General features: G+C 41.4%; 3 protein-coding genes and 1 long non-coding RNA gene across 28 annotated transcripts in view; 2 read left to right on the forward strand and 2 right to left on the reverse strand.

Annotated features, from left to right (window-relative positions):
- LOC118367216 (interferon regulatory factor 2-like) overlaps positions 1–2635 on the forward strand; it is a 10611-nt gene extending 7976 nt beyond the window's left edge. For both annotated transcript variants that reach the window (XM_035750389.2, XM_035750387.2), the window contains exons 8-9: positions 128–171; positions 1707–2635. In XM_035750389.2, coding sequence (XP_035606282.1) covers positions 128–171; positions 1707–2012 — 350 coding nt within the window. In that variant the 3' untranslated portion in view covers positions 2013–2635. The remainder of the gene's footprint in view (positions 1–127; positions 172–1706) is intronic.
- Positions 2636–11472: 8837 nt separating this feature from the next.
- On the reverse strand, positions 11473–94174 carry LOC118367217 (SLAIN motif-containing protein 1-like). Of its 2 annotated transcripts, none has more exons than XM_052493968.1 (9): positions 94101–94174; positions 48183–48319; positions 37818–37958; positions 32407–32493; positions 31763–31918; positions 24232–24579; positions 23739–23921; positions 23124–23439; positions 11473–22658 (listed from the first exon to the last, which is right to left on the reverse strand). In XM_052493968.1, exons 2-9 carry the CDS (start codon positions 48217–48219, stop codon positions 22583–22585), a joined length of 1344 nt encoding a protein of 447 aa, XP_052349928.1. In that variant the 5' UTR covers positions 48220–48319; positions 94101–94174; the 3' UTR covers positions 11473–22582. The 2 variants fall into 2 exon arrangements, with proteins under 2 accessions (XP_052349928.1, XP_035606283.1); XM_035750390.2 differs by lacking the exon at positions 94101–94174 and adding an exon at positions 63970–64755.
- Positions 26116–27966, reverse strand: LOC127915124 (uncharacterized). Its single transcript, XR_008090243.1, has 3 exons — positions 27387–27966; positions 26813–27046; positions 26116–26229 (listed from the first exon to the last, which is right to left on the reverse strand). It is a non-coding gene; the product is annotated as an uncharacterized LOC127915124 (long non-coding RNA).
- A 7722-nt stretch (positions 94175–101896) lies between the features above and the next one.
- LOC118367218 (E3 ubiquitin-protein ligase MYCBP2-like) overlaps positions 101897–144179 on the forward strand; it is a 307475-nt gene continuing 265192 nt past the window's right edge. For all 23 annotated transcript variants that reach the window (XM_035750395.2, XM_035750391.2, XM_035750396.2 and 20 more), the window contains exons 1-4: positions 101897–102599; positions 111692–111767; positions 118207–118416; positions 133884–134037. In XM_035750395.2, the coding sequence (XP_035606288.1) occupies positions 102334–102599; positions 111692–111767; positions 118207–118416; positions 133884–134037 (706 nt within the window). In that variant the 5' untranslated portion in view covers positions 101897–102333. The remainder of the gene's footprint in view (positions 102600–111691; positions 111768–118206; positions 118417–133883; positions 134038–144179) is intronic.

A 144179-nucleotide genomic window follows, 5' to 3' on the forward strand; every position in this document is an offset into this window, starting at 1 on the left:
AAGCCTATTGTCATTTAACTTTTTTAACTCTGACATTCTTTCATATGCCCATTCTTCTCCAACCTGTTAGGCTGGAAATCCCTGAGTTATGGGTTTTCATGGTTGTTCTTTCTGTTCTGCTTTACAGAGAGTGACACAGACAGTGTGCACAGTGAAGAGGACTCTAAGGAGGTAAGGACACTGAACAATTGCATTGTCCAATTGCATATCTGTATCAGAAGAAAATCCCATCAGTCAAAAAATTGTCTCCTAACCATTATGTTAGCCAAATAATCATTCAAGACAGCTAGATTATTTTCTACGGTTGGAAAGAAAGTAAAAATCATGAGCTGACACACACTTTGATTTTGAGCCTGTGTGCCTTTATGGAGTGCTTGCAGCACAAAGCGACAACTTTGTTTTATGGTGCCATTGTAGCTGGCTTGTTCTCTTAGCCAAGGGAAGTGCACTTAGCTAGCAGAATTAGCTAATTCTAATAGGGCTGAGCGGCATGGCTGGGCCTGCCTGGGTACACAGACACATACTGTACAAACCGCTGAATCATTAACCCTGCCTTATCAAAAGATAAACAAACCTTCACTTGAAACCCACGATTTTGAGTTCATTACATTAGCCAGTTGTACTGCTTTACAGTAGTAAGAATACTGTAACTGTAGAATGGTGGTACTGTCCCTTTTACTTCTACCACTAGCCCAGCCCATATTGTCAGTTCCTGTTCTAAAGTGCTCTGACGTAAAGAAAGACGAAAAACAGAAGGCAGCTCTCTGGTGAATACCGGATTCACTTTTCTCCCCTGGCTAATGATTAAACCTCATTTCATGTCTTGAATTGTGCTCAAAACAAGCCCAATCACAAATCAAGGCACATACATACAGTTACAGAATTCAACAGAATAGCATTCTTTATTTCTCAACCATTATTTCCCTTTTGTGTTGTAGTGTTCTATTGTTTGTCGTGTTCTAATACATAATGACATGCCCATTGGAGAAACAGAGAAAACTAGTAAAATGCCAAGCTATTTTCTTTGCCCTAGAAAGCCCTGGTTGTCAGCTACTTTCAAAAATATGGACAAGATGGCTATTGTGGTTCTTGTAGAATATCTTGCTACATTGAGCTGGAAGAGGAAATTTGATGCTGCACACACGCACGTGTGTGTATGTCCGTGGGTGAAGAGGGAGGAGATGAGGTTCCTTAGTATAGATGAATCATGCAGAGCTCAACAGCAGGAAGAGCAGTTTGCAAGCATGTTAGAAAGTATTAAGACATATAGCGCTTATAAACATGACAATATGTACATGGGCATGCCAATGTGTTCAAGTTGCAGTAATATATTTTCATTGGTAAATATGCCACATGTTTTGCAAGACTTCCTATAGCTAAGTTTCCATCCAATTGGTGACATATTTTAATGCAAAAATGCAGTGGCATTTATAAAATTGTATAGAAACGTCCTATTTCCATCACAGCTGTTGTGATTTTTTTTTTATGCTATGACTTTACTCGCATGAAAACTGTGGATGGAAATGTGGTTAGTGTCAATGAAATTCCCTCTTCTAATGCTGTCAATGATTTATGAAAATTCTACAAACAGACTACTATACATGTTAAGAAATATGCTTGTGGCCAAATCTATATTCAGATCTATCCTGAAATAAGTGTTTGAATGGTTATGGCTGAATTAAACCCACCTTCACTGTGACTTGCAGCATCTTCATGGTGGGCTGTGGGGATCAAGTTTAGCTTCCTCTGTGCTGAGAGTACCATCGTGCTCACTACCCAGCATGGCCACCTTTGTCACAACTGGAAAGGTAACCAACTTCAAAGTGACCAGCACCAGGGACCCCATGCCCCTCATCAGCTACAACAACAGCCCCTGGAAAAGGGACATGCCAGCAGCCCTACACCCTCCTTCAGAGCAGGCTTCCTCCAGCCAGGCCTCTGCTGCAGAGACCCGAGCCAGCGTTATCATGAAGACCTCAGACATCTCTAAGTCCTCTGTGAAGACCTGCTGAAGACCTGGCAGTGCAGTGACTCAAGATATGGGCCAGTCAGTGGCAGGCTTGGCGTGGAAAAGCCTTGATCACAGCTGGCCTTCCTGTTAGACCAGAGTGCCTGCTGGCCTTGTTCGACCAGAGTGCCTACTCATAGGAATGACTGGGACATACAGTACAGTATAGGGGTATGGGGCTCTGTGAGCTGTAGAATATGGATCAATGCCCAAACTGAACCTCCCAAGATCTCAGGGCCTTTTAGATGTGATGGGAGAGAATTCATCTACGAACTGTGAAAATATTTGTAGGGCATCTCATCCCACTTTGCCCACTGTTAATAATGTACATACTAATTTGTCTGCGTAATGGCAAACCGCTTCTGCACCTTATGGAAAGCACTGACGGGGATGTGTCTGGCCACTCTGGGCTGTGTATGTGTGTACACTAACAGCAAAGCTGAAGCCATAGTAGAGGCCTTGTAGAGGCCTTATCTATGGCTCACTTTGCAACCTTGTCTTTGGCCTTCAAGGAGATGTCATCCATAGGATAAAAGGATGAAGTGAATAAATGCACTTGGTAATTTATCTAGATGCCTTTTAAGGCACTCTCTTTTAAGCATATATATATATATATATATATATATATATATATATATATATATATATATATATATATATATATATATATATATATATTATAAAGGTACATTTTAATCTAGGGTGGACAATTATACCATTTGTATATTCTTCCCCCAAAATTAAAGATTTCTGAATATTTGTTAGATTACTTTTTTTAATTGTTATTTACATGACACATGAGGAAAAATATATATATTTTCCATCAACATTTTCTGTCTTTATTTGTGACATCTACTGTATGTGAAATTGTATATGCTTGTAGCTTACTGTATGTGTGTGTGTTTATATACATTACCAGTCAAAAGTTTGGACACACCTACTCATTCAAGGGTTTTTCTTTATTTTTACTATTTTCTACATTGTAGAATAATAGTGAAGACATCAAAACTATGAAATAACACGTATGGAATCATGTAGTAACCAAAAAAGGTGTGAAACAAATCAAAATATATTTTATATTTGAGATTCTACAAAGTAGCCACCCTTTGCCTTGATGACAGCACACTCTTGGCATTCTCTCAACCAGCTTAATCTGGAATGCTTTTCCAGCATATGCTGAGCACATTTTGGCTGCTTTTCCTTCACTCAGCGGTCCAACTCATCCCAAACCACCTCAATTGGGTTGAGGTCGGGTGATTGTGGAGGCCAGGTCATCTGATGCAGCACTCCATCACTCTCCTTCTTGGTCAAATAGCCCTTACACAGCATGGAGGTGTGTTAGGTTATTGTCCTGTTGAAAAAACAAATGATAGTCCCACTAAGTGCAAATAAGATGGGATTGAGTATCACTGCAGAATGCTGTGGTAGCCATGCTGGATAAGTGTGCCTTGAATTCTAAATAAATCATAGACAGCAGCACCAGCAAAGCACCCTCACACCATCACACCTCCTCCTCCATGCTTCACGGTGGGAACTACACATGCAGAGACCATCTACTCTCCGCATCACCTACTATGTGTCTCACAAAGACATGGCGGTTGGAACCAAAAATCTCAAATTTGGACTCATCAGACCAAAGGACAGATATCCTTGGTCTAATGTCCATTGCTAATGTTTCTTGGCCAAAGCAAGTCTCTTCTTATTATTGGTGTCCTTTAGTAGTGGTTTCTTTGCAGCAATTTGACCATGAAGGCCTGATTCACGCAGTCTCCTCTGAACAGTTGATGTTGAGATGTGTCTGTGACTTGAACTCTGTGAAGCATTTATTTTGGCTGCAATTCTTTAGTCTGGTAACTCTAATGAACTTATCCTCTGCAGCAGAGGTAACTCTCTGGGTCTTCCTTTCTTGTGGCGGTCCTCATGAGAGCCAGTTTTTACATAGCACTTGATGGTTTTTGTGACTGCTCTTGAAGAAACTTTCAAAATTCTTGAAGTTTTCCAGATTGACTGACCTTCATGTCTTAAAGTAAAGATGGATTGTCATTTCTCTTTGCTTATTTGAGCTGTTTTTGCCATAATATGGACTTGGTCTTTTACCAAATAGGGCTATCTTCTGTATACCAGCCCTACCTTGTCACAACACAACTGATTGGCTCAAACGCAATGCACACCTGTTAATTGAAATGCATTCCAGGTGACCTCATGAAGCTGGTTGAGTGAATGCCAAGAGTATGCAAAGCTGTCATCAAGCTGTCATCAAGGCAACTAGTGGGTACTTTGAAGAATCTCAAATACTAAAATATATTTTGATTTGTTTAACACTTTTTTGGTTACTACATGAGTCCATATGTGTTATTTCATAGTTTTGATATATTTACTATTATTCTACAATGTAGAATATAGTAAAAATAAAGAAAAACCCTGGAATGAGTAGGTGTGCCCAATCTTTTGACTGGTACTGTATGTAATTGTGTGTTTTAAATTAGTTGCTATACATTTACACACATTTGAGTGTGTCACTGCACATTCAGGGGCAACTCTTAATCCTGTGGATAAACATGGAAATCTTAATAAAAATATTGTTTTGTAATCCTGTTGTATTACACCACAGACTGTTTTTCAAGTGTCAATACAGTGACACAGATTAACAGAGGTCAGCAGTGTCCTATAATTTAAGACCAAATGTTTGAAACATTTACGCTGTTGTTTGATTCAGCTGTTGGGATTCAGAAGAGATTTGTTTCATTGTTGTTCTGCTCCTACTGTCCTCACTCAACTCTTGAAGTCAGATCTTTACTCAGAAAATAGTGCCAACGGTGAGTGTTTTGACACTCATAGTATTACTTGTTTCAACAGGAATGAATGCAGTGATATTCAAGTTATTGCATAATGGCTCTGCGAAGCATTATTATCCTTGCACAAATACTAGTGATTGTGAAATAAAACATTCTTAGTATTTTCTCCCCAGTTTCCTCATAACAATCCTCCTTTCATATTCTATTGAAAAACAAAGGAGGGTAGTTGTTGAGCTCCAGCCCTCTGCAGCACACAGTAATCCCACATGGGCCTGCTTTGGCTCATGCTCTAACTGCCGTTTGGTTTTGGTTGCTGTTCTTAGCAGCTCAACTTCCTGTTTGTGCCTGAACACAGCCAATTGGTGCCTGGTTTGCTGTGACACCTATACACCAGATAGGCCATTACTCAATCCCAGAGTAAACAAAGTATCAACCTCTCCCTCAGAATAGTCCAGAGCACATTATAACAGCTTGTAAATGCCAAGCAATATGAAAAGTCATTGAAGTTATTGCACATGAGTTAAGAGGACTAGCCTGTCAGACATCTCCATATCTTACATACCACATATTTTAATTTAGTTTAGACTCATTCAAGTCCTGGTTTGGTTGAATAGTCATTGTGCAAATGTAAATGATCAAGTTTGTGACATTACTGTAGTTCTCATTCAGGTCTGAATACATTGCACCAACTAGTGGCTGTAGTAATAACTAGAATTTAATTGAAAGTACTGTAATTCAGTAGTTTGATGTTTGAACTCACAATAAAGCAATTAAGGTCAAATCAAAGTTTATTGATCGCATACACAGATTTAAAGATGTTATCGCATGTGCAGTGAAATGCTTGTGTTTGTCGCTCTAACAGTGCAATCCAAAACAATAAACATATATTCCCAAAAGTTAAAAGAAGGAAATTAAGAAATATCAGAATGAGCAATGTCAGAGTCCGAAATATAAATATATATACACTGAGTGTACAAACCATTAGGAACACCTTCCTAATATTGAGCTGCACCCCATTTTGCCCTCAGAAAAGCCTCAATTCATTGGGGCATGGACTCCAGAAGGTGTCGAAAGCATTCCACAGGGATGCTGGCCCATGTTGGCTGGATGTTCTTTGGATGGTGGACCATTTTTGACCACTCTACACACAGGAAACTGTTGAGCAAGAAAACACCAGCAGCTTTGCAGACACACTCAAACCGATGCACCGGGCACCTACTACCATACCCCATTAAAAGTCACTTAAATATTTTGTCTTGCCAATTCACTTTCTGAATGGCACAGGAGAGGGACGGAAGCAAAACTGTTACACATACACAATACATGTCTCAATTGTCTGAAGGCTTAAAAATCCATCTTTAACCTGTATCCTCCCCTTCATCTACACCGGTTGAATTGGATTTAACAGGTGACATCAATAACGAATCATAGATTTCACTTGGATTCACATGGTCAGTCTATGTCATGGAAAGAGCAGGTGTTCCTATTGTTTTGTACACTCAGTGTACATATAAAGTGGGTTAAACAGTATGTAAATATTAAGTGACCAGTGTTCAATGACTATACCGGGTGGTAGACGGCTAGTGACAGTGTCTAAGGTTCAGAGCAGGGTACTGGGCAGGAATGTAGAAGTTATGTGAAGAAGGTAAAAACAACATAAAAGCTCAGATTTTCTTCTCTTTAGGTCAGTGCCAAGTTCAAGTTAAATTTTTTCCATGCATCGACGTGGACGACGTGAGCCTGGATATTGGGAAATACCTAGCCAATTGCACAACTGAATAAATTCAACCCAAATGTGTCTTCCGCATTTACCCCAAACTGTCAGATCAAAGAGGTGGGGGGCCTGCCTTAATCGAGATCCATGTCATCTGGACCCAGGGAGCTATTGTTGTTGGGAATTAACTGTCTTGCTCAATGGCAGAACGGCAGATTTTTCCACCTTGCCTGCTCAGCAATTCAAACCAGCAACATTTCGTTACTGGACCAACGCTCTTAACTGCTAGGCTACCTGCCCCCCCTAATGATTATTATGATACTGTATGATCAGCCTTTTTCTGTAGAAATTGTTGTCTAGAAGATGAACACATGGTGGCAGTAGAGCACTTCTCAAAACTATAAAAACAAAATTTCTTCATTCATAAATAAATTGTTGAAAGTATTGTAGCGACCCGCATAGATAACTGTAAATGATCAGTTATGCTGTGTTGAACTCTAGAAGGCCAGCATCCCGGAGACGCCTCTTCACTGTTGACGTTGATATTGGTATTTTGCGGGTACTATTTAATGAAGCTGCCAATTGAGGACTTGTGAGGCATCTGTTTCTCAAACTAGACACTTGTCTTCTTTCTCAGTTGTGCGCCGGGGCCTCCCACTCTTTCTATTCTGGTTAGAGCCAGTTTGCGCTATTCTGTGAAGGGAGTAGTACACAGCATTGTACGAGATCTTCAGTTTCTTTCTCACATGGAATAGCATTCATTTCTCAGAACATGAATAGACTGACGAGTTTCAGAAGAAAGTTTTTTTTTCTGGCCATTTTGAGCCTATAATCGAACCCACAACTGCTGATGCTCCACATACTCAACTAGTCTGAAGATGCCCAGTGTTATTGCTTCTTTAATCAGGACAACAGTTTTCAGCTGTGCTAACATAATTTCTTAGGGTTTTCTAATGATCAATTAGCCTTTTAAAATGTTGAATTTGGATTAACTAACACAATGTGCCATTGGAACACAAGAGTGATGGTTACTGATAATGGGCCTCTGTTTGCCTATGTAGATATTCCAAAAACAATCTCCTGTTTCCAGCTACAACAGTCATTTACAACATTAACAATTTCCACACGGATCAATTTGATGTTATTTTAATGGACAAAATATGTGCTTTTCTTTCAAAAACAAGGACATTTCTAAGTGACCCCAAACTTTTGAATGGTTTTGTATGTTGCGTAGAAATCCGAAGAGGGTGGCCAGCAGAAATAGGTGGGGTGGGCTAAGGGAAGCTGAGGGTTGGGATGTGGAATGGAGACAAGTGGGAGTGGAGTTGCTGTGTGGGAGATAGTATGATGGTCAAAGATAAAAGTAAAAAATAAAACATACTTTTTATTATGTTTGAAGACACTGGGGGGCAGTGTTTTTACAACTAATGCCAGTTTGCCTGAGACTCTGTGCAGGAGTTTGTGCACATGCATATACATACACTCTCATTCAAATACACACAATGTAATAGTGCCAGACATGCATGCAAACATGTGGATGGAATTAATTAGAATAAATTTATTAGTGGCCAGCAGCATACCACTGCTGGCTTGCTTCTGAAGCTAAGCAGGGTTGGTCCTGGTCAGTCCCCGGATGGGAGACCAGATGCTGCTGGAAGTGGTGTTAGAGGGCCAGTAGGAAGCACTCTTTCCTCTGACCTAAAAAAATATCCCAATGCCCCAGGGCAGTGACACTGCCCTGTGTAGGGTGTCGTCCCGGTGTCCTGGCTAAATTCCCAATCTGGCCCTTAAACCATTCACGGTCACCTAATAATCCCCAGTTTACAATTGGCTCATTAATCCCCCTCCTCTCCCCTGTAACTATTCCCCAGGTCATTGCTGTAAATGAGAATGTGTTCTCAGTCAACTTATCTGGTAAAATAACAGATTTTTTTATTCTTGGGAGGGGCCTGTGGGAGCGGTCTCGGATGGTTGAGGGACAGCTATTGGGGAACTGTGGGGGGGATCTTGGAGGGTTCGGGTTCACGTTTTTTGGCCTGGTGGGAGATCTGTCAACGTACCCTTGAGCAGGGCATTGACCCTGGATGCTTCTGTGTGTCGCTCTGAATGGAGTCTGTTGGATGACTGGTGTGGTGTAGTTGTTGAGCGGCTTCACTGCAAGTATATTGTATGTTTTGGATTCAATAAAGAACATTTAAAAAATAATCAAGTCGACTGATCCATAGCAGACACAGCAGATGTGGCTGTAGTAATTGCATGCTTGATTAGCATCAGTTGTTCATCATATAGCCTAGTAGTACAGTGTTAATGTGTATATATATGAGGTAACTGTCATGTGTAATAGGAGCCCTAGTCCTAGTGCAGATGTGTTTATCATAGGCATGACTGGTATCTGTGGATAGATCTCCCAATGTGGACTTTTTTATGTTTACATTTTGGTCATTTAGCAGATGCTCTTATCCATAGCGATTTACAGTCAATGCATTCAACTAAGGTAGGTAAGACAACCACATAACACATGTTAACTGTGTCTACCAGATGCACTACAGAATTTGTTGGGACAGCAGAACACCAGGTATGGGATCATCAAGATATTCGACTCCCTTCAGGAGACTTATGCCAACAAGCATCTACTTTATGTAAGTTCACCTGACCATCTCTGAAAAGACCCAAGTATGCTGAAACATGCTGTTGTTGTGGTGCTGGTTGAAAGAGACACCCACTATTCTATTGGGAATTGCACAAATGCAACCAGGTTTGCCACGTAGTGGCTCAATTCAGAACAGCATTACATTACTGCTGGTAGGTCAGACCACTCAAAGGGAGGGAGAATGGGTTTGAAATAAGCTTTTGGCTAGAAAGAAGCGTGTACAGGCCACTTTTCTCTCCGTAATTGATTATGATGACGTTGTTGTATATGCATACAACCTCCTCCGTCTTACAGAGACTGGGCTCTGTTGATCATGCATCCTTGTGCTTTATTACAAAAGCCAAGGCAATCACCTACCATTGCACCTTGTACCAAATGGTTGGTTGGAACCCACTTTATATGCGCAGAAAGCTACATTTGTATGTGTTCATCTACAAAGACCTTTTGGGTGAACTCCCTCTAACTCTATAGTCTGGTCTCCTTCACCACCAGCAGTTACCATATCTGGTCTGCTAGGTGGTTGCTACTTAAAGTCCCCAGGACATTCACAGTATTAGGCAAGACTGCCTTCTCTTCTTGTACACCAGAGGCATGGGATAGTTTCCAATCCATGCTTCATTTAGATATGTTAGTGCCACTGAATTCATTTAAAATAATGATGGGAGACTGTATGGAGGAGTGTAAATGCTTGTTTTAGGATGGATCATGTGGTAGTGTTGTATGTTTTAATTATGTATTGTATTGATTGTTGCTGCCTTCTTGGCCAGGTCTCCCTTGAAAAAGAGACTCTGGGTCTCAATGGGATTTTCCTGGTTAAATAAAGGTTAAATAAAATAAGGGTATGTGTATTGTACATTCCAGAACCATTGCCATTTGTGCTATGCCAATAAAGTTTATATGTGGGAAACTCTGTTTGTAAAAGAGAGAGAGAGCAAAGACTATTTAATTCTATGGTTGGGAAGGTGTCGGTGAGTCACAGAGAGCCACACACTCTAGGAGCTCAGATGCAAAAATGTAATACCAACGTTTCGACTGGCTGTCGAAACGTTGATATTACATTTTTGCATCTGAGCTCCTAGAGTGTGCGGCTCTCTTTATTTTCAAGTTTCTACTCCGCTAGCCAGCACCTCGTCTTTATAGGTGTGCGTTTCTTTTTCTTCTAGATCGTCAGTGAGTCACAGACCAGCTTCATAGGAGGATCTCCCTCACTGTATGAGTCAGTCTCATACACTATATATATAAAAGTATGTGGACTCCCCTTCAAATTAGTGGATTTGGCTATTTCAGCCACACCTATTGACAGGTGTATACAATTGAGCACACCATCATACAATCTCCATAGACAAACATTACCAGTAGAATGGCCTTACTGAAGAGCTCCGGGACTTTCAACATGGCACTGTCAAAGGATGTACATTTTTGCCCTGCTAGAGCTGCCCCAGTCAACTTTAAGTGCTGGTATTGTGAAGTAGAAATGTCTAGGAGAAACAATGGCGCAGCCGTGAATTGGTAGGCCACACAAGCTCACAGAATGGGACTGCCGAGTACTGAAGTGCATAGCGTGTAAAAAAAAAAATGTCTGTTCTCGGTTGGAACACTCGCTACCGAGCTCTAAACTACCTCTAGAAGCAACGTCAGCACAATAACTGTTAGTCGGGAGCTTCATGAAATGGGTTTTCATGGCCAAGCAGCCGCACACAAGCCTAAGATCACCGTGCGAAAATCCAAGTGTTGGCTGGAGTGGTGTAAAGTTTGCCGCCATTGAGCACGTGATGAATCAAGCTTCACCATCTGGCAGTCCGATGGACGAATCTGGGTTTGGCGGATGTCAAGAGAACATCTGACAAAAAATATCTAAAGACACTGAAGCAGCAAACTTTGTGGAAATTAATATTTGTGTCATTCTCAAAACATTTTGCCACAACTGTATATCCAAGGGCCAGCCGCAACATACGCCTAGTTTCCTGAAATGGGTCACAAATGCTAAAGTTGTCCGTGATAAGATTCAAACACCCAACCTTTGGATTGCTATGTAGATGTTTGTGCTACATGCCCACACACCATTCATTGTTGCCTTAAGTAACCTTCTGTTTTATGTAGCCATACCAAACGTAATATACACTAATTTGAGTGTCTCTGATTTTTGTTTACTTTGTTACGTCTAGTCTATGAGACGCGGCTGCAGGAATACGTGCTTTCATAAATGAGGGAAAGAGAAATTTAACAGACATGATGGAACACATTACATTTATTTAAATGTCTGGAGAAATGTGTAGGACAATGGGTATTATTTTGGAAAGATTTTATTTACATTGAAAATGCATTAATTCCTTTTCAATACCATATGTTTTAGAAAAACAGTCACAACTCCCCTATATGGGGACGGCAGGTAGCCTAGTGGTTAGAGCGTTGGGCCAGTAATCAAAAGGTTACTGGATTGAATCCCAGAGCTGACAAGGTAAACATCTGTTGTTCTACCCCTGAATAAGGCAGTTAACCCAATGTTCCCCGGTAGGCCATCCTTGTAAATAAGAATTTGTTCTTAACTGACTTGCCTAGTTTAATAAATGTTACATTTAAAATGGAAATGTGCAATTGTGTTTTACAGTACAATTGTTTCTCAAAAATATCAACTGTCCTGTAAACAGTAATGATAAGAAAGAGAAATAGGTGCAGAGCTACTTTTGAGCTTTTATGATTGCATTATTTTCCAAAAGAATTCTGAGCATTTGTCTGAATCAAAAACAGTACTTGAAAAAAGTGTCATTAGTTCTGAAAACAACAAATACATTTCATGAAATCAATTCCAACACAATTCCAACACTATAATAGGCATAAAATACTAAAAAACAAATGTTGAATTCCTATAAATCCATACTTAGACACTTGTTTCAAAGTCCTCAATATTAAACAGGAAGGAACAGTTCCAAATTTACTAGAGGGGGGTCGAACTCGAGGGGTCATAAAAAAGCACTACCCTTCTCCTTCATAAAACAAAATAATAATGATCACCACAAATAATAACTGTAGCAACCCTGTGTTTATAAACATGGATATCAACTTGACCACTTCAGCATGGTTTTGTGGCACAGTTGATGCCACGCAGGGCTACAAGCCAGAAGGTTGAGGGTTCACCGACCGCCATGGACGAGCTCACTCTCCCTGCCTGGCTCATTACACTATGATGAGAGCCAGCGACAGACAATGATCAGCTGGAGGGAAATTAGATTTTCATTGCTATAATTATATAAAATATAAACTTCTGGCGCCGACAGAGATGGCCGCCTCGCTTCGCGTTCCAAGCAGAGGGAGCAGCCCCCTATCCACATCGACGGGACAGTAGTGGAGAAGGTGGAAAGTTTTAAGTTCCTCGGCGTACACATCACGGACAAACTGAAATGGTCCACACAGACAGCGTGGTGAAGAAGGCGTAGCAGCGCCTCTTCAACCTCAGGACTGCTGAAGAAATTTGGCTTGTCAGCACAAATACTCACAAACTTTTACAGATGCACAATCGAGAGCTTCCTGTCGGGCTGTATCACCGCCTGGTACGGCAACTGCTACTCCCACAACCGTAAGGCTCTCCAGAGGGTAGTGATGTCTGCACAACGCATCTCCGGGGGCAAACTACCTGTCCTCCTGGACACCTACACCACCCGATGTCACAGGAAGGCCAAAAAGATCAAGTACAACAACCACCTGAGCCATTATATAATGTTTACATACCCTACATTACTCACCTCATATGTATACACTGTACTCTATACCATCCATCTTTTATGTACATATTCTCAATCATACCTCTTAGCTTACTTAGTGCCTAGTAAATTAAAAAACAATGTAATACTAGAAAAAACACATGAGAAAGAAGAAATATGAATAACACAATAAGTAAGTAAGCATAGTATATACAAGGTCAGTTCCAATACCATATACAGTTGAAATCTGAAGTTTACTTACACTTAGGTTGGAGTCATTAAAACTTGTTTTTCAACCACTCCACAAAATTCTTGTTAACAAACTATAGTTTTGGTAAGTCTTTTAGGACACCTATTTTGTGCATGACACAAGTTATTTTTCCAACAATTGTTTACAGACAGATTATTTCACTTATAATTCACTGTATCACAATTCCAGTGGGTCAGAAGTTTACATACACTAAGTTGACTACCTTTTAAACAACTTGAAAAATTCCAGAAAATGATGTCATGGCTTTAGAAGATTCTGATAGGCTGATTGACAACATTTGAGTCAATTGGAGGTGTACCTGTGGATGTATTTCAAGGCCTACCTTCAAACTCAGTTCCTCTTTGCTTGACATCAAGGGAAAATCAAAAGAAATCAGCCAAGACCTCAGAAAAAATATTGTAGACCTCCACAAGTCTGGTTCATCCTTGGGAGGATTTCCAAACGCCTGTAGGTACCACGTTCACCTGTACAAACAATAGTACGCAAGTACAAACACCATGGGACCACGCAGCCGGCATACCACTCAGGAAGGAAACGCGTTCTGTCTCCGAGAGATGAACGTACTCTGGTGCGAAAAGTGCAGATCAATCCCAGAACAACAGCAAAGGACCTTGTGAAGATGATGGAGGAAACGGGTACAAAAGTATCTATATTCACAGTAAAACGAGTCCCATATTGACATACCAGAAAGGCCGCTGAGCAAGGAAGAAAGGCCACTGAGCCACTACTCCAAAACTAGACTACGGTTTGCAACTGCACATGGGGACAAAGATCGTACTTTTTGGAGAAATGTCCTCTGGTCTGAGGAAACAAAAATAGAACTGTTTGGCCATAATGACCATCGTTATGTTTGGAGGAAAAAGGGGGAGGCTTGCAAGCCGAAGAACCCCATCCCAGCAGCATTTTATGGGGGTGTTTGCTCAGGGGGGGCTGGTGCACTTCACAAAATACATGGCATCATGAGATTGGAAAATTATGTGGATTTATTGAAGCAACATCTCAAGACATCAGTCAGGAAGTTAAAGCTTGGTCGCAAATGGGTCTTCCAAATGGACAATGACCCCAAGCATACATCCATAGTTGTGGCAAATTGGCTTAAGGACAACAAAGTCAAGGAATTGGAGTGGCCATCACAAAGCCCTGACATCAATCCCATAGAAAATCATTTGTGGGCAGAACTGGAAATCGTGTGCGAGCAAGGAGGTCTTCAAACCTGACTCAGTCACATCAGCTCTGTCAGGAGGAATGTGCCAAAATTCACCCAACTTATTGTGGGAAGCTTGTGGAAGGCTACCCGAAACGTTTGACCCAAGTTAAACAATATAAAGGCAATGCTACCAAATACTAATTGAGTGTATGGAAATTTCTGACCCACCGGGAATGTGATGAAAGAAATAAAATCTGAAATAAATCATTCTCTCTACTATTATTCTGACATTTCACATTTCACTAACTGACCTAAGATAGGGAATGTTTACTAGGATTAATGTCAGGAATTGTGAAAAACTGAGTTTAAATGTATTTGGCTAAGGTGTATGTAAACTTCTGATTTCTACTGTATACAATGTGCAGGGATACTGGAGTGATGGAGGTAGATATGTACAGGGCTATGGTGACAGAAAATGAGGTAAACAGAGTAACAGTATGTGAGTGGGTGTGCTTGTGTGTAGGGTTTGTATAAATGTATGTGGATATTATGTGTGAGTGAGCAGATGATGTTCTGAGTGTGTGTGTGTGTGTGTGTGAGTGTGTAGGGCCCTGTGAGTGTGCAGAGAGACCTTTTAATAAAAGATCAATAAAGATACAAGGTTAACTCATATAATCTTTGTAGCTATTTATCAGTCTTACTGATTGAGTATCGAAGCTCTTCAAGAGCCTGTTGATGTCAAACTTGATGCACCGGTACCGCTTGCCATTCGACAGCAGAGAGAATAGTCTATAGCTTGGGTGGTTGGAGTCTTTCACGGTTTTCCGGGCCTCCCTACCACACCGCCTGATATAGATGTCCTGGATGGCAGGGAGCTCAGCCCCAGTGATGTACTGGGCTGTCTTCAACACCCTCTGTAGCGCCATGCGATCGAGGGCGGTACTATTGCCATACTAGGAAGTGATGCAGCCTGTCAAGATGCTCTCAATGGTACAGCTGTAGAACTTTTTGAGGATTTGAGGGCCCATGCCAAACCTCCTGGGGGGAAGAGGCGCTATCGCGCCTTCTTCACGACTGTGCCTATGATTCCACTTTATTCCTATATTGTCCTTTTGCTTGTTCGATGACTCTGCGGAGGTCATAGCGGGACTTCTTGTACTTATTCCTGTCCTTGGCCGTAGCCTCAGGGTTGTCTATGATAGCTCTGTGTGTGGTAGCCCTGTCCTTTAGTATAGCGTCAACCTCAGTGTTAATCCAGGGCTTTGATTTGGGAATCCTCACCGTGTGGACAACGTCGAAGATGAATTTTCTAATGAAACCTGTGACGGAGGTGGTTATCTCGCCAACGCTATCGGCAAAGTCTCTAAACATATTCCAATCAGCACTAGCAAAGCAGTCCTGTAGCATAATCTCATTGCAGATTTGATGTTCTGCTTGTAAACAGGAAGCAGGAGTAGGAAGTCATGATCTGATTTGCCGAATGGCGGATGAGGGAGAGCCTTGTATGCTTGCTTGTGGGTAGAATAACAGTGGTCTAGGACTTTAGTGGTGTTGGAGACATATTGATGGAAGTTGGGCATCACGTGTATTAGTGATGCAGAATTTTAAAAAGCAGCCTCTGGATGTAGGTTTTCTTGCTTGTTAATAGCTTTTTCTTGTCCTGAGATGGAACATATACAACAGTCACGATAACAGCTCAAAACTTGCTCGGGGGGAAGAAGGGTCAGCATTTGACCATCAGGTATTCCTGTATGGAGCTCCAGGTACCTGGTTCCACCTTTTTCCTAGTCTGCCCAGTACACAGATTGTGAGCGACCGGTATCCATACATGCATGGCTTAAGAAATGCGGTCACCTGCCGAGTGGTTTTATTCCAATAACTACTTAGTTACAATATTAACAGTACTTCTACAGCAGCATTACATTTTATTAACACTTGATAACACTTGATTATCATTATCATCAATATTCAGTCTGGTTGGCTGTTACGCTCAACAGAGAGAGGCAGAAAGACATAGAAAGGTAAATCACAATCAGTATAAGAAATCGAGCTGGCTAATAACTATCATCAACATCCAACATCCTGTACTGACCATCCTACCGATCCTCGACGTCATTTACAAAATAGCCGCCAACACTCTACTCAACAAATTGGATGCAGTCTATCACAGTGCCATCTGTTTTGTCACCAAAGCCCCATATACTACCCACCACTGTGACGTGTACGTTCTCGTTGGTTGGCCCTTGCTTCATGCTCGTCGCCAAACCCACTGGCTTCAGGTCATCTGCAAGTCTCTGATAGGTAAGGCCCCGCCTTATCTCAGCTCACTGGTCACCATAGCAGCACCCACACTTAGCACGCGCTCCAGCAGGTATATCTCACTGGTCACCCCCAAAGCCAATTCTTCCTTTGGCCACCTTTCCTTCCAGTTCTCTGCTGCCAATGACTGGAATGAATTGCCAAAATCACTGAAGCTGGAGACTCTTACCTCCCTCACTAGCTTTAAGCACCAGCTGTCTGAGCAGCTCACAGATCACTGCACCTGTACATAGCCCATCTGTAAATAGCCCATCCAACTACCTCATCCCCATGCTGTATTTATTTATTTATCTAGCTCCTTTGCACCCCTGCATCTCTACTTGCACATTCATCTTCTGCACATCAATCTCTCTAGTGTCTAATTGGTATATTGTAATTACTTCACCACTATGGCCTACTTATTTCCTTACCTCCCTTTTCTTACCTCATTTGCACACACTGTATATACATTTTCTTCAACTGTATTATTGACTGTATGTTTTGTTTATTCCATGTGTCGAACTGCTTTACTTTATTCTTGGCCAGGTCGCAGTTGTAAATGAGAACTTGTTCTCAACTGGCCTACCTGGCCTACCTGGCAAAATAAAGGTGAAATAAATAAAACATAAATGATAAGCTGAAAGCCTACACTCTTTTCCCTATGTCAACATATTTAGGAGGCAGCATAACTACACTACATGACCAAAATTATATAATAATTATATTTGACCATGCTGGTCATTTATGAACATTTGAACATCTTGGCCATGTTCTGTTATAATCTCCACCCGGCAGAGCCAGAAGAGGACTGGCCACCCCCATAGCCTGGTTCCTCTCTAGGTTTCTTCCTAGGTTTTGGCCTTTCTAGGGAGTTTTTCCGAGCCAACGTGCTTCAACACCTGCATTGCTTGCTGTTTGGGGTTTTAGGCTGGGTTTCTGTACAGCACATTGAGATATCAGCTGATGTACGAAGGGCTCTATAAATAAATTCATCCTGAAGGTGTTCGATGGAGTTGAGGTCAGGGCTTTGTGCAGGCCAGTCAAGTTCTTCCACACAGATCTCAACAAGCCATTTCTGTATGGACCTCGTTTTGTGCACGGGGGCATTGGCATGCTGAACAGGGAAGGGCCTTCCCCAACTGTTGCCACAAAGTTGGAAGCACAGAATTGTCTAGAATGTCATTGTATGCTGGAGCATTAAGATGAAAAACAGCCCCAGACCATTATTCCTCCTCCACCAAACTTTACAGTTGGCACTATGCATCGGGGCAGGTAGTGTTCTCTGGTCTCCGCCAAACCCAGATTCGTCCGTCGGACTACCAGATGGCGGTGCGTGATTCATCTCTCCATAGAACATGTCTCCACTGCTCCAGAGTCCAATGGCAGTGAGCTTTTTCTCATGGGCAGAAATGTTTTGAACTGACTTGTTGGAAAGGTGGCATCCTAGGACTATGCCACTTTGAAAGTCACTAAGCTCTTCAGTAAGGCCATTCTACTGCCAATGTTTGTCTATGGAGATTGCTATATGCTCAATTTTATACCTAAAAGCAACAGGCGTGGCTGAAATAGCCGAATCCACTAATTTGAAGGGGTGCCCACATAACTTTGTATATATAGTGTAGCTTCCTTACAATTTGTGATGATGAGTGAATGTATTTTTGCAGAAATAAATAGGCCTATGTTAAAAAAAAGTATACAGTTAGCTACATATGCATTTGGTGTAATGAATTTTGATGAAACTGCATTTTTTCCCAAAGGGAATGGAGTTGCTCTTTGCTTATTTTGAGCACCTGCCCCTGAAAGATCTATGCACGGCCCTGATCCGCAATGACGCACCAGGCATCTCCACTGCCTAGCTATGTTCGTGTGGATTTATATTGAAAATTGGTGCAGATTTAAATGATTTTATAAGTGTATGATTGCTAGTTTTCTTCTCTAGGGTAAGGGGGCAGCATTAGGAATTTTGGATGAAAAGCGTGCCAAATTAAACTGTCTTCTACTCAGGCCCAGAAGATAGGATATGCATATAATTAGTAGATTTGGATAGAAAACACTCTAACGTTTCCAAAACTGTTTAAATAATGTCTGTGAGTATAACAGAACTGATTTGGTAGGCGAAAACCTGAAAAAAATCCATTCAGGAAGTTGGGTTTCTTTTTTTAATAGTTTTCTATTCAATGCCATTACAGTATCCATTGACTTAGGACTCAAATTGCAGTTCCTATGCCTTCCACTAGATGTCAACAGTCTTTAAAAATGGTTTCAGGCTTGTATTCTGAAAAATGAGGGAGTAAGAGCAGTCTGAATGAGTGGACCCTGCAGTGTCACAGAGCTTTTTCATGCGCGCGACCAAGAGAGTGCCGTTGTTGACCTTTTATATTGACTACGTTATTGTCCGGTTGAAATATTATTGATTATTTAGGCTAAAAACAACCTGAGGATTGAGTATAAACATCGTTTGACATGTTTCTATGAACTTTACGGATACAATTTGGATTTTTTTGTCTGCCTGTTGTGACTGCGTTTAAGCCTGTGGATTACTGAAGAAAACGCGCAAACAAAAGGAGGTTTTCGGATATAAAGAGAGACTTTATCGAACAAAAGGAACATTTGAATAAATTAATGTCTTCATGTCTTCAGTGCAATCATATGAATATCATCAAAGGTAAGTGATACATTTTATCTCAATTTCTGACTTGTGTAACTCTTCTACTTGGCCGTTTACTGTTTGTAATGATTTGTCTGCTGGGCTATGTTCACAAATAATTGTAAGGTATGCTTTCGCCGTAAAGCATTTTTGAAATCTGACATGGTTGGATTCACAAGAAGTTAATCTTTAAACCTATGTAAAATAGTTGTGTCTTTTCTGAATTTTTATAATGAGTGTTTCTGTATTTGAATTTGGCGCTCTGGAATCTCACTGGATGTTGGCCAAGGGGGACGCTAGTGTCCCACATATCCTAGAGAGGTTATTAACCTATTGCAGATCTGGACAAACCACTATTGTCACTATGGATAGAGGGTAGGTAGAGTATATTGACCTGTGGTATAGTAAGTGCCCAGAAAGCATAGTGCATAAGGGAAGTACCAAAACACCTTGATAGGGGAGGCTCATGCAGATGAAGAAATGTAGCTACAGTATATAGAAAAAGTCAAACCTGCAAAATGGGGACTGTAAACCAGGGAACAAATGCACTACCCTCCCCTGTGCCCAATAAAAAAACACACAAGCCTCCCCAAAGCAACAAAAAGTATTTTTGACAACCCTCACCTATTTTGTACCAGCCACCCCACCTCACTACATTTCGAACTGTGCCTAATTCAATATAGTACCATGATTTCATAGAAATAGTCTTGGGCCTTAGTGTCAAAGTATTTGTTTTTGTTTAATCGTGACGTATCGGATACAAATGTCTAGATGTGGTAGAGATGCTCTTTGGGATGTATACATTTCTATTAGAAGGGGTGCCCAAAAATGTGGGAATGGTACCCCCTATTTTGTTATTTTTCTTACATAAACCAGCCAGATTTTGGTGAACTACTACATTAATAACCTTAGAGACGTATTTAAAGGGCAATGTTATCAAACTTAATTGCACACACACCTTAGATTATGTATACATTATGTACCTTATCTACTGAGAACATACAATGTGTAGCTAATTGATTGAGAACATGTGTAATTTACCCTAAGTATTACCTTAAACTGGTCTACTCTAACATAGTAGACAGGGCCCAGTCACAGAAACAATGGTACTTTGTCCCATCAAAGGTTTCTCAGTAGATAATGCTTTTCGAGCCCCTACTTTTGCAATTATGCTTTTAGGCCACCAGGGATTTTTCCCCAAACCCAATATTCCTGTGAATCTAATATGGCAGCCATAATTATATGGCAGCCATTATGAAGCATCAAGTTTCACCATGGTCAAACATGGCATGGAAATCCAAAAGCAGATCACACAACATCTCACTTCTGGCCAAAAGTCTTTGATGGCCTTTGATGAGCAAAGTTTGTTCAAAAGGCTTATGAAGAGCAATGTTTGGTGGACTGCACATAAATATCACCCTATGGCACATAATAGGATAGCTTTTTGGCATCCCTTCTAAGATTTTTTCATATCACCTGAGGAATGTTTGTTCCAAAGTTCTTGCTTGTATCCGACCAGGACTAAAAACCAAATAAGAATACTGGCCTTGCTGACATTTTGGCTGGAGATGGATTCAATCACATGAATGAGAGTTTTCTGGCTCTATCTATTGCAACTAATACTGCCAACTCAGACCAGGAAATACCATTGGTCAATGAAGAACATTGATTATCACCATATTGCCCTCTTGTAAAAGTGTCTTCCACTTTTATCCTCTTGAACGGTCTATTACACAACAGGTAGATTAGATTCTGCTGTTTCGATCTCTCCTCAGTCCTCAAGAATAGTCTCAGTTTTCTAGAACAATGATTCCAAGGCCGGGATTCAATGAAATGTGCATTATCGACAAGCACATTGACTTTTAAAGGTAATTTACGTTTACACTCTGCCCCCATAGCACAACCCTTTTTGGTTCCAGGTAGAACCCATTTGGGTTCCATGTAGAACCCTTTCCACAGAGGGTTCTACCTGGAACAAGAAAAGGGTTCTTCAAAGGGTTATTCTATGGGTACAGGTTCTACTATAGATAGCATTTTTGAGTGTACTGTGAATGCAATCTCTACGAACATCAGGGAAAACTCAAATTAAAGTGCCTTCCGAAAGTATTCATACCGTTTATATTTTATCCTTACCCAACTACACACAATACCCCATAATGACAAAGTGAAAACATGTTTTTAGACATTACAGATATCTCATTTACACCCCTGAGTCAACACTTTATAGAAGCATCTTTGGCAGTGATTACAGCTGTGAGTCTTTCTGGGTAAGTCTCTAAGCGCTTTCCACACCTGGATTGTGCAACATTTGCCTATTATTATTTTCAATTGTTCAAGCTCTGTCAAATTGGTTTGTCAGAGATTTTCAGGTAGATTTAAGTCAAAACTGTAACTCGGCCACTCAGGAAATTCACTGTCTTCTTGTGTTTTAGGTTATTGTCCTGCTGAAAGGTGAATTCATCTCGCAGTGTCTGGTGGAGAGCAGACTGAAACAGGGTTTCCTCTAGGATTTTGCCTGTGCTTAGCTCCATTCCATTTTTTTTTATCCTGAAGAACTCCCCAGTCCTTAACTATTACAAGCATACCCATAACATGATGCAGCCACCACTATGCTTGAAAATATGGAGAGTGGTACTCAGTAATGTGTTGTATTGGATATGACCCAAACATAACACTTTGTATTCAGGACCAAAAGTTAATTGCTTTGCCACATTTTTTGCAGTATTACTTGTGTGCTTTGTTGCAAACAGGATGCATGTTTTGGAATTGTTTTAATTCTGTACAGGCTTCCTTCTTTTTGCTCTGTCAATTAGGTTAGTATTGTGGAGTGACTATCCATCCTCAGTTTTATCCTATCACAGCCATTTAACTCAGTAACTCTTTTAAAGTCACCATTGATAGACTGAGGGACCTTACAGATTATTGAATGTGTGTGGTACAGAGATGAGGTAGTCATTCAAAAATAATGTTAAACAATATTATTGCAGACAGAGGGAGTCCATATGACGTATTTAGTCTTGCCATAACAAAGGATTGAATAGTTATTGGCTTCAGACATTTCAGCTTTTCATTTTTAATTCATTTGTAAAAATAAATGTTAAAACATATTTCCACTTTGACATTATGGGCCAGTGACAAAATAAATCAAATGTAAATCCATTTTATATTCAGGCTGTAACACAACAAAATGTGGAGAAGGTCAAGGGTGTGAATACTTTGTAAATGCACTGTATCCCTTCAAGCTGCTGACTCATATGGCCCATATGAATGATCCATGGCCTCAGGCCTTGGTTCAGAACATAGAGATCTTACAGTAACCCAATAAATGATGAGGTGTTATACAACATCCCGGGTTCAGTAGCAGCCATCCTTCCAGCTGCCGTCTCTCAGGGCGCTTAGCGCAGCCAGGCTCTTTGGGGGGGTCAATAGACTGCAAGAAAGTGAGAGGGGTCGAGAGAGAGAGTGAGAGATAGGGAGGGAGGGAGATATATTTATATAGAGAGAGATTCAAAGATAAATCACTCAGGATGAAATGGGAGAGTTGAGTTATACATTTAGACCCAATCGTATGAGGATACGTTGCACTGCTAATGAACGTGTTTTGTATTGATTATGAAGTTCTTATGTAGGTACCCTTCATATAAAGTGTAACAACAACTACATTTTATAGAAATACTGCTTTTCCTCTCATACTTTTCTATTTAACATGACCCTCGATAATGTACCCACATTCTTGAGGCTACAATAATCAGCTAAAGGTAATATTATATAATATCATGGATAACATACAGTAGATAATCTATAATCATATTATTTTTTATAGCACGCTAATGTTCATTTGGAAAGTAAAATAGACAGGCATCTTTTCACCCTTAGTCCGAATGACCCTATTTACCTGTGTGTGGGCTGGGCAATCTTGCTGGGGCGGGGGGTGCCACCGGTCCCTGTGAAAGAGGCGGGTCGTGGTAAGGCACTACGGGGGATGGAGGAGGGCTGGGGGACACCACTGGGGATGGTGACTTTGAGGGCCTTGGGTGCACTGCTGGGGATGTTGTGAAGAATGGTAGAGGTAGAGAGGGTGTTGGAGGAGGAGAAGGGACCCTGTTGGACCGTGGGGCTGACATAGGCTGTGGCCTTGACAGGGTGTCTGGGGGTTGTGTGGAAGTTTCCCACACTCTGGAATCGCTGGCTGAGCTGGGTGGTGGAGGGAACTGAAGGCAGAGGAAAAGGAAAGAAGGGTTAGTCAGTCATCAAACTATTCTAACCCAAGAATGTGGGGTGCAATGAGCTTAAATGAAATAGGCTTACATAAACAGGTGATACTGGTTCCTTTTCTGTTAAGTCATTGTGTAAAGAATCAACATATTTTATACATAACACATATCAACATTTTTTTTTTTTAACTCTGTAAGAGGAGGAGGAAAACAATAAATCAAAATAAAGGGCAAGACAGTGTGAGGATTCCTGTACTGACACAACTGATGGTAAACCAAAATGGGAGGGATCTTACTGGAGGACTGAAGTCGTGTGAGCCCATTGGACGAGTCGAAGCTTTGGCTGTTCCGCATGGTTACTGGCAGGGAGGAGGGGCCAGATGAGTGATTGACAGGAGACACCAGGCTTGGAACAACACTGGGATCGTAATGCATGCTGGGAGGTCGGATCAGGTTGGGCATGCTTCTCCGCAACTTGTCTACGTAACCATGGAGACACAATCAAATGTCCACAGTCAAAAAAGGGAAGTTAAAAATCCATTGCAATCAAACCGGGAAGACATGCATGAAACGTATTACTCTGTGTTTTGGCCAGTGTTCTTCAGTCCTGGTCCTGGAGATCAACAGGGTATGCAGGCTTTAATTCCAGCTCAGTACCAACACAATTCAACTACTCAAGGCCTGATGATCAGCTGATAAGTTGAATTAGATGTGTTAGCATTGGGCCAGAACAAAAGCCTGCATACCCTGTGGGTCTACTAGGATGGAACACCCCAGCTCTAGACTGACCTGTGCTGGACCTGTATCCATATGTGTCCACGATGAGTCTGGAGGGTCCAGAGAATTGCTGCTGGTACTGGGACAACCCACTGAGGGAGTATTGAGGGGTGGAGGTGCTGCGCCTGCTGCACTCCCTGATACTGGAGATACTGGAGAAGGTGTGTGAGTGAGACAGGCTGCCGCACTGCATGGACCCAGTCCTGAGCAGTCGAGGCTGGGGCGGAGGGAGCTGGTTGTAGCCCTCCTCATCCTCCTCTTCCTCGTCCAGGTCCATCTCGCTGCACCGGAGTGAGAAGCTGGAGCTGCGACGGCTGGCCGTGATCGAAGAAGACGTAGTGGCGTACTCCTGACGCAGGCCTGGTGAAGGGAGACATACGGTACCACCCAAAAGTTTGGACACACCTACTCATTCAAGGGTTTTCTTTATTTTCACTTTCATGTTCCTTGATAACAAACATGTATGCCATCTGTAAATATGAATACAATTGTTAAATGATGAGCCTAGATGATTTAGACACGGATAACGATAGGAACCTTCCCTCTAGCCACGATTTGCTGAGATAATGGATTAGCCGGACATGCCGAGAGATGAGTTCGGATTGGTCTGCCATGTAGCATGCTTCTGTCTATAACATGAGCTGGTCAGTATGTGTAGGTAATCCTTTCTAATGCAGCTCTTTTTGAACGATATCAAGAAGAACTGCAAAACTGTTGCTAATACTCTCCACTTTCTAGCAGAGTTTTGAAATCAGTTGAATGCCCGTTGGAAGCAGTGTATGTTTGCTAAGGCGTTTGATTGCAAATATGCGGAGGGAGCCAAAAAGAGAACGCCTGTCTCCGGATTACTCTGTGTGGTAATATTATTTGCAACGCCGATCCAGTTGCATTGCTAGTTATAGCCTAATGTTAGCTAGCTAGTTAACATTGAATCTTGTTGGTTAGCTTTCGCTACCTATAGATTCATGCAGGGTAGTAATTTTAAGATTTGGGATTATGGTTAATTGTTTATCTAGCTACATGTCTAAACAAAAGACTTCACTATGCAAGTAACCATTGTACCGTTTACACCTTCTGTATCCTGTGCATGTGACAAATAAAAGTTAATTTTAGTTGATATAATGTGTGTTTACCATAGACTGTAATGTGAAGAACAACATGACATGCACCAAAGTCAAATTAGGATTAGGGTCCTTTCCAGAATGTTGCAAATTCGGCATGTCCGGGGTCACCGTTTTTAAGTCCCGAAAAAAATTTAAAAAAATAAATAAAAAAAACACTTTTTTGTGAAAATGGTTAAAAATTATTTTCGGGGTCCTTTCCAGAATGTCGCAAATTCGGCATGTCCGGGGTCACCGTTTTTAAGTCCCGAAAAAAAAAAAAAAAAAAAAAAAAAATGTGAAAATGGTTAAAAATTATTTTCGGGGTCCTTTCCAGAATGTCGCAAATTCGGCATGTCACCGTTTTTAAGTCCCGAAAAAAAAAAAAATCACTTTTTTGTGAAAATGGTTAAAAATTATTTTCGGGGTCCTTTCCAGAATGTTAAAATTCGGCATGTCCGGGGTCACCGTTTTTAAGTCCCGAAAAAAATAAAAAAAAAATTCAAAAAAATTTTTTGTGAAAATGGTTAAAAATTATTTTCGGGGTCCTTTCCAGAATGTCGCAAATTCGGCATGTCCGGGGTCACCGTTTTAAGTCCCGAAAAAAAAAAAAAAAATGGTTAAAAATTACTTTTTGTGAAAATGGTTAAAAAAAAAAAAAAAAAAAAAAAATTAAAAAACACTTTTTTTGTGAAAATGGTTAAAAATTATTTTCGGGGTCCTTTCCAGAATGTCGCAAATTCGGCATGTCCGGGGTCACCGTTTTTAAGTCCCGAAAAAAAAAAAAAAAAAAAACTTTTGTGAAAATGGTTAAAAATTATTTTCGGGGTCCTTTCCAGAATGTCGCAAATTCGGCATGTCCGGGGTCACCGTTTTTAAGTCCCGAAAAAAAAAAAAAAAAAAAAAAAAACTTTTTTGTGAAAATGGTTAAAAATTATTTTCGGGTCCTTTCCAGAATGTCGCAAATTCGGCATGTCCGGGGTCACCGTTTTTAAGTCCCGAAAAAAAAAAAAAAAAAAAAATTTTTTTGTGAAAATGGTTAAAAATTATTTTCGGGGTCCTTTCCAGAATGTCGCAAATTCGGCATGTCCGGGGTCACCGTTTTTAAGTCCCGAAAAAAAAAAAAAAAAAAATTTTTAAAAATTACTTTTTTGTGAAAATGGTTAAAAATTATTTTCGGGGTCCTTTCCAGAATGTCGCAAATTCGGCATGTCCGGGGTCACCGTTTTTAAGTCCCGAAAAAAAAAAAAAAAAAAAAAATTTTTTTGTGAAAATGGTTAAAAATTATTTTCGGGGTCCTTTCCAGAATGTCGCAAATTCGGCATGTCCGGGGTCACCGTTTTTAAGTCCCGAAAAAAAAAAAAAAAAAAAAAAAAATTTTGTGAAAATGGTTAAAAATTATTTTCGGGGTCCTTTCCAGAATGTCGCAAATTCGGCATGTCCGGGGTCACCGTTTTTAAGTCCCGAAAAAAAAAAAAAAAAAAAAAAATCACTTTTTTGTGAAAATGGTTAAAAATTATTTTCGGGGTCCTTTCCAGAATGTCGCAAATTCGGCATGTCCGGGGTCACCGTTTTTAAGTCCCGAAAAAAAAAAAAAAAAAAAAAAAAATCACTTTTTTGTGAAAATGGTTAAAAATTATTTTCGGGGTCCTTTCCAGAATGTCGCAAATTCGGCATGTCCGGGGTCACCGTTTTTAAGTCCCGAAAAAAAAAAAAAAAAAAAAAAACTTTTTGAAAATGGTTAAAAATTATTTTCGGGGTCCTTTCCAGAATGTCGCAAATTCGGCATGTCCGGGGTCACCGTTTTAAGTCCCGAAAAAAAAAAAAAAAAAAAATCACTTTTTTGTGAAAATGGTTAAAAATTATTTTCGGGGTCCTTTCCAGAATGTCGCAAATTCGGCATGTCCGGGGTCACCGTTTTTAAGTCCCAAAAAAAAATAAAAAAAAAATAACTTTTTTGTGAAAATGGTTAAAAATTATTTTCGGGGTCCTTTCCAGAATGTCGCAAATTCGGCATGTCCGGGTCACCGTTTTTAAGTCCCGAAAAAAAAAAAAAAAAAAAAAAACAAACTTTTTTGTGAAAATGGTTAAAAATTATTTTCGGGGTCCTTTCCAGAATGTCGCAAATTCGGCATGTCCGGGGTCACCGTTTTTAAGTCCCGAAAAAAAAAAAAAAAAAACTTTTTTGTGAAAATGGTTAAAAATTATTTTCGGGTCCTTTCCAGAATGTCGCAAATTCGGCATGTCCGGGGTCACCGTTTTTAAGTCCCGAAAAAAAAAAAAAAAAAAAAAATTACTTTTTTGTGAAAATGGTTAAAAATTATTTTCGGGGTCCTTTCCAGAATGTCGCAAATTCGGCATGTCCGGGGTCACCGTTTTTAAGTCCCGAAAAAAAAAAAAAAAAAAAAAAAAAAAAATTTTGTGAAAATGGTTAAAAATTATTTTCGGGGTCCTTTCCAGAATGTCGCAAATTCGGCATGTCCGGGTCACCGTTTTTAAGTCCCGAAAAAAAAAAAAAAAAAAAAAAAATAAAACTTTTTGTGAAAATGGTTAAAAATTATTTTCGGGGTCCTTTCCAGAATGTCGCAAATTCGGCATGTCCGGGGTCACCGTTTTTAAGTCCCAAAAAAAAAAAAAAAAAAAATTAAAAAAACTTTTTTTGTGAAAATGGTTAAAAATTATTTTCGGGGTCCTTTCCAGAATGTCGCAAATTCGGCATGTCCGGGGTCACCGTTTTTAAGTCCCGAAAAAAAAAAAAAAAAAAAAATAAAAATCACTTTTTTGTGAAAATGGTTAAAAATTATTTTCGGGGTCCTTTCCAGAATGTCGCAAATTCGGCATGTCCGGGGTCACCGTTTTTAAGTCCCGAAAAAAATAAATAATAATATATATATTTTTTTTTTTGTGAAAATGGTTAAAAATTATTTTCGGGGTCCTTTCCAGAATGTCGCAAATTCGGGGCTCTCCAACCCTCTTCCTGAAGAGCTACCGTCCTGTAGGTTTTCACTCCAACCCTTACCTAGCACACCTGATTCTAATAATTACCAGGTTGATAAGCTGAACCAGGTTAGTTACAACTGGGGTTGGAGCAGAAACCTACTGGATGGTAGCTCTCCAGGAACATGGTTGGAGACCCCTACGTTAGGCCAATGAGACAGTGTCCAAGTTCTAAAATTCTCTGGTAGAATGCCTTGCTTTTATGTCATCACACTCACAACCTTAAGCTATTTTTTGTAATTAGCTCACCATTAACTTGTAAATAATGACCTTGTTGTGAGTTTATTTTCCTGTAATAATTAATACAAATTAGCTAAAGTTAAGACGCTGTCAGCTACAGTGCATTTCGGAAAATATTCAGACTGCTTGACGTTTTCCACAATTGGTTTATTTTATTCCACAATTTATTTACATAAGTATTCAGACCGTTTGCTATGAGACTAGAAATTGAGCTCAGGTGCATCCTGTTTCCATTGATCATCCTTGAGATGTTTCTACAACTTGATTGGAGTCTACACTGTGGTAAATTCAATTGATTGGACATGATTTGGAAAGGCACACACCTGTCTATATAAGGTCATACGGTCAACAGTGCATGTCAGAGTAAAAACCAAGCCATGAGGTCGAAGGAATTGTCCGTAGAGCTCCAGGACACGATTGTGTCGAGGTACAAAATCTGGGGAAGGGTAAAAAAAACATTCTGCAGCAATGAAGGTCCCCAAGAACCCAGTGGCCTCCATCATTCTTAAATTGATGTTTGAAATCACCAAGACTCTTCCTAGAGCTGGCCGCCCACTTAAACTGAGCAATCGGGGGAGAAGGGCCTTGGTCAGGGAGGTGACCAAGAAACTGATGGTCACCTGCAAAGAGCTCCAGAGTTCCTCTGTGGAGATGAGAGAACCTTCCAGAAGGACAACCATCTCTACAGCACTCCGCCAATCAGGCCTTTATGGTAGAGTGGCCAGACGGAAGTCACTCCTCAGTAAAAGGCACATGACAGCCCGCTTGGAGTTTGCCAAAAGGCATATAAATGACTCTCAGACCATGTGAAACTGTCATGAGAATTTTCAATCCCAATGATAATAACTAACAATCAATAGCTCTGACAAATCCCTGTGGTTTGTAAGACCATGGGTATAATAATAATTAGTCAAAGACTCAGCTTATGCAAAAGGTTAGCACAGTTTATTCAGAGAAGTTCTAAAGTCAAGAATAGAAGGACATCCATTTTATAGCTGCGCACATACTTCCACAAAAACAGTAGATACCCTACGTGTAACGGCGTTCTTCATTTGTAGAAAGAGAGTCGGACCGAAATGCAGCGTGGTTGTTACTTGTGTCTTTAATGAAAGAATAGCGATACATGAAAATAACTGAAAGATACAAAAACAACAAACGGAATGTGAAACCTAATACAGCCTATCTGGTGAACACTACACAGAGACAGGAACAATCACCCACGAAATACAAAGCGAAACCCAGGCTACCTAAATACGGTTCCCAATCAGAGACAACGAGAATCACCTGACTCTGATTGAGAACCGCCTCAGGCAGCCAAGCCCATACAAAACCCCTACTCAGCCGCAATCCCAATAACTACAAAACCCCAATACGAAATACAACAAAACAAACCCATGTCACACCCTGGCCTGACCAAACAATCAACGAAAACACAAAACACTAAGACCAAGGCGTGACACTACGCACATACTATCCCACTACCCAGCCGACAAAGATTAGGGGTGGCCGTGGGAATCACTCCCCGTCCTCCCTCAAGATAGGGAGACCCTGGGAAGTACTCTCAGTGGCCTCCAGCCAAGGTCGGCACCGAATCCTGCTCAGACAGTCTGGTTTTTAAGACACTACAAATACAAACGTTAGCTGTATTGTTTTACCCTAATTCTGACTAGAACTACACATTTATTGATTATAATTTTATACAATCTAATAAATTCCATACAATTATATGGTTTCAGGGTGGAATATTCTAATCATTCAATTAACAGAAACAAGATTCTCTGGTCTGATGAAACCAAGATTGAACTCTTTGGCCTGAATGCGAAGTGTCACGTCTGGAGGAAACCTGACACCATCCCTACGTTGAAGCATGGTGTTGGCAGCATCGTGCTGTGGGGATGTTTTACAGCGGCAGGAACTGGGAGACTAGTCAGGATTGAGGGAAAGATGAACAGAGCAAAGTACAGAGAGATCCTTGAAGAAAACCTGCTCTAGAGCGCTCAGGACCTCAGACTGGGGCAAAGGTTCACCTTCCAACAGGACAATGACCTTAAACACACAGCCAAGACAATGCAGGAGTTGCTTCGGGACAAGTCTCTGAATGTCCTCTGGCCCAGCCAGAGCCCGATCAAACATCTCTGGAGAGACCTGAAAAAAGCTGTGCCGCGACGTTCCCCATCCATCCTGACAGAGCTTGAGAGGATCTGCAGAAAAAAATGGAAGAAACTCCCCAAATACAGGTGTGCCAAGCTTGTAGCGTCTTACCCAAGAAGACTCAAGGCTGTAATCGCTGCCAAAGCTGCTTCAACAAAGTACTGAGTAAAGTCTGAATACTTGTGTAATTATGATATCAGTTTTTTATTTTTAATACACTAGAAAAAGTTTCTAAACAACAGCTTTTACTTTGTCATTATGGGGTATTGTGTGTAGATTGATAAGAAAAAAAGTAAAAGGGTCTGAATACTTTCCGAATAGAGAGAGGAACAAAAACATTGTTTAGAAAGTTGATTTTAGTTGCATTGTATGCTAGATTGACATACACTAAATTCATTTTTAACCAGGCTGCTGATGTCATGCAGCCTGTCGTTTTTGTGTTTATACTTTTTCATAACGACAACGATAAGTTTGATGTCGGGCGACAATAGAATGCTCATGATGCAACAACTGTATACAAACATACACTACCATACTCTCTCTGTTTAGCACATGGCCTCACATGTGAATTCTTAAATAGATGGGTGGGGCTTAGGTTGTGAATGATGCTGAATGGGTGTAGCCAAAGAAGAGCTCTCCAGTAGGTGTACCAAAACATTCAAGGGACATTTTTTCAAAAGTGGGGTTGCAAATGTATCAACTTTCAAAGCAGAATTACTTTCCCATTGTTCCTCAACTGTAGTGTATGATATACAATTTTCTAGCTCTGAGTTTCTACTTTTATCCCAGGTAAAAAAAAAAAAAAAACATTTTAAATGTTGTTACATAAGACCAAATCAAGCCGGTCGGTCACATTTATGCTTCATGGTAGAACAATGAACAAAATATATTGTTAGTATATACAGCTACATATGTTCCTTCCACATCATCTAGCGTGTTTATAAGGTGTATCCAATACAAAATGTTATTGAGTTTATTGTTCATTTCTACTTGTACAATTCCCAACTGATGAAGATATTTATCATTACAAAAGCAGTAGAGTGTAATCTACTCACTCTCCTCCTGCAGTCGAGCCATGACCTGTACGTCTGTCATGTCCTGTAGTTTATAGCCCATAGATATAGTGTCATCCTCCAGCTCTGAAGTGCCTACCTCACTATCCATGGAAGACTGGGGGCTGACCGCAGCATGCTGCCGACTCACACCTGCAACTACAGAGGACACGGTAATGTATGCTAATGTACGGATATGAATAATAATATATTTATTTTATATAGTGCTTTTCATTCAAATGAGTATCTCAAAGATGCTATAAAATAAAATAAAAGATATAGGGTTCTGGAGGTTGGATGATGGTCTTCCACAGCTTCAGATGGTAATGTATGGTAAAGTAATGTGTTGTTAAAGCTAATATATGAATTCACTGCAACTCCTTTCCTTTTTCTGTAGTGTATTGAACACAATAGTTCAGTGCAAGAAGATGTGAATAAAAATATGAGGTGAATACAAATATTTTTGGAATAGTGTGATATATTTGATATTGCTGTGGAGTGAGGATGCTGCAGTACTGTTGGTGAATTAACATATTTCAGTGTGTTATTACTTTCAAGAACAACATGATCACTCATGGAATTATGGGTCTTCACCTCTTTTAACTCAGCAATGGTACATCATGCTTCATAACAGTGATGAGTCTTACTGTGGTAAACCGAGTTAAGGCTGCAGGAGCCCCTCCCTGGGAGAGTCTGCTGCTGGAGCAAGGGATGGCAGGATGCAGAGAAAGGAGCTGGAAAAAAGAGAAAATGGGTTCAAAATAGAGAGGGAGAGCCATAGAAAGCCTTGACACTATCCCAAAATCAACCCCTAGCCCATAGTCCTTAGGCACATTATATAGACTTGAAAGTATTGAAAGAAAAAAAGTATACCTAGCCAGCATCAAAGGTCAAGGTGGAACTATTACTATTTTGCTGACAGCAATCTAACCCTCTCAAAAATACACTGCCTTCGGAAAGTATTCACACCCTTTACTTTTTCCACATTTTGTTGTGTTGTAGCCTAAATAAAACATTTATTAAATACACACAATATCCCATAATGACAAAGTGTTTACAAATTAATAAAAAATGAAAAGTTGAAATGGTTTGAGTCAATAAGTATTCAACCCCTTTGTTTTGGCAAGTCTAAATAAGTTCAGGAGTAAAAATATGCTTAACAAGTCACAAGTTGCATGGACTCACTCTGTGCAATAATAGTGTTTGACTTGATTATTTACTTCCCCATCTCTGTACCCAACACATACAATTATCTGTAAGGTCCCTCAGTTTTCCAATGATTCACAAAGGGCACCTACTGGTAGACGGGAAACACAAAACAAAAACGGACATTGAATATCCAATTGAGCATGGTGCAGTTATTAATTACACTTTGAATTGTGTATCAATACACACAGTCACTACAAAGACACAGGCAGCCTTCCTAACTCAGTTGCCAGAGAGGAAGGAAACTGCTCAGGGATTTCACCATGAGGCCAATGGTGATTTTAAAACAGTTAGAGTGTAATTACTGTGATAGGACATAAATGAGGATGGTTCAACAGTGTTGTAGTTACTCAACACTACTAACATAAATGAAATAGTGAAAAGAAGGACGCCAGTACAGAATAAAAATAATGCTGCAAAAAAACTGCCAAAGAAATTAACTTTTTGTTATGTTTGGGGCAAATCAAACAGAACACATCACTGAGTTCCACTCTTCATATTTTGAAGCATGGTGGTGGCTACATCATGTTATGGGTATGCTAGTCATCGGCAAGGACTAGGGAGTTTTTAATTATAAAAGGAATAGAGCCAAGCACAGGCAAAATCCTAGAAGTGTCACGACTTCCACCGAAGGTGGCTCCTCTCCCTGTTCGGGCGGTGCTCGGCGGTCGTCGTCGCCGACCTACTAGCTGCCACCGATCCATTTTTCCTTTTCGTTTGTGTCTGTCTGTTTTGTTTACACCTGTGTCCTATTAGTTAATTTCGGTGGGTTTATTAACCTCCGCTGCCTGAAAGTCTTTGTGCGGGATTATTTGCTGTGTTTGCTCTGTTAGGGGTGCGTGCTTTGCGCCACATGTTTTTTTTTCTGTCGTTGTATTGTTGGTATTGTATTAGGAGTAGAGGTTTCTCCTCCATGTGTTTCATGATTCTTCCCTATGTGTGGCGACTTCGTTGAGGTGTGTTTCCCCACCTGCTGTTGTTGTGTTGGGACTTTGTAATAAACGACTGTGCCACTGGGACTTCCTTGCTCTCCTGCTCCTGACTCCTGCACCTACCTCTTCTTATGAGGCACCTAACAAGAAGAAAACGTATGTTTCCAACAGACAACACATCAGTGAGTACCACTAATCATAAAACAAATTCACCTTTCAGCAGGACAATTACCTAAAGCACAAGGCCCAATATACACTGGAGTTGCTTACCAAGATGTTATAGAATATAAGTGCCCTAGTTACAGTTTTGGCTTAAATCGGCTTGAAAATCTATGGACAGCCTTGAAAAAGGTGTCTAGCAATGATCAACAACAACTTGACTGAGCTGAATCATTTTTAAAAGATTAATGGGCAAATATTTTACAATCCAGGTGTGCAAAAGCTCTTAGTGACTTACCCAGAAAGACTCGCAGCTGTAATAGCTGCTGATTTTAACATATTGACTCACAGGGTTGAATACTTATCTAATCAAACTATATTGGCGTTTCATTTTCCATTAATAAAACAATTTGACAGAGTATTTTGTGTAAATAGTTAACAAAAAATGACAATTAAATCAACTCTGTAACATAACAAAATGTGAAAAATGTTGAGGGGTGTGAATACATTCTGAAGGGTTCAAGCCAGGGATCATAATTTGTAAATCATAAGTTTAATATACTTTAAATTATTTTATGACAAGTCCCAGACTTGTAAAATGAAATATGTATGATTAACAGTCCTAGAGTCATATGCGGTCACTGAATTTCTTACACATACAACAGATAATTTTTTCCTTCATGAGCATGGCCTTATTTCTATTACAACATATTCCATTCACCAAGTTCAATGTAACAGCGATATGTTCAGGCTACATGATACTCAAATTTTCCCTATACCCATCATGAGATTGCTACAACCTAGACCTATGACTGAAAGTTTACAACGTAGGTGCACACAGGTCAAGGGAAAATTTGAGGCGATACAGCCTTGCACACTCTTCCATGCATCTAGCTGATCTAGGGTGTAATCATTAGTCCGACAGTTTCAAATGAGAGATTCTATTGGACAAATGTAACCCTGTTTCATTCTGTTTCATTCCGTTTAACACAGTTCACTTTCATAGCAGCCACGTTGTATTCCTTCTCACTGTCACGCCTTGGTCATTGTATTTTGTGTTTTTGTTATGTTTGGGTAGGCCAGGGTGTGACATGGGTTTATATGTTGTGTTTCGTATTGGGGTTTGTATTATTTGGGATCGCGGCTGATTAGGGGTGTGGTATAGGGCTTGGCTGCCTGAGGCGATTCTCAATTAGAGTCAGGTGCTTATCGTTGTCTCTGATTGGGAACCGTATTTAGGCAGCCTGAGTTTCGCTTTGTATTTTGTGGGTGTTTGTTCCTGTCTCTGTGTTGTAGTCACCAGATAGGCTGTAATTAGTTTCACGTTCCGTTCTGTTGTTTTGTAGTTAGTATCAGTTATTTCATGTACCGCGTTCTTTCATTAAAGTCGTGAGTAACCAACACGCTGCATTTCGGTCCGACTCTCTTCTTTCAACAGACGAACGTCGTTACACTCACATCTATGCCCTCTCCTCCTCTCACCTTTTCCCTTCACTTGTGGACTTCAATGCACAACACATCAGCTGTATGTGACCAGGCAAAGAAAAAACTTTCCAAGCCAAACCATATCAATACCGCTACACCCAGCCCACATCGTTGTCGCCATATTGGCTAAAGTAATATTATACTCAACATAGCTAATAGAACACGTTAGTAAACCCGCTACAATCATGCAGTAACGTTATAGTGTACAATGAGTAAGAACTTTAGCACTTACACCGGCAGTCCCCGGTGTCAAAAAATTTGTAAAACCAAAAGCTTACCTTGACTTCAAATCAAATGAAATTATATTGGTAACAAACACATACAGTTGAAGTTGGAAGTTTACATACACTTAGGTTGGAGTCATTAAAACTTGTTTTTCAACCATTCCACAAACTATAGTTTTGGCAAGTCGGTTAAGACAACTACTTTGTTTACAGACAGGTATTACAGACAGATTGTTTCACTTATAATTCACTGTATCACAATTCCAGTGGGTCAGAGTTTACATACACTAAGTTGACTGTGCCTTTAAACAGCTTGGAAAATTCCAGAAAATTATGTCATGGCTTTAAAAGCTTCTGAAAGGCTAATTGACATCATTTGAGTCAATTGGAGGTGTACCTGTGGATGTATGTCAAGGCCTACCAGTGCCTCAGTGCCTCTTTGCTTGACATGGGAAAATCAAAAGAAATATAAACATAGCGATTCCTCTTGTCCAGATGGGATAGAGCAGTGCGATGGCGATTGCATCGTTTGTGGATCTATTGGGCGTTATGCATATTGAAGTGGGTCTAGGGTGTCAGGAAAGGTGATATGATCCTTACCTAGCCTCTCAAAGCACTCCATGATAACAGAAGTGAGTGCTACAGGGCAATAGTAATTTAGTTCAGTTACCTTTGCTTTCTTGGGAACAGGAACAATGGTGGACATCTTGAAGCAAGTGGGGACAGCAGACTGGGATAACGAGAGATTAAATATGTCCATAAACACTCCAGCAAGCTGGTCTGCGCATGCTCTGAGTACGCAGCTAGTGATGCCGTCTAGGCCTGCAGCCTTGCTAGGGTTAACACGCTTAAAAGTCTTACTCGCGTTGGCCACGGAGAACAAGAGCCCACAGTCCTTGGGAGCGATCCGCATTCGTGGCACTGTGTTATCCTCAAAGCTGGCGAAGGTGTTTAGCTTGTCCGGGAGCAAGACGTTGGAGTCCGCAACGTGGCTGGTTCTCCCTTTGTAATCCCTGATTGTCTGTAGACCATGCCAGATAGTCTTTTGTCTGAGCTGTTGAATTGCGACTCCATTTTATCTCTGTACTGAGATTTTCCCTGTTTGATCTCCTTACAGAGGGAATAACTACACTGTTCGTATTCAACCATATTCCCAGTCACCTTGCCATGGTTCACGCTTTCAGTTTTGTGCGAATGCTACCATCTACCCACGGTTTCTGGTTTGGATAGATTTTAACAGTCCCAGTGGGAACTACATCCCCTATACACTTCTTGATGAACTCAGTCACCGTGTCTGTGTATACATCAATGTTATTTTCAGAGGCTACCCAGAACATGTTGAATAGACCTTAGCATGGGTACTTGGTGTAATGGTGTATGCTGCAAGTCGGGAAGCAAGTTCAGGGAGTGAAAACATTTAATTAATTAAACAAACAGCGCACCGACATGAAACAGATACAGATACACATACAATGATGACTGGAGTGACAAATATAGGGCAGGTAATCAAGGAGGTAATGGAGTTCAGGTGAGTGTCATAATGCACAATCACACTTAAGATGGTGATAGGTGTGGGCCATGACGAGCAGACTGGTGGCCTAGAGGACGGAGAGGGAGCACACATGACACCCTGTTTGAGTTTCTTCCTATAGGAAGGGAGGAGCAAAATGTAGTTATGAGCTGATTTGCCAAAGGGAGAGCGGGGAAGGGCCTTGTAGGCATCCTGGAAGGGGGAGTAGCAGTGGTCGAGCATTTTAGCAGTGTGAGTTCACACCATGAGTGAGTGAGTGAGTGAGTGAGTGAGTGAGTGAGTGAGTGAGTGAGTGAGTGAGTGAGTGAGTGAGTGAGTGAGTGAGTCATGCACGAGCAAGTAAGGTGTGAATAAGGTAATTAGAACTATATGAGATAAATAAAATACACATTTATGGACAAACTATCAATCAAATGTTCACCACTCTGTCTATTCTGGTTGGATAGTGGTGAGAAAATTAAGTATGTCAGTTCATGTTGTAGGCTTTGATAGTGCTGGCCACGCAGTGCAGGATATGTTACCTGTGGACTCTGTGGTTAGCACAGCAGGTTTAGTGTAAGGCAGGATGGGGCAGCTAAGGGGAGAGATCCAATCTGTGATGGAGCTGTAAGGACGGACAGAGGACACCAGACCCGAGTTGCTGATGCTTCTCCTCCACTTGCCTGGGGAGAAGAGCACATGGAGGTTAGATTGAAATACTTAGACTAACAAATAAGAACACACACACACACATACACTCTGAGCACATTTTCAATTGACTGAGCACAACAAACCAATTCACAAAGTCACTTGTTCACTGCACCAAATCACCCTTTTCAAGTATTCTGCAAAATGCATATTCATAATACTTTTGACATGTTTTAATCTTAAAGTGTCTAGTTTTTTTATTATATATTTTTACATTATAAATGTATCAATTGACATCAATTTATGTTGGGAAGTCAAATCATACATGGATGTGGCTGTAAATACTACATTATGATCCTTTATGTTCCATAGGACAAAGTGAATATAGTCACTCTATGTGCAACTATTTGGAATTACAGTGTACTGCACAATGCACATCTGAAAAACCTGGATTGTATAATATTCTACTCATCAAAACATAAAACTGATACATTTTGTCAAGTAGAGAGAAGTGATATAGTATCAGTTGACAAGTCACATAGAAAAGGTGATTTTGTACAATGTTGCATAGGGCACCACTGTGCTTCTAAAATATGTTTTTTCTGTAGTCTACTGCTTTACAATACCCACACAATACACCATTTCTGATTGTTTATTCTATGAATGTACTGTGTGAGGATAGTGGAACTCTTAAGACTGACATATTTAATAAAACATTTTAAAATAATCTAGTTATGGCCAAATACTGTATGGAAAATGATATTTTCCATCTACTATTCCTCTTCACTTAAAAAATTACCGTTTAAAAAAATTATATCTTACATTTTTTACTATTGATTTAAATGTTAAAGTAAACAGTGAGTCTATCATTATCTGATGTATTGGTGGCTAAACAAAATGTTGTCAAGGTACTGTATTTCACATAAAGTGTTGTTAAACTCCAATAAAAGCTCAATCAAAGATTATGAACATACATACAGGGGTCATTACAAGTGTTATCGGTTTTGAGTTTTGTACAAAGAGATTTGAAAATATCTGAAAATTGTGCTAAAGTGATTGAAAAACACTATTTCAGATTGTAAAAATATTGTGTAAAATCTCTGCTTGGACAGGGAGGGCTTTAACAACCAGATGAGCTTTGCAGCTGCAGCTTGTTGGTTCATGGATATTTAGGGGGAATAATTAGGGATTGAACCATGTAAAATCCACAGCAAAAAAACTAAATGTACTCCCTTCAACATCCCTAGTGTACTGGCTGGAACACATAGTGATTAATAGATATGAAAATGTGTGGAGGCTCTGTGTGCACATACAGCAAACTGAGTTTATTCCCAGCCGCGTTTGAAATGACACCCTTTTCCCTATATAGTACACTGTTTTTGAGCATAATGAAGTAGACTGTATAGGGAATAGGGTGCCATTTCCTACGCAACCCCAGTTATTGGTAAGCAGCAAGGCACCTGACAGGGAGAGAGAGAGCAGTGCATTAGCATTTAGCGTACTTCACACACAATTAGCCTTACCACTACTGGGTAAAATTAGCAATTCACTTTTGTCTTCTTGGGGTCCAAACCAGATTAAGGCAAATATTTTTTTCACACAACACATTATTACACCACTACTCTACAACTACATATCTACAATACAAAATATATAATACCACAATACAACAATGTTACAAAATTACAATGTATGTGTGTGGGTAGCGTGCGTGCGTGTGGGAGTGTGTGTTGCGTATGCATGTGCGTGTCTTTTCACAGCCCACGTTATCCGTTTTTAAAATCAGATTTTACTACTCACTTGTGTTACTTGATGTGGAATAGAGTTCCATGTAGTCATGGCACTATGTTGTGGGGTAGGCATGGGTGTCTGAGCTGTGTGCTAGTTGATTGAACAGACAGCTCCTTGCTTTCAACATTAGTAGTGATGCAATCAATCTCTGCTCTACTTTGATCCAGGAGAGATTGACATGCATGTTATCTATGTTAGCTCTTCGTGTACACTGAAGGCCCAGCCGTGCTGCTCTGGTCTGGGCCAACTGTAATTTGCCTATGTCACTCTTTGTGGAACTTGACCATATGACTGGGCAGTTGTCCAGGTGCGATAAAATTAGGGCCTGTAGGACTTGTTTTGTTGATAGCGATGTCAATAAAGCAGAGTAAGGCTTTATTATAGACCTCTCTGCCATTTTAACTACCGTTGCATCAATATGTTCTGACCATGACCGTTTACAATCCAGGGTTACACCTAGCAGTTTAGTCTCCTCAACTAGCTCATACAATGTTTTTTGTTGTTTAAATATTTAGCTTATATTTAGCTTACCCATTCTAAAACTGACTGTAGCTCTTTGTTAAGTGGTGCAGTGATTACACTTGCTGTGGACAAAAATACTTTACTCAGTGCCAGTGGCAGGTCTTTAGTGAAAAAAGGGGCATAAGCAGCTGCTCTGGGGTATGCCCTACCTGGTCTATGTTGGAGTGGCTTCCAATAAAGAACACCCTCTGTGTTTGGTTAGACAGGTAATTCTCAATCCACGATATAGCAGAGGATATAAAGCCATAACACAGATTCTTTCAGCAGCAGACTTTGATCGATAATGTCAAAAGCTGAACTGAAGTCTAACAACTCACAGCTACCTATATGAACAACAGTTAACTGAGACCAGAGGAACAAAGCTGTATTCATGACGTATGGACAGAGAGCCAACCTTTCCTGAATCCATCCTTTGAAAGCATAGAGAAGGACTTTGAACATACATACACACCCCTTTGGCGACACACTGCAGAGGTGACTGGAGAGAGCCACACCAACTAACTGATAGAGAATGTATTGATCCCAAACAATCTTCAAAATAACAAGATTAAACTACACACACTGTAGCAAAGCACACGTGCTGTCTGATGCAGTATTAGTGAACCACACTGTTTCAGTAGCAGGTAGATTGAAGAATTTTTCAATCGCTTTGGTGCTATTTTCACAAGTATGTGTTGAATTTTCAAAATTCTTAGTAATAAACCTCAAACTGTTAACACTTGTAATGCAGCAAGTCTAATATTCAAAATCTTTTTATTGTGCATTCATTTGGTTTGGAGACATCTTTCACCATACAACCATTGATCCAAAATAAAAGTTTACTGTGAAATACCATGCGAACATTGATTTAGCCTTTCTAGCGCAGGCGTTCTGCTAGCAGAACCCCTCGACAACATTCCGCTGCGTGCGAAATTCAGCGTGCGAAATTCAAATTTAATTTTAGAAATATGTAACTTTCCAACATAAACAAGTCCAATGCAGCAAATGAAAGATAAACATTGTGTTAATCTACCCATCGTGTCTGATTTTAAAAATGCTTTACAGCGAAAGCACAAAATATGATTATGTTAGGTCATAGCCAAGTCAAAAAAACACAGCCATATTTCCAGCCAAAGATAGGAGTCACAAAAAGCAGAAATATAGATAAAATTAATCACTAGCCTTTGATGATCTTCATCAGATGACACTCATAGGACATCATGTTACGCAATACATGTATGTTTTGTATGATAATGTGCATATTTATATCCAAAAATCTCAGTTTACATTGGCGCCTTACGTGCAGTAATGTTTTGATTCCAAAACTTCTGGTGATTTTGCAGAAATACTCATAATAAACATTGATCAAATTTACAACTGTTATTCACAGAATTAAAGAGACTTCTCCTTAATGCAACCGCTGTGTCAGATTTCAAAAAAACTTTACGGAAAAAGCATAATCTGAGAACGGCGCTCAGAGCCCAATCCAGACAGAGAAATATCCGTCATTTTGGAGTCAATAGAAGTTAGAAATAACACTATAAATATTCACTTACCTTTGATGATCTTCATCAGAAGGCACTCCCAGGAATCTCAGTTCAACAATAAATGACTGATTTGTTCCATAAAGTCCATCATTTATGTCCAAATAGCCACTTGTTGTTAGCGTGTTCAGCCCAGTAATCCATCTTCATGAGGCGCGAGCACTTTGTCCAGACAAAAACTCGAAAAGTTCCATTACAGGTCGTAGCAACAGGTCAAACGATGTATGGAATCAATCTTTAGGATGTTCTTAACATAAAACATCAATAAGCTTCCAACCGGAGAATTCCTATGTCTGAAGAAAAGCACTGGAACAAGAGATAACTCTGTCGGGAGCGCGAGTCACGAGCCTGAGACACTCTGCCAGGCCACTGACTCAAACAGGTCTCATGAGCCCCTCCTGTATAGTAGAATCCTCAAACCAGTTTCTAAAGACGGTTGACATCTAGTGGAAGCCGTAGGAAGTGCAACTTGACTCCATAGACACTGTGTTTTCGGTAGGCCAAGCTTTGAAAAACTACAAACCTCAGATATCCCACTTTCTGGTTGGATTTTTCTCAGGTTTTCATCTGCCATATGAGTTCTGTTATACTCAGACATCATTCAAACAGTTTTAGAAACTTCAGAGTGTTTCCTATCCAATACTAATAATAATATGCATATATTAGCATCAGGGACAGAGTCGGAGGCAGTTCACTCTGGGCACGCTATTCATCCAAAAGTGAAAATGCTGCCCCCTATTCCAAAAAGGTTTTAACCACCTAACTGAGGAACTCAATTTAACCTTGTGCAATGCCCTAGATGCAGTTGCACCCCTAAAACCTAAAAACATTTGTCATAAGAAACTAGCTCCCTGGTATATAGAAATACCCGAGCTCTGAAGCAAGCTTCCAGAAAATTGGAACGGAAATTACGCCACACAAAACTGTAAGTCTTCCGACTAGCTTGGAAGACAGTACCGTGCAGTATCGAAGAGCCCTCACTGCTGCTGGATCATCCTATTTTTACCAACTTAATTGAGGAAAATAAGAACAATCCAAAATGTATTTTTGATACTGTCGCAAAGCTAACTAAAAAGCAGCATTCCCCAGGTGAGGATGGCTTTCACTTCAGCAGTAATAAATCAATGAACTTCTTTGAGGAAAAGATCATGATCATTAGAAAGCAAATTACGGACTCCTCTTTAAATCTGCGTATTCCTCCAAAGCTCAGTTGTCCTGAGTCTGCACAACTCTGCCAGGACCTGGGATCAAGAGAGACACTCAAGTGTTTTAGTACTGAGACACTCAAGTGTTTTAGTCCTATATCTCTTGACACAATGATGAAAATAATCATGGCCTCTAAACCTTCAAGCTGCATACTGGGCCCTATTCCAACTAAACAACTGAAAGAGCTGCTTCCTGTGCTTGGCCCTCCTATGTTGAACATAATAAACATCTCTCTATCCACTGGATGTGTACCAAACTCACTAAAAGTGGCAGTAATAAAGCCTCTCTTGAAAAAGCCAAACCTTGACCCAGAAAATATTTAAAAACTATCGCCTATATCGAATCTTCCATTCCTCTCAAACACTGTTGAAAAAGCTGTTGCGCAGCAACTCACTGCCTTCCTGAAGACAAACAATGTCTATGAAATGCTTCAGCCTGGTTTTAGACCCCATCATAGCACTGAGACTGCACTTGTGAAGGTGGTAACTTACATTTTAATGGCGTCAGACCGAGGCTCTGCATCTGTCCTCGTGCTCCTAGACCTTAGTGCTGCTTTTGATACCATCGATCACAACATTCTTTTGGAGAGATTGGAAACCCAAACTGGTCTAGACGGACAAGTTCTGGCCTGGTTTAGATCTTATCTGTCGGAAAGATATCAGTTTGTCCTCTGACAAATCAACTGTAAATTTCGGTGTTCCTCAAGGTTCCGTTTTAGGACCACTATTGTTTTCGCTATATATTTTACCTCTTGGGGATGTCATTCGAAAACATAATGTTAACTTTCACTGCTATGCAGATGACACACAGCTGTACATTTCAATAAAACATGGTGAAGCTCCAAAATTGCCCTCGCTAGAAGCCTGTGTTTCAGACATAAGGAAGTGGATGGCTGAAAACCTTCTACTTTTAAACTTGGACAAAACAGAGATGCTTGTTCTAGGTCCCAAGAAACAAAGAGATCTTCTGTTGAATCTGACAATTAATCTTGATGGTTGTACAGTCGTCTCAAATAAAACTGTGAAGGACCTCAGCGTTACTCTGGACCCTGATCTCTCTTTTGACAAACATATCAAGACTGTTTCAAGGACAGCTTTTTTCCATCTACGTAACATTACAGAAATCAGAAACTTTCTGTCCAAAGATGATGCAAAAAAATTAATCCATGCTTTTGTCACTTCTAGGTTAGACTACTGCAATGCTCTACTTTCCGGCTACCCGGATAAAGCACTAAATAAACTTCAGTTAGTGCGAAATACGGCTGCTAGAATCCTGACTAGAACCAACCAATTTGATCATATTACTCCAGTGCAAGCCTCCCTCTACATTGGCTTCCTGTTAAGGCAAGGGCTGATTTCAACCTACAAAGCATTACATGGGCTTGCTCCTACCTATATTTCTGATTTGGTCCTGCCGTACATACCTACACGTACACTACGGTCACGAGACGCAGGCCTCCTAATTGTCCCTACAATTTCTAAGCAAACAGCTGGAGCCAGGGCTTTCTCTAGGAGGGACAGCATGAAACTTGAGTGGGTTGAGTCCCTGACGTGATCTTCCTGTCTGCGTTGGCGCCCCCCCCCCGGGTTGTGCCGTGGCGGAGATCTTTGTGGGCTATACTCGGCCTTGTCTCAGGATGGTAAGTTGGTGCTTTGGCAAAGTGGGTGGGGTTATATCCTTCCTGTTTGGCCCTATCCGGGGTATCATCTGATGGGGCCACAGTGTCTCCTGACCCCTCCTGTCTCAGCCTCCAGTATTTATGCTGCAGTAGTTTGTGTCGGGGGGTCAATTTGTTATTTCGGGAGTACTTCTCCTGTCTTATCCAGTGTCCTGTGTGAATTTAAGTATGCTCTCTCTAATTCTCTCTTTCTTTCTTTCTTTCTCTCGGAGGACCTGAGCCCTAGGACCATGCCTCAGGACTACTTGGCATGATGACTCCTTGCTGTCCCCAGTCCACCTGGCCGTGCTGCTGCTCCAGTTTCAACTGTTCTGCCTGCGGCTATGGAACCCTGACCTGTTTACCGGACGTGCTACCTGCCCCAGACCTGCTGTTTTCAACTCTCTAGAGACAGCAGGAGCGGTAGAGATACTCTTAATGATGAAAAGCCAACTGACATTTACTCCTGAGGTGCTGACTTGCTGCACCCTCGACAACTACTGTGATTATTATTTTAACATCTTGGCCATGTTCTGTTATAATCTCCACCCGGCACAGCCAGAAGAGGACTGGCCACCCCTAATAGCCTGGTTCCTCTCTAGGTTTCTTCCTAGGTTTTGGCCTTTCTAGGGAGTTTTTCCTAGCCACCGTGCTTCTACACCTGCATTGCTTGTTGTTTGCGGTTGTAGGCTGGGTTTCTGTACAGCACTTTGAGATATCAGCTGGTGTAAGAAGGGCTATATAAATACCTTTGATTTGATTTAAATAAAGGTGTGTCACGTTCTGACCTTTATTTCCTTTGTTTTGTCGTTATTTAGTATGGTCAGGGCGTGAGTTGGGGTGGGCAGTCTATGTTTGTTATTCTATGATTTTGGGATTTCTATGTTACGGCCTAATTTGGTTCTCAATCAGAGGCAGGTGTCGTTAGTTGTCTACGATTGAGAATCATACTTAGGTCTTCTGGGTTTCACTGTTTGTTTGTGGGTGATTGTCTATGTTAGTTGCTTGTGTCAGCACAGTTCTTATGATAGCTTCACGGTCATTATTTGTTTGTTGTTTTTGTACAGTTTACTTCGTGTTTTTTGTCATCTATTAAATGATGCATTCCCACCACGCTGCGCTTTGGTCCGCTTCTTACGACGATCGTGACAAGGTGAAATAAATAAATAAAAACCAGTCACTACAAAGATACAGAAGTCCTTCCTAACTCAGTTGCCGGAGAGGAAGGAAGCCACTCATGAGGCCAATGGTAAAACAGTTACAGTCTAATGGCTGTGATAGGAAAAAACTGAGGATGGGCCAACAGCTCCACAACACTAACCTAATTGACAGAGTGAAAAGAAGGAAGTTGCACAGAATAAAAATATTTAAAGACATGCAACAAGGCACTAAAGTAATACTGCAAAAAATGTAGCAAAGCAATTAACTTGTTTTTATACAAAGTGTTATGTTTGTGGCAAATCCAATAACACTACATTACGGAGTACCACTCTCCATAAGCATAGTGGTGGCTGCATCATGTTATAGGTATGCTTGTAATAGTTAAGGACTGGGGAGGATAAAAAAATAAATGGAACCGAGCTAAGCACAGGCAAAATTCGTAGAGGAAAACATGGTTCAGTCTACTTTCTACCGGACACTGGAAGATGAATTCACCTTTTGTCACGACTTCCGCCGAAGTCGGCTCCTCTCCTTGTTCGACGTCACCGGCTTTCTTGCCATCGCCGCTCCATTTTTCATATATCCATTTGTCTTGTCTTCATACACACCTGGTTTTCAATCTCCCATTCAATCTACTTGTATTTAACACTCTTTTTCCCATCATGTCTTGTGTGTAATTGTTTTCATGTCAAGTGATGTTCGTTAAGTGCTTTAATTTATTGTCACGTTTTTTGAGCGCGTTTGTTTTGTTGTGCTCCCGGTTTGGAACTATAATAAAGTGCGCTTTATTTAATCATACTCTGCTCTCCTGCACCTGACTTCGCCTTACATTTACATTTACATTTAAGTCATTTAGCAGACGCTCTTATCCAGAGCGACTTACAAATTGGTGCATTCACCTTATGACATCCAGTGGAACAGCCACTTTACAATAGTGCATCTAAATCTTTTAAGGGGGGGGTGAGAAGGATTACTTTATCCTATCCTAGGTATTCCTTAAAGAGGTGGGGTTTCAGGTGTCTCCGGAAGGTGGTGATTGACTCCGCTGTCCTGGCGTCGTGAGGGAGTGTGTTCCACCATTGGGGAGCCAGAGCAGCGAACAGTTTTGACTGGGCTGAGCGGGAACTGTACTTCCTCAGTGGTAGGGAGGCGAGCAGGCCAGAGGTGGATGAACGCAGTGCCCTTGTTTGGGTGTAGGGCCTGATCAGAGCCTGGAGGTACTGAGGTGCCGTTCCCCTCACAGCTCCGTAGGCAAGCACCATGGTCTTGTAGCGGATGCGAGCTTCAACTGGAAGCCAGTGGAGAGAGCGGAGGAGCGGGGTGACGTGAGAGAACTTGGGAAGGTTGAACACCAGACGGGCTGCGGCGTTCTGGATGAGTTGTAGGGGTTTAATGGCACAGGCAGGGAGCCCAGCCAACAGCGAGTTGCAGTAATCCAGACGGGAGATGACAAGTGCCTGGATTAGGACCTGCGCCGCTTCCTGTGTGAGGCAGGGTCGTACTCTGCGGATGTTGTAGAGCATGAACCTACAGGAACGGGCCACCGCCTTGATGTTAGTTGAGAACGACAGGGTGTTGTCCAGGATCACGCCAAGGTTCTTAGCGCTCTGGGAGGAGGACACAATGGAGTTGTCAACCGTGATGGCGAGATCATGGAACGGGCCTTCATACACACCCTAGCACCTTTCAGCAGAACAATAACCTAAAAGGCCAAATCTACGCTGGAGTTGCTAAACTAGAAGATAGTGAATGTTTGGCCGAGTTACAGTTTTGACTTAAATCTACTTGACAATCTATGACAAGACCTGAAAATGGTTGTCGAGCAATGATCAACAACTAACTTGTCAGAGCTTGAATAATTTTTTAACGTTTTATTGGCAAATGTTGCACAATCCAGATGTGGAAAGCTCTTAGAGACGTACCCAGAAAGATTCACAGCCGTAATCGCTGCCAAAGATGCTTCTGCAAAGTATTGACTCAGGGGTGTAAAGACATATTTAAATCAGATATTTCAGTATTTCATTTTCAATAAATTAACAAAAGGGTCTAAAATCATGTTTTCACATTGTCATTATGGGGAATTGTGTGTAGATGGGTGAGAAATATAAGAAATAAATATATATTTAATCTATTTTGAATTCAGGCTGTAACACAACAAAATGTGGATTAAATCAAGGGGTATTTATTATTTCTGAAGGCCCTGTAAGTCTCTGATATCCCTGTCCCTGCTGTATGTACATGTTTTAATAATAAATTAAATCTATCTATCCTCTCTTTCTTGAGGTAATCACAGATCAAACAGCCGTGAGACAGATGTGCATGTGTGCAGACAGGTAAAGAGGAGTGAGACAAGTGTATTGTGCAGTCAGACAGATAAAAGGCAGTCTCAGGTACGCTACCTTGCTCCAGTCTGTGGCACAGGGACCTCTTGGCCATCTCCACTTCAGGGCCTGGGTGGTCCAGCACCTGCCTGCTCCACTGGAGGGGACTAAGGAAACACTCGCCCCGTAGCCTGGCCTTAGGACACACATATAGCCTGGAACAGAGGACGATGAATGAATCGTGTGTTAAAATAAATAGAGAAGACAGCCCAGGGCATAGTGTTAGAGGAGACGTCGATACAATTAATACAACAACCACAACACTGTTCTGTAACTGGGTATGTGTTCATGCAGAAAGTGTTTGTGTATTCATGTCCACTTCGACCTGGTAAGAGAGATTTTCTGATATCTTTTCTGCATAGGAATATAGGCATTTTAATACCTTGATGAGTTTACATTTACATTTTACATTTAAGTCATTTAGCAGACGCTCTTATCCAGAGCGACTTACAAATTGGTGCATTCACCTTATGACATCCAGTGGAACAGTCACGTTGTGGGTTGTGGGTGTCGATAAAACCAGTGGGATAAAGAGCACACCTAAAAGTATTAAAGGTCCCATCTGTGACACTTACAGCCTTTATTAATCATTCAGACAACTGATATTTGTTTTTGTAGAGGGGGGGTAGATCAGCTTTAATATTGCGGATAGATTGTGGATTCCATCAATGTAATTGTCTGCACCATTTCCAATCACCCATATATTTTTTTGTAAATATATATAGATTTTTTGTTGTTGTTGTAAATATATATATATATATTGTAAATATATATGTATATTTATATATATACACAGTACCAGTCAAAAGTAGACAAACCTACTCATTCAAGGGCTTTTCTTTAGTATTACTATTTTCTACATATAATGATAGTGTAGACATCAAAACTATGAAATAACACATGAGAAATCATTTACTAACCAAAAGTGTTAAACAAATCAAATATATTTTATATTTGAGATTCTTCAAAGTATCCACCCTTTGCCTTGATGACAGCTTTGCACACTCTTGGCATCCTCTCAACCAGCTTCACCTGGAATGCTTTTCCAACAGTCTTGAAGGAATTCCCACATATGCTGCTTTTCCTTCACTCTGCGGTCCAACCCAAACCATCTTAATTGGGTTGAAGTCGGGTGATTGTGGAGGTCAGGTAATCTGATGCAGCACTCCATCACTCTCCTTCTTGTTCAAATAGCCCTTACACAGCCTGGAGGTGTGTTTTGTCATTGTCCTGTTGAAAAACAAATGTCTCACTAAGCGTAATCCAGATGGTTTGGCGTATTGCTGCAGAATGCTGTGGTAGCCATGCTTGTTAAGTGTGCCTTGAATTCTAAATAAATCACTGCCAGTGTCACCAGCAAAGTACTCCCACACTTCCTCCATGCTTTATGGTGGGAACCACACATGCAGAGATCATCCGTTCACCTACACTGAGTCTCACAAAGACACGGCAGTTGGAACCAAAAATTTGGACTCAGACTAAAGGACAGATTTCCACAGCTCTATTGTTCATTGCTCGTGTTTCTTGGCCCAAGAAAGTTTGTACTTCTTATTGGTGTCCTTAGTAGTGGTTTCTTTGCAGCAATTCGACCCCGAAGGCCTGATTCACACAGTCTCCTCTGAACAGTGGATTTTGAAATGTGTCTGTTACTTGAACACTGTGATGCATTTATTTGGTCTGGTAAGTCAACACTAATGAACTTATCCTCACGAGAGCCAGGTTTCATCAGAGTGCTTGATGGTTTTTGCGACTGCACTTGAAGAATTTTCGAAGTTCTTGAATTTTTCCTGGTTGTCTGACCTTCGTGTCTTTAACGATGGCAACACCCATCCGTAGCACGCGCTCCAGCAGGTGTATCTCACTGATCATCCCTAAAGCCAACACCTCATTTGGCCGCCTTTCGTTCCAGTACTCTGCTGCCTGTGACTGGAACGAATTGCAAAAATCGCTGAAGTTGGAGACTTTTATCTCCCTCACCAACTTCAAACATCAGCTATCCGAGCAGCTAACCGATCGCTGCAGCTGTACATAGTCTATAGGTAAATAGCTCACCCTTTTTCACCTACCTCATTCCCATACTGTTTTTATACTGTTTTTATTTATTTACTTTTCTGCTCTTTTGCACACCAGTATCTCTACCTGTACATGCCCATCTGATCATTTATCACTCCAGTGTTAATCTGCAAAATTGTATTATTCGCCTACCTCCTCATGCCTTTTGCACACATTGTATATAGACTGCCCATTTTTTTCTACTGTGTTATTGACTTGCTAATTGTTTACTCCATGTGTAACTCTGTGTTGTCTGTTCACACTGCTATGCTTTATCTTGGCCAGGTCGCAGTTGCAAATGAGAACTTGTTCTCAACTAGCCTACCTGGTTAAATAAAGGTGAAATAAAAAAATAAAAAAAATAAAAAAAATAATGGACTGTCGTTTCTCTCTGCTTATTTGAGCTGTTCTTGCCATAATATGGACTTGGTCTTTTACCAAATAGGGCTATATTCTGTATATCACCCCTACCTTTTCACAACACAACTGATTGGCTCAAACGCATTAAGAAAGCAAGAAATTCTACAAATTTGGCATTTATTTTAACCTGTGCTGTTTCACAAAAGTTCTGAACCGTTATACTTTTTACAGACAAAGTATATTTTACTTTGTTTTTTTTAGTCCCACCCTTCAGCTTCACTCAAGTCTTCCCATCTAGCTCTTAAAACCATCCAGTTATTTATATTTGCTGTGCTTTTCAACTGTGCTGTGAAGCTATAGAAAGTTCCAAAACTTTCTATTCTCATAGTGACCTGTGACCAAAAACAAGCTACAGACAGTGGGAAGAACAAGTATTTGACACACTGCCAATTTTCTACTTAGAAAGCATGTAGAGGTCTGTAATTTTTATCATCGGTACACTTCAACTGTGAGAGACGGAATCTAAAACAAAAATCCAGAAAATCACATTGTATGATTTTTAAGTAATTAATTTGCATTTTATTGCATGACATAAGTATTTGATACATCAGAAAAGCAGAACTTAATATTTGGTACAGAAACCTTTGTTTGCAATTACAGAGATCATACGTTTCCTGTAGTTCTTGACCAGGTTTGCACACACTGCAGCAGGGATTTTGGCCCACTCTTTCATACAGACCTTCCAGATCCTTCAGGTTTCGGGGCTGTCGCTGGGCAATGCGGACTTTCAGCTCCCTCCAAAGATTGTCTATTGGGTTCAGGTCTGGAGACTGGCTAGGCCACTCCCATCTTCAATGCTCTTACTGAGGGAAGGAGGTTGTTGGCCAAGATCTCACAATACATGGCCCCCATCCATCCTCCCCTCAATACGGTGCAGTCGTCCTGTCCCCTTTGCAGAAAAGCATCCTTCTTCTTCCTCCAAACACGGCGAGTGGAGTTTAGACCAAAAAGCTCTATTTTTGTCTCAGACCACATGACCTTCTCCCATTCCTCCTCTGGATCATCCAGATGGTCATTTGCAAACTTCAGACGGGCCTGGACATGCGCTGGCTTGAGCAGGGGGACCTTGCGTGCGCTGCAGTATTTTAATCCATGACGGCGTAGTGTGTTACTAATGGTTTTCTTTGAGACTGTGGTCCCAGCTCTCTTCAGGTCATTGACCAGGTCCTGCCGTGTAGTTCTGGGCTGATCCCTCACCTTCCTCATGATCATTGATGCCCCACGAGGTGAGATCTTGCATAGAGCCCCAGACCGAGGGTGATTGACCGTCATCTTGAACTTCTTCCATTTTCTAATAATTGCACCAACAGTTGTTGCCTTCTCACCAAGCTGCTTGCCTTTTGTCCTATAGCCCATCCCAGCCTTGTGCAGGTCTACAATTTTATCCCTGATGTCCTTCCACAGCTCTCTAGTCTTGGCCATTGTGGAGATGTTGGAGTCTGTTTGATTGAGTGTGTGGACAGGTGTCTTTTATACAGGTAACAAGTTCAAACAGGTGCAGTTAATACAGGTAATGAGTAGAGAACAGGAGGGCTTCTTAAAGAAAAACTAACAGGTCTGTGAGAGCTGGAATTCTTACTGGTTGGTAGGTGATCAAATACTTATGTCATGCAATAAAATGCAAATTAATTACTTAAAAATCATACAATGTGATTTTCTGGATTTTTGTTTTAGATTCCTTCTCTCGCAGTTGAAGTGTACCTATGAGAAAAATGATAGACCTCTACATGCTTTGTAAGTAGGAAAACCTGCAAAATCGGAAGTGTATCAAATACTTGTTCTCCCCACTGTATGGACAGTACCAAAACAAATTATCTAATGATTCTTTCTCTTTGCAGCAAAATCTGAGCTGTGATGGTTGTATCCCCCATTTAATTCCTTACTTTTTCGTCCTTCCACTTGCCTCTTCCATTTTTAGCGTTAATGCTGCAATTAGTTGGTTGTAATTTTGGGTAGAGCAGACATTTCCCGATATTTTTGTTAACTACATGTGTGACATAACTCCACCAGTCCTTTATATGATATCATGAGTTTTTTATTTTATTTTAACTTTATTTAACCAGGTAGGCTAGTTGAGAACAAGTACTCATTTGCAACTGCGACATGGCCAAGATAAAGCATACCAATTCGACACATACAACAACACAGAGTTACACATTGAATAAACAAAACATAGTCAATAATACAGAGGAATAAAAGAAAACAAAATGTCTATGTACAGTGAGTGCAAGTGAAGTAAGATAAGGGAGTTAAGGCAATAAATAGGCCATGGCGGTGAAGTAATTACAATATAGCAATTGAAACACTGGAATGGTAGATGTGCAGAAGATGAATGTGCAAGTGGAGATACTGGGGTGCAAAGGAGCAAGATAAATAAATAAATACTGTATGGGGATGAGGTAGGTAGATAGATGGGCTGTTTACAGATGGGTTATGTACAGGTGCAGTGATCTGTGACCTGCTCTGACAGCTGGTGCTTAAAGCTAGTGAGGGAGATATGAGTCTCCAACTTCAGAGATTTTTGCAGTTTGTTCCAGTCATTGGCAGCAGAGAACTGGAAGGAAAGACGACCAAAGGAGGAATTGGCTTTGGGGATGACCAGTGAGATATACCTTAATGACCAGATAGTTTACCTTAATATTTGTCGTATTATTTATTTTCTGGTGGATTAAACTGAAATTACAACCAACTTTCTATGGCTCGTTTTAAAAATAGCGATATTTTGGAGATTATTTCATTTTCAAATAACCCGAAGGCTGTGAGAGGCTGTAATCTGAATAAAGGGGAAAGGGTCATTATTGAACATGGGGTGAGACATTCTTACTAATCTGCTCAAGAACCAGTTCAGATTTAAGTATAACTTGTGTATGACTGATGTCTAATGCTTTAATATTGAATAATTTGTGCCCTACGAATTCATTATATAAATAGGCAGTGTTTAATGTTGTCTGGCTTGCCGTTACAAATTAAATATAATATTTTTTGTTCATATAATTAAATTAAACACAGGTCGCTAGGTGTAGGCAAGTTCATAAGCAATCAGGTCAAATGGGATATTTCTTTTTGTTTTTCCTCTAACTTATTCTGTGCCTCTATGGTACTGTTTTTTTTACTATTAGTCCTTCTATTTCCTTTGTTAATATGGACTCTTTTGACCTGAATTGCTTTTGTTTTCGAGATAAGTATTGAATTGCAAGGCTTCTAAAGGCATATTAAAAAGTGTCCCTGAGTTGCGCAGCGGTCTAAGCCACTGCAATTTAGTGCTAGAGGCGTCACTACAGACCCTGGTTTGATTCCAAGCTGTATCACAACCGGCCGTGATTGGGAGTCCCATAGTGCGGCACACAATTGGCCCAGCGTCGTCCGGGTTAGGGTTTGGCCCGGGGTAGGCTATCATTGTAAATAAGAATTTGTTCTTTAATACATGTTAAATAAAAATAAAGGGATCTGCAGTACCTATATCGGAAAAAGTATGTTATAAATTAATTTTGTCCTAGTTAAAAACAAGTTATCATCCAATAAGCTTTGATTACATGTCCAATATCCTCGCCCACATGGAAATTATGTAAGAGTAATGTATATGCCAATTATTTGATGGTCCGACCGCATTCTATCCACTATCAACACTTAACATTTTTTGGGTGCCAGCGAGAATGACATGAGAAAGTAGTCAAGACGACCCGCTTGATTGAGCCTCTGCCATGCATATCTCACTAAGTCAGTGTCACGACTTCCGCCGAAGTTGGCTCCCCTGCCCGTTCGGGCGGTGCTCGGCGGTCGTGGTCACCGTCCTACTCGCCGCTACCGATCCCTTTTTCGTTTGTCTGTTGGTTTTGTCTTATTAGTTTCAACTGTGTGTATTTTGGTTTAATTAGCTTCCCTATATGTAGTAGTTTGACCCGCCCTTGTTTTATGCAGGATTGTCTTTTGTTACGTGTGTACATATTAGGTCGTTGTGTATTTTATTTTCTATACTGGACACCCTGTGGTTTTGGGTTGTCTGGTATAGTGTCCTGCTCCCTGTATTGTGTTTGGCTTATCAGTTTGGTGTGCAATAGTAAAGCACTTTACTCCGTTACTCTCTCTCCGCGTCTGATTCCTGCACACACACCTAGTCCCGCGTGACAGTCAGGGTATTTAAACCTTTATATATCCACTAGTTTCAATATATCATTGATATTTGTGATTTCCTTTAGGGTTATAGCTTGTAGTGAGTGATATTACATTTACAGTCCATTGAGGTATTTAAAACGGTATTATAATCTCCCACCATAATAATAGAGTCTTGTATTGCTTGTAGGTTTGATAAATTATTATATATATTTTCAAAGAAGCGTTGATCATCAGTATTTGGACTGTATAGACTAATGAGCCATATATGTTTATGGGCCATTAACATATTTAAAATAATCCCTCTACCTTGCGGATCTGTTTGGACAATTTGAACATTCGGATCAAAATTATTATTAATATCATCTCCCATTTTGAGTTTCTTTGATATAGGCTATTGAACATCACTTTTACATGCCTCATGACCTTAGTTAAACGAGAGAGAACATTTTCCAATTTAACACAGTAATATATTTGTCCTGGCATTTGTGTGATACAAATGCTCTTAATAGCTCCTCAATACTAAAACCTACACTTTGAGTTGTGAATCATATATTGAGCTGTGTAGTATATTCTAATATTTGATTGACTTTGGGCAGCCAGACACAAACTACTGGAAAGATGAACAAGCATGTTACTGTAACAGTCGGTCAGCTCAACGAAGTGGCCATTGAGTGAAATTTATAGGCTAATCATTGGATTGCTGAAAAGCTCTGCTGATGACACATACTTTACTATAGGATGCTACGAAATAAGTACTGGGATGGTAAGTAATTGTAGTAGTCGGTTAGTGGAGGGTAGCAGGTAGCCTAGCTGTTAGAGAGGTGGGCTAGCAACTAGAGGATTGTCAGTTTGAATCCTAATTTGTATGGGTAAATCTGGTGTAGTGAGCTGGCAACAGAGGTTTGCTGACATCATACTAGATGCCGTTGTGCCTACAACTGCTCCAGGGGTGCTGTGCCTGAACCTAAGTGAGATTTGGTTGCAAGCAAGCAAAACATTTTAGTGGCACCACTCTTGAATGCGAAGAGAAACATTTGCAGCTTTAAAGCAAATTTCTTGCAGTTATACACATTTTGCAAAGGGACAAAGAGAAAATGTTTCCATTTTAAAGCTAATTTCCTGCAATTCTTCCCCATATGTTGCTTCTGCCAAGAAACGGCACTGACCCTGGCGTGTGTGTGCTTATTTGTCAGTATGAGTATTTCAATCTAACCTCTCCTTCCTCATGCTCTTTTCCCCACCCAAGTGGAAAAGAAGGATCAGCAGCTCTTCCATTCTCTGTAAATTAATGGGCAATAAAGTACATCTTAGCTTATTTTAGTAAGTTGACCTAAAGTTTTTCAGGGAAAACATTTCAGGGCAATACTGTATGCCAGAAAACCAGAAACATCCGCTTTCTACCAATTCTGCGAAGAGTGTAATAAGCTACTGTGGCACACTCATACCGATTTCACACTGCCGAGCCGAGCTATAGGGTGCTGGCCTGGTTATGAACCATAGTTGCTGGAACCATTGGACAATGTGGAATCAAAATATCCAAGACAGCACAGTATGGTTCAGGTTGGCCCTACAGCATTAATCTGGCACTAGAAGTAATCTGAGTGGTACACTTTCCGTAAAGGACCATACATCTTGGTCAGTCTATTTGCAATGTAGGGCAGAGTGGGAGAGAAGACAAATACAGTTATTGCAAGTTCTTAGACATAACTAGACAGAACTGGGTCACGATTATAAATTATTAGAACTGGTGGGATCTGTTCAATGGACTGAAGAATATCAATACAGCCGATGCGAGTGTGGGATACGATAAACGCTGCATTGAGCTGCGTGAAAGTGTGCTACATTTTACACCTCAGCAGATGAAAATGGATTTACCAGTCAGCATGTCAGTGGCTGTGACCCAAATGGCACTCTATACAATGGGAATAGGGTGCCATTTGAGAGACACCGCACACAGCATGTGTATGAGTGTATATGAGCAGCTTCAGTCAGCAGATAGCTCCAGGCTGAACTATAGCGAGTCAGGCTAAAAGGATACACAAGCCTGGGTAGCCAATGACACAGTAAATCAAGGATAGTTGAAATCACAGTGTTACATTTTTGATCAAATTGATTATTTTTTATTAATTTGACTCTACTGGGAGTTATCTTAACCCTCAAAAGAGTGTTACGCTCCCTGGAGTGATAACTGGAGTTCATTGGAACAGAGTACTTTTAACTCCACTAAAAGTAACCAGAGACAGGCAGTAAATCACAAACCACCCCCTCGTCCCTACCAACTAGCTCAGAGGCCCCTCCGTTGTCAGGTGTTGCTGACAAAACTCTGGGGGTGATTTCCAGACAGTGGCGGGGGGGGGTTAATAAAACCCATCAACTTCGGGACACACTTGTGACTTGAATGATGCAATTCATGTTCCACTTTAAATAATAAAATGAAATTAAAATGAACAAATCCCCACTGTCGTTTTACAAGATATAAACCTCAGTAACAGTTAAACATTTCATTTGGGAGGTATCAAGTCCTGAAATCAGACATAAAACAATACGCACATGGCACATAATTACAATGCCTTGCAAAAGTATTCAACCCCCTTGGTGTTTTTCCAAGGGGGTTTTGCATTACAACCTTAAATGGATTTTTATTTGGATTTCATGTAAATGGACATACACAAAATATTCCAAATTGGTAAAAAATTACTTGTTAAAAAAATTCGTAAAGATTTTAAATAGAAAAGTGGTGCGTGCATACTGTATGTATTCACCCCCTTTGCTATGAAGCCCCTAAATAAGATCTGGTGCAACCAATTACCTTCAGAAGTCACATAATTAGCTAAAGTCCACCTGTGTGCACAGGTTGTCACATGAACTCAGTATATATACACATGTTCTGAAAGGTCACAGATTCCGCAACACCACTAAACAAGGGCACCACCAAGCACGCGGCACCATGAAGACCAAGGAGCTCTCCAAACAAGTCAGGGACAAAGTTGTGGAGAAGTACAGATCAGGGTTGGGTTATAAAAAAATATCAGAAACTTTGAACATCCCACGGAGCACCACTAAATCCATTATTAGGAAATGAAAAGAATATGGCACCACAACAAACCTGCCCTTCAAAACTCACGGACCAGGCAAGGAGGGCATTAATCAGAGGCAACAAAAATATCAAAGATTACCCTGAAGGAACTGCAAAGCTCCACAGCGGAGATTGGATTATCTGTCCATAGGACCACTTTAAGCTGTACACTCCACAGAGCTGTGTTTTACGGAAGAGTGGCCAGAAAAAAAGCCATTGCTTAAAGAAAAAAATAATCAAACACATTTGGTGTTGGCCAAAAGGCATGTGGGAGACTCCCCAAACATTTGGAAGGAGGTACTCTGGTCAGATGAGACTAAAATGTAGCTTTTTGGCCATCAAGGAAAACGCTATGTCTGGCGCAAACCCAACACCTCGCATCACCCCGAGAACATCATCTCCAGGCAGCATCATGCTGTGGGGATGATTGTCATTGGCAGGGACTAGGAAACTGGTCAGAATTGAAGGAATTACGGATGGTGCTAAATACAGGGAAAATCTTGAGGGAAACCTGTTTCAGTCTTCCAGAGATTTGAGACTGGGATAGAGGTTCACCTTCCAGCAGGACAATGACCCTAAGCATACTGCTAAAGCAACACTCAAGTGGTTTAAGGGGAAACATTTAAATGTCTTGGAATGGCCTAGTCAAAGCTCAGACCTCAATCCAATTGAGAATCTGTGATATGACTTAAAGATTGCTGTACACCAGCAGAACCCATCCAACTTGAAAGAGCTGGAGCAGTTTTGCCTTGAAGAATGGCAAAAATCCCAGGGGCTAGATGTGCCAAGTTTATAGAGACATACCCCAAGAGACTTGCAGCTGTAATTGCTGAAAAGGGTGGCTCTACAAAGTATTGACTTTGAGGGGGTGGCTGGTTTTGCACGATCAATTGTTCAGTTTTTTGTCTTATTTCTTGTTTGTTTCACAATAAAACATATTTTGCATCTTCAAATTGGAAGGCATGTTGTGTAAATCAAATGATACAACCCCATCAAACAAATATATTTTAAATCCAGGTTGTAAGGCAAAAAAATAGGAAAAATGCCAAGGCAGTGAATAATTTCGCAAGCCACTGTAGTGTCATTTGAACTCCTTCAACACCATGGCCAGAGTAGTTTTAACACAAAATGGGGGTGGGACCATATAAACCCCAAAATAGGGTGAACTTTGACTCCCTAGGAGTTGAATTAACATGTTGTGATTTTACTGTGTACTATATGGGTTGTAGAATACAGCAGAAGGCATGGTCTTACATTCATCACACTGCTTCAACTGTGAAGAGAATAATAATAGGCCTACATTCTGGTTATACGGCACTTGTCAGGATGCTCAAAGATTTTTACATGTAAAAGGTATGTACTGGAATCAAAGCAAGGGTGATTGACAACAATGGCCTAGTGTATAAGTTTACATAGGCTAATAGTGTTGACTTAGTAAGGCAAATGTTTGAATGTAGCCTTTGAACAGATGCAAGAGCTTGAAAAAAAAATATTTTACCGTTATTTAACTAGGCAAGTCAGTTAACAAATGATTATTTACAAAGATGGCCTTCCCTGGCCAAACCCTAAGCTGCCCTATGGGACTCCCAATCACGGCCAGTTGTGATACATCCTGGAATCAAACCAGGGTCTGTAGTGATGCCTCTAGCCCTGAGATGCAGTGCCTTAGACCGCTGTGCCACATTGGAGCCCTGATTTGATCACTCCTAAATTGCTGAGGATTTTCCTGCACAGCAGGAAATGCAAACGTAGTGTATTTGAGTTTAAAAAAGCTTCCAATTTGAACGAAAAATGTATCAACCCATACAAAAATGTCCATTTATTATAATCAACATAATAATTCACGTCCTGCTGCTGTAGCAAACTGGCTCAAATTAAGATCCTACATCTGTAGCATAACATATTTTCCTAAACTTAGCAGGGAATCATGCTGACACCATGGTCTATTTCACAGGTAAGCCCTACTTGTAGCCAGTGCAGGAAAAATAATGATGTATTTAAATTGGATAAATCAGATTCACATTTATGCTACCACTTCGAACAAAATTATTTAATTGGAGGTTAGCTGGCAATTTGCAACATTGTTTGAAAATGGCAACCTTTTCAACTTTAGGAGGTAAATAGGCCTGCCTTATTTACAGTGTTGACATTGGCATCGCTTTATTTGAATATAAATATAAATGACCGTTTTCCAAGCAGAAAGAGATTATGCTGGCAGCACGATTGCCGATTTTCCTTTTCAAAATAAGAGTTCACCTACAAAGAAATGCAAAACTGGGAATATAAAATATTTAGCACTCTGGTGCAGTACAACTGTTTCCACAGCATTGCTACCACCATTGAAAAAATGTATGGGTAATTAGACGTATTTTATTTTAAATATTGTATTATTCATACTGTCATTACATTTGAAAGTTTACACAAACCAAATCAAAGTTTATTGATCACGTATCCAGCAGCACTTTGTTCTCCACCCCCTCCATAGCCCCTAATGTAATACACTGTAATATACTTAACATGGGATACAGAATTGCCCATAGAGAGAGAAGTTTTCTACCGGTCTCAGTTATGGAGGGGTGAACAAAGTGTTGCTGGATATGTACGGCACAGTCCCCCTCCAAAACTACACATAAACTCAGCAAAAAAAGAAACATGCTTTTTGCAGGACCCTGTCTTTCAAAGATAATTCACAAAAATCCAAATAACTTCACCGATCTTCATTGTAAAGGGTTTAAACACTGTTTCCCATGCTTGTCCAAACCATAAACAATTAATGAACATGCACCTGTGGAACGGTCATTAAGATACTAACAGCTTACAGACGGTAAGCAATTAAGGTCACAGTTATGAAAACTTAGGACACTACCAAGAGGACTTTCTACTGACTCTGAAAAACAGCAAAAGAAAGATGCCCAGGGTCCCTGCTCATCTGTGTGAACGTACATTAGGCATGCTGCAAGGAGGCATGAGGATTGCAGATGTGGCCAGGGCAATAAATTGCAATGTCCATACTGTGAGACGCCTAAGACAGTACTACAGGGAGAGACGACGGACAGCTGATCGTCCTCGCAGTGGCAGACCATGTGTAACAACACCTGCACAGGATCAGTACATCCAAACATCACACCTGCGGGACAGGTACAGGATGCCAACAACAATTGCCCAAGTTACACCAGGAACACACAATACTTATACTTATATATGCCATTTAGCAGACGCTTTTATCCAAAGCATACATTCTACGTATGGGTGGTCCCGGGAATCAAACCCACTACCCTGGCGTTACAAGCGCCATGCTCTACCAACTGTGCCACAGAAGGACCACCATCAGTGCTCAGACTGTCCACAATAGGCTGAGAGAGGCTGGACGAAAGGCTTGGTGGCCTGTTGTAAGGCAACAACGTTGCCTATGGGCACAAACCCACCGTCGCTGGACCAGACAGGACTGGCAAAAAGTGCTCTTCACTGACGAGTCGCGGTTTTGTCTCACCAGGGGTGGTCGGATTCGGTTTATCGACGAAGGAATGACCGTTACACTGAGGCCTGTACTCTGGAGGGGATCAATTTGGAGGTGGAGGGTCCGTCATGGTCTGGGGGCGGTGTGTCACAGCATCATTGGACTGAGCTTGCTGTCATTGCAAACAATCTCAACGCTGTGAGTTACAGTAACTGCATTACAGTTTGCAGACGAGGCTTGATTACCAACAACGACGAGACGGCCTACAGGGAGGAGGTGAGGGCCCTCGGAGTATGGTGTCAGGAAAATAACCTCACACTCAACGTCAACAAAACAAAGGAGATGATTGTGGACTTCAGGAAACAGCAGAGAGAGCACCCCCCTATCCACATCAACGGGACAGTAGTGGAGAAGGTGGAAAGTTTTAAGTTCTTCGGCGTACACATCACTGACAAACTGAAATGGTCCACCCACACAGACAGCGTGGTGAAGAAGGCTTCAACATCAGGAGGCTGAAGAAATTTGGCTTTGTCACCAAAAATAATCACAAACTTTTACAGATGCACAATCGAGAGCATCCTGTCAGGCTGTATACGCCTGGTACGGCAACTGCTCCGCCCACAACCACAAGGCTCTCCAGAGGGTAGTGAGGTCTGCACAACGCATCACCGGGGGCAAACAACCTGTCCTCCAGGACACCTACACCACCCGATGTCACAGGAAGGCCAAAAAGATCAAGGACAACAACCACCTGAGCCACTGCCTGTTCACCCCGCTATCATCCAGAAGGTGAGGTCAGTGTAGGTGCGTCAAAGCTGGGACCGAGAGTCTGAAAAACAGCTACTATCTCAAGCCATTAGACTGTTTAACAGCCATCACTAACATTGAGTGGCTGCTGCCAACATACTGACTCAAATCTCTAGCCACTTTAATAATTTAAAATGGGATGTAATAAATGTATCACTAGTCACTTAAAACAATGCCACTTTATATAATGTTTACATACCCTACATTAGTCATCTCATATATATATATACTGTACTCTATACCATCTACTGCATCTTGCCTATGCCATTCGGCCATCGCTCATCCATATATTTATATGTACATATTCTTATTAATTCCTTTACACTTGTGTGTAAAAGGTAGTTGTTGTGAAATTGTTAGATTACTTGTTAGATATTACTGTATGGTCGGAACTAGAAGCACAAGCATTTCGCTACACTCACATTAACATCTGCTAACCATGTGTATGTGACCAATAAGTTTTGATTTGATTTGGAAGACATCCTCCTCCCTCATGTGGTACCCTTCCTGCAGGCTCATCTTGACATGACCCTCCAGCATGACAATTACCACCAGCAATACTGCTCGTTCTGTGCGTGATTTCCTGCAAGACAGGAATGTCAGTGTTCTACCATGGCCAGCAAAGAGCCCGGATCTCAAATCCCATTGAGCACGTCTGGGACCTGTTTGATCGGAGGGTGAGGGCTCGGGCCATTTCCCCCAGAAATGTCCGGGAATTTGCAGGTGCCTTGGTGGAAGATTGGGGTAACATCTCACAGCAAGAACTGGCAAATCTGGTGCAGTCCATGAGGAGGAGATGCACTGCAGTACTTAATGCAGCTGGTGGCCACACCAGATACTGACTGTTACTTTTGATTTTGACCTTTGTTCAGTGATACATTATTCCATTTATTTTAGTCACATGTCTGTGGAACTTGTTCAGTATATGTCTCAGTTGTTGAATCTTGTTATGTTCATACAAATATTTACACATGACAAGTTTTCTTAAAATAAACGTAGTTGACAGTGAGAGGACGTTTCTTTTTTCGCTGAGTTTATTTGGTTAGTATAGACTGAGTTTTTTCCACCCCACTTTAGCTAAGACATGTATAAAAAGTTCTCTAGAAGCCAAAATCAAATCTAATTTTATTGGACACATGCACATATGTTATTGCGGGTGTAAGCGAAATGCTTGTATCCCATGCAAAGTCTACTACATTCAATTGCATTGGGGGCTATGGAGGGGCAGAGTGAAAAGCCAGCAGCAGTCTGTGTGACAAAGTCCCCCTCAAAAACGAACCATGTTTGGTTTGTAGAGACCCTACCGAGTATTTCACATCACACTTTAGCTGAGACAGGTTGAAAAGTTCTCTCTACAAGCCAATATATATCCCAAGTACTGTCTCTATTGCAATGTATTTTATTGAGGGCTATGGATGGGGTGGAGAACGGAGATCTGCTGGATATGTATGACACAGTACCCCTCCAAAACTACACACATTTGGTTATTAGAGACCCTACTGAGTATTTTCCACCCCACTTTAGCTGAGACAGGTAGAAAAGTTCTCTCTACAGCCCAATATTCTCAACATACCAGTGTTACCATAGTATTGTTTATTATTATTGGTTTTAAAAAATATATACATATTCTACAATATTTACTGATTGCCTTTACTTGTTGGCACAATACAATTGGCCACTGATTAAAAATATATATCTTCTGAATGAGTTATCCACATTGCAATGTTTTGAAATGCAGGCTTTTATTTAAACGGTTTCCTCATTACCATACTAACGTGACGTCATAATTTGTGCTGCTGGCAGAATACAATATAAAATAAACATATTAATGGCACAGACCAGGTAGGAACGGGGTCAATAAAATAGAACAGCATCAATACCAGCTATGATCAGACTCTCCAACCGGGAGTACGGTATCCAGGTCTAGAATATCGACCTCGTCCAGAACAGTGGCGTCCTCCACATCAGTATCAAATACCGAGTTTTGTTTGAAATTGGAGAATGGCTCCTCGGACGAAGTGTATGGTCCAAGAGCACAAGGATGCGATAGTGCTGGATTTGAATAATTTGCAGAGAAAACCAGACTAGAAGCAGAGCAGGCTGTACTCCCGTGCAGACAGGCCGATGAGGTTGGAAATATATGTGGGCCATTGTTGCAATTGTTTACTGAATTAGCTCTTGTCCTGAGCTGTTCGTTTTGTTTCTCCAATTTTCGGACCAGCTCCTGAAGCTTTATCACTTCGAGCTCCGCGTTTTGAAATGTATTGTTGCCATTAACGTCCGCCATCATTTAGGGGTTCAACACTTCCGATTCCATTGGTTAAAACACGCATTTAGAAAGACAAAATCAACACGCACTACGGTCGGTAACCGTAATGATCGGTCGGTCGTTCTTTGTAAGTAGACAATTGAGACGTGCTTCGTAGTGATGCTGTGTGCAGATTCAACCCAAATTATGTATTTATGCCGCGTTCAAGATGACTGGGAACTCAGAAATCTCTGACCTCCGACTTCAGTGTGTTCAAGATAACTGGGAACTCGGGAAAAACACGAGCTCTGATTGGGAAAATCGTTTTGAATGGTCATCCGAACTTGGGCATCATCACCCCCCGATTCAAATAACCAACTCATCATCAAGTTTTGATTATTTGAATCAGCTGTGCTAGGGCACTACACAGCTTTCCGAACTGAAGATCACTGACGTCACGATTTGACCTCGTTTTTTCCGAGTTCCCAGTTGTCTTGAAAGCACCAAGAATCCCTGGATTGCTGATTTCAAAGGGACAATAAGAGTCTTTGAAGGCACCGGCCGCCATATTGGTACTCCTCAGATGGAACAGTTCTCCATAGGAATGAACGTAAACCTATAGTATTTTAATAATATATTTCAAAGAAAAAATGTATTTTATTTAACTATTTCTTTCTTGTAGTGCGGACAATAACATTAGTACTCTCAAAAATATATACTTTAGGCATCCCGGGTGGCGCAGTGGTTAAGAAGCAGTGCGGCTTGGTTGGGTTGTGTATCGGAGAACGCATGACTTTCAACCTTCGTCTCTCCCGAGCCCGTACGGGAGTTGCAGCGATGAGACAAGATAGTAGCTACTAAAACAATTGGATACCACGCAATTGGGGAGAAAAAGGGTCAAATAAAAAAATATATATATACTTTAAAACTGGAATAAGTAATGGTGAAACTGCCACATCGGTTTGTGATATTACAATATCAAATGAATTAATTCTAACAATGGTAATGTTTTTCCCTCTGAAATCATTGCACATCATTGCACGTGCGCTAGAACAACTACCCCACCAAAAACATTCTTGAAAAAAGTATACTTGCTCAGACTTTAAATGAGCAAATAAAACTCATAGAATAAAAGGGAACGTTCTATATCTTCTAATCTTCCAGACTTGGAATTGTATCAACTCGCCCCCCAGGGCTTTTACTTGCGACATATAGTTATTTAAATGCACGAAAAGCATTCCATTACACCTGCAATAACATCTGTGTATGCGACCAATACAATTTGATTCGATTTTTTATTTGATATAGAGGAACAATGGGTACATACTGAAGATAGTAGTCCTGTAGCTCAGTTGGTAGAGCATGGCGCTTGTAACGCCAGGGTAGTGGGTTCGATTCCCGGGACCACCCATACGTAGAATGTATGCACACATGACTGTAAGTCGCTTTGGATAAAAGCGTCCGCTAAATGGCATATATTACTTATATATATATAAGATGTACATGCTCATCCCCAGAATCTGTGTCTATTTTCAAAAGGGTCAAGCTAAGAACATTAACAACTTAATAGTGAAGAACTCTATAACAATAATGGATACTTTTTAAAAACATTTTCTACAGAACCATTATCACTCCCTAAATCACAACCCTATGGAACAATCCTATAGCTTTTCAGAATTCAAAGATAAATTGGTCCACACAGAAAACTAAAGGCATGGTAACCATAAATTACTTGGAAATAGCAAATACATGTATTTCCATGACAGAATTCAAAAGCAATTTTGGACTGACTAATGTAGATATTTTCAAATACATGCAACTCAAAAAGTTGAATATCAAGAAATGTTTATTTTAAATATTTTGGACATCAGAGCCATTTTAAGGGAATCCTATTTGAGTCAGTAAAGGATAGGTAAGATATGCAAAACCTTGCAGAGAGCCTATCCAACTGATAATCTCTTAGAAAAAAAATATAAACTATTGGAAGCAAGATTTAAAAAACGGATATTGTCACAAGAAGGATGGAGTTTTGGAACATAACTAACACAATTACACTTAATTAAAATGTACTCTTAATCCAATATAAACTAATGTGTGCAATTTATCACACAAGAGACATTCACAAAATGTATACCACAATGACAGTCATTTACATTTACATTACATTTAAGTCATTTAGCAGACGCTCTTATCCAGAGCGACGACTTAAGTGTAGAATTAACAATGACTCAATAATCCATGCCTTCTGGGAATGTCCAAAAGTGATGGACAGAGTTGGCTGTCAGAAGAATTACAATGTAAATGTACTTTTAATCCGTTTGTCTGCATATTTCAAGACATGGCACATGAGGGTGGAGTGAGATACCCAATGGGTTGGATGATACTTTAAAAAACGTCTTTAAAAAAACGTATGCTTAAAATCAACCAATCCTCTAACGTTAACACAATGGAAACAAAATGGTGCAGTTTGAGGCGGGCGCTGGGGATCGGGGTGTGAGCAGGTGGGTCTGGGCAGGGGTGAAGTTGTCGTTTGTATGTGTAGGTTTTATATTGTAAAAAAAATGTGACATGGCATGCGACGACGAATGAGGCATTTTGTCCCAGTGCGGTGATACTGATGATTTGTCGGCACAGATGGTTTGTTTACATAGCAGGTTAGATTAATTAACGTGGCAAGTTTTTTTTAAACTAACGCAGCAGGTTAGGTGAATTAACTTATCAGGTTGGGAGAATGAGATTAAGGTTAGGAAAAGAGTTAGGTTTATCTACAATGCTACAGTTGTCAAACAACTGTTGTCCCCGACACGAACACTAGATGTCGCTGTAGGCCTACTCCATTTACAGAAGAAACTTAAGCAACAGAGAAACGTAAACAAACCATGTGTGGTGACAAATCATCCATATCATAACACTGGTGGGCAGATTGTTTTTGGCACTGATCATTTGGACGAATCAAGATTTTTCAGGTGTTCTCCTTTTTTTGGAATGGGGGGGGGGGTATCTGGCCCATGCTTTGTCGTGCGTTTAGTTTGCTTCAAATTTAATTACGTTACAGTGCCTTGCGAAAGTATTCGGCCCCCTTGAACTTTGCGACCTTTTGCCACATTTCAGGCTTCAAACATAAAGATATACAACTGTATTTTTTTGTGAAGAATGGTGGGAAACAATCATGAAGTGGAATGACATTTATTGGATATTTCAAACTTTTTTAACAAATAAAAAACTGAAAAATTGGGCGTGCAAAAGTATTCAGCCCCTTTACTTTCAGTGCAGCAAACTCTCTCCAGAAGTTCAGTGAGGATCTCTGAATGATCCGATGTTGACCTAAATGACTAATGATAAATACAATCCACCTGTGTGTAATCAAGTCTCCGTATAAATGCACCTGCACTGTGATACTCTCAGAGGTCCGTTAAAAGCGCAGAGAGCATCATGAAGAACAAGGAACACACCAGGCAGGTCCGAGATACTGTTGTGAAGAAGTTTAAAGCCGGATTTGGATACAAAAAGATTTCCCAAGCTTTAAACATCCCAAGGAGCACTGTGCAAGCGATAATATTGAAATGGAAGGAGTATCAGACCACTGCAAATCTACCAAGACCTGGCCGTCCCTCTAAACTTTCAGCTCATACAAGGAGAAGACTGATCAGAGATGCAGACAAGAGGCCCATGATCACTCTGGATGAACTGCAGAGATCTACAGCTGAGGTGGGACACCTCTGTCCATAGGACAACAATCAGTCGTATATTGCACAAATCTGGCCTTTATGGAAGAGTGGCAAGAAGAAAGCCATTTCTTAAAGATATCCATAAAAAAAATGTAGTTTAAAGTTTGCCACAAGCCACCTGGGAGACACACCAAACATGTGGAAGAAGGTGCTCTGGTCAGAATGAAACCAAAATTGAACTTTTTGGCAACAATGCAAAACATTATGTTTGGCGTAAAAGCAACACAGCTCATCACCCTGAACACACCATCCCCACTGTCAAACATGGTGGTGGCAGCATCATGGTTTGGGCCTGCTTTTCTTCAGCAGGGACAGGGAAGATGGTTAAAATTGATGGGAAGATAGATGGAGCCAAATACAGGACAATTCTGGAAGAAAACCTGATGGAGTCTGCAAAAGACCTGAGACTGAGACAGAGATTTGTCTTCCAACAAGACAATGATCCAAAACATAAAGCAAAATCTACAATGGAATGGTTCAAAAATAAACATATCCAGGTGTTAGAATGGCCAAGTCAAAGTCCAGACCTGAATCCAATCGAGTATCTGTGGAAAGAACTGAAAACTGCTGTTCACAAATGCTCTCCATCCAACCTCACTGAGCTTGAGCTGTTTTGCAAGGAGGAATGGAAAAAATGTCAGTCTCTCGATGTGCAAAACTGATAGAGGCATACCCCAAGCGACTTACAGCTGTAATCGCAGCAAAAGGTGGCGGTACAAAGTATTAACTTAAGGGGGCTGAATAATTTTGCACGCCCAATTTTTCAGTTTTTGATTTGTTAAAAAAGTTTGAAATATCCAATAAATGTCGTTCCACTTCATGATTGTGTCCCACTTGTTGTTGATTCTTCACAAAAATATACAGTTTTATATCTTTATGTTTGAAGCCTGAAATGTGGCAAAAGTTCGCAAAGTTCAAGGGGGCCGAATACTTTCGCAAGGCACTGTACTTGTCACTTTATTTTTGAATTACAGTTTCCCTAAAACGGTGCGCACCATTCTTCAACAGGCTTTGAGGTACGTTTTCTCGTTTTGTGGGTGTGGCGAGGTATGATCTGATCAATATGGGTGTGTGACACAGACGGCTGGTGGCATCTTAATTTGGGAGGATGGGCTCAAATTAATGGCTGGAATGGGGAATAAATGGAACGGTATCAAACACATTGTTTCCATGTGGTTAATGTCAATACTTTTGATTCACATTTAATTGATTTGGCACACACACAATGCATAGCCTACAAATACTTGAAAGAAAACACCAAACTGTTTTGTGTAACTTCTGTCCAAAGTTTAATAAAGATGTATTTATATTTTTGTATTGCACACACAAATCAGCCCCCCGGCCCTAATTCTTACATCATATGGGTATCTTACAGTAGGTCTACTTTGGTAGCCTGAATGCCTGTGAGAAATACGTTAATTATGTAAACAGGTTTTCAACCTCAATACATTTCCGTATCTATATAAGGAGGATCCATGTCACCAAAGCGTCATTCATAATCGTCAATCTGTTAAACACCTACATAATAAAGACCCCATCTTCATCTTCATGTTCAACTATGTCATTTTTCTGTAAAAACAATGAAGAATATATGTTACCTCACAGTGACCCAAATTAGGTTTGGAGATTTTTATGTCTCCGTATTTAAAGAAACCAATTGAAAACCAGTAAATCCAGACGCACCATTTGTAAAACATTGATACAGTGTACCGTAAAACATTAGTATGAGATGTAGTTCTGAGTGTGTTTCTAAATGTGCTTACCTCTGGTGACTTCGAAGCAGCGCTCACAGTTGACGGTGCGTCTGTGGACCAAAATACTGCCTTGTGATGGCCCAGGGGACTGCTACACACCTCACACTGAGGACACAGAAACACACATTGTCAGATACTCTCATTAGGCGAAGAAGAAGATCATGATGCATGTGTATTGATTGTTACATCTCAAGGCAGACACAGAGTCTGGTAATCTTAATGAGGAGATGGTTGGATGTAATCCAATCAAACCAATTATTGGATCTAGTAGTGCAAATGTAACCTATTCATATCACAATATGGTAGATCTGATAAGAAGAAAGAAGCCTCTGTACGCACACTCAGACACAGACATTCAAATATTAGCATATGGTGTTAATATTTAAATATTTAAATAGTGTTTACCTTGAAGCAGGTAGTGTGGCAGTTGATCTTCATATCCTCCAGCACCATCTTTGGTCATAGCTCATGGGCTTACAGCAGTAGGAGCACAGGTCTCTCTCCAACACAATCCAACAGGGACTGAGAGGGACTTATCATCATCACATGGCTGTGTGAGAAAGCATGCATGGACCTCATGTCGGGCCAGACGTAATCTGCTAGGGGAGATATTTTATCAAAACCATCAGAGGCCTTGTTATTTGTGGCTAAATAACTATGTTATATGTTCTAACTACATTATAGGACTTTTACAATTATGTTATTTAAGAATAATAACATTCAACTAAATGTTTTTGTTTGTACATGTGAAATCTTAATCATGTGCACAGTCTAAGATGAAAACAGATATAAATAGCACAGTTTGAGAGCATAATGATGATGACGGGATTTGTGAAAGCAACTGAGGAAAACTAAAATGGCTATTACCACTTGAATGAAGAATAACATTTAAAAAATCTACTCCATCAGAGTGCTGAAAGATCTGAATAATCATTTACTGGGTATTTTCAAATCATATTCTATATTTGACAAATGAACATAAATTTTTGTAAGAAAAAAATATGTCTGTTTTCAGTGGCTTGTCAACTCCGCCCCTTAAGAGAAATGTTTTTGTCAATATTCTGAAAAGGTATTTTAATCACTGTTTTTGCTTAAAGTATTTGCTGTGCTAGAACTAAGCGTTAATGTTTGCTTTATAAATGTTTTATGTTCTGAAACCAAATCAGCACTGGGGCATTATTTAGCCCTATTAAAAAAGATGTTCGGAGATTGTATTAACTATTTGAAAAATCTAATGTTAGAATTAAGCAATCAAGGTCTTTAAACATTTGTTGAACAATAAATATTTGAAAAGTATGCCTTTTGTGGTGTCTGACGGAGTTATCATCAATCCAATTAGTTACATTTTAAGAAAAAATGTAAGAATTAGGAGGCTGTTCCTTTCCATGGTGTGATAGCTGATACTTTGGTCTATCAAAATATATATTTCAAATGTTGTTAATATTAAGACAAATATTTGGGAAATAAAGAAGAGCTTGTCCCGTCTTTCAAGAATCTCATTTTTTACTAAGGGTCTATCTAGAACATAAAAGGGTTATTTGGCTGTCCCCATAAGGGAACTATTTTGGGGTCCAGGTAGAACACTTTTGGTTCCAGGTAGTACCTTTTTGGGTGCCATGTAGAACCCTTTCCACAGAGGGTTCTACCTCGAACAAAAAAGGAATCTACCTGGAACCCGAAAGGACCCTACGGGGACAGCCGAAGAACCCTTTTGGAACCCTTTTTTATCTTTCTTGTATGCGTTCCTGCAATCTCACCTTTCAGTAGTAGAATACACAGTCTTGGTGGGTTTTGACACGAGAGAATCAAACAGATCGTTCTCAGCCCGGCTAAAGATGAGAATAAAATTGTTCAAGGACCATGCCCTAGGACCATGCCTCAGGACTACTTGGCCTGATGACTCCTTGCTGTCCCCAGTCCACCTGGCCGTGCTGCTGCTCCAGTTTCAACTGTTCTGCCTGCGGCTATGGAACACTGACCTGTTCACCGGACGTGCTACCTGTCCCAGACCTGCTGTTTTGAACTCTCTAGAGACAGCAGGAGCGGTAGAGATACTATGAATGATCGACTATGAAAAGCCAATTAACATTTACTCCTGAGGTGCTGACCTGTAGCACAGTCGACAACCACTGTGATTATTATTATTTGACCATGCTGGTCATTTATGAGCATTTGAACATCTTGGCCGTGTTCTGTTATAATCTCCACCCGGCACAGCCAGAAGAGGACCGGCCACCCCTCATAGCCTGGTTCCTCTCTAGGTTTCTTCCGAGGTTCAGGCCTTTCTAGGGAGTTTTTCCTAGTCACCATGCTTCTACACCTGAATTGCTTGCTGTTTGGGGTTTTCGGCTTGGTTTCTGTACAGCACTTTGAGATATCAGCTGATGTAAGAAGGGCTTTATAAATACATTTGATTGATTGATTGATTGAAGTACAGTTTGTTACATGTATACTTCAAAATGGATATTGCTGGTGGCCTATAGATGGTCTAGTTAATTTACTGCCGGGTAGGAGATGATTAATACTACCGTACCTACTGTCCTTGTAGGTAGTAGACGTGTAGACGGTGGGACTGGTGACACTGGTGTACTCATAGCTGCACAAAATCACAGAATATATAATGTCATAAGTGGACATAAGAAAATTTACAACCATCTGGATTTGGCCTCAAAAATATACTGAACAAAAATTATGTAATGTAATGTGTTGGTCCCATGTTTCATGAGCTGAAGTAAAAGACATTGGAAATGTTCCATGTGCAATTTTTTATTTATTAAATTCCTGTTAGTGAGCATTTCTCCTTTGCCAAGATAATCCATCCACCTGACAGGTGTGGCATATCAAGAAGCTGATTAAACAGCATGATCATTACACAGATGCACCTTGTGCTGGGGACAATAAAAGACCACCCTAAAATGTGCAGTTTTGTGACACAACACAATGTCACAGATGTCTCAAGTTTTGAGGGAGCGCACAATTGGCATGCTGAGTGCAGGAATGTCCAGCAGAGCTGTTGCCAGAGAATAAAACCATGTTTTTCTCTACAATAGGCTGCATCCAACTTCATTTTTGTGAATTTGGCAGTACGTCCAACCGGCCTCACAACCTCAGACCACATGTAACCACGCCAGCCCATGACCTTAACATCCGGCTTCTTTACCTGCGGGATCGTCTGAGACCAGCCACCCGGAGAGCTGATGAAACTGAGTTTTCTGCACAAGCTATCAGAAACATTCTCAGGGAAACTCATCTGTGTGCTCGTAGTCCTCACCAGGGTCTTGACCTGACTGCAGTTCGGTGTCGTAACAGACTTCAGTGGGCAAATGCTCACCTTCGATGGCCACTGGCACACTAGAGAAGTGTGCCGTTCACAGATGGATCCCGGTTTCAACTGTACCGGGCAGATGACAGACAGCTTGTATGTTGTCGTGTTGTCGAGTGGTTTGCTGATGTCAATGTTGTGAACACAGTGCTCCATGGTGGCGGTGGGGTTATGTTACGGGCAGGCATAAGCTCCGGACAATGAACACAATTGCATTTTATCAATGGCAGTTTGAACGAGATACCTGACGAGATCCTGATGCCGATTGTCGTGCCTTTCATCTGCCGCCATCACCTCATGTTTCAGCATGATTATGCACAGCCCCTTAAGGGATCTGCCCCGCAAGGATCTGTACAAAATTCCTGTAAGCTGAAAACATCCCAGTTATTCCATGGCCTGCATACTCACAACATGTCACCCATTGAGCATGTTTGGGATGCTCTGGGTCAACATGTACGACAGCGCGTTCCACTTCGCACAGCCATCGAAGAGGAGTGGGACAACATTCCACAGGCCACAATCAACAGCCTGAAGATATGTCACACTGCATGAGGCAAATGGTGGTCACACCAGATACTGACTTGTTTTCTTATCCACACCCCTACCTTTATTTTAACATATCTGTATTCCCAGTCATGTGAAATCCATAGATTACAGCCCTAAAGTCATAGCACAGATAAAATGGGAAATTATAATAATATGTTATCATAGCCTACAAATAGGACCCAGAGTTTTACTTGACCAGGTCATGAGATCAGGAAAAACTCCAGGCCCCAGAAAGGACACGTACACATCTTGCCACACCACTTTTAAACCTCTGGTGCAACCTCTGAAAATAGCCCCACAACATCAAAGATCCCCCACAATATTTTACTGTAGTGATAAGGTACTTTGGGCTCCAGAGTGGCACAGCAGTCTAAGACACTCAGTGCTAGAGACGTCACTACAGACCGTGGTTCAATTCCAGGCTGTATCACAACCGGCTGTGATTGGGAGTCCCACAGGTGGTGCACAATTGGCCCAAAGTCATCCCGGTTTATTTAACTAGGCTAGAATATTGAAAACAGCAGTGCCATTTTATTTATATTACTTGTTGAACCAAATGTATTTCTCTGAGCAACTGTACTAGTATGAAATATACTTTTTTTAAACATTTTTGCATGCAATGTAACTCAGTAATTATTTATGATTTATTTTATACAGTCTTTTTTGCTTACTCTTTATCAAGGGTGCCAATGATCATGGACCTGACTGTATGTTACAGTATTTTACACATTCTATGTTATTATGTCAGTATGAGCCTTGTCAAGCCTGATCTTACGCTTTGGGGCTGGTCACTTTGACTTCTGTTGTCACGCTCACTTTTGTCTTTGAAGGTGGTGTCCTATGACAATGGGATGTTACTGTTACGTGACAGTTACTGTTACTTTTTACTGTAATTGTTACAGTTACTGTATCGTTACGTTGTTACACTCTACAGAATGGACTCTTGGAAAGCCCTTTGTTAACATAGAGAGAGTATGATAAAATAAAAAGGTTGGGGAAAATAACATTATTTCTGTAATCCAACCAGTTGAAAGTATCCGTTGGAACTTAAAGAATATGATGTCAGATCAGTTTGTGTCTGGGACATTATATCTGATGATAGGGCGACATAAATTGAATAATGGAAAGTCTACACATTATAGTTATCAGATTCACATGGAATTGTTGTGCAATTTAAATGTTTAAACATTAAACTATTTGTGAAAAGAGGAAATGTTATTTTAGGTTCTAAATGAGATAATTGTTTTCAAAAAGTAAACTATGCTCACTCAGTGTCCACACCCAAGCTACCAGACATTGGTTGAGAACTATGAAACACGCACTTCTCTACCCACTACAAAAGCCCATTGACAGAAGTCAAACCTTAGCTCCTGATGACATGAGGTATGGTGTCCATACGTTTAAAAGGGCTAATTTCAACGTGGTGGTGACGATCACCATGCTGGAAGGATGAATTTCGACTAGAAAAGCCAGAATACAGCACAAGATGAGTATGACAAAATGGTGTGAACTTTGAACTTCATTCACTAAAGAAGAAGTGATACATCCTAGAAGTCGAGTTATCAGCTGCAGCTGAAAACGTAAGTGGCCTAGGAAAAGACAAACAATCTCCTGAGAAGACAGGTTACAACATATCCATCATACAACACTACAAACAAAAAGATTCCACAAAGGACAAGGGCGATCTCTGCTGGGAAAACCATTCTTCCATCTTCGACCCATCTATCGAATCACAGCTCAGTGTAAATATATGCAGTTGAAGTCGGAAGTTTATTTACACTTAGGTTGGAGTCATTAAAACACATTTTTCAACCACTCCACAAATGTATTGTTAACCTCTTGAAGCTAGGGGGCACTATTTTTTATGTTTGGAAAAATAACGTTCCCAAAGTAAACAGCCTATTTCTCAGGACCAGATGCTAGAATATGCATATAATTGACAGATTAGGATAGAAAACACTCTAAAGTTTCCAAAACTGTCAAAACATTGTCTGTGAGTATAACAGAACTGATATTGCAGGTGAAACCCTGAGGAAAATCCAATTAGGAAGTGCCTCTTATTTTGAAACCCTTCTGTTCCTATGCATGCCTATCCTCCATTTAAAGGGATATCAACCAGATTCATTTTCTCTGGCTTTACTACGGTGTCAACAGTCTTCAGACATAGTTTCAGTCTTTTATTTTGAAAAATGAGCGTAAAAGATCACATTGCGTAAGTGGATAGCTGGGGGCTCTCAGTGAGTTTTTGCGCTACAGAGTAAAGCCACCAGTGTTCCACCCGCTGTTATTGAAAAACCTACACACTCGGTTGATATATTATCAAATATATATTTTAAAAACTACCTGAGGAATGATTATAAAAAACGTTTGACATGTTTCTGTGGACATTATGATGACTATTTGGAATTTCCGTCTGCGTTGTCGTGACCGCTCTTTCCTGTGGATTTCTGAACATAACGCAACAAACAAAGTTGGTATTTTGGGTATAAAAATGATCTTTATGGAACAAAAGGAACATTGGTTGTGTAACTGGGAGTCTCGTGAGTGAAAACATCCAAAGATCATCAAATGTAAACGGTTAATTTGATTGCTTTTCTGATTTTCGTGACCAAGCTTCCTGATGTTAAGTGTACATAATGCTATGCTAGGCTATCGATAAACTTACACAAACACTTGGATTGCTTTCGCTGTAAAGAATAATTTCAAAATCTGAGACGACAGGTGGATTAACAAAAGGCTAAGCTGTGTTTTGCAATATTGCACTTGTGATTTCATGAATATGAATATTTTTTAGTAATATTATTTGGCTGTTGCGCTATGCTATTCGGCGGTTGCTGACGAAAATAATCCCGCTAAAGGGATGGGTAGCGTCAAGACAGTTTTGCTAGCACAGACTGGAACATGTTCCGGGATTCATCCAATGGCATTTATTTTTTTATTTTACCTATATTTTACTAGGCAAGTCAGTTAAGAACAAATTCTTATTTTCAATGATGGCCTAAGAACAGTGGGTTAACTGCCTGTGGATTTGAACTTGCAACCTTTCGGTTACGAGTCCAATGCTCTAACCACTAGGCTACCCTGCCGGCATTGAGGAATACATTGAGGAATACACCACCTCAGTCATCGGCTTCATCAATAATTGCAGACAACCTTGTCCCCACATTGACTGTACGTATTTATCCCAAGCAGAAGCCATGGATTACAGGCAACATCTGCATCGAGCTAAAGCTACCACTTTCAAGGAGCGGGAGACTAATCCGGAAGCTCATAAGAAATCCCGCTATGCCCTCAGACAAACCATCAAACAAGCAAAGTGTCAATACAGAATGAAGATTGAATCCTACTACACTGGCTCTGACACTCGTCGGATGTGGCTGGGCTTGAAAACTATTACGGACTACAAAGGGAAACCCAGACACGAGCTGCCCAGTGACGCAAGCCTACCGGATGAGTTAAATGCCTTTTATGCTTGTTTCGAGGCAAGCAACACTGAAGCACGCACGAGAGCACCAGCAGTTCTGGATGACTATGTGATAACACTCTCAGTAGCCAATGTGAACAAATCCTTCACAAATCCTCTGAACCAGACGGATTACCAGTACTCAAAGCATGCGCGGACCAACTGTCAAGTGTCTTCACTGACATTTTCAACCTCTCCCTGACCGAGTCTGTAATACCTACATGTTTCAAGCAGACCACCATAGTCCCTGTGCCCAGGGAAGCGAAGGTAACCTGCCTATATGATTACCGCCCCGTGGCACTCATGTCATTAGCCATGAAGTGCTTTGAAAGGCTGGTCATGGCTCACAGAAACAGCATCCTCCCGGACAACCTAGACCCACTCCAATTTGCATACCGTTTCAACAGATCCACATGTGAGGCACTCAACAATGCCTTTTTCTCACCTGGACAAAAGGAATACCTATGTGAGAATGCTTTTCATTGACTACAGCTCAGCATTCTACACCATAGTGCCCACAAAGCTCATCACTAAGGTAAAGACTCTGGGATTAAACACCTCCCTCTGCAACTAGATCCTGGACTTCCTGACGGGCCGCCCCCCAGGTGGTAAGAGTAGGAAACAACACATCTGCCACACTGATCCTTTAAACTGGGGCCCCTCAGGGGTGTGTGTTAACTTGGCTTTCAAACTGTCTATAACAGTTTGGGTCTAGGGTGTCTCCCCCTTTGAAGAGGGGGATAACCGTGGCAGCTTTCCAATCTTTAGGGATCTCAGATGATACGAGAGGTTGAACAGGCTAGAAATAGGGGTTGCAACAATTTCACCAGATAATTTTAGAAAGAGTTCAAATTGTCTAGCCAAGCTGATTTGTAGGGATCCAGATTTTGCAGCTCTTTCAGAACGATGAGTAATGATTGATGGGTATTTTCTTTGAACAAGTTGAGGGTAAGGTCATCTAAACCCTTAACCTGTTTGCATTATGTGGAAAACTGAGCACCAGACGAGCACCATGTAATGCTCATCTGATGAAGAAGGAGGAGTGGACCAAAGCGCAGCGTGGTAGGTGTTCATGATATTTATTGCAATCTGAACACAAGAACAAAAATAACAAAGCGAGAACCTAACAGTTCTGTAAGGTAACTAAAACTACACAGAAAACAACTACCCACAAACCCAGGTGGGAAAAGGCTACCAAAGTATGATTCTCAATCAGAGACAACGATAGACAGCTGCCTCTGATTGAGAACCACACCCGGCCAAGAAATAGAAAACATAGAAATAAAGAAACTAGAATGCCCACCCTAGTCACACCCTGGCCGAACCAAAATAGAGAATAAAAGCCTCTCTATGGCCAGGGTGTGACACACCAACCTTTTGAAGGTCTTAGCAGAATTGTTAAACAACTGGGTTTTATATTTGGACTAAGTTGATATCCCAAAGACAGTTAGTGAAAAACATAAATCAATCCAACCCGATTGTGGTAACAATGGTAACAGTGGAAACAATGATGAACATTGAGAGATTTATTTACCTCAATCTACAGATCCGGTGTGTATGTGTGTGCATTTTTGTGTTCATTTAATTGACTGACTGTACAAATCCTCACCATCAGTAGCTGCAATTTGGCAGTACACCCAGACCTTGTTTTGAGAATGAACGAAAGATCTCAGTTTCAAGGTCTCAGCTTTAGAGAGAAGAAGCCTCGTGAGGTGTTGGTCTGTCACGTCATGAAACAATTTTTGGTCGGTCACATGAATGAAACAAAACGGTAATGATTCATTCATTATGCTAAATCATACAAATATAACTTGTCTGTGCATAGCCAGCCGTATGTAAGACAACTGCTGGGTCTGCCAAGGCAGAGCTCCTGATTCACATGTGTACTATGGTGCATTGAGTTGGTTGGAACCTCTACGGTGCCCTGAAAAATAAACAATGATTCATTTAATATTGACTTTGAGTGTCCCTGTGTAAGACTGTGCACTTCAAAATGTAACAAGCAATGAACTTACGCAAATGACTGATGATTGGCTGAGAGAAATTGATGAGATTGTGGGGCTGTTTTGTTAGACTTCAAGTGCAGCTTTTGACATTATTGATCATAGTCTGCTGCTGGAAAAACATGTCATGACATTACTGCCCTTGCTATATTGTGGATAAAGAGTTACCTGTCTAACAGAACACAGAGGGTGTTTAATGCTAGCCTTCCCGCTAGCCATGATTGGCTGAGATAATGGATGGACTAGACATACCTAAAGATGAGTTCGGATTGGTCTGCCATGTACCACGCTTCTGAACTGCATTGTTGGTTAAGGGCTTGTAAGGGGCGGCAGGGACGCCTAGTGGTTAGAGCGTTGGACCAGTAACCGGAAGGTTGCAAGTTCAAATCCCCGAGCTGACAAGGTACAAATCTGTCGTTCTGCCCCTGAACAGGCAGTTAACCCACTAGGCCGTCATTCAAAATAAGAATTTGTTCTTAACTTACTTGCCTAGTTAAATAAAGGTTAAAATAATAATAATAAAGCATTTCACAGTAAGGTCTACTACACCTGTTGTATGCATGTGGCAAATACAATTTCATTAGATTTGTCTGTAACATGAGCTGGTCAGTATGTGTAGGTAATGCAGCTTTTTTTTAAAGATATCACGTAGTAGAACTGCAAAAGTGTTGCTCTCCACTTTCTGAAGGACCGAGTTTTGAAATCAGTGGAATGCCCAGTGGATTTAGGGTATGATAGCTAAGGAGATTCAGGTGTTTCATTGCAAATATGCAGAGGGAGTCAAAAAGAGAACACACTAAAGGCTGCTGTATAAAACACCTGTCTCCGGATTACATCTTAAAACTAAGGGCAACCATGGCATCCGTGACAGAGAGGGAGAAGCGTCCATCCATGTACACGGGTAAGATAGTCTTGCTAGCTACATTTTCAGATATTATACAGTACCAGACAAAAGTTTGGACACCTACTCATTCAAAGGTTCTTCTTTATTTGTACGATTTTCTACATTGCAGACTAATAGTGAAGACATCAAAACTATCAAATAACACATGAAATCATGAAGGAACCAAAAAAAATGTTTAACAAATCAAAATATATTTTCTATTTTAGATTCTTCAAAGAAGCCACCATTTGCCTTGACGACAGCTTTGTACACTCTTGGCATTCTCTCAACTAGCTTCATGAGGAATGCTTTTCCAATAGTCTTGAAGGAGTTCCCACATATGCTGAGAACGTTTTGACTGCTTTTCCTTCACTCTGCGGTTCAACTCATCCCAAACCATCTCAATTGGATTAAGGTCGGGTGATTGTAGAGGCAAGGTCATCTGATGCAGCACTCCATCACTCTCCTTCTTGGTCAAACAGCCCTTACACATCCTGGAAGTGTGTTTTGGGTCATTGTCCTTGAAAACAAATGATACTACTAAGCACAAACCGTATCGACAGCAGAATGCTCTGGTAGCCATGCTGGTTAAGTGTGCCTTGAATTCTAAATAAATTACAGACAGTGTCACCAGCAAAGCACCCCCACACCATCATACCTCCTCCTCCATGCTTCACGGTGGGAACCACATATGCGACGATCATCCATTTACCTACTCTGCGTCTCATAGAGACACGGTGGTTGGACCAAAGGACAGATTTCCACCGGTCTAATGTCCATTGCTCGTGTTTCTTGGCCCAAGCAAGTCTCTTCTTAGTGTCCTTTAGTAGTGGTTTCTTTGCAGCAATTCGACCATGAAGGCCTGATTCAAGCATTATCCTCTGAAAAGTTGATGTTGAGATGTGTCTGTTACTTGAACTCTGTGAAGCATTTATTTCGGCTGCAATCTGAGGTGCAGTTAACTAATGAACGTATCCTCTGCAGCAGAGGTAACTCTGGGTCTTCCTTTCCTGTGGCGGTCCTCATGAGGGCCAGTTTCATCATAGCGCTTGATGGTTTTTGCATCTGCACTTAAAGAAACTTTCAAAGTTCTTGAAATTTTCCGGATTGACTGATCTTCATGTCTTAAAGTAATGATGAACTGTCATTTCTCTTTGCTAAGTTGAGCTGTTCTTGCCATAATATGTGACCGACAGGCTCAAATCGGTCTTATATAGCAAAATCTTTTATTGTGTTTTTTACATTCGATAAAAATAGAGACAGGGCTACTAAATTGTATATCCTACACTACAGTTGAGGAACAGTGGGGAAATAATTTTGCTTTGAAAGTTGATAAACTTGTATACTCACTTTTGAGAAAATGGCCTTGAATGTTTTGGTACTATTACTGGAGAGCCCTTCATTGTCTAAACGGATTCAGCGTTGTTCACACCCTCTTAAGCTTTACCCCCACCCACTTTAAGGTTTGATCCGAGCGTTCTGAACTAATAACATCAGTCAAGCACCTCTGTAAAGATCTTTATTAAACACAGACTCAAAATAGCTATTGATAACAAATTTATATTTTGTGGTTGTGAACCAGAGAATCTTGACCATTTATTTTGGGATAGTTAGTGGCAGAATATTTTGCATTAATGTTAATTGGAAAGACTGATATTATGTTATATGGACCCTGATTTAACTTTCATTGTTCATTTGTTTATTTTTCTCTTTATCCATAAAATGAAGTGGGAGGAGAACAAACCCCTCTTCACATTGTTAAAGATAGAATTTAAATATTATTCTGAAATGATCAGGAAGTGTAAAAAACAAAAAAGCAATACATACCATAAAATGTTTTGTAAAATTGAAAATGTCTCTATGTAATACCCTTGTCTGTTAGGTTTATGTACTCTTGTTTGTATATTTCTGTTTCTGTATTTGTTCATAATAAAATGCCCAATAAGAAGGCTGTAATCGCTTCCAAAGGTGCTTCAACAAAGCACTGAGTAAATAGTCTGAATTCTTATGTAAATGTGATATTTCACAAATTCTAAAAAACAGTTTTTGCTTTTTCATTATGGGATACTGTGTGTCGTTTGAGGGGTTGGGGGGGCAATTTAATACATTTTAGAATAAGGCTGTAATTGAACAAAATTAGGAAAAAGTCAAGGATAAAAAAAAAGTACACAGGTCACCAATGCTGGTAGTTTACCTTTTATCAAGGCAATTTAACTGAGGAATTCTCTCTTTGTAAATTCCATCTGATAAATCCTCACACTGAGTTCAGTTTGATGTGCAGCCAACTGCTGATTTGTGGCACTGGGGCCCGAATTCACAAAACCTTAAGACATTTCTACGAAAGTACACTTTTTTCCCCCGAAGTTTATACTTAATAAGAAACTTATGAAAGTTGCTGTTTCTTAATAAAGTTATTGGAAATGTCATTACATTTCTTCCTATGTTTCTTTTTTTAGCGGTATTATTTAAGGAGTGGGGCAGTTGTTTTTGCTTTATTGAAGAGAGAACAGTGTTGGAAAGATTGGGGCAAAGTGAGTCAAAGGGTAGTCGGCCAGACTCAAACCCATTCTGACTCTGGCATACATGTATGCCAGGGTCAGCGGTTGTAACCACACAGGCGTCTCTTCCTATGTTTCTTTGTGCTTGAGGAGGCAGGTGTACTGTCCTTGTTTTATATCACACTGTACAACAGCTGTGTAAAAACATTTGAATAGTGTTATTTCCTGATAGATGCTGTTTGAAAATATAATCTACACAGGACCTTCCAATCAGCAGGTTTGCATAGATAGATGGAAGTTGTCTTTCCATGGTGACCTCACCATGTGGCAAATCGGTTAATAGACCAATAAGAAAGAGGGTTCCAAACATCTCTGCCAATAACAGCTAGTTTTCATTTTTCATGAAAACGTTTTCAGTCATCGCAAAATTCTAGCTTGAGAAATGTTTTTTAGCTAAAAAAAGCATTTTTTCCCATTTGAATGGAAATCTATTGCAGTTAGGTACTTAATTGGTACCCAGAAATAATATTGATATAAAATATCTGCATTTGGGCCTTTAATGTTGCACATAGAAATATGTCTGTCTGAATGATCTGTAAAGGATTGCACTGCACTACCACAAGACCACTATCAGAAATATTTTCTGAAACTTATTACACAGACTATTGAATTCCAAACAGTCTAAGGAGTGTGACAGAAGTGATTTGGAATCATGTTTTGGCAGTTATATTAGTCCTGCCGGAGAAGCCTCTAAGCCCCTTGTGTCACCCTTGGACATGAGGGAATTCCTCCTTGGAAGGTTGGTAGATACTAATTGTGCCCAACTGGGTTGGTAGGTGCTAATGGAGCCCAACTGTGGGGCTGGTCTCTCAGCTGGGAGGGGTTGTTCAAATGAGGGTGAATGTGACAGAAAATATTTGGAATTATGCTCTAGCAGATAGTCTGTCTCTTTGGTCTGATGCAATGGTTTCTTATGCTGAAGGCCAGGCTTTGACTCCCTGCAGTGACAGGAGCATGAGAAACTCTTCAAAGATGTAAGAGTATTCAAAGTAATAATGTAATCATGACTAAATAAAGTAATCATGACTAAGCCAAGTTGAAAATATCGTTTTTCTTGCTGATATTGGTGCACTTTGGTATCTTGACTGATTGGGCTGAAACTTTACTGTGTCAAATTAGTTTCCTCAAACAATGTTTGGAAATTAAACATAGATACATTTAATTATTTACTATGAAATGCCGTAGTTACCCATTAGTCTTGTCTCACAAATCCTAAATCATACAACGGATCCAATGAAAGAGAGCCAGCCTTTGCACTTACATTAAAACGTTTACTAAAAGATTAACAGTTAAAACATCAGTAGTAATAGTCAGGTAGCCCCTCCCTTTTGGTCTGTATGGTGCAGTGATCATTGTTGCCGATTCCAGAATCGACATGGGTTCGAATCCAGCCCACTGTTAGTCAACTCTGACTCCTGTCTATTAACTCCAAAAATTAAAAATGTTGTTTAGAAATTAACAGTAATAATTAGGTAATGTTCATGAAATAATCAGGTACTGTAGACTGACCCATTTTGACCCACGAGTACCTGTTTCATTCCTAGTGATCTTGCAAACATTATCCAACTCAATTGCACAAGAACACACGCAATTGCACAATTAACCATGTTATTTGGATGTCACAGTATGGTCAGTGTTGCGGACTCCAGTACACACCGTGTACTAGAATCTGCATGGGTTCAAATTATAATTTTGGCTCCCTTCTTCGTGCAATAAAATACTCATAATAAATAATGGTAAAGATATCAACAATGGCAATAATGTATGTACAATTATTAAGGGGTTACTAGATACATGCATAAACTATTCCCATGTAAGTCCAATTGAAAACATTCTCACACATCTTTTCAACTCAGATTATTCATTGCCTACAGCTCAGCGGTCAACACCATAGTGCCCTCAAAGCTCATCACTAAGCTAAGGACCCTGGGACTTATCACCTCCCTCTGCAATTGGATCCTGGACTTCCTGGTGGGCCGCCCCCAGGTGGTAAGGGTAGATAACAACACCTCCACCACACTGATCCTCAACACAGGGGCCCCACAAGGTACATGCTTAGCCCCCTCCTGTACTCCCTGTTCATCCATTACTGCGTGGCCACGCATGTCTCCAACTCATCATCAACGATGAGACAGCCTACAGGGAGGAGGTGAGAGCCCCGGCACATTGGTCCCAGGAAAATAACCTCTCTCTTAAAGTTAAATGAAGGATTGTGGACTACACAAGACAGCAGAGAGTGCATGCCCCCATCCGATCGACGGGGTCGCAATGAAGGGTCAAAAGTGAACTTCCTTAGCGTGCACATCACTGAGGACCTGAAATGGTCCCTTCACATCAACAGCATGGCGAAGAAGGCACTACAGCACCTCTTCAACCTCAGGAGGCTGAATATTTTTTAGTTGGGCCCTAAGTCCCTCGCCAACGAGAGCATTCTGTCGGGATGTTTGATCGTCTGGTACGGAAACTGTACCGCCCACAACAAACATTAATGTTCAGTAAAGTCATAATGTTTATTCTTATATCATTAACACTTAGCTCTAAGTGTAAGCAAGTGCAAGAAAACGAGCTGTGACGAGGTAGGCCTATTCGTTCAGCACTTTCAAAATGGACACTAGAGCGCTGCAAACACAATACCTCTTTTTCATATTTTATTGCATTATTTCGATAAGGAACTCTTAAACAACAAACCTAAGACTGACTAACAATGCCGACTACCCAATGAGGTAAGAAAAACAGCACTTCTCCGACTTCTTCCCCTATAGTTAAGCGTCAGAAGACAGCCCTCAACACTGGAACGGAGGCCTTCACAGCTGGCGCGATTTCTGAGGCATTAGATAAGCAAAATAACTTTCTCAAGGATATGCTACAGCAGGTGTTGGCTGAGGCGGTGGAACCACTCAATGGAAAACATCAAGAGACTTTAGCGGCTGTTGAAGCTCTTACAATCGACGTTGAGAGAAGGATGAAAGTGATTGTCCACTTTAGTAGACAGATTGTCAATCTGCAAGGTGAAAATAGGGAACGCAAACGGAAAATCAACGACTGTTCTTCACAGAAGATGAAGCTCAAGATGGCTGAAATGGAGGACCTTTCACATCCCTCAAATGTAAGACTCATTTATTTATAGTCCCCCTACTGTATCTAGCCTCGCTACTGTTATTTTTCACTGTCTTTTTTACTGTTGTTTTTATTTATTTACTTACCTATTGTTCACCTAATACCTCTTTTGCACTGTTGGTTAGAGCCTGTAAGTAAGCATTTCACTGTAAGGTCTACCTGTTGTATTCGGCACACGTGACAAATAAACTTTGATTTGATTTGAGACTATGGGAGGCGCACAGTACTACATAGAGCCATGACTACATGGAACTCTATTCCACATCAGGTAACTGATGCAAGCAGTAGCATCAGATAGAAATACACCTTATGGAACAGCGGAGACTGTGAAGAGACACACAAAGGTACAGACACGCATACGTACACAAACGCTAGCACACGCTCTCTATACACACGTACATTGTAATATTGTTGTGTGGTGGTATTATACATTTTGTATTGTAGATATTTCTTCAGCTGCATTGTTGGTTAAGGTTAGGTCTAAACCTATTATTTTTGGGGCATGTGACAAATTTGATTTGATGTAGTAGTGCAATAATGTTATATGATTTACTGTTTTAATATTTTGTTTTATATGTAATGTAAGTGCCTGAATGTGTTTGGACCCCAGGAAGAGTAGCCATGGCAGCAGCTAATAGGGATCCCTAATAAATACATGGCTTGATCCACCCTGTACTCGCTCTCTTCCGCCCTGAACAGGCTATCCAAGTCTATCCAAGTCATACCTATCCAAGTCATAATACTCATCATATTTGATGATTGCGATATATCTGCCTCGCTCCAGTGGTGATAATTCTATGAAATGATGATGAAATGTCGCCACCGTTGAAGTCTTGTTTTCCAGGGGAGAATAAATTACATTTATTTAAAAAATGTACAAAAATTATTTAGGATGCCAGCGTTTCCCTTAGCCATGGTCGGCATATGTAATATACTGTATACCCCGCTCTCACTTTGTTTATGCGCCACTATTGTATCACATACACTGGACTTAGCCCTTACAAAAATGAATTTGTTGCTGCAAATGTCTGTCAGGTTTGAGGCAAATTTGCTCCAAACTAAATAGTGTGCAACAAAATGTTGGTAAATAGTGGTGAAAATGCGGCAAACGTTCGGCAACAATAACATTTATTTCCACTAGTGTCAAACAGTTCACCAGAGTATTTAAAAAAAAAATCTATGGCAAACCTGTGGCAGCAACATTTATTGCCATTAGTGGCAAACAGTTTACCAGAAACCATTTCTGGTGAACACATGAGTTCCAAGACCAGTAACTGTTGATGACCAATCAAAGGGATTAGAAACATCTGTTGGAAAATTGAAACAAAGCTATCCAGCTAGCTACAGTACCTACCAATGTTGTCCTGTGACTGTCTAACTTATCAATTAAACATTTTATTAGCTAACGGATGCCTAGTTAGGAATGTTTTATGGGATAGAGTGTAACACATTTTGTTGATATCAGTTTCAATCTGTCAGCACCACCGACTGACTGGCTAGCGCTTAGCTAGCTAATGTTAGCTCTCATATTTGTGCACAATTCATGTGATTTGCTTTTAACACTTATATTTTTAGGTGAATACATTGCTGTGTTCTTTTTTACATCAAGTGTTTATTCAATTCATAGGATTCATACAATACATTTATAGATAGATTTGTTTTAATCACCCACCATCAATCTGATAGCATGTAAAATAAATCATGAGATAAAAAACAAATAAATTAATATTACATAGTAAATCTGCTGAACAATACACCAGAAAGTATCAGAAATAGTGACAAATTATTGATATACATTCATGGATGTAAAGGCCCATTGGTTAAGAGTTCAGAAACGTCTCCTGCTGTTTTTGGCCCTGTGGATTCTGACATCCTGTGGATTCTGGCCGTGGAGAGCTCCATAAGTGCAATTTCCATAAATGTGAGCAGCCATTGTTGCAATAGTAACTGATGAGGTGGAATCCACCTTTGTACAATCAGTTTATTAACAGCTGTGGTTCCTGCCAACCTGTAACGGCGTTCTTCGTTTGTTGAAAGAGAGTCGGACCGAAATGCAGCGTGGTTGTTACTCATGTTCTTTAATGAATGAAATGACGATACATGAAAAGGTCTTTAGGAAATTCATTTGGAATGACAGGTGACAACATTTTAGATTTGGAACTGCAAGTCCACTTGATGCTTTTGTTCTCTGTAGTGTTGCATATTTAATCTTTGGTCTCTTTCTCCCCAAAATTAACTTCTTTATGGCATAGTCAAGTTTAGACCAATAGTTTATAGGAGGCGGCAGTGGTAACATGGAACTCAGAAAATTGATACGAGGGAGGACATTCATTTTAGCATGCAAAGAAGTGGCCATAGCGGACCATCTTATGTCTTTTTGGATGTTTTGAATTTTTAACATTTTACATTTAACATTTAAGTCATTTAGCAGACGCTCTTATCCAGAGCGACTTACAAATTGGTGCATTCACCTTATGACATCCAGTGGAACAGCCACTTTACAATAGTGCATCTAAATCTTTTAAGGGGGTGAGAAGGATTACTTTATCCTATCCTAGGTATTCCTTAAAGAGGTGGGGTTTCAGGTGTCTCCGGAAGGTGGTGATTGACTCCGCTGTCCTGGCGTCGTGAGGGAGTGTGTTCCACTTTTGACTGGGCTGAGCGGGAACTGTACTTCCTCAGTGGTAGGGAGGCGAGCAGGCCAGAGGTGGATGAACGCAGTGCCCTTGTTTGGGTGTAGGGCCTGATCAGAGCCTGGAGGTACTGAGGTGCCGTTCCCCTCACAGCTCCGTAGGCAAGCACCATGGTCTTGTAGCGGATGCGAGCTTCAACTGGAAGCCAGTGGAGAGAGCGGAGGAGCGGGGTGACGTGAGAGAACTTGGGAAGGTTGAACACCAGACGGGCTGCGGCGTTCTGGATGAGTTGTAGGGTTTAATGGCACAGGCAGGGAGCCCAGCCAACAGCGAGTTGCAGTAATCAGACGGGGAGATGACAAGTGCCTGGATTAGGACCTGCGCCGCTTCCTGTGTGAGGCAGGGTCAGACTCTGCGGATGTTGTAGAGCATGAACCTACAGGAACGGGCCACCGCCTTGATGTTAGTTGAGAACGACAGGGTGTTGTCCAGCATCACGCCAAGGTTCTTAGCGCTCTGGGAGGAGGACACAATGGAGTTGTCAACCGTGATGGCGAGATCATGGAGCGGGCAGTCCTTCCCGGGAGGAAGAGCAGCTCCGTCTTGCCAAGGTTCAGCTTGAGGTGGTGATCCGTCATCCACACTGATATGTCTGCCAGACATGCAGAGATGCGATTCGCCACCTGGTCATCAGAAGGAGAAAGGAGAAGATTAATTGTGTGTCGTCTGCATAGCAATGATAGGAGAGACCATGTGAGGTTATGACAGAGCCAAGTGACTTGGTGTATAGCGAGAATAGGAGAGGGCCTAGAACAGAGCCCTGGGGGACACCAGTGGTGAGAGCGCGTGGTGAGGAGACAGATTCTCGCCACGCCACCTGGTAGGAGCGACCTGTCAGGTAGGACGAATCCAAGCATGGGCCGCGCCGGAGATGCCCAACTCGGAGAGGGTGGAGAGGAGGATCTGATGGTTCACAGTATCGAAGGCAGCCGATAGGTCTAGAAGGATGAGAGCAGAGGAGAGAGAGTTAGCTTTAGCGGTGCGGAGCGCCTCCGTGATACAGAGAAGAGCAGTCTCAGTTGAATGACTAGTCTTGAAACCTGACTGATTTGGATCAAGAAGGTCATTCTGAGAGAGATAGCGGGAGAGCTGGCCAAGGACAGCACGTTCAAGAGTTTTGGAGAGAAAAGAAAGAAGGGATACTGGTCTGTAGTTGTTGACATCGGAGGGATCGAGTGTAGGTTTTTTCAGAAGGGGTGCAACTCTCGCTCTCTTGAAGACGGAAGGGACGTAGCCAGCGGTCAGGGATGAGTTGATGAGCGAGGTGAGGTAAGGGAGAAGGTCTCCGGAAATAGTCTGGAGAAGAGAGGAGGGGATAGGGTCGAGCGGGCAGGTTGTTGGGCGGCCGACCGTCACAAGACGCGAGATTCCATCTGGAGAGAGAGGGGAGAAAGAGGTCAGAGCACCGGGTAGGGCAGTGTGAGCAGAACCAGCGGTGTCGTTTGACTTAGCAAACGAGGATCGGATGTCGTCGACCTTCTTTTCAAAATGGTTGACGAAGTCATCTGCAGAGAGGAGGAGGGGGAGGGGGAGGAGGATTCAGGAGGGAGGAGAAGGTGGCAAAGAGCTTCCTAGGGTTAGAGGCAGATGCTTGGAATTTAGAGTGGTAGAAAGTGGCTTTAGCAGCAGAGACAGAGGAGGAAAATGTAGAGGGAGGGAGCGAAAGGATGCCAGGTCCGCAGGGAGGTTTTCCTCCATTTCCGCTCGGCTGCCCGGAGCCCTGTTCTGTGAGCTCGCAATGAGTCGTCGAGCCTCGGAGCGGGAGGGGAGGACCGAGCCGGCCTGGAAGATAGGGGACATAGAGAGTCAAAGGATGCAGAAAGGGAGGAGAGGAGGGTTGAGGAGGCAGAATCAGGAGATAGGTTGGAGAAGGTTTGAGCAGAGGGAAGAGATGATAGGATGGAAGAGGAGAGAGTAGCGGGGGAGAGAGAGCGAAGGTTGGGACGGCGCGATACCATCCGAGTAGGGGCAGTGTGGGAAGTGTTGGATGAGAGGGAAAAGGATACAAGGTAGTGGTCGGAGACTTGGAGGGGAGTTGCAATGAGGTTAGTGGAAGAACAGCATCTAGTAAAGATGAGGTCGAGCGTATTGCCTGCCTTGTGAGTAGGGGGTGAAGGTGAGAGGGTGAGGTCAAAAGAGGAAAGGAGTGGAAAGAAGGAGGCAGAGAGGAATGAGTCAAAGGTAGACGTGGGGAGGTTAAAGTCGCCCAGAACTGTGAGAGGTGAGCCGTCCTCAGGAAAGGAGCTTATCAAGACATCAAGCTCATTGATGAACTCTCCGAGAGGACCTGGAGGGCGATAAATGATAAGGATGTTAAGCTTGAAAGGGCTGGTAACTGTGACAGCATGAAATTCAAAGGAGGCGATAGACAGATGGGTAAGGGGAGAAAGAGAGAATGACCACTTGGGAGAGATGAGGATCCCGGTGCCACCACCCCGCTGACCAGAAGCTCTCGGGGTGTGCGAGAACACGTGGGCGGACGAAAATTTAAATATAAATTTAAAATATATTTTTTTACTTTTTACCCTTTTTTCTGTGGTATCCAAGTGGTAGTTACAGTCTTGTCTTACCGCTGCAACTCCTGTAATGACTCGGGAGAGGCGAAGGTCAAGAGCCGCGCGTCCTCCAAAATACAAGCCAACCAAGCCGCACTGCTTCTTGACACAATGCCCACTTAACCCGGAAGCCAGCCGCACCAATGTTTTTGAGGAACACCGTATACCTGGCGACTGTGTCAGCGTGCCATGCGCCCATGAGCCTAATGCTGTGAAAATAGACATTGGCTGGAGAGATTGCTGAGCATTTGCGACAGAGCAATATGTCATCTGCATACAGAGAAATTGCTTGTTCAGTTTGTTTGATTTTGATATGTGAGGAATCCAAGAGAGAGTGCAAATAGCATAGAGGAGCCGGGACAACCTTGTTTACATCCTTGTTGTATGATAAATGGATTAGAATGGGTAGTGTCTGAAGATATAATAGAAGGATACACATACATGGTGCGAATCATATGTATAAATCTAGCCCCAAAACCAAAATATTCCCCCTCTAAGCGTTCAAAGGTTCTCTCTGCATCTAATGATAACACAGGACATGGGTATCCAGATTGGACGCCTCAGCGACCACATCAAACAGACGGTCAGGATGTATGAATTTGTTAATAACTTTCTCTAGGTGCATGGCTGGAACTTTGGCATTAATCTTAATTTCTGTTCCAATTAAACTGATTGGCCCAAAATTAGTACAATTTGTGACATGGTGAGGTTGGAAATCATGGGTAAATAAGACACACCCGAGTGTCGTTAATGTCTCTAGGATGGCCTCTGCCGCCCTCTCATGACAGGTGGAACCATGACAGTGATATTGGGCAGATGAGCGGAGCAAGGAGGATTGCACTCTGATCCAGGTGCAGCGACATCGTCGAATGAATGCCTCAGCTGATGGCACCCCCACTTCGGCCTCTTCTTCAGGAAACAGGAGGGGGGGGCGAACCCGACCTGACACTCGAACAGCGACAGTCCAGTGGATGAGTTTGGCAGTGTGCTGTGAGCATACTCCGCCCAAATGAGGAACTTGCTCCAGTTGCTGGCCTGGGTAGAGACAAAATGGAGGTAGAAGTTCTCCAGCTCCTGGTTGGCCCGCTCTTTTTACCCAATGTCCTGGGGAAGTCTGTGTAGAAAGACATGGGTTATCATGAGATCAGCAGTCTACTTCGCTGAGGGCAACTTGGGTAATACAATGCAATGGGCTGCCTTGGAGAACTGAACAACGACCACCAGGATAGTGGTAAGCCCTTGGGATGGAGGTAACCCTGTGATAAAGTCTATGGACAGGTGGGTCCAGGGCCAGCTGGGGATGGGCAGAGGTTGGATCAACCAAGCTGGTCACTGTCGTGAGGACTTGCTTTGTACACAGGTGGAACAGACCTCAAGAAAGGATTGCATCCTCAATCATGTTGGGCCACCTGAATTTCTGCCTCAGGAACTCCAGTATCCGATTAACCCCTGGATTCCCAGTTAATTTAGGCAGGTAACCCACTGTTCCTAGGCCGTCAGTGAAAATAAGAATTTGTCCTGAACTGACTTGCCTAGTTAAATAAAGGTTTTAAAAAATGTCCATGACTGCAGCTTCAGGGATTGAGAGGGAGTAAAGATGGCCCCGGGGAGGAGTGGAGCCAGGTACTCTATGGCGCAGTCATATGGACAATGAAGAGGGAGGGTGGCAGCTTGCCTCTTACTGAAGGCCTCCCGGAGGTCAAAGTATTCAGGAGGGAGAGCAGAGAAGGCTTGGTCTTCAATGGATGTAGGGGGATGCCTGTAGCACTGGGTGATTGGGCATTGGCTCCTCCTGGGTTGGGGTTGGAGGGAGTCGGTAAGTGCCCGGAGGGTTTTTGATATCTGGAATAGTTGTTTCTGCTGCCGCCCCAGCAGTGCTCCTTGGCAGGTTACATCATTCCTGATCTGGGTGATCTCTGCTGGGTCCATGTTGTGGGCTGAAGCTTGCTGTGACACGGCGAGGTTGGACCCAGGTGCAGAGAAGAGACCAGACGAGGAATCAGCGGTTAACCTGTTATCCCGGTACCGGGATTGAACTACCAGTGAAAATAGAGGGCGCCAAAATTCAAACCACAGAAATCTCATAATTACAATTCCTAAAACATACATGTGTCTGATATAATTTTAAATATATTTTCGTTGTAAATTCCACCAAAGTATCCAATTTCAAATAGGCTTTTCAGCGAAAGCACTACAAATGATTGTTAGGTCTCCACCAAACCACAATAAGCACAGCCATTTTCTAGCAAAATATAGCATTCAGAAAAAACAGAAATAAAGATAAAATTAATCACTAACCTTGAATTATCTTCATCAGATGACACTCATAGGACTTCATGTTACACAATACATGTTTTGTTTTGTTTGATAAAGTTCCCTTACATTTGATGATCTACATCAGAAAGCACTCCAGGAATCCCAGGTACACAATAAATGTTTGTTTTGTTCGAAAATGTCCGTTATGTGTCCAAATACCTTCTTTTGTTAGCGTGTTTGGTATACATATCCAAACGCTAATTCTGGTCAGCGTTATATTGGACAAAAACTTCAAAAAGTGATATTACCGGTCGAAGAAACATTTCAAACTAAGTACAGAATCAATCATTAGGATGTTTTTGACATATAGCTTCAATAAAGTTCCAACCGGCATATTCCTTCTAGTCTTCGTGAGCCATGGAATGCAAGTGGGTACCATGAGGAAAAAGCATAATCACAAAATGGCTGCTTGATGGACAGCTGATATATTCTGCTCTCATTCACTCCTACAACAACATAGAAGTCTCATTATAATTTATATTGATGGTTGACATCTAGTGGAACCCCTAGGCAGTGCAACATCATTCATATCTCAAGGGGATTTCATTGGGGACTCTGGTGAATACATACAAAGCCCAGATATCTCACTTCCTGTTTTGATTTCTCCTCAGGATTTTGCTTGTCATATGAGTTCTGTTATACTCTCAGACATCATTCAAACAGTTTTAGAAACTTTAGAGTGTTTTCTATCCAACACTAATACTAATATACCTATATTAGCAAAAGGCTGAGGAGTAGGCCATTTACATTGGGAACCTTATTCATCCAAGCTACTCAATACTGCCCCCCAGCCATAAAAAGTTAAGGATAAAAATAATACTTTACCGAGAAAGAGTAATGGAAGGATCACAGTAACACTGGGAAAACAAAAAACACTAAGTCTTGAAAACTCACTCAGGAGACAAGCGCATATGGCACATAATTGAAGCTTCAGCAAAGGATATAGAAAACACACCTCATAATGAGTAAATAGGACACACCTGAGTGTCGTTAATGTCTCTAGGACCACTCAGTGTACACAATTTGTGAGGTGTTTTCCTTTCTTAGGGATATAATAGCTGTATTGATGTCTCTATGGAATTGTAATTTTTCAATAGCAATGTTAAGCGATTCAAGAACAACTGGTCTTAGCTCATCCCAAAATTTGAGATTGAATTCAGGAGGTATTCCATCAATACCAGCTCCTTTATCTTTCTTCATATTTAAAAGAGCAGCTTTCAGTTCAGATAAAGTTACAGGTTCCTCTAATAAAACTGTTTCTTCTTGAGGGAGTTTGGGCAACGTAAGGTTCTCCAATAACTGCCAACAAGCAGAAGTATCAAAGCTATTTGAGGAACTGTATGAATCTGAATAATATGCTCTCAAAGTTGTATTTCTGTAGGATCAGATATCAGTCCCTTAGAAGGAGATCTGATCAGCTGTATAGATGATCTTGTTTCAGCATGTTTAAATTGCAACACCAGTTAGTGGCTGGGCCTACTCCCTTGAAAATAGTATTTTTTGTCGCACCTTCTGCATAATTAATTCTGCTCTACTTCGCAACAGGTCATCAAGCTCCAGTCTAGTTGTTTTTAGATCAATTTCTCTCTCTGTTAAATATTTGTTTTTAAGAGAGTCTTCCACCATTTTCCAATGATTTTCCAATTCACTGATCTATAAAATGAAACCATCTAGTGTTCAGCGAAATAACAACACAATGTCAAATACAGGTGATTAACATCCAATCACATTAACTGTTACTCTCACGGGAATTCCACTGCTCCTCATATTGGTATCTGTACTGATGGCGCAAAAGCCATGACAGGGAGACATAGTGGAGTGGTAACGCACGTGTAAGCAGTTGCTCCCGACGCCACTTGGGTACACTGCAGCATCCACCGAGAGGGTCTTGCTGCCAAGTGAATGCCTGGCATTTTGGACACTACAGTGAAAATGGTTAACTTTGTTAAAGCACACCCCCTAAACTCTCGTGTATTTTCTGCACTATGCAATGATATGGACAGCCACCAAGTAACGCTTTTACAACATACTGAAGTGCACTGCTTATCAAGGGGCGAATTATTGACACGTTTTTTTTATTGAGAGACACGCTCAAAGTTTTCTTTACTGACCATCATTTTCACTTGTCTGACCGCTTGCATGATGATGAGTTTCTCACATGACTGGCCTATCTGGGTGATGTTTTTTCTCGCCTGAATGATCTGAATCTAGGATTACAGGGACTCTCCGCAACCATATTCAATGTGTGGGACAAAATTGATGCTATGATTAAGAAGTTGGAGCTCTTCTCTGTCTGCATTAACAAGGACAACACACAGGTCTTTCCATCATTGTATGATTTTTTTGTGTGCCGATGAACTCAAGCTTACAGACAATATCAAATGTGATATAGTGAAGCACCTGAGTAAGTTGGGTGCACAATTACGCAAGTACTTTTCTGAAACGGATGACAAAAACAACTAGATTTGTTATCCCTTTCATGCCCTACCTCCAGTCCACTTACCGATATCTGAACAAGAGAGCCGCATCAAAATTGCAACAAGCAGTTCTGTGAAAATTTAATTTAATCAGAAGCCAATGTCAGATTTATGGCTTAGGATGCGCTCAGAGTATTCTGCCTTGGCAAATCGTGCTGTTACGTCACTGATGCCCTTTGCAACCACATACAGGACCTATGTGAGAGTGGACTCTCAGCCCTCACTAGCATGAAAACTAAATACAGGCACAGACGATGTGTGGAAAAGTATTTAAGACTGAGACTCTCTCCAATACAACGCAACATTGCAGATATGTGCATACTTCCAAGTGCACCCTTCTCATTAATACCAAGATGGCATAGCAGTCAGACGTCCTTTGTCCTCGTCTTGTCGTGTCCCGTGTATATATATATTTACATCTTTCTACCCATATCTTTTATATATTTTAATTTCCAAAAACTCAACTTCAAAAACCTCTCTTGCCTCACCAATTTAAAAAAAGTATTATTTATCTCAAATCTGAAATCCACAATAGAAGCTAGCCAGAAGCTAGCTAGAAGCTAGCCAGTTTACTGGCTAACGTTAGTATTCAGCTAACCACGGTTTGTGGTCATCAGCTATCCTTTAGCCTCGAAAAGCTATCGCCAGTTTTGTACAACGCGACTCAGACCATAACATACCGGACCTATTTTTCTCTCCATATCTCCGGATTTCAACTGCAAGCTCTGGACATTTACACCTGGATCTCGCAGCTAGCTAGCTGCTATCCGTGTGACTATTGGCTTACGTCGATCCTGGAGAAAACATAAATTATTCCGGAGCTAGCCAGCTGAAGAGATCCATCAGCCACTCCTGGGCTACAATCACCTATCCGGACCCGTTTTACTGCCGATGCAGAGCCCCACCGGGCCTTCACGACTGGACTTCCGACGTTATCTGGACAAGGGAGTTATCCAACTGGCCCCTCCGTCACGACATTACCTGAACGCCCATCTGCAGCCCACTAATCGTTAGCTGTCTTATCGGCTGCTATCTGAATAGGTCTATCGGACAATTTTTCTTGGGTCACTATAACTACATCTATTTTTCCAATTGGATTGATCCCCTCTACCACACGGAACCCCACTAATCTACCGACAGAAACGCACGAGGTGGCTAAAAACAGACCTCCATCCTATGCTAGCTTGCTACCAATGGCCCGGCTAGCTGTCTGAATCGCCGTTACCCCAACCAACCTCACTACTCACTGGACCCTTATGATCACTCGACTAAGCACGCCTCTCCTTAATGTAAATGTACCTTGTCCATTGCTGTTCTGGTTAGTGTTTATTGGCTTATTTCACTGTAGAGCCTCAAGCCCTGCTCATTATACCTTATCCAACCTTTCAGTTCAACCACCCACACATGTGATGACATCACCTGGTTTCAATTATGTTTCTAGAGACAATATCTCTCTCATCATCACTCAATGCCTAGGTTTACCTCCACTGTATTCACATCCTACCACACCTTTGTCTGTACATTATACCTTGAAGCTATTTTATCGCCCCCAGAAACCTCCTTTTACTCTCTGTTCCGGACGTTCTATGAGTGAGTGTAAGCATCTTCTGACAGGTGGCTGGTTTCATCAGGTCTGTGGCAGCCTTGTGTTCTCAGAAAACCAGATAACCACGGTGGGATCCAGACAGGAGGTGTCTGAACGTAGATGAACGTAGGTCACAACACCCAAAAACAGGTTTTAACACACACACAGAGGTCTCCTTAAGTCGAGACCTTACAGTTTATCCATACAGAATTGATTAACCCTTTAAAAGGTATGAGGCCTTGGTTTAACCCGCTTCACACCACAGGCTGTAGTCAATGAATTGCATTCTCACAGACGTGTTCCTTTTGTCCAAGTGGGAAAGGCTAGTGTGGAGTGCAATTGCATCATCTGTGGATCTGTTGGGGCGGTATGCAAATAGGAGTGGGTCTAGGGTTTCTGGGATAATGGTGTTGATGTGAGCCATGACCAGCCTTTCAAAGCACTTCATGGCTACAGACGTGAGTGCTACGGGTCGGTAGTCATTTAGGCAGGTTACCTTAGTGTTCTTGGGCACAGGGACTATGGTTGTCTGCTTGAAACACGTTGGTAATACTGACTCAGTCAGGTTGAAAATGTCAGTGCAGACACTTGCCAGTTGGTCAGCACATGCTCAGAGTACACGTCCTGGTAATCTGTCTGGCTCTGGGGCCTTGTGAATGTACCAGTGGATGAGCGGTTACATGAGACGTGGTTTCAGTTCATGTCAGGAGAAAGTTGAAAATGGTAGTGGAGTGGAGTAGTCATCACCTCTTAATCAGGGAACAGGAGGGAACTTAGCTGTAAATACAAATAGCAGATACATTCCATTATAGCTGCGCTATCGTAGGTTTGGACAATGAGTTCCTCTCGTATCATGACGTCTGACGAGTATACACTTGCGGGGCATGGGGCGAGGGAGGAAGGAATGATTTTTAAATGGACCACCCTTGGCTGGAAATTCGTCACTCGTTCATCCTGCGATGATTGTGTTTTCAGCCACCAGTAGCTTGTGGGAGCTTCATATGTGCTACAGTCAATTATGAGTGCATGTATACTTATTTAAAAAAATAATAATAATATATGCCTACTGTATGATAGCTAGAAAATTAATTTAGTCTGCCTAGCTGGAACTTCTGAAGAAGACACATGTTTTATTTCCAAAAGATAGCCAAACAAAACATATTTACTTTTTATGTAGTAGCAAAATGTCTAACTAATTTGCATTTGTTTTTACTTACACTTGTATGTTGACTTCTCAATTGATGTTGTTTTTAAGTTTTCGTGGACTTTTCTTAGCGGATTTACAATCGGCGCAAATTAAATTATGGGGAGTTTCAGGCCCCCGGAGTGAACATAATCGTACACTTGCAAAGCCAACTAAAAACAAGGGCTGATGGGCTTACGTTGCAAACTTCCCTTGCTTGGTATATCATTGGGACCACCCTCTGAGATGGCGACAGGGATTCCCCCAAGGGCATAAGGCAAGGGTAAGTGGACGTGGGTGTTTCTTTTAATTGTTTGGGACCGCTGCCCAGGTTAATTCTCTGAACCTCATCCTATGATTGGATGGACAACATGTCAGCCGACTAAAAACGAGGGCTGAGGGGCTTACGCTGCAAACTTCCCTTGCTTGGCTAATCATTTGGACCTAAATCAAATCAAATCAAATGTATTTATATAGCCCTTCGTGCATCAGCTGATATCTCAAAGTGCTGTACAGAAACCCAGCCTAAAACCCCAAACAGCAAGCAATGCAGGTGTAGAAGCACGGTGGCTAGGAGAAACTCCCTAGAAAGGCCAAAACCTAGGAAGAAACCTAGAGAGGAACCAGGCTATGTGGGGTGGCCAGTCCTCTTTTGGCTGTGCCGGTTGGAGATTATAACAGAACATGGCCAAGATGTTCAAATGTTCATAGATGACCAGCACGGTCAAATAATAATAATCACAGGCAGAACAGTTGAAACTGGTGCAGCAACACGGCCAGGTGGACTGGGGACAGCAAGGAGTCATCATGTCAGGTAGTCCTGAGGCATGGTCCGAGGGCTCAGGTCCTCCGAGAGAGAGAGAGAGAGAGAGAGAGAAAAGAAAGAGAGAAAGAGAAAATTAGAGAGAGCATACTTCAAATTCACACAGGACACCGGATAGGACAGGAGAAGTCCTCCAGATATAACAAACTGACCCTAGCCCCCTGACACATAAACTACTGCAGCATAAATACTGGAGGCTGAGACAGGAGGGGTCAGGAGACACTGTGACAGGGCCAAACAGGAAGGATATAACCCCACCCACTTTGCCAAAGCACAGCCCCCACACCACTAGAGGGATATCCTCAACCACCAATTTACCATCCTGAGACAAGGCCGAGTATAGCCCACAAAGATCTCCAACCCAGACAAGATGATCACATCAGTGACTCAACCCACTCAAGTGACGCACCTGTCCAGGGACGGTATGAAAGAGCCCTAGTAAGCCAGTGACTCAGCCCCTGTAATAGGGTTAGAGGCAGAGAATCCCAATGAAAAGAGGGGAACCGGCCAGGCAGAGACAGCAAGGGCGGTTCGTTGCTCCAGAGCCTTTCCGTTCACCTTCACACTCCTGGGCCAGACTACACTCAATCATATGACCCACTGAAGAGATGAGTCTTCAGTAAAGACTTAAAAGTTGAGACCGAGTTTGCGTCTCTCACATGGGTAGGCAGACCATTCCATAAAAATGGAGCTCTATAGGAGAAAGCCCTGCCTCCAGCTGTTTGCTTAGAAATTATATGGACAATTAGGAGGCCTGCGTCTTGTGACCGTAGCATACGTGTAGGTATGTACGGCAGGACCATATCAGAGAGATAGGTAGGAGCAAGCCCATGTAATGCTTTGTAGGTTAGCAATAAAACCTTGAAATCAGCCCTTGCCTTGACAGGAAGCCAGTGTAGGGAGGCTAGCACTGGAGTAATATGATACATTTTTTTGGTTCTAGTCAGGATTCTAGCAGCCATATTTAGCACTAACTGAAGTTTATTTATTGCTTTATCCGGGTAGCTGGAAAGTAGAGCATTGCAGTAGTCTAACCTAGAAGTGACAAAAGCATGGATTAATTTTTCTGCATCATTTTTGGACAGAAAGTTTCTGATTTTTGCAATGTTACGTAGATGGAATAAAGCTGTCCTTGAAACAGTCTTGATATGTTCTTCAAAAGAGAGATCATGGTCCAGAGTAACGCCGAGGTCCTTCAAAGTTTTATTTGAGACAACCATTAAGATGAATTGTCAGATTCAACAGGAGATCTCTTCGTTTCTTGGTACCGAGAACAAGCATCTCTGTTTTGTCCGAGTTTAAAAGTAGAAAGTTTGCAGCCATCCACTTCCTTATGTCTGAAACACATGCTTCTAGCGACAGCACCCTCCAAGATGGTGACGGTGATTCCCCCAAGGGCATAAGGCAAAAGTAAGTGGACAAGGGTGTTTCTTTTAATTGTTTGGACCGCAGCCCAGGTTAATTCTCTCATCCTCATTCTATGATTTGATAGACAACATGTCAGTTCACACTGAAAAAGATTGGATTGGTTGGAGGATGTCCTCTGGAAGTGGTCATAATTACCATGTAGGTCTATGGAAGGGGGTGAAGTGTACGAGCCTCCTAGGTATTTGTATGACATTTCACTCAGGAGGATGGCCCTCCTCTTCCTCCTCTGAGGACCTTTCACTGCTATACTTCAACAATGCCCCCTTGTCTTCTGTACTGCATATACTGTGGTATTATAGTAGGAGAGTGTATAAAAGTTTATTAGGCTAGTCTGAGTGTAGTTATTTGTGATGAAATATTAGATCTAACTGCCCCACAATCCAAACTAATAAGGTTTTGGTCTATCAGAATGACCAGACAAATCATTTAAATTGAACTGTGACAATATTTAACTGCTTGGCTTAAGTAAAATGGGGCAGCAGGGTAGCCTAGTGGTTAGAGTGTTGGACCAGAAGGTTGCAAGTTCAAATCCCCAAGCTGACAAGGTACAAATCTGTTGTTCTAGGCTGTCATTGAAAATAAGAATTTGTTCTTAACTGACTTGCCTAGTTAAATAAAGGTTAAAAAAAAAAAACATTTGGTACTTCTTCCCTTCCACTGCCACAAAAATACTTGTAAAAGAGTTAAAGTAAGTTCCATCAAATTTTCTTTATGGAAAAGTACCATACTTGTTAAGTGTTCTCCCCCAGAGATGAAATGTATCTCAGACCTTTAGATAAGTAGCCAAGTAGCCAATTATTTTCCATTTGATATGGTTGCCATGGTTACAATATCCTTAAAATTAAGGCCAAGCCAGAAAGAAAGAAAAAACACGAATAGATTCAAAAGCAGACTATTTAGGCCTAACTTGATTTTTGCATTGTCCTTTAATGAAATTCCTTGTTTTCAAAATAATAACTAGCTACATATTTATAAAAACTTAATTATTTTCTCTTACAAAACACTTAATTATTTATCGGGAATTGTAAATACGAATAATTATATTCCAATATGCAGTGACAGTGTCCTAGAATAATACCATTACTATTACAAATACAGTATTATGTGCATGGAAATGTATCCCAGCATGCATGCTTGACAGCGAAACGACGAACAGGGAAGGATGATGAAGCTAAAATGGCAGCTCAACTGACGGTGCTGCCAATTCGGGGTGAAGAAATACACAAGGAACAAACTAGAACAAAAGGCGATATGACACATTTTCTTTGATATTCTTTGCTTTAATCCCGAATTAAAAGACGATATGGTTTGAGATTCGGAATTCCGGGAAAGAAAAAACGATTCGACGCTCTGAAATTAGAAGCATATTTCCCAGTTGCATCGCGCGGGCTAAAATTTTTTCCGTTTTTGGAAGATACACTGGGATGTAACAATTCTGTTGTTTTTGCAGTACAGTATGGACAAATGACGCGAAATATAGTCTTTTAAAATGACCTTTGAGATATAATTGAAAACGATCTAATTGTTTTTTAAATGTAATATATGCATTGTTCTCCAAAACGATGATGTGTGCTGCTGCTGCAGCCGGTGGAGGGATTCTTCCATCCACATCGCCTTCGATGAGGATAGGCATCAGGGTCATTTCTGGAGTTGGTGACGATTTCTCCTCCATTGGGTCGGGTATGGGTTCGTGTCAAACACCGGGAACCCAGTCGGATTGCCGAAGTCGGTACCAGCTTCTACTCTCTGGGCGAGCTTTGGCGGAAAGATACAGGAGGATTTATACCACGGCTATCAATGACAAAGAGCAAGGGATAAACCAAGGAAGGTAGGTTGGGTGAAAATGAGAAATGTCTGACACAAAGCTGGCTAGCCTTGTAGCTATATAGCTTGCAAATTAGCCCAACTACCTGCAGGGTTTGTCACACAACCAATACTGTTTGACTGCACGCTCATATCCACTTAGTCTATTAAACTAAACGATTTACGATGGAAAATCCATCTTATATAATGGAGTTATGTTTAATCGGCTAATATTCAGTTAGCCAGGCCAACCTCTCTACCTAGTTTGCTAGCAAGGTGGCTAGCTTTGACAGCTAGCTAGCAATCCAACACTTAGCAGTTTAACAGCTAACTGGCCACATGATAGCTGCCAGCGTTAACGTTAGTGTCCAGTCATAATCATTTTACTGTGGGAGACGGGTAGGTTCGTTTTGAATTGGCTGATTTACTCACGTGCTGTTAACCGTCAATTATGTCACTAGGTTAAATCGGTAACTTACTAGCCAACTAACTAGTAACGAGTAGCTAGCTAACCTAATTAGCTAGCCCGTTATTTAGCATAGCTAGCTAACGTTAGCTATCTACTCTAGTTGCGTTTTTGGTTATTTTTTTACGCACTGCAGTATACAGGCTTGCCAGCTTACGTCAGGACTGTACTCTACGTATGATCAATGCATGTTGGTGAATGTGTGTAGCTAGCTAGTCTATACATTCGGCAGGTAAATAACAAATGTCAGTCGCTGCTTGTTTTGACATCTCACGTAGCTAAGTAGCTAGCTAGATTGGATCGAACAATGTGTGTGGTATAGATCCTATTTAGTTACTAGTGGGGCTATGTCATAGACCCTGAATGTTCGATAATTGGTTTTAATTTCCAGCCATATTGGTCAATTCAATTGGATTGAGCGGCAGTAGAGGCAGAAACCCGGTTTTACTTATGCAGGAAAATAAAGTTAAGTGAGATCTCAGAAATTGTGTAATAGAATTGTCAACCAAATATATTGTCATGTAATTCTAAATACAGTTTATACAAATGTTCAAAATGTGTAAACAGACCATAAATGTCAACATTTTTGTTTTCTTGGAAAGCTGTGAGTGCTATTATATGATACAGCATCACAACTTGTGTAAGTCTTATCATCCATAGATTCAGCAGGTGTATGTTTGTGTATTAGAGGGCTTCGCGGATCCGTGTGGACCCAATATTCTTAGGGGTCTGGGCCAGGTCCTGTTAGATTGGCATTGTGTATCGGGTCTCGGGTCTATGTCGCTACAACTGATAGACCCATGAAGACCTCTATTGTGGATTGACTGCATTGTTTGAATGTAATGTTGGTATATTGTCAGTTAAAGCTGCAATATGTAACCTTTTGGGTGACTGATGAAATTCACATAGCAATGTGAGTGTTTAGATCTGTCATTCTCATTGAACGCAAGTCTAAGAAGTGGTAGATCTATTCTATGTGCATTATTTCTATGCTTCCCATGCTTAAGTTTTGTTTTTGCATCTTACTTTGGGTTTTGTACACCAACTTTAAACAGCTGAAAATACTGTTTTTGGTTATTGAAAAAATATTTCAGTGGTTTAGATTGTTTTGTCACATTAACTAAAATTAGGCCAATTGAATCTGAATATAGCACTTTTCTATAATATAAAAACATGTATGGAATCATTCCTCAAACTGTCTGGTTGGCTAGCTAACAAACATTGCATATCAATTCTTAAAATTAATTTTACACAGTAGTTTATTACAGCATTGGCAAACCATGGTTGACCATCTCCCTGACCAAAATGGCTCACCTTAATCCCATCGTAAGAGTGTTCATGCCCATTGTATTATTGTCATTCCTAATTATATGGTGTGTGGGCCCAAATTCACAGGTCTGTAGTAGCAACCCTACCCTGGCAAATGGTTCTATCAAAATTGACACCTCAAAGTAGGTTTAGGAGCATTTCTGTAGAATTTACGCAGCTGGTTAGGAGAATTTAACGTAGCAGTTTAGGATAATTAGGTTAAGGTTAGGAAAAGGGTTAGCTAAAATTACTTTTGACATCAATTTGACAAAAGCTGTGTTCCATCTAGGCATGACTCTGGCAAACGTAGCCAGCTCTTTTTTTTCTCAAAGATAAAATGGTGGCCTTAACTGGGATTATACAGTGTATTCGGAAGGTATTTAGACTAGAGGTCGACCGATTAATCGGAATGGCCGAAGTTCTCATAACAATCGAAAATTGGTATTTTTGGATGCCGATTTTAATTATTATTATTTTTTTACATCTTTATTTAACGAGGCAAGTCGGTTAAGAACGCATTCTTATTTTCAATGACGGCTTAGGAACGGTGTGTTAACTGCCTTGTTCAGGGGCAGAACAACAATTTTTACCATGTCAGCTCAGGGAGTCAATCTTGCAACCTTACAGTTAATTAGTCCAACGCTCTAACCACCTGCCTCACGAGGAGCCTGCCTGTTACGCGAGTGCAGTAAGAATCCAAGGTAAGTTGCTATCTAGCATTAATCAATCAATCATAACCACTAAACTACACATGGTTGATATTACTAGTTTATCTAGCGTGTCCTGTGTTGCATTTAATCGATGCGGTGCACATTCGTGAAAAAGGACTGTTGTTGCTCCGTGTACCTAACCATAAACATCAATGCCTTTCTTAAAATCAATACACAGAAGTATATATTTTTAAACCTGTATATTTAGCTAAAAGAAAGGTTAGCAGGGAATATTATATTATGGTATATTCAAACCGTTTTTAGAAACTTCAGTGTTTGAATGATGTCTGTGAGTATAACAGAACTCATATGGCATGCTAAATCCTGAGAAAAAAATCCAACCAGGAAGTGGGAAATCTGAGGTTTTTTAGTTTTTCAACACTGCCTATCCAAGATAGTGGAAATTTGGTCCGATTGCACTTCCTAAGGCTTCCTCTAGATGTCAACAGTCTTTAGAGCCTTGTTTGAGGCTTCTACTGTGAAGGAGGAGAGAATAAGAGCTGAGAGCTATCCAAATAAGAGCTATCCAAATCTACTAATAATATGCATATCTTAGTTTCTGGGCCTGAGTAGCAGGCAGTTTACTCTGATCACCTTATTCATCCAAGCTACTCAATACTGCGCCCCAGCCATAAGAAGTTAAGGACTCTCACACCATGAGAAACGAGATTCTCTCTGGCCTGAATACCAAGTGTCAGGTCTGGAGGAAACCTGGCACTATCCCTATGGTGAAGTGGGGTGGTAGCATGCTGTGGGGATGTTTTTCAGCGGCATGGACTGGGAGGCTAATCATGATTGATGCAAAGATAAACGTAGCAAAGTACAGAGATCCTTAATTAAGTCCTGAGCGCACTGGCGCAGGTTCAGGCTGGGGCGACGGTCCCGAAGCCAGTCTTACGTTGTCTTGGCTAAGTCTCAATGTACTTGAACCCTATCGAACATCTCTGAAGAGACCTGAAAATAGCTCCAACCTGACAGAGCTTGAGAGAATCTGCAGCGAAGAATGGGAGAAACTCCCTAAATATAGGTGTGCCAAGCTTGTAGCGTCATGCCCATGAAGTCTAAACTCTGTAATCGCTGTCAAAGGTGCTTCAACAAAGTACTGAATTAAAGGTCTGAATAATTATGTAAATGTGATATTTAAAGTTTTTTTTATACATTTGCAAAAATGTCTAACCCTGTTTTTGCTTTGTTATTATGGAGTATTGTGTGTAGATTGATGGAAGAAAATGATTTTATCAATTTTAGAATAAGGCTTTTAACGCAACTGGAAAAAGTCAAGGGGTCTGAATAGAATCTGAATGCTCTGTATGTATTTGAATTACTTCCACATGCAACTTGGATTAAGACTATGCAATTAGCCTTTTAACATGATTATTTACTCCATAAGATAAATAGCAATATGCAAGAGACTTGATAAACCATGTGCAATCAAGTAACGGTCATGAGATTGAAATTCTAATTACAAGTGTTTTTAATTACTTTGTACAATGTATTAAGCTTAAATTGCAAAGCAATGACAAGTATTACAAGGCATGATCAGAGAGGGACAAAGAAACCATGGATTGTGCCATGGCCCATAGTTCTTGGGAGAGGGAGAAAGAAAAATAAAGTGTAGGTATCTCACCACAGCAAGTCAGGAACATAGGTGAAAGAACAGCAAATCTAATACCCCTTTATAAGCATCTTAGTCGTTTGGATTCAAAATATGAGTTTTTGATTGATAGCATTACTGTAAAGTTAACCTCCAATCAGATATCAGACCCACAGGATGTTATCACAACAGAAGCTCTGCTTCTCAGAGGTGTGAAGATGGGGTTTTGGCAAGATCAACACTGGGAATGCTGAATTCCTAAGATGACAGTCAAGTCACTTCGGGGGCTTCCCTACAACTGGGTGTATTGATACACCATACAAAGTGTAATTAATAACTTCACCATGCTCAAAGGGATATTCCAATGTCTGCCCCCCCAATCTACCAATAGGTGCCCTTTGCGAAGCATTGGAAAACCTCCCTAGTCTTTGGTTGTATCTGTTTTTGAAATTCACTGCTTAACTGAGGGACCTTAAAATGATCTCTGTTTGTCGTACAGAGATGAGGTAGTTGTTTGAAAATCATGTTAAACACCTATTGCATACAGGGTCCATGCAACCTATTATACTGAACAAAAGTATAAACCCATTAAACAATTTTACTGAGTTAGTTTATGTAAGGAAATCAGTGAATTGAAATCCATTCATTAGGCCCTTACCTATGGATTTCACATGACTGCAGGTGAAGAGGCCGGATGTGGCGATCCTGGGCTGTTGTGAGGCCGGTTGGACGTACTACCAAATTTTTGAACCTTCAACATTCAATTCCCTGGTAACAGCTCTGGTGGACATTCCTGCAGTCAGCATGCCAATTGTGCGCTCCCTCAAAACTTGAGACATCTGTGACATTGTGTTGTGTCACAAAACTGCACATTTTAGGGTGGTCTTTTATTGTCCCCAGCACAAGGTGCATCTGTGTAATGATCATGCTGTTTAATCAGCTTCTTGATATGCCAAACCTGTCAGGTGGATGGATTATCTTGGCAAAGGAGAATTGCTCACTTACAGGGAGGTAAACAAGTTTGTGTACAACATTTGAGATGTTTTTTTTTGCTGATGGAACATTTCTGGGATTTTTTTTATTTCAGCTCATGAAACATGAGATCTACACTTTATGTTTAAATGTATATATTTATTTCAGTATGTAACTTGCTAAAAATTTCTACTCCTGAACTTATTTACACTTGCCATAACAAAGGGATTGACTCGATACATTTCAGCTTTTAATTTTTAAATAAGTTGTAAAACAATATGACAATTCCACTTTGACATTATCTCAATTTAATAAATTTTAAATTCAGGCTGTAACACAACAAAATGTCAATGTAAGGGGTGTGAATACTTTCCAAAGGTGCTGTGTCTGGTATCTGTATTTTCTTGCCTTAACTAACGATAGTTAAGTTTGACAGGGTCTCCAGAGTGTTGCAGCGGTCTCAGGGCACAGTGGTAGCTGTGCCACGAGATCCTGATTCGAGTCCAGGTTCTGTCGGCAATCGGCTGTGACCGGGAGACCCGTGGGGCGGCGCACAATTTGGGAGACTCCTAACACAGGACTGACAGCTGATCGTCGTGGCAGACCACGTGTAACAACACCTGCACAGGATCTGTACATCCGAACTGTAACGGTTTTGACTTGAGGTTATTATTTATAGGGGTGCCAGGTAGGTTGTGCCTACCAGAGAAAACATTGGTTTCTCCTTTTAGTTTGGGTGGGAATGAGTCCCATCTGGTCCGTCAAGTCTACACCAATACAAAGGACGTATGTAAAAGTCAGGATGGAAATAAACTTTTCATAAACCCTTAAAACATTGAAAAGAACTTAAAAAACAACTATATTCTGTTGCGTGGGTTGTATTAGCAACAACAATGATTACACACACACATATAGTAATATCACAATGAGTTCTGGTTCCTCCAGAAATGTCCTGTACCTCGGGCCTAAAAAGAGTCCAGCCCGGTAAAGGAGTTCAGTGAACTCAAGTGGCTTTTGTCACGCGATGTTTGTCCGTTCATTCAGTGTAGCGTAAACCCAGTACTAAACATACAATCAATATAACAATAATTTTACCACAGAACTTTAAAGCGTATCAACTCTTACTAAGTCCTCAACTACAACTAACTACATAAATCATCACAGTATACCTCACATCAAAACATTAAATACCGTATACAAAAAGGTTGTAGTCAGTCGGTCAGTCAGACAATCCAATCCGCCAATAGATCTCCAGCGGAGAAAGGCCACGAAGAACGGAGAGGTGTAGTCCAGGGACGCAAAGAGTGGATCCGATCCTGGGTAAACTCTCTTAAGCTACAAAACACACGTTTAACGGCAACAAAACAAACGGAATAGAGAAGCTTCGGAACTGAGGGTTGAACACATCCTCATGCACGTCTCCATCACAACCCCACTTTCGCGCAGCTGATGCTGGCTATTTAATTGGGAATTAAAGGGAAAGCGTCCTATTGGAAGGAGCTGCACTGAGACGGTTCAGAAAAATTCCGGGCCGTCACAGAACATCACACCTGCGGGACAGGTACAGAATGGCAACAACAATTGCCAGAGTTACACCAGGAACGCACATCAGTGCTCAGACTGTCCACAATTGGCTGAGAGAGACTGGACTGAGGGTTTGTAGTCCTGTTGTAAGGCAGGTCTTCACCAGACATCACCGGCAACAACGTCGCCTATGGGCACAAACCCCTTCGTCGTTGGAACAGACAGGACTGGCAAAAAGTGCTCTTCACTGAGTCGCGGTTTTGTCTCACCAGGGGTGATGGTCAGATTCGCGTTTGTCGTCGAAGGAATGAGTTACACCGAGGTATTTACTCTGGAGCGGGATCGATGTGGAGGGTCCGTCATGGTTTGGGGTGGCATCATCGGACTGAGCTTGTTGTCATTGCAGGCAATATCAACATTGTGCGTTACAGGGAAGACATCCTCCTCCCTTGTGGTACACTTCCTGCAGGCTCATCCTGACTAGAGGTCGACCGATTAATCTGCATGGCCGATTTTAAAAGTTTTCACAACAATCGGCATTTTTGGACGCCTATTATGGCTGATTACATTGCAGTCCATGAGACTGCGTGGCAGGCTTACCACCTGTTACGCGAGTGCAGCAAGGAGCCAAGATAAGTTGCTAGCTAGCATTAAACGTATCTTATACAAAAACCAATCAATCTTAACTAGTGAATGTTACCTACACATGGTTGATAATATTACTAGTTCATCTAGCTTGTCCTGCGTTGCATATAATCAATGCGTTGCCTGTTAATTTATCATTGAATCACAGCCTACTTTGCCAAATGGGAGACTATTTAACAAGTGCATTCGTGAAAAAAGCACTGTCGTTGAACCAATGTGTACCTAACCATAAACATCAATGCCTTTCTTAAAATCAATACACATGTTTTTTTTAAACCTGCATATTTAGTTAATATTGCCTACTAACATGAATATCTTATAACTAGTTTAATTGTGTCACTTCTCTTGCGTTTGTTCTGTGTAACCAGAGTCAGGGTATATGCAACAGTTTGGGCCGCCTGGCTCGTTGCGAACTGTGAAGACCATTTTTTCCCTAACAAAGACTACTTAATTTGCCAGAATTGTACATAATTATGATATAACATTGAAGGTTGTGCAATGTAACAGCAATATTTAGACTTGTGAATGCCACCCGTTCGATAAGGTATGGAACAGTTCCATATTTCACTGAAAGAATAATGACCTAAGGGTCATATTTCTGTGTGTTTGCTCTATCAAATCATAGACTTAATTATAATAGTCTGACTGAGCAGTGGTAGGCAGCAGCAGGCTCGTAAGCATTCATTCAAACAGCACTTTCCTGCGTTTGCCAGTAGCTCTTCGCTGTGCTTCAAGCATTGCGCTGTTTATGACTTCAAGCCTATCAACTCCCGAGATTAGGCTGGCAATACTATAGTGCCTATAAGAACATCCAATAGTTAAAGGTATAATGAAATAGAAATGGTATAGAGAGAAATAGTCCTACAACCTAAAACTTCTTAACTAGGAATATTGAAGACTCATGTTTAAAGGAACCACCAACTTTTATATGTTCTGAGCAAGGAACTTAAACGTTACATGGCACATATTGCACTTTTACTTCTCCAACACCGTTTTTGCATTATTTAAACCAAATTGAACATGTTTCATTATTTTTTTGAGACAAAATTTATTTTATTTATGTATTATATTAAGTTAAAATAAGTGTTCATTCAGTATTGTTGTAATTGTCATTTATTACAAATGTGTGTGTGTGTGTGTGTGTGTGTATATAAAAATCGTCCGATTTGAATTATTATAGTCTTTTTTTGGTCCTCCAATTGCATTGAAAAATCATAATCGGTTGACCTTTAATCATGACATGACCCTCCAGCATGACAATGCCACCAGCCATACTGCTTGTTCTGTGTGTGACTTCCTGCAAGACAGGGATGTCAGTGTTCTGCCGTGGCCAGCGAAGAGCCCGGATCTCAATCCCATTGAGCACGTCTGGAATCTGTTGGATCAGAGGGCTAGGGCCACCCCTCCCCCCAGAAATGTCTGGGAACTTGCATGTGCCTTGGTGGAAGAGTGGGGTAACATCCCACAGCAAGAACTAACAAATCTGGTGCTCTCCATGAGGAGGAGATGCACTACAGTACTTAATGCAGCTGGTGGCCACAACGGATACTGACTTACTTTTGACCCCCCCCCCCTTTGTTCAGGGACACATTATTCCATTTCTGTTAGTCACATGTTTGTGGAACTTGTTCAGTTTCTCTTAGTTGTTGAATCTTATGATCATACAAATGTTTACACGTGGAATTTGCTGAAAATAAATGCACTTGACTGGGAGGACATTTCTTTTTTTGCTGTGTATGAATGTATATGTACACGTTTTTGTTTGGAGGTCATGGCCCCAGGGCATGTAGGTAATCCGTCTGTTAGCATCAATTTACCATATTGATTAGACATTTCTGTGATAGGCTATAGGCCCAACTCTTACTGAATTTGTTATTTTATTTCACAATGTGTTTCAGGGGAAAGAAAACGTTGAGCAAGAAGAAGCTGAAACGGCGCCAAAAGGTCAAGTCAAAAGTCAAAACAAGAACCAAGGTAAGATATATTTTATTGGTACAAGAGGGACCTTTCTTTCCTTGTGAGTTACTCACTTTTTTTCAGAATAATACATGGTTTTCATTGCAAATGTTTTGTTTTTTAGTTCTTTTTGGTCAAAGAAAGTTGGAGTTGCCTATTGTGAGAATCTCAAGCTGAGAATAAAATGATATTTTCTTGTAATGCTTCACCTTTATCAAAGCATTTTATTTTCATGGTACAACTCGTATACATAACTACACCTCCTAGGCTATACACATGTTTGCACAGGCTTGCTTAGCTGGTTTTGCTGTTGATCAAATTAACTCATTAGTTTCTCCCTCATTAATATTTAAGATGGTTGCCAGGAACACCGTTTTACTTAGTCGGCTTGACCAACTGCCAGGGCTCCAGCTCTCTCACCTGGAAGAGTAGTTGGAGAAGGAGGTTGAAGTAGTATTGGGAGTGGGTCTGTCTTGGGTGTGATGGAGCTGTTGCTGAGCAACCTATGTGTTCCACATTTCCACGGACACCGTTGCCAGCCTGCCCTCCATCTCCTCACCTGTGCTAGGACTCTTTCCTCTGTGTTTCTCTGTGCAGGGCTAGGAATAAAATGGTGTAGTAGGCCCTACCCTTACAGTCTCCCAAACCTAAACAAACCCCCAGAGCTGATGTCGAAGGCTATTTGATATATTTCTCTTTTCTTTCACATTGCAAGTGTCATCTGCACTGTGGTGGGACCCTGGTAATGCCTGGCTGTTGAGGATTTTCTTTCTTTAGCAGTTAAAACATTTCCCCTGTGAGTGTTGAGCCACAAGCAGGCAGAGGGTAGGGCGATGCAGACATGCACACCCCAAACATCAGACGGTGGGTGCGGCTGGTCCGATTTTCACTCATGCCTCTCTTTCATACAGGTGGGTCTGGTTCCTTTCTCTCTGGCTCCCCTCTCGGATCTAGTGTGGGACTGGTCCCATTTCACGCCCGTTTCCCATTCTGATACGGCTCGGGCCAGTTTGTGCTTTAGAACACGCCTCCCCCTCTGTCACAGCATGGTATTTAAAGGTATACTCAGCGAAGTGACTTACGAGAAGCACCACGATATTGCGATGAGCGAGACAGAAGGTTTAGTTCTCACAGCCACACACAGTATTTGCGCAAGTTCGCTTCACACAGTTACGTGGTAGATACGAGAACGGAACAGCGGCAAAGTTGTTCCACTTGATTCAGAACTCTTAGTTGTGTAAATTGACCCACTCTGCTGTTTACTTTCTGCACCTGTTATATCGCTGAGCCTACTTTTTTTTTTAAAGGGCCTCTGCCTCATTTGCCTGCTTCTCTGCTTACAAACACAGACATGGGTGGAGTCTGGCATGGCAGGAGGAGGGGAAAAGGGAGGAATGCTATTGTAGTAGTTTCATCCTGAAGCAGTTTAATGCTTTTGCTATTCAGACTGCTTTTTTGTGTGTGGAAATATTATCATGTTCAAAACCACCTAAAACATCTCAACTAGAGGTCGACCGATTTAATCGGAATAGCCAATTTAATTAGGGTCGATTTCAAGTTTTCATAACAATCGGAAATCGGTATTTTTGTGCGCCGATTTGCAGATTGAATTTTTTACGCCTTTATTTAATCTTTATTTAACTAGGCAAGTCAGTTAAGAACACCTTATTTTCAATGACTGCCTAGGAATGGTGGGTTAACTGCCTCGTTCAGGGGCTGAAAGACAGATTTTCACCATGTCAGCTCGGGGGATTCAAATTTGCAACCTTATAGTTAACTAGTCCAACACAATAACGACCTGCCTCTCTCTCGTTGCACTCCACAAGGAGACTGCCTGTTGCGCAAATGCAGTAAGCCAAGGTAAGTTGCTAGCTAGCATTAAACTTATCTTATAAAAAGCAATCAATCATAATAATCACTAGTTAACTACACATGGTTGATATTACTAGATATTATCTAGCATGTCTTGTGTTGCATATAATCTGACTGAGCATACAAGTATCTAAGTATCTGACTGAGCGGTGGGAGGCAGAAGCAGGCGCGTAAACATGAATTCAAACAGCACTTTCATGCGTTTTGCCAGTAGCTCTTCGTTGTGCGTCAAGCATTGCGCTGTTTATGACTTCAAACCTATCAACTCCCGAGATGAGGCTGGTGTGACCGAAGTGACAAATGGTATAGTCCTATAATTCCTATACAAAACTACAACCAACAACTTCTTAACTGGGAATATTGAAGACTCATGTTAGAGGAACCACAAGCTTTCATATGTTCTCATGTTCTGAGCAAGGAACTTAAACGCTTTCTTACATACACTCACACCTGTGTGAGAATGCTATTCATTGACTACAGATCAGCGTTCAACACCATAGTGTCCTCCAAAGCTCATCCCTAAGCTAAAGACACAGGGACTAAACACCTCCCTCTGGAACTGGATCCTAGACTTCCTGACAGGCTGCCCCAGGTGGTAAGGATAGAAAACAACACAGCCGCCACGCTGATCCTCAACAATGGGTCCTCTCAGGTGCGTGCTCAGTCCACTCCTGTACTCCCTGTTCACTCATGACTGCATGGCCAGGCATGACTCCAGTGGAGCAGTGGAGAGCTTCAAGTTCCTTGGTGTCCACATCACCAACAAACTAGAATGGTCCAAGCACACCAAGACAGTTGTGGAGAGGGCATGACGAAACCTATTCCCCCCCCCTCAAGAGACTGAAAAGATTTGGCATGAGTCTTCAGAAGGTCTTCAGAAGGTTCTCCAGCTGCAACATCGAGAGCATCCTGACGGGTTGCATCACTGTCTGGTATGGAAACTGCTCGGTCTCTGACCGCAAGGCACTACAGGGGGTAGTGCATACGGCCCAGTACATCACTGGCCCTCCTTTACGCTGCTGCTACTCTGTTATCTATGCATAAGTTACTTTTTAACTCTACCAACATGTACAATTGAAGTCAGAAGTTTACATACGACTTAGCCAAATACATTTAAACTTAATTTTTCACAATTCCTGAAATTTAACCCTAGTACAAATTCCCTGTCTTAGGTCAGTTAGGATCGCCACTTTATTTTAAGAATGTGACATGTCAGAATAATAGGATAGAGAACGATTTCCTTCATCTTTTATTTCTGTCATCAAATTCCCAGTGGGTCCCAAGTTTATATACACTCAATTAGTATTTGGTAACACTGCCTTTAAAATTGTTTAACTTGGGTCAAACGTTTCAGGTAGCCTTCCACAAGCTTCCCACAATAAGTTGGGTGAATTTCGGCCCATTCCTCCTGACAGAGCTGTTGTAACTGAGTCAGGTTTGTAGGCCTCATTGCTCGCACACACTTTTTCAGTTCTGCCCACACATTTTCTATGGGATTGAGGGCAGGGCTTTGTGATGGCCATTCCAATACCTTGACTTTGTTGTCCTTATGCCATTTTGCCACAACTTGGAAGTATGCTTGGGGTCATTGTCTATTTGGAAGACCATTCGTGACCCAGCTTTAACTTCCCGACTTGAAAGCTTTAACTTTAACTTCCTGTCTTGAGATGTTTCTTCAATATATCCACATAATTGTCCTACCTCATGATGCCATCTATTTTGTGAAGTGCACCAGACCCTCCTGCAGCAAAGCACCCCCACAACATGATGCTGCCACCCCCGTGTTTCACGGTTGGGATGGTGTTCTTGGCCTTGCAAGCCCCCCTTTTCCTCCGAACATAATGATGGTAACTATGGCCAAGCAGTTCTATTTTTGTTTCATCAGACCAGAGGACATTCTCCAAAAAGTACGATCTTTGTCCCCATGTGCAGTTGCAAACAGTAGTCTGGCTTTTTTTATGGCGGTTTTGGAGCAGTGGCTTCTTCCTTGTTGAGCGGCCTTTTAGGTTATATCTATATAGGACTCGTTTTAATGTGGCTATAGATACTTTTGATACTGTTTCCTCCAGCTTCTTCACAAGGTCCTTTTGAGGTTGTTCTGTGATTGATTTCGCACCAAAGTACGTTCATCTCTAGGAGTTAGAACGCGTCTCCTTCCTGAACGGTATGACTGCTGTGTGGTCCTATGGTGTTTATACTGGCATACTATTGTTTGTACAGATGAACGTGGTACCTTCAGGTGTTTGGAAATTGCTCCCAATGATGAACCAGACTTGTGGAGGTCTACACATTTTCTTTCTGAGGTCTTGGCTGATTTCTTTTGATTTTTCCCACAATGTCAAGCAAAGAGGCACTGAGTTTGAAGGTAGGCCTTGAAATCCATCCACAGGTACACCTCCAATTGACCCAAATTATGTCAATTAGCTTATCAGAAGCTTTTAAAGCCATGACATAATTTTCTGGATGTTTCCAAGCTGTTTAAAGGCACAGTCAACTTTCTGTATGTAAACCTCTGACCCACTAGAATTGTGATACAGTGAAATAATCTGTATACAATTGTTGGAAAAATTACTTGTCATTCACAAGGTAATGTCCTAACCGATTTGCCAAAATTATAGTTTGTTAACAGGAAATGTTTTGAGTGGTTGAAAAACAAGTTTTAATGACTCCAACCTGAGTGTATGTAAACTTCCGACTTCAACTGTACATATTACCTCGACTAACCGGTGCCCCCTCACATTGACTCTGTACTGGTACAGTAGCCTCGCTATTTTTTTTTTTACTGCTGCTCTTTCATTTGTTACTTCTATTTCTTTTTTTTCTTAACTGCATTGTTGTTTAGGGGCTTGTAATGTGCTGTTGTATTCAGCACATGTGACAAACATTTTGATTTGACTGGTTATGGTATAAAATGTTGTAATAGAGAATTCAATAATTTTGCTCAATGTGTTGTCAATTTTTGGGATCTTTGACAATTTTTCAGGCCTTCCTCTGACACCACCTGGTGTAGAGGTCCTGGATGGCAGGCAGCTTAGCCCCAGTGATGTACTTGGCCGTACGCAATACCCTCTGTAGTGCCTTGCGGTCAGAGGCCGAGCAGTTGCCATACCAGACAGTGATGCAACCAGACAGTGATGCAACCCGTCAGGATGCTCTCGATGTTGCAGCTGTAGAACCTTGGATATAGCCTAATCTTCCTTGTGCTTTAGACTTTAGGAATTTGGCACCGTACAGTATGGCTGCTGTCTTGCGGATGCACCTGAGCTCAATTTCGTGTCTCATAGCAAAGGGTCGGAATACTTATATAAATAAGGTATTTCTGTTTATTTGATTTATTACTGTTCAAAAATTCCTGTTTTTGCTTTGTCATTATGGGGTAGTTTGTGTAGATTGAGTAATTGTTTTTATTTAATCCGTTTTAGAATACGGCTGTAACAAAATGTGGAAAAAGGGAAGAGGTCTGAATATTTTCCGAATGCACCGTATTGGAACAGTGATACGTTTTGGCTCTGTACTCCAGCACTTTGGATTTGAAATTATGCAATGATTATGAAGTTAAAGTGCAGACTATCAGCTTTAACTTGAGGGGATTTTCATCCATATCGAACCGTTTAGTAATTACAGCACATTTTGTACAACCCCCAGTTTAGTGGACAAATTCATTTAACTATTTGTTCCCATATTCATAGCATGTAATGTCGACATCAACCGTGGGAATCTACACATTTGTTGGATCCATTTGGTGTTTGTTTTGGTTGTGTTTCAGATTTATTTTTTGCCCAATAAAAATGTATGGTATATTTTGGAGTAATTTTAATTGTAAATAAAAGTAGAATGTTTCTAAACACTTCTAAATTAATGTGGATGTTACCATGATTATGGATAATCCTTAATGAATGGTGATCAATGAGAAAGTTAGAGGTATATCATACCCCCCATGAAAATATTAACCTCTCCTGTTATTGTAATAAGAGCTTAGCATATTTTGGGGGTATGATATTTGTGCATTTAACTTTCTCATTCATCATTATTCAGGATTTAATTCAGGTCTATCCGTAATCATGGTTAATGAATAACAATGATCACTCCTACCGTCACGGCTCACATAAGAATAAAATAATCTATTCTTTGCTTTCCTCTCCTTGTCATCGCTCTCTCACTTGAATCGCTTTGTCTTCCCTTCACCCTTTTCCATCCTTTTTCTTGTACTAAAATCTGAGAACTGTGTCCTCTTCTCGCAGACAGAATCACATAAGGCTTAGTTTCACAGAATGATTTTCACTGAATAGGCTGTATCTCACTATTCCTCTTTAGGCTTTATTGTAGTGTCTCGACTATCTGGACTACCTTCTACTTCAAACAGTGAATCAATCTCCATGGGACTGCTACAGTTAGCTAAAGAACTTAGCCTACATCTTCCTCCAACAATGCCTGCATCTTTGAATATGCATTCTAATTATCTCTTCTCTTTTGATGAAGTCTTGAGGGGCAAACTGCCTTCATTACTTGACTGCTGAAACAAAATATAGTTTGATTTTTGAGCGATGGCTGTATTTCTTATACTTTATCTCTATCTTCTCCACAGACGGATAACCTCGATGGGGCCTTCTGTGTGCCGGACATCAAGCTGCACAGCAACCCATCGGCGTTCAATGTGTACTGCAACGTGCGCCACTGCGTGCTGGACTGGCAGCAGCGGGAGTCGTCCCTGGCCTCACAAAGCTCCGTGCAGAGCGGTGACTCTGACAGCGAGGAGGAGGAGGAGTACCGTGAGCCCGCCATCAAGCTGCCCAAGGTAACTTCAGAAGCACAGGGATTGGAACAGTGTTGGTGGAAGGGTAGAAAGACATTGAATGGAACAGACATTCACATTCACATCAGTGATCCATGACATGTGGCCATATTGAGTGTACCCACATGTAGTCAAATTGAGTGCCCTACTCAAATTGCAATGGTCGGAGGGGCTTTGTCCCTTCTAGTAATTACATTTTTATTGGTGGAAAGAAACACCGGGCAAGCTAAAACGAATGCACTCTGAGGGAGGCAAACGGTGTAGGGAGAGGGATGCTTGCCAGTACGACTAGAGCAGTAGGCCTGCGTGACTACAGGGGATGTGCTAGCCTGGGAGTCAGATCAGATCTTCTTTTGCAGACTCTAATTCAAGGGTGGTATCCAATATCCAAAATCAAGGGGGGTATCCCATATATTGGGATAACAGGTTGCGGACCCAAGCTAGATAGCCTGGGAAATTTGAATGGCTAATTGGTGGCTGCTGCCGCTGGGTAAATATTCCCAATATATTGGATATCATGCTTGATCCATCAAGCTTCCTAAGGTCAGAAAGAATGGAACAAATTGGTATAATTTAAATCTACCTCAATTGTCCTAAAATATGAAATGCATCTTGAATTTTCCTAAATAATCATTTAGCAAAATATAAGTTGGAATGTGATCTACTTAGTATGTTGCACATCTTATCGTACCCTAACTTTGGGCATCTGTCCTACCTTATAATACCATCCATTTTAGTCTAGGCTATATGGTGAACTTTGCCTCTAGATGTTGACTTAGTCAGTTTAGCATTTTCTCCACCAAAGGTTAGGATTTGGAAGCTGATCCTAAATCTCTACCTAGTGAAATTTTCACCCCCTGTAGCCTATATCCTGTATCTCCCATTGCTCTCAGGTTCCCGCCCCGACACTGACCTCTGTTTCTCTGTGTTACTGTTGTTGAACCCTTTTGACCGCCATGATAATTTATAGGAACACTATGAGAGGCTTAAAGCACTGGTCTGTGAGGATTAGCTACTGCCTTGTCTCACTCACTGACTCACTCTCATGCTTGCTGTCTCTCACTCTCGCTGTGTCTCTGGCTCGCTATCTTTTTCTCTTTTAGCTCTCTCACTTTCTCTTTCTGACTTTTCTCTTTCCCTCCCTGCTTTTCTCTGCGTCTGTCTGTCCCACTCTGCTCACCACTGCTTTGCCACTGTGGCCTCATTGAAACAGAGCACGTCCCCAGGAGCAATATCACAGCGCACAGAGTGTGTGTGTAGCCTGTCTTTGTTTGCGCACGCGTTTGTGTGTCCTGCAATCCCCACACTTTTTTTTGTGCCGGCCGTCAGCCCATTAGCTGTTTACAGACTAATTTTCGGCTGAATACTTTTAAAACTTCATATTAACTAGGCTACTTTTATTAAAAGTTTCAAATCGCTAGTCTGTCGAGCCCTCTCCCGCTAGAATGAACGGTATGCATCTTCTAGCGCTCTATTGATCCCGAGTGGCGCAGCGGTCTAAGTCACTGCATCTCAGTGCTAGAGGTGTCACTACAGACCCTATTTCGATTCCAGGCTGAATCACAACCGGCCGTGATTGGGAGTCCCATAGGGCAGCGGACAATTAGCCCAGCGTCGTCCGGGTTTGGCTGCGGTAGGCCGTCATTGTAAATAAGAATTTGTTCTTAAATTGGATAGATAGTGCCAGTCAGTCACAAAGCGAGCGACGGCAGTCTGTCCTACCTCCCAGGACAATTTGTGTGCGCAGTCAAATTTCTTTGCACGGAGCAGGGAAAGGGCATGATGCGTAAATTTGCATGTCCCATGTAATGTAAGTGGTAACGATGAGTCAAAATCCATTTAGTGAGTGACTCATCAGTCAGTGTAACCTATCGCATCGGTGAGAAAGCTGCAGATAAATTACGAAGATATGAAGAAAATGAAGATGGTGAATCATCACTGCAGGAACAATGGGGAGTGGAGAGCCTCATTCTGGTCCAAATTTGATAATTAGGCCCTCACGTGATCCAGGCATTAAAATAGAATTCAACAATATTCCAAAATGTTTTAACGTCATTAGGGAATCAACTCGGTGTATTGAAAATGTATTAGTTTTCCCAAGTTTATCATAAGACCTGAACAGAATGGGACTGATATACCTAGTCAATTATACAACTGAATGCATTTAACCTAACCCCTCTTGAGTCAGAGAGGTGCGGGGGGGGGGGGCTGCCTTAATCGACATTGACATCCACATCACCGGCTCCCATTGAGCAGTTGTTTGGGTTAACCGTCTTGCTCAAGAGTAGAATGACAGATTTTTACCTTCCAGTTACTGGCCCAACGCTCTTACCCGCTAGGCTACCCTGCCACCTCTGCCGTGATAGAGAATGCCCCTATCTGTTGCTGCCACCGTGGCCAGGTCTCCCTTGAAAATGAGACTGGGTCTCAATGGGCTTTTCCTGGTTAAATAAATTAAAATGACTACACCCAAAAATCTATATTCCTCAGATGTTTCCCAGACCTCATTTGGTCTCCAAATGTGGTTTACGCATAGTTGTGGACATCCAATTTGGTTGTTTTTCTATTTTTAAAAGTCCGATTTTGAGAGCGAAAACATGAAGGAAAAAAGGATAAAAGGGAAACTTGGAAAAACTCAAAAGGAGAAAATAGGGGAAAAAATTGGGAATGAACAAAACAGAATAAGCCAAAAAAATATTATTTTATATATTCAGGCTTTTTAAAATCAAAGATTACATTTCCTGTCCTTATGTGCAATGTATACAACAGTCATGATAAACAGCCAAGCTGATGTTAGCAATTCTGCAATGCAAGCCGAAACTTCCTCAAAAACACTCAAAAACTAAGTTTGGTTGCATTGACACTCATGAAGAACCTGTCCATCATTCCTTGCCTGTGAGAATGTGATTATTTTTGTGGCAAAGTATTATTGATGTAAAGGTCTGCAATAGTAGTAATTCCTTTTCTCTTCCAGAATAAAAAAGTATTGTCAGTTAGTGGGGGGGGGGAAAGCATGGTTATGGCAAATAGGATTACAGGCATAGGTCTCCTGTAGACCAAATGTTTTCCTTATTTGATATTTTATTTTTGTGTGTAAAGTTATTACAAGTAATATCTGTAGGAGATTTAGTTGATGAAAAGAGAAGTCCTGGAATACAGGTGTTATGTTTATCCTGTTCAATAATGAGTCATGAATGGGTGGAGGGATCTACCATGCCAGGGTATGTATCCTGCCAATAAACCAGTGCTCTAGCATTTTCTGCCCAATAATAATGCTGAAACTTTGGTAGGCTCAGGCCCCCTAATTCTTTGGGCTTGATAGTATCTCTAAAAAAAACTATGTACTTTGTATTGCCACACAAAAGGCAAGATGATAGAATCCAAGGATTTGAAAAAAGCTTTAGTTAAAAATATAGGCAGATTCTGAACGAGAAAGGAATCTGGGAGTGTAACCATTTTAATAGTGTTATCGTAGATAGGCAGCACTCTCCAGACCTCAACTTCCATCATGTCGCTATTTCAATTTATAAATAAATTTAGAGTCCTTTGGGATGACATCAAAATATTTAATTTAGTCTCCTGTGATTTTAAAAGGTATGTTTTAAGAAACTCTGGGTTTGTCACCTTTTTTAAGAGGCATGAATTCACTTGTATACCAGTTTATGATGTACACAGAGGGTTCTCCAAATTATTCGATGAACTCCAACAGCGGTGGGAGTGACTTTTGGGACGCGAGGCAAACAAAATGTAATCCGCATAGATCGAGATGTAGTGATCAACCTTGCCCATGTTTAGCGAAGCAATGGCAGGATGGCTTCTGATACTAATAGCTAGGGATTCCATAGCAATGGCGAATAGCAACGGACTCAATGAGCACCATTGGCGGTAGGAACGCTGAAATGAAAACGGATGTGATTTATTGTAATTCGTGAACTGAAGCCGCCGGGCACGCATATAGTATTTCAACCCAAGGGACAACTCTCGCCCAGAGCAAACAAATGTATTATTGTCAAAATGTAGTTCCATTCCAATTGGTAATATTCCTTTTGAGCGTCAAGTGCAAGAATGGCAACTTTAGAACCTTTGTCATGTTTGGAATACTTGATGTTCATCAGTTGCCTAAAGTTGGAAAATGAGAATCTGCCTGCGATAAAACCAGTTTGGTCTTGATGAATTATAGTAAAGAATTATAGTCAATGCATTTATTTAGTCTGTTTGCGAGTATTTTAGTAAACATCTCAAGATCACATCCGAGGAGGGCAATAGGACGATATGAAAATAGATAGGTTTCATCTTTCTTTTTATTAGGGTGATATTGGCTGAGTATAAAGACTCTGGGAGTCTGCAAGTTTCAATAGTGTTTAAACATCCGCAACAGAAGAGTAACCTTTTCTGAATATGATTTGTAAAACTCTACCAAAGCTGCCAGGGCCAGCCGCTTTACCGTTACGGAAGGAACATACTGCAGAGACAAACCTCTAAGTTATTTCTGCATTTATCTCCCTTTTGAACAGTGCTGCATAATTTATCTAGAGAAAGGGAATGGAGGAAATCAGAAATTTCCACAGTATCTAGTCGTGATAAAACTTTAACATGCATTAATTTATTTTGGGTCCGTAGTAACCACTACATCAGTGAAGTGGTAGGGCGAGTAGGAAGCCTATCCATGTAAGAATTCAAAATGCAGTTAAAATCTCCGCCTGTCATTACATGTGTGGTTGATAAATCTGGTAAGAGATTGAAGACATTCAGAAGAACCCTGGGTCATTGACATTCGGTGAGTAAAGATGGTTACATGTTGTGATAAATATGGCCTATTACTATAAGAAAGCGGCCATTGGTCTCGCTTATAGTTGAAATATGTTGGAATGGGACAGTTTCTGGAAATAATATGGCTACACCTCTAGCCTCAGATGAAAAGGTGGATTGATAAATCTGATACCCAACTCTATTTTAATCTGTGTTGCTCAGTATGATTTATGTGCATTTCTTATTGAAACATATCTCAGATGGGAAAAACTTTGCATCTTTTCAAATTCTTTCTCAAACCTCATACCCTTTTGTGAATGTAATGTTGCCAGTACCAATAATAAATAATTATTTGGTCCTCAAATACAATAAAATTGTAGCATTAGGGCTGAAGCAACACAGAGCAAAGGACAAATGAAAAACAACATTCTCCACCTCCCTGTCCCTTTCCCCAAATGATGTGGAATGTAAGTTCCCCCATACACACTGGAACTGCTGGACACAACAAGGAGACATAGGCTAGCTAACCAATTTACAATGAAACTAAATTAGTGTACCTTCAGGTGGTCCGACTGGGCCCCCTCACCCTTACAGTGCCCTCCTAATATTGGCACCCTTGTTAAATATGAGCAAAACAGGCTCAACCTCATGGGTCTTTTGTTTAAAATATTCACAAAAATCCAAAATTTAATTGAAGTGTAATTATTTGTAAAAAGAAATAATACATTTTTTTCATATGTGCCGCAGTTATTGGCACCCCTATACTTTCTTCTGAATAAAATCTTAACTGAAGTATATTTCCCAATCCTATTTTACATTTTTAAGTTCCCCTGAGTGATTAGGAACATTTAAGAGGTAAGCCATGACTTCCTGTTTCACTGGGGTATAAATATGAGTTGGCACACAGGCCAAGTTCCCATAGTTATCCATCACCTATGGGAAAGACCTGAGAATACAGTAATGATGTGCTACACAAGGTTGTTGAGCTGCACATCAGGAAATGGCTAGAAGAAAATAACGGTTGAAAATGCTCATTTCCAGTATCAGGACAATAATTAAAAAGTTTAACAGCAACTGGAGATGTCCCCTTACAGGCCGATTGTTAACGTGTGTCTATATTGACCCCACGCATAGTAAGGAGGTTGGCTCGAGTGGCCACAATCTCCAAAGTTCACAGCTGGAGAATTGCAGACGTTAGAATTGCAGACATCTTGGGGTTAGAAAGTCTGAAATTACAATCAGACACCACCTACATTACCATAAGTTGTTTGGGGAGGGGGTTGCCATAAAGCCTTTGCTGTCATCAAACTACAAACTCAAACACCTACAGCTTGCCAAACGTTACTGGAACTTGAAATGGGACCAGGTTCTATGTTCAGATGTGACAAAAATTGAGCTTTTTTGAAACAAACACCAGAGGTGGGTTTGATGTACACAGAAAGATAGCTATGCAGAAAAGTACCTCATCACCTCTGTAAAGTAAGGTGGTGGATCTTTTGTTGTGGGGCTGCCAAGGCAGCACATACTCTTCCTGGGGTCCAGCAAAATTAAGGCCGTTTATACCATTTTTAAAAACATTACAATACATTCACAGATTTTACAACACACTGTGTGCCCTCATGCCCTTACTTCACCACTACCACATATCTTACAGTACTAAATCCGTGTGTATGTTATCGTGTGTATGCATGTCTGTGCCTTTTTTGTTGTTTCACAGTCCCCAATGTTCCATAAGGTTTAATAAATAAATAATAATAATCCAATTTAACTGCTTGCATCGGTTACTTGATGTGGAATAGAGTTCCATATAGTCATGGCTCTATGAAGCACTGTGCGCCTCCCATAGTCTGGTTGTCGTGTCTTTGGCATCATTAAAGTGTAGACTTATTTTATCAAATCAATTTCCTGTAATTATTACTTGATTAAACGATCATGTAAATGCAATTAACTAGGAAGTCTGTGCACCAAGGAAAATCTTCAGATTACAAAATTAGAATTTTTCTAATATAACTCTTCTAATTAATTCATTAATTATTCTTTACCTCATGTTAGACTCATTCCAAACATCCGAAATTGTTGGGTATCTGCACGAACCTATCCTTTACTATGAATCATCCATACACCAGTTGTCTTAATCATTTATTTAGTGATTAAATAATCACAGAAATGCATAAACAAACAGATATGGTTACAAGGAAATAATAGGGAAGATTCCCTAGTGGGCTAAGCCGATATGACGGCTTGGTGGACAAGGGAATGTGGGTGTGGACTGAAGGGCGGGAAAGACAAAGGAGTCACACAGTTGATAATTATATTAATTGAAATGCTTATCCTTTGCACATGAACACTCACTCATTCGGGAATAATTGCAATCAATACATATTTACGCTCAGTGTGTCGTCGTGATCTCTGTTGGAATCGTCCATCTTTGTTGGAAAGTTCATTTGAGCGTCTCTCGCTCTGCTTCCCTGAAGTCTTTTGTGGTTAGAATGGATACTTCAGAGTACCATTCAGAAATGTTATAGAATAAATGTTTTGGCTGTTGTTGGTCTTCGCAGACTAGTAATTAGTATCTAAGGTTTGCTCTTACTCAGTTGGGATCGATAGTCTGAGTTGAACCATTTCCCGCCGTGTAGCCATAGCTCCACGTGGTATGGTTAGGAATTAAACAACCATTACAACCTTGGCTTATAATACGTTTTTTTGTGGTCTGAGCTCAACCTGTTCACCCATGACTGCGTGGCCATGTACTCAATCATCACGTTTGCAGACGACACTACAGTGGTAGGCTTGATTACCAACAACAGCGAGATTACCTACAGGGAGGAGGCGAGGGCCCTCTGAGTGTGGTGTCAGGAAAATAACCTCACTCAACGTCAACAAAACAAAGGAGATGATCGTGGACCTCAGGAAATTCTCCAGAGGGTACTGAGGTTTGCACAACGCATCACCGGGGGCAAACTACCTGCCCTCCAGGACACCTACACCACCTGATGCCACAGGAAGGGCAACAAGATCATCAAGGGCAACAACTACACCAGCCACTGCCTGTTCACCCCGCTATAATCCAGAAGGCTAGGTAAGTACAGGTGCATCGAAGCTGGGAACAAGAGACTGAAAAACAACTTCTATCTCAAGGCCATCAGACTGTTAAACAGCCATTGCTAACATAGTGACTGCTACCAACATACTGACTCAAATCTCTAGCCACTTTAATAATTCAAAATTGGATATAATAAATGTATCACTACCCACTTTAAACAATGCCACTTCATCTAATGTTTACATACCCTACATTACTCCTCATATATATATACTGCTCAAAAAAATAACGGGAACACTTAAACAACACAATGTAACTCCAGATCAATCACACATCTGTGAAATGAAACTGTCCACTTAGGAAGCAACACTGATTGACAATAAATTTCACATGCTGTTGTGCAAATGGAATAGACAACAGGTGGAAATTATAGGCAATTAGCAAGACACTCCCAATAAAGGAGTGGTTCTGCAGGTGGGGACCACATACCACTTCTCAGTTCCTATGGTTCCTGGCTGATGTTTTGGTCACTTTTGAATGCTGGCGGTGCTTTCACTCTCGTGGTAGCATGAGACGGAGTCTACAACCCACACAAGTGGCTCAGGTAGTGCAGCTCATCCAGGATGGCACATCAATGCGAGCTGTGGCAAGGTTTGCTGTGCCTGTCAGCGTAGTGTCCAGAGCATGGAGGCGCTACCAGGAGACAGGCCAGTACATCAGGAGACGTGGAGGAGGCCGTAGGAGGGCAACAACCCAGCAGCAGGACCGCTACCTCCGCCTTTGTGCAAGGAGGAGCAGGAGGAGCGCTGCCAGAGCCCTCCAAAATGCCCTCCAGCAAGCCACAAATGTGCATGTGTCTGCTCAAACGGTCAGAAACTGACTCCATGAGGGTGGTATGAGGGCCCGACTTCCACAGGTGGGGGTTGTGCTTACAGCCCAACACCGTGCTGGATGTTTTTTCATTTGCCAGAGAACACCAAGATTGGCAAATTTGCCACTGGCGCCCTGTGTTCTTCACAGATGAAAGCAGGTTCACACTGAGCACATGTGATAGAAGTGACAGTCTGGAGACGCCATGGAGAACGTTCTGCTGCCTGCAACATCCTCCAGTATGACCGGTTTGGCGGTGGGTCAGTCATGGTGTGGGGTGGGATTTATTTTGGGGACCGCACAGCCCTCCATGTGCTCGCCAGAGGTAGCCTGACTGCCATTAGGTACCGAGATGAGATCCTCAGACCCCTTGTGAGACCATATGCTGGTGCGGTTGGCCCTGGGTTCCTCCTAATGCAAGACAATGCTAGACCACATGTGGTTGGAGTGTGCCAGCAGTTCCTGCAAGAGGAAGGCATTGATGCTATGGACTGGCCCGCCCGTTCCCCAGACCTGAATCCAATTGAGCACATCTGGGACATCATGTCTCGCTCCAACAGACCATTGCACCACAGACTGTCAAGGAGTTGGTGGATGCTTTAATCCAGGTCTGGGAGGGGATCCCTCAGGAGACCATCCGCCACCTCATCAGGAGCATGCCCAGGCGTTGTAGGGAGGTCATACAGTCACGTGGAGGCCACACAGACTACTGAGCGTAATTTCGACTTGTTTTCAGGACATTACATCAAAGTTGGATCAGCCTGCAGTGTGGTTTTCCACTTTAATTTTGAGTGTGACTACAAATCCAGACCTCTATGCGTTGATACATTTGATTTCCATTGATAATTTTTGTGTGATTTTGTTGTCAGCACATCCAACTATGTAAAGAAAAAAGTTTAATAAGAATATTTCATTCATTCAGATCTAGGATGTGTTATTTTAGTGTTCCCTTTATTTTTTTCAGCAGTGTATGTGTGTATGTGTGTATGTGTGTGTGTGTGTGTGTGTGTATATATATATACTGTACTCTATACCATCTCCTGCATCTTGCCTATGCTGTTCGGCCATCGCTCATCCATATATTCATATGTACATATTCTTATTAATTCCTTTACACTTGTGTATGTATAAGGTAGTTGTTGTGAAATTGTTAGATTACTAGATATTACTGCATGGTCGGAACTAGAAGCACAAGCATTTCGCTACACTTGCATTAACATCTGCTATCCTTGTGTATGTGACCATTAAAATTTGATTTGATTTGAAAGGGCCACGTCATGACACTGTTCTGGACTTGGGGATTGTGAAGAGACCTCTTTTGGGGTATAAGTGGGCAGCTTGATGAGAGCCAAATATTTATATCACCCAGAAAATATACCTCTGTTTATATCACATACGTTATTAAGCATTTTATACATATTTTCCAGATACTGACAGTTAGCACTTGGTGGTTGTTACGCACGCATCTTGAAGGAGCGAACGCAACACCCCGCTACATCTCAACCCCCGTTGAGTGAAAAAACATGTGATCGTAGGTGCGGGGAAGGATGACAGAGGCAGAGAAAAATACAGTTAGCAGGGAATTTAGTATTCCTAAACACTGCAATGTGGGGGAAAGCGGCTGGATGGAACAAAAGCAAAAATGTGGGGGAAAGCGGCTGGATGGAACCAAAGCAAAGAAAGTAAAAGTTAAGGAATCCCCTCCCCTACCTTACCTGCCTTCCCAATTCTAAGCTGACCTTTAGCACCACCTGGCGCGCTAACCAAAATATAGGGGGTTGTCCTCCCAGGTCTTACCTAGTGTGCGCAGACAGATTAAATACTACGGGTTATAGTAGTAAATACTACGGGTTACATCCCGGCCGGCCAAACCCTCCCCTAAACTGACGACGCTGGGCCAATTGTGCGCCGCCCCATGGGTCTTTCGGTCGCGGCCGGCAGTGACAGAGCCTGGACTCGATCCAGGATCTCCTGTGGCACAGCTAGCACTGCGAGTGACAGTGGTCAAACAGTACACTTTAACTTGAAATGAAACTACTTTCTAACCAAATGAGAAACTTGTAATACCTGAAAATGTAGTTAGCTAGACTCTCTTACCCGTATACATATGGATGTTGGCTTCACCCTCTGTCATGGATGACATGGTTGCCCTTAGCTAAGGAGATAGCATGGGGCATTATCCTGCTGGAATAATTACCGTAATTGCTGGACTATAAGCCGCTACTTTATTCCCATGCTTTGAACCTCACGGTTTATACAATGACGCCGCTAACTGGTGTGCCTGGCACCTACTACCATACTCCGTTCAAAGGCACTTTAAATGTTTTGTCTTGCCCATTTGTGCTCTGAATGGCACACATACACAATCCATGTCTCAATTGTTTTGAGGCTTAAAAATATTTCTTTAACCTGTCTCCTCCCCTTCATCTACACTGATTTGAAGTGGATTTAACAGGAGACATCAATAAGGGATCACAGCTTTCAACTGGATTCACGTGGTCAGTGTATCATAGAAAGAGCAGGTGTTCCAAGTGTTTTGTACACTCAGTGTATATTCTCAAGCAGTCTAAGTTAGGTCAATCTGCACATTTGGAAGTTGTGTTAATAGCTTCATTCGTTTTTAAGCGCTAGAGTGAGGAAATAAAATAATGCTATGTGAATTTATCCACATTTATGTAGTTATAGTTAAGCGTTTAAGAATTTGAAGTTAGGATAGCGTGAACATGAGGAAGTTGGTTTAGTGTCTCTAGCTTGAACGGTTTGAGTTAAACATTCTGAATGCAAGCAATCTAAGTTGGGTCAGTCTATACATCTCAATGTCAGTTTGGCGTTGATAACGTAAGTGGTGGTGGTGGAGTTACATGCCCACATTTCCATATTCTTCCAATGTATGTCTATGGCACTTTTATTGCCATTGGGAACTCGTTAAAATAGTGTTTTAGTACACAAAAAGTTTGGTCAGTCTGCACATTTGGAAGTTGGTTTTGTGTTAATAGCTTCAGTTGTTAAAGAGCTAGAGTGAGCGGAATATGTGAAATAATAATGAGGATGTAAGCCATCCAAAGTTGTGCGTTGCTTTTCATGCACACCTAACTGCAATTGCATTTATTTATATGGCCTATTTGCCGAAATCTAAGGATTTGGCTGTCTAACACACTGACATCCACAGCTCTCTGGATGAGGTTCTGTCTTCAAGTCTCCAGTGTGTGAGGAAGTCCCTTTCATTTATGTGATCTATTACAGGTAATTGATAAGTGCAGTCAGTTGGCAGGAGGGGTGGAGTGCATGACACTTCATCCTGGAGTTAGCCTCACGAGTCCAGCAGGCAGAGCTCAATAACTACAGGTAGATGTGAGATGCAGGAGGATGGAACTCTTCTTTTACCACTCCATGTAGAATAAACCATCCTTCATGACCAAAAGTATCATGAACATCATACCAAAAGTATCATGGACATCATACCAAAGTCATGGGCATTGATATGGAGTTGGTCCCCCATTTGCTCCTATATCAGCCTCCAGTCTTCTGGGAAGGCTTTCCACTAGATGTTGGAACATTGCTGCGGGGACTTGCTTCCATTCAGCCACGAGTATTAGTGAGGTTGGACTCTGATGTTTGCTGATTAGGCCTGGCTCGCAGTCTGCATTCCAATTCATCCCAAAGGTGTACGATGGGGTTGAGGTCAGGGCTTTGTGCAGGCCAGTCAAGTTCTTCCACACTGATCTCGACAAACCATTTCTGTATGGATCTCGCGTTGTGCACTTACATTTACATTTAAGTCATTTAGCAGACGCTCTTATCCAGAGCGACTTACAAATTGGTGCATTCACCTTATGACATCCAGTGGAACAGCCACTTTACAATAGTGCATCTAAATCTTTTAAGGGGGTGAGAAGGATTACTTTATCCTATCCTAGGTATTCCTTAAAGAGGTGGGGTTTCAGGTGTCTCCGGAAGGTGGTGATTGACTCCGCTGTCCTGGCGTCGTGAGGGAGTTTGTTCCACCATTGGGGGCCAGAGCAGCGAACAGTTTTGACTGGGCTGAGCGGGAACTGTACTTCCTCAGTGGTAGGGAGGCGAGCAGGCCAGAGGTGGATGAACGCAGTGCCCTTGTTTGGGTGTAGGGCCTGATCAGAGCCTGGAGGTACTGAGGTGCCGTTCCCCTCACAGCTCCGTAGGCAAGCACCATGGTCTTGTAGCGGATGCGAGCTTCAACTGGAAGCCAGTGGAGAGAGCGGAGGAGCGGGGTGACGTGAGAGAACTTGGGAAGGTTGAACACCAGACGGGCTGCGGCGTTCTGGATGAGTTGTAGGGGTTTAATGGCACAGGCAGGGAGCCCAGCCAACAGCGAGTTGCAGTAATCCAGACGGGAGATGACAAGTGCCTGGATTAGGACCTGCGCCGCTTCCTGTGTGAGGCAGGGTCGTACTCTGCGGATGTTGTAGAGCATGAACCTACAGGAAAGGGCCACCGCCTTGATGTTAGTTGAGAACGACAGGGTGTTGTCCAGGATCACGCCAAGGTTCTTAGCGCTCTGGGAGGAGGACACAATGGAGTTGTCAACCGTGATGGCGAGATCATGGAACGGGCAGTCCTTCCCCGGGAGGAAGAGCAGCTCCGTCTTGCCGAGGTTCAGCTTGAGGTGGTGATCCGTCATCCACACTGATATGTCTGCCAGACATGCAGAGATGCGATTCGCCACCTGGTCATCAGAAGGGGGAAAGGAGAAGATTAATTGTGTGTCGTCTGCATAGCAATGATAGGAGAGACCATGTGAGGTTATGACAGAGCCAAGTGACTTGGTGTATAGCGAGAATAGGAGAGGGCCTAGAACAGAGCCCTGGGGGACACATTGGGCATTGTCATGCTGAAACAGGAAAGGTCCTTGTCCAAACTCTTGCCCCAAAGCACAGAATCGTCTAGAATGTCATTGTATGCTGTACCATTAAGATTTCCCTTCACTGGAACTAAGGGGCCTAGACTGAACCATGAGACCATTTATTACTCCTCCAACAAACTTTACAGTTGACGCTATGCATCGGGGCAGGTAGCGTTCTCCTGGCATTCGCCAATCCCAGATACATCCGTCAGACTGCCAGATGTTAAATCTTGATTCATTACTCCAGAGAACTCGTTTCCACTGCTCCAGAGTCCAATGGAGGTGAGCTTTACACCACTCCATCTGACACTTGGCATTGTGATCTTAGGCTTGTGTGCTGCTGCTTGGCAATGGAAACCCATTTCATGATAATCCTTGTGCTGACGTTGCTTCCAGAGGCAATTTGGAACTCAGTAGTGAGTGTTGCAACCTAGGACAGATGATTTTTACATGCTTTAGCTTTTGGAGTTCCCATTCTGTGAGCTTGTGTGGCCTACCACTTTGCGGCTGAGTCGTTGTTGCTCATAGACGTTTCCATTTCACAATAGAAGCACTTACAGTTGACAGGGGCAGCTCTAGCAGGGCAGAAATTTGACAAACTGACAGCTTAATTATATTGATTGCATAATAGGCTACTCTCTATTTGATACAACTGAATTATGATCAGATATTCAATAGAAAGTTAGCCTATGTTAGCCTACAACAAAACGGTAGCCTGGTATACTATAAAGCTGAGGGATGGTAACCACTCTGAAGGACTGACAATCCATGAGATCAACATTATATTGATCTGCATGGTAATACCACTGTTCTATATAGATTCACTTTTGTTATAACTGCTGCGCATGTAACTTCCTTTCCTTAAATGCGACTTATTTTCCACTTCAATCAAGAATATTTTTGAATTCCCTGCGCCACCTTTTCATCTGATTGGGGGGGAAGTGGAGTTCCCTGAGGGGAACTACTTGCCATAGCAGGTTTTAACCTTGGACACAATAAAATATTCCCTCCATCTATCCAATAAAATATATTATAATACTCTTCTACCTCATTCTGTAGCGGAACGGGCCAATTAATGAACCAATAAGGACGAACAAAAACAAGCTCCTCACGCTGATGAGGACACAGTAACCTTTTCTTTACTTAGGGTACCAAATGGTACCCTATTCCATATGATGTGCACTACTTTTGAGCAGGGCCCATAAGGATTCCAATCGGCCTCTGGTCAAACGTAGTGCACAATTTAGGGAATAGGATGCTATTTGGGACTGCCTTAATTATGTTCTAACAGGCAACCCTGAGAGGCAGGCCTTTCTCAGCCAAATCGTTACCTTTAACTTACCCTCTCAGAGAGAAGCTATCGTTATAGGCTGATCAGAATGAATGTTAAACTTGGCTGTAATGCCCACACTGTACAGACTGTTCAGGCTCGGAGCCTAGTAGAGGGAACCGAATGTTCTCTGGGGTCAAGTTCATTAGAGTAAACTGCAACGGAAGTGAACATTTTTATGTCAGGTAGATGGTCCTCCCTGTCACAATACATTTTTGTCCGTTAGGGCCTAATAAAGAAGACGTGGGTTGTTGGATGTTTGGAAGGGGACGGGGATAATAGGAGAGCGCAGAAGTCCATTTGAACCTTTGTGTAATCCTCCGATTAATAAAACTCAAAGATGCCTGTATAGAACCCAATAAATGTGAATGTGTGTGTTTTGAAAACAATTTTCTAGCCTAATTTTGTGGGTTGAGTGTTATTTAGGCTTAACCTTTCTGGGTTTTTAGCTGAGGTGGTACCAGTGACTTCCTTTCTCTCTAGATCGGTTGCGCTGGGCTATGTTGAGTCTTTAAGCCTCTTTGGTGTGTGATATTTTGAGTTCTGTCTGTTGTAGTTTATAGCTATCTGATAACTGTATTGTGTGTTTCTCTTTCAAGATCATTGGCATCGGTCTGTGTGGGGTGTTTGAGCTGATCAAGGAGACGCGGTTCTCCCACCCTTCCCTGTGTCTGCGCAGCCTTCAGGCCCTGCTGCATATGCTGCAGGGACAACAACCAGAGGGCTTCCAGACGGAACCTCCTGATGTACTGGGTGAGTACTAATAATACTATTACTGCTACTACTGCTAATATATTTATTTTATATAGAGCTTTCATTACTAGTATCTCAGTCACTTTAAAAACAAAAAAACAAAACCAAATTAACAAAACAAATATAGGTATTTGGGCGATGGGCTTCTACTTCTTCAGATGTTCCGAAAGGTATTATCTTGAAAGGAGGGAGCATAGATGGCAAAGCCAGGCAGGGAAGAAGAGACATCTGGCAGACAGGCCACAGAGCTCCTCAATGTGCAACTTGTCATATTTTGATAATCACAACTTCACCGTAGGTAGGCAGGCAGGCTGGATCTTCCACTACTGAAATGTAGCACCCACATGGGTGATGCTTCAATGACTAAAAGCGCCAGTAAGACCACCACACCTCAGCAGTGGTCCAGAAAAGCCCCAAATGAAGTGAGACTCTTCACACCGCAGCCCACTTCTCTCTAGGAACTGGGTTAGGGAGCTAAAAAGCTGATGCTGATGGTGTCGCTGAATCATTCAAATCATATTAGTTAGCTAGCCAAGCCAAATATAAACTGACTTGCCATAATCAGTCCTGCAATTCTCTCGTCACCAGATATTTCAGTTAATCTATCAACAAGTTATCAAAACAATTATACAAATAAAAAATTATAATAAATTGATAAAAATATAATAATCCATTAACACTTAACCTGTTAATCCTACCCCCTACTTTTTCGAACATTCTGTTAAAAATCGCGCAACATTTCAGCGTCCTGCTACTCATGCCAGGAATATAGTATATGCATATGATTAGTATGTGTGGATAGAAAACACTCTGAGGTTTCTAAAACTGGTTAAATCACGGCTGTGACAGAACGAAAAGCGCAGGAAACTCTGATCACTGAAAACTGGAAAATATATCAATGCGCCACTTGCGTGTATTGTTGAATGGAAACCAAATTACATGGGGCCGAGATTGCAATTCCTACAGCTTCCACACGATGTCGAGGCTTTGTTTCTTGGTCAAACGAACAAGAGACAGCCCATTTCTTCCGGTCTCCGACAGGATGTTTTGGATGGGAAATATCCGGACATGATTTGAAGACGTGGAGCTATTGAATACACATCGCCCCGTGATCAATTTGATAGACTATTAACATTTACTAATACCTAAAGTTGCATTACAAAAGTATTTCGAAGTGTTTTGTGAAAGTTTATCGTCGACTTTTTTAATTTAAAGTCGTTGCGTTATAAAATGCTGTTTTTTCCTTGATCACACAGTCTTCATATATCGATATCTAGGCTATATATGGACCGATTTAATCGAAAAAAAGACCCAATAGTGATGTTTATGGGACACCTAGGAGTGCCAACAAAGAAGATTGTCAAAGGTAATGAATGTTTTATATTTTATTTCTGCGTTTTGTGTAGCGCCGACTATGCTAATTATTTTGTTTACGTCCCCTGCGGGTCTTTTGGGGTGTTGCATGCTATCAGATAATAGCTTCTCATGCTTTTGCCGAAAAGCATTTTAAAAATCTGACTTGTTGGCTGGATTCACAACGAGTGTAGATCTAATTCAGTACCCTGCATGTGTGTTTTAATGAACGTTTGAGTTTTAATGAGTGCTATTAGCATTTAGCGTAGCGCATTTGCATTTCCAGATGTCTAGATGGGACGCATGCGTGCCGGGTCGACTTAAGAGGTTAAAAACCTGTTTGCTAAAAGTGAGTTACAAGTTAATACGTCTCTTTTATCGTCAAAACAAAAGATGCCCAATCATGCAATGCCTCAGACGAGGCATGGAAAGTGACCCCCTCTCACAACCTGTCGGTCTCAGCAGATGCTAGCTCAAAGAAGCACCAGCATGGTTCAGAATGTTATGGCCAAAGGTATTACAAAAATTCAAGAGACAATTTCTGAACGCCTCATCAAAATTGATGTGCTGGTTGATAAACTCCACGAAGACCAGAAAGTCACAAAGGGACGAGTGAGTCAGAAGACCATGCTGACCACCAGGGTGCTATCCTGTAAAGTCCACGAGGACGTGTATCAAAAGCACAAGAAGTTGGAGGACTCCGTTTTGCCACAGAGGATGCATTTGAACCTTACAGGAATGTCCAAAGCGCCCAAATGTCCTGAAGGCAATGGAGGGAAGAGATGCCATTGCCTTTTTTCAGGAGTGGATTCCCAGAATCCTGGATCTTCTCCCTTTCGCGAGAGAGCCCATCGTTCACTACGGAGAAATGCACCCAGGGCGTTTGTTATTATATCGCTACGGTACCGAGACACTGTCCGCATCCTTGCTACTGCCCGAGCAAAGGGAGAGCTGAAGTATGGAGATGCGAGAATTTTTCCTGCTTTTTCTCCCATGAGGAGGACAGCTTTCTCCCCACTTGAGGCTTCTGTGGCAGTCTGGCTTGGCATATGACCCGGCGACTTTGTGGATCGAAACCAAGAATGGTGAGCACACTTTGATTCTGTGAAGATGTCTGAAGCATTCATGAAGAAGAAACTCCCTGACTTGTTCACTCCGACGACGACATGAGGAACAGAATTCCAAACTTGGATACAGTGGATAGTGAACTGTTAGAACATGGTGATATAATGAAATGACTCCGATATGATCGACTGTCTGGCTGGCAAGATGGGTAACTTGACAATGACTAGTGAGGTAACGTTGGAACATGGCTAATGTTGGCTGCGCTATTTAGCCAGGTAGCTAAGTTTACATTAGTGTGAATATAGCTACACAGAATAGTCACACCATGTCAGGTAGTTCGATTTTTTTTTTTGTATGCTTTTATTTTTAGCATAGAGATCCAGTCGGAGTTGGTTAAATAGTTGTGGCTGTGGACTGGGTTTCAAGCCCAAGTTGTTCATATTACTTCAGGATATTTTACAAATGTTTTCTGTCTTGTTTATCATTAGTGATTTATGCTAACGTTAGTGATACCGAGGCAGAAATGAGCTACACACTAGCTGGCACTAATGTTAACATATGTTTCCCATGCCAATAAAGCCCCTTGAATTGAATTGAAGCTAGCTGTCTGATTATAACGTTAGCTTTGGGCAACAGGGTCAAGTAGCTTGCAAACTATTTATTTTCAGCAACTGAAGTTCAATTTCAATAGGTGAACAACAAGTGGCAACCTAGCTAATACTTACTCACAAGGATTCCCAAATCATTGCTAAGAATAATGAAAATGACTGCAGTTTCTACTGGTCATTGTTTTCAGTCTGGTTGTATTGGTGCTAGCTAGGTACCAAGCTAAAGCTAGTTACCCCAGAAGTTGCAGTCAAACAAATTATGCTTTATTACCAAGCGGTATTGTAAACGCATCATTCGTGACCTGTGTTTTCTTGTTTGCAGACTTTTTTTGTACAGCTTTGACAGTGCTACTGTATATTTTTTGACACGCAAAGACCCAAACGACGTTCCATAGTATGCATGTCGTGTAGCCAATAGCAGTGATGCTATTACTATGAAACTCCGGTAGGGCAACATCAGAAAAATAGAGCACTTGGTAGTGTGTACCGGTGCTCGACCTGTTGGCGAAAGCCAACATCACCCACGACAACGGTTGATTGTCAAGGGCAATGAATTCCATTATCTTGGCATTAATGGATTTCACCTTTAAGTTGTCTTGCTGAAATGTTCTTACTCTTTCAAATGACTGCTCAACTTGTTGACTGTTAGCCTAAAATGTCTGCTGTGTGGATCGATGTTAGGAATGCTGTGTTGCAAGTATTGCGCAACGACGTCATGTATCTACGTTCTATATGTATGCACATCGGCGTTAAACTAGACATCCGATATGTGCACCCCTAGGTTAAATGATACTTATTTTACTCCCCTGCCCATAACAGTTCATCTTGAGTTAACATTTCTTATTCCTGCAGGCAAATAAGCAAACATTTCGCTACACCCGCAATAACATCTGCTAAATATGTGTATCATTAAAATTGTATTTGATTCGAATGGAACTTTAACTACTGGGTGTAAGTATTTATCCAGATCTTTATCGGGTCATTCAGCCCTGCTGGCTTCATTACCAGTCAGTAAAACGCTTCAAGAAGGTAGAGGTTTGGCACTTACTAAATAAATAATCCTACATTTGTAACATTTCTGAACATTTGTAACATTTCTGAACACTCATATCAACATCTTTTTTAGCACCAATAACAACTCTGCCTCCCTATACATTATTATAAGGTTCTTAAGAGAAAAGCCCACTCTCCCCTAACAAATGCCTTCTCAGCATCTGAGACCGCAGCGGTAGAAACTGTATTTGAGCGGTTTAACCACATTTGATGTAAGAGCCTCGTCATATTATCAGTTGAGGTTCTTAATAAATCCTAATCGGTCACTAAGTATAATATTAGGTAGTGCCTTCTCTAAGCGTATCGCAAGGGTCTTAGTAAGAATCTTGCAATTCGCATTATGTAGGCTGATCACTCTAAAATTCCCAGGTTCTGTAGAATCTCTATCCTTTATAGGAACCAGCCATATCAAAGCCTCATTAAAGGTGTGCGGACGGGAGACATTTTTAAATGCCTCCTGGTAAACCACTGTCAATACAGGTACAATAATGTCAGTATACAGTACCTGTTAGTTTGGACACCTATTCATTGAAGGGTTTTTATTTGTTTTTACTGTTTTATACATTGTAGAATAATAGTGAAGATTTCATAACTATGAAATAGAATATGGAATCATGTAGTATCAAAACATTTGTTAAACAAATCAAAATATATTTTAGATTCTTTAAAGTAGCCACCCTTCGCCTTGACGACAGTTTTGCTCACTCTTAGCATTCTCTCAACCAGCGTCATGAGGAATGTCCAACAGTCTCCTTCACTCTGCGGTCCAACTCATCCCAAACCATCTCAATTTGGGTTGAGGTCAAATCAAATCAAATACACATGGTTAGCAGATGTTAATGCGAGTGTTGTGAAATGCTTGTGCTTCTAGTTCTGACAATGCAGTTATAACCAACGAGTAATCTAACCTAACAATTTCACAACTACCTTATACATACAATTGTAAAAGGATGAAGAATATGTACATAAAGGTATATGAATGAGTGATGGTAAAGAACGGCATAGGCAAGATGCAGTAGATGGTATCGAGTACAGTATATACATATGAGATGAGTAATGTAGGGTATGTAAACATAAAAGTGGCATTGTTTAACCTCTTGGTGTTAGGGGGCAGAATTCATTTTTAAAAAAACGTTACCGTTGAAAACGGGATATTTTGTCAGGAAAATATGCTAGAATATGCATATAATTGACAGTTTAGCTGCTTAACGTTTCCAAAACAGTAAAGATATTGTCTGTGAGTATAACAGAACTGATGTTGCAGGTGAAAGCCTGAAAAATCCAATCCAGAAGTGCCCTAGGTTTTGAATGCGCTGCGTTCCAATGACTCCCTATTCAGCTGTGAATGTACCATCAACGAGCTTACGCTTTCTACGTATTCCCCAAGGTGTCTACAGAATTGTGATTTAGTTTTACGCATTTCTGTTGAAGAATAGCCGTAGGCGGCCACATTGCGTAAGTGGTCACATGGTGTCTCCGAGAGATTCTCGCGTAAAATACAGAGGTAGCCATTATTCCAATCGGTCCTAGTGAAAAACTAATTGTCCCAACGAATAGATATTAGAAAAACACCTTGAGGATGGATTCTAAACAACGTTTGCCATGTTTGTCGATATTATGTAGCTAATTTGGAATATTTTTCGGAGTTGTGGTGACCGCAATTTCAGGTGATTTTTCTCAGCCAAACGTGAAGAACAAACGGAGCTATTTCGCCTACAAAAATAATCTTTTGGGAAAAAGTGAACATTGGCTGTCTACCTGGGAGTCTCGTGAGTGAAAACATCCGAAGGTCATCAAAGGTAAACTATTTAATTTGATTGCTTTCTGATTTCCGTGACAAGGTTGCCTGCTGCTAGCAAGGCATCATGCTATGCTACGCTATGATAAACTTACACAAATGCTTGTCTAGCATTGGCTGTAAAGCATATTTTGAAAATCTGAGATGACAGGGTGGTAAACAAAAGGCTAAGCTGTGTTCCAATATATTTCACTTGTGATTTTCACGAATAGGAATATTTTCTAGGAAGATTTAAGTCTGTTGCGTTATGCTAATTAGTGTCAGATGATGACAACGGTCCCGTTCACGGGATGGGGTGTCACTACATGTTAAAGTGGCTAATGGTACATGTATTACATAAATATGGCAAGATGCAGTAGATGGTATAGAGTACAGTATATACATATGAGATGAGTAATGTAGGGTATGTAAACATTATTAATTGGCATTGTTTAAAGTGGCTTGTGATACATTGTTTTTACATCCATTTTTCCAATATTAAAGTGGCTGGAGTTTAGTCAGTATGTTGGCAGCAGCCACTCAATGTTAGTGGTGGCTGTTTAACAGTCTGATGGCCTTGAGATAGAAGCTGTTTTTCAGTCTCTCGGTCCCAGCTTTAATTTACCTGTACTGACCTCGCCTTCTGGATGTTAGCAGGGTGAACAGGCAGTGGCTCAGGTGGTTGTTGTCCTTGATGATCTTTATGGCCTTCCTGTAACATCAGGTGGTGTAGGTGTCCTGGAGGGCAGGTAGTTTGCCCCCGGTGATGCATTGTGCAGACCTCCGTACCCTCTGGAGAGCCTTACGGTTGTTGGCGGAGCAGTTGCCGTACCAGGCGGTGATACAGCCCAACTGGATGCTCTCGATTGTGCATCTGTAAAGGTTTGAGAGTGCTTTTGGGGACAAGCTGGATTTCTTCAGCCTCCTGAGGTTGAACAGGCCACACTGTCACCACGCTGTCTGTATGGGTGGACCAATTCAGTTTGTCTGTGATGTGCACGCCGAGGAACTTAAAAATGACTACCCACTCCACAACTGTCCCGTCGATGTGGATAGGGGGGTGCTCCCTCTGCTGTTTCCTGAAGTCCACGATAATCTCCTTTGTTTTTTTGAGCGTGAGGTTATTTTCCTGACACCACACTCCGAGGGCCCTCCTCCCTGTAGGCCGTCTCGTCGTTGTTGGTAATCAAGCCTACCACTGTTGTGTCCTCCGCAAACTTGATGATTGAGTACATGGCGTGCGTGGCCAACCAGTCGTGGGTGAACAGGGAGTACAGGAGAGGGCTCAGAACGTACCCTTGTGGGGCTCCAGTGTTGATCAACGGGGTGGAGATATCGTTACCTACCCTCACCACGTGGGGGTGGCCTGACAGGAAGTCCAGTACCCAGCTGCACAGGGCGTGGTCGAGACCCAGGGTCTGGAGGGTACTATGGTGTTAAATGCTGAGCTGTAGTCAATGAACAGCATTCTCACACAGGTATTCCTCTTGTCCAGATGGGTTAGGGCAGTGTGGTTGCGATTCCGTCATCTGTGGAGTTATTGGGGCGGTAAGCAAATTGGAGTGGGTCTAGGGTGTCAGGTAGGGTGGAGGTGATATGGTTCTTGACTTGTCTCAAAGCACTTCATGATGACTGAGGTGAGTGCTATGGGGCGGTAGTCGTTTAGCTCAGTTACCTTAGCTTTCTTGGGAACATGAACAATGGTGGCCCTCTTGAAGCTTGTGGGAACAGCAGACTGGGGTAAGGATTGATTGAAAATGTCCGTAAACACACTAGAGGTCGATCGATTATGATTTTTCAACGCCGATACCGATTTGAAAAAAAATAATAATAATTTTTGGTGTGGGGTAATAATGACAATTACAAAAAATACTGAATGAACACTTATTTTAACTTAATATAATCAATAAAATCAATTTAGCCTCAAGTAAATAATGAAACCTGTTCAATTTGGTTTAAATAATGCAAAACAAAGTGTTGGAGAAGAAAGTAAAAGTGCAATATGTGCTATGTAAGAAAGCTAACGTTTCAGTTCCTTGCTCAGAACATGATAATATATGAAAGCTGGTGGTTCCTTTTAACATGAGTCTTCAATATTCCCAGGTAAGAAGTTTTAGGTTGTAGTTATTATAGGAATTATAGGACTATTTCCCTCTACCATTTGTATTTCATTAACCTTTGACTATTGGATGTTCTTATAGGCACTTTAGTATTGCCAGTGAAACATTATAGCTTCCGTCCCTCTAGTTAGCGCGCGCTAACTTGCTAGCCATTTCACCTCTGTTACACCAGCCTCATCTCGGGAGCTGATAGGCTTGAAGTCATAAACAGCGCAATGCTTGACGCACAACGAAGAGCTGCTGGCAAAACGCACAACGAAGAGCTGCTGGCAAAACACACGAATGTGCTGTTTGAATTCATGTTTACGCGCCTGCTTCTGCCTACCACCGCTCAGTCAGATACTTGTATGCTTGTATGTGCAGTCAGATTATATGCAACGCAGGACATGCTAGATAATATCTAGTAATATCATCAACCATGTGTAGTTAACTTGTGATTATGTTAAGATTGATTGTTTTTTATAAGATAAGTTTAATGCTAGCTAGCAACTTACCTTGGCTTACTGCATTCACTTAACATGCTCCTTGTGGAGTGCAACGAGAGAGAGGCAGGTCATTATTGCGTTGGACTAGTTAACTGTAAGTTTGTCAGCTCGGGGGTTTCGATCTTGCAAGGTGAAAATCTGTCTTTCTCCCCCTGAACAAGGCAGTTAACCCACCGTTCCTAGGCAGTCATTGTAAATAAGAATGTGTTCTTAACTGACTTGCCTAGTTAAATAAAGGTATAAATAAAAAAAATAAAAATTCAAAAAAGAAAGGCAAATTGGCACCAAAAAATACCGATTTCCGATTATGAAAACTTGAAATCGTCCCTAATTAATCGGTCAACCTCTAAATTACACCAGCCAGCTGGTCTGCGCATGCTCTGAGGACATGGCTGGGGATGCCGTCTGGGCCTGCAGCCTTGCGAGGGTTAACACTTTTAAATGTTTTACTCATGTCGGCTGCAGTGAAGTAGAGTCCGCAGGTTTTGGCAGCGGGCCGCGTCAGTGGCACTGTATTGTCCTCAAAGGTTTTCCTTTTGTAAGCTGTGACTTACTGTAGAACGTGCCACATACCTGTTGTGTCTGAGCCGTTGAATTGTGACCCTACTTTGTCTCTATACTGACGCTTAGCTTGTTTGATTGCCTTGCGGAGGGAATAGCTACACTGTTTGTATTCGGTCATGTTTCCGGTCACCGTACCCTGGTTATAAATAAAGGTAAAAATAAACTTTGCACTTTCAGTTTTGCGCGAATGCTGCCATCAATCCACGGTTTCTGGTTTGGGAATGTTTTTATTATTGCTGTGGGTACGACATCGCCGATGCACTTGCTATTAAACTCGCTCACCGAATCGACGTATTCGTCAGTGTTTGATGCAATGCGGAACATATCCCAATCCACGTGATCGAAGCAATCTTGAAGCGTGGAATCAGATTGGTCGGACCAGCGTTGAACAGACCTGAGCGCGGTAGCTTCCCGTTTTAGTTTCTGTCTGTAGGCAGAAAGCAACAAAATGGAGTCGTGGTCAGCTTTTCCAAAAGGAGGGCGGGGGAGGGCCTTATATGCGTCGCGGAAGTTAGAATAACAATGATCCAGGGTTTTACCAGCCCTGGTAGCACAATCGATATGCTGATAGAATTTAGGGAGTCTTGTTTTCAGATTAGCCATGTTAAAATCCTCAACTTCAATGAATGAAGCCTCAGGATATGTGGTTTCCAGTTTACATAGTCAAAGTTCGTTCAGGGCCATCGATGTGTCTGCTTGGGGGGGAATATATGTGGCTGTGATTATAATCGAAGAGAATTCTCTTAGTAGATAATGCGGTCGACATTTGATTGTGAGGAGTTCTAAGTCAGGTGAACAAAAGGACTTGAGTTCCTGTATGTTGTTATGATCACATCACGTCTCATTAATCATAAGGCATACCCGCTCCTCTTCTGACCAGAGCGATATTTGTTTCTGTCGGCGCGATGCGCAAAGAACCCGGCTGGCTGTACCGACTCCGATAGCGTGTCGAGTGAGCCATGTTTCTGTGAAGCAAAGAACTTTAGTCTCTTATGTCTCTCTGGAATGCTACCCTTGCTCGGATTTAATCAACCTTGTTGTCAAGAGACTGTACATTGGCAAGTTGTATGCTCGGGAGCGGTGCGCCATGTGACCGTCTCCGGAGCCTGACCAGCAG

This window comes from Oncorhynchus keta, chromosome 34 (assembly GCF_023373465.1).
Source record: "Oncorhynchus keta strain PuntledgeMale-10-30-2019 chromosome 34, Oket_V2, whole genome shotgun sequence".
NCBI classification, from domain to species: Eukaryota; Metazoa; Chordata; class Actinopteri; order Salmoniformes; family Salmonidae; genus Oncorhynchus; species Oncorhynchus keta.

Coding starts and splice junctions, on each gene's coding strand:
- LOC118367217 (XM_035750390.2), bottom strand. CDS start 64,379: ATGATGGCGGACGTTAATGGCAACAATACATTTCAAAACGCGGAGCTC. Junction 32,494..37,817: donor GCTAACCACAGAGTCCACAG/GTAACATATCCT, acceptor TCTTTTTTCCAG/CTCCTTTCTCTGCATCCTGC. Junction 22,659..23,123: donor ATTGCCCAGCCCACACACAG/GTAAATAGGGTC, acceptor ACTTTCTTGCAG/TCTATTGACCCCCCCAAAGA.